Source organism: Saccostrea cucullata, unplaced genomic scaffold (assembly GCF_032062105.1).
Source record: "Saccostrea cucullata isolate Sc308-1 unplaced genomic scaffold, CSIRO_AGI_Scuc_v1 ctg297, whole genome shotgun sequence".
Lineage (NCBI taxonomy): Eukaryota > Metazoa > Mollusca > Bivalvia > Ostreida > Ostreidae > Saccostrea > Saccostrea cuccullata.
In genome coordinates this window covers 1-132,500 of record NW_026929962.1, presented here as the reverse complement: position 1 = coordinate 132,500, position 132,500 = coordinate 1, and the positions used below count along the sequence as shown (strand labels likewise).

The following is a 132,500-nucleotide window of genomic DNA, read 5'->3' as shown; positions in this document are numbered from 1 at the left end:
TTTTTGGGGGTCGGGATAGTGGTTTTCTACAAGGAGGTAGCCCGTCGGGCTAGTAAAAAATATTACTACACACGCAATACATGAAAAGCACAACCGGTATTTTAACTCGTTTTTGGCTATAAAATTCCCAACCAGTTTATATTTTCCAGACAACAATACTCCTACTATCAATAAATCTCCATAATCTTATCCGTTTTGCAGAACTACCTGACTTATTTACTTCCAAAAACGATCGTTTTTTCCTAATCCGAATTTCCTCTATTCCTCCATTTATGGTAAATACATGCAGCTATATCTCTAAATTATTTACGATCACTCAATCAACTGAAAGATAAGTGTTTTGTGACTCACATACAATACATTTCTTTTGTTTTGAATGATTTAAGATGAAAACAAAATGAATATAATTTCATTCTAAATGAGCTAGTGCAATGATCAGAGAAAGGGAAGATAATTTATTGAAGTTCATTTTAATTTTATTTCATAATATTTAAACATGACTGAATTTGATATTGAGAATTAAAACTTTGACTTTAAAAAGAATGACCTCAGGGCTCAGTACCCTGACTTTTATCAGCAATTAATTTCTTTTTCAACATTATTTTATAGTTCAATTATTTTAATTTTTGCCCCTGTATTTGGGCTAGTAACTTTGCATTTGCCACTAGCCTGTGGGCTAGTACTTGATATTTTTAATTGCACAACACTGTGTACTATAGTTAAAAACAATGGGTACAAAGTTGTTTCATACACAGCAATAGAAATGGAAGCAGAGGAGATGTTTGAAAACATTACATTTATGAAAGTAAAGTCTTTGAAATTTGACACATTTTTACTTATTAAAAAAATCCCCAAAAAGTTAAGAATGATAAGTTCATGTGGTATGCAAATAATATCTATCTTTATTTTTTAGGTTCACGCATTTTGAAATAACACTTTATTAAAAAATATATATATGTATAAATTATATTCGCTCGCCTCATAATTTTGAAACCCAAAATAAAAAATAATATTAATAAAAAAATTTCGCTCGCTCGCCTCACTTTTTATTTTTGAAAATCCGAAGAACTATTTTACAAATTGGTATGGCCTAAAACATGTAGAACAAAAGAAGTGTAGAATTCCAAGATCTTCCAAATGATATCTCGAAAAAAGGGCTGGCTCCTAAAATTAAGGGACTAGAGGGGCCGAAAGTTTTTTCTTTATGTCTCAAAAAGTATTGAGAATTTTTAAAACGTCCAAGAAGCAAAGTTGTTCAAAATGTTAAGCTTAATCTATTGAAGTCATCAAAATACGTCCGGCATCGTCACTTCCGGCCAAACCAGAAGTAGTCGGAAAACGCGTATTTTTGCCGTTCTTGACAAGTTTATTGGTAACATATGTCTCTGGGAGCATAAAAATTAATTTTCCGTCCGTCGTCTTCACTTCCGGTCAAACCGGAAGTAGCCAAAACTAGATTATTTTGCATTAATTAACATAGCTTTAGAGGAGTCGAGCCATTTTTAGGTACTTTTTTCTCATTTTTGTATAAAAAAGCTACTTCCGGTCAAACAGGACGGAAGACCTACTCGTTGCTTTGCAACGAGCTTTGCTCTAGTTATTATTATTGTTTTTTTTTCTTACCGATTTTGTACGCGCGATTTCTCGAGAACAGCTCGATCGATTTTCATGAAACTTTCAGGTCTGATAGAACATCAAAAAATCTAGATATATCTTTTTTATTTTGATGACGTCACTTCCAGTTAGGAGTTTTCTGCGATTTAGTGATTTTTAGAGGGTCACATTGTCCGGTAGTTTTCTCAAAAAGCACTCAACACAGAAGCTTGAAATTTGCAGTGTTGCTAGAGCAACTTTCGGAGAAGTGCACTAAGTATATCACTACTACCGGAAATACGAAGCGCCGACGCTCGCTATGGCCCGAAAATAGTCCTATCAAGAATTTCAAAATTTTAAGCACCTTTTCACCGATAACTTTTTAGCTAGAAATATTTTGTTAAAGCATGTAGAACAAAAAAGGTGTAGAATTTCAAGATCTTTCAAATGACATCTGAAAAAGGGCTGGCCCCTTAAATCAGGGGCCTGGAGGGGCCAAAAAGTTTTCCTATATATCTCAAAAAGTATTGAGAATTTGTGATACGTCAAAGAAGCAAAGTTGTTCAAAATGACAAGCTCAATCTATTGAAGTCGTCAAAATACGTCCGGCGTCGTCACTTCCAGTCAAACCGGAAGTAGTCGGAAAACGCTTATTTTTGCCGTTCTTGACAAGTTTTTTGGTAACATATGTCTCTGGAAGCATTAAAATTAATTTTCCGTCCGTCGTCGTCACTTCCGGTCAAACCGGAAGTAACAGAAAATGGCTTATTTTTGCAATAATTAACATGAATTTAGAGGAATCAAACCATTTTGGGGGGAGTTATTTCTCATTTTTGTTAAAAATGAAAGCCACTTCCGGTCAAACATGACAGAAGACCTACTCGTTGCTTTGCAACGAGATTTGCTCTACTTTTATTTTTATTGGCTTTCACAAGAATACAAAGCAAACAATATGATTATATATTAGCAAAATATATACATATACATGTACATGGTGAATTTCTTGATAATTTCATTCTTTTACAACAGTGCAAGGTTTACTTGTAACCGTGAAAGTTATTTTATATATAAAACATATCCAGTAATGGCGCTGGTTCTGATGTTTTCCTGGCACGTATAAAATATCAAAATCGTAAAAAAAAGCCTGGAAACCTTTAGAAATTTCGGACTTGAAGTGAGGGAGTAAGTGGACCTTGTTGTGCACCAAATTATAGCGGTATTAAATTATACACTTATTATAAAAACAAATTTATTTTACATGGTAGGTAATGAATAGGTGATACTGATATTGAAGGTAGTATTGGGGAAAAATGTTTATTATCATTGTCGTTATGGGTATTTCCTGTGTGAACAGAGTGGTGGATCTGTGTGGTTTTTATGTCACGTGACATGGTCATATAAATAGCAGGTGCGTGCTTTTAAAGTTATTCTACCGCTCGTACAGAACGTTGTAAGGAATGGAAACCAGTACAGCGAGTTCAGATGTGCACTATTCTGAAGAAGTTTTATTGGGCGAGTCTAGTGAACAATCGTCTAACGAGGATGCAGTATCTTTTTTTAATAGTTCATTGAGAAAAGCTTTGCAACAGCAGAATGAGGTCATTGTGAGTTCTATTGTAAAGCAAATTAACAGTAAACATAATAATCCCGCCACGAATACCGGGCACGAGGATAGCGCACGGGAGGATACTAAACATAACTCATTCGATTTTAAACACGAGGGACATCGCATTCAGCACACCTTTAATACAGAGAGAATAGAGAAGTTGATTGAAACAAAAAACTTTATAGAGAAGAAAGATTTGGAAAATGCGGCACTGACAATTGAGAAAAAAATCGGCGAGTTGCGACAACGAAACAAGATTCTTAAAATAGCAGACAGGCACGGGTGGGATACTGTCAACGAATATTTAGACGATCCATTAGCAGACAACAATGACGACGCTGTTAAGTTACGGGGCGCTGTTAGCCGTGCTGTTCGTAAGCGTAATTACAGAGGGAAGCCATATACATATCCCATGCAAAACCGTAGACAGAATGCATTTGCTGCCAACGACTTTTTTCGCACTTTCGGCCAAAAGTTTGCTACAGGGGGGGGTACAAGCAATTCGCCAAACCAATCGAATACGGCGCAGGTCAACAGAACTTTGAACGGAAGTGCTTTTTCTGCACACAGGTCGGACATTACGTCAGGGACTGCCCATTTGCCAGAGGACAACAAGTTCCAGTGTCAGCTTCCACGGTCGCATCGGCCTCTAGCAACAACGCCAACAAGCAGTAGTAGAGAACAAGTTGAGTATAGTGAAAATGAAGGCTGTATGAGTGATTCTTATGAATATGAGTACGTGTTCGAAGATTTCAGTAAAGTTTCGGCTAAAAAATTGTTTACAATTTTGGAAGGGTGAATTGTCTTCAAACATATTTGTTAAAAATACTATTCAGTTTGGTTATGTAATTCCATTTATTCAATCGCCGCCTAAGGTCGTTTTAAAAAATAATAAGTCGGCTCATATTCACAGTGATTTTGTTTGTACAGCAATCAATGATCTTTTAAATTCTGGTTGTATTCACGAAATATCTGAAGAAAAAATACATGTTGTTAATCCACTTACTGTTTCAGTGAACAGCACAGGTAAGAAAAGGTTGGTGTTAGATCTTCGACATGTAAATCAATTTGTAGAAAAACAAAAGGTGAAGTTTGAAGGGGTGAGTGAGGCTTTACAATATGCAAAACAGGGAATGCACATGATTAAGTTTGATTTAAAATCAGGTTATCACCATATTGATATACATCCAGATTTTCACAAATATTTAGGTTTTTCTTGGAAATATGGTGACAAATTCCGATTTTTCGAATTTAATGTGTTACCTTTTGGTTTATCTTCAGCAGGGCATGTTTTTACTAAAGTAGTGAGAGTTTTAGTGAAATATTGGAGATCATGCGGTATACCTGTGGTAGTATACTTGGACGATGGTTGGGTTTGTGATACGTACGAGAAGTGCAAGTCTGCATCAGACACAATACAAGATACGTTACAGAGATCAGGTTTTGTTTTAAATACTGAGAAGTCGGTACTTGAGCCTACTCAGAGTATGGTGTGGTTAGGGTTTTTGTGGAATTTGAAAAGCGGGACGCTAGAAGTTCCTTTGGAAAAAATTAGTAATATTAAATCTTTATTAAAAGAACTTTTAGAGAATAAAAACAATATTTCGGCGAGAAAATTATCTTCTATTGTGGGAAAAATTATCGCATTAAAACCATCTTTGGGAAATATATGTCAGTTAATGACTAGACGTCTCAGTATTACAATTTGCTCTAAAACTGGCTGGGATGAAATTTTGTATATAGACAATGGGAATATTCAAGAATTAGAGTTTTGGCATTACAATATCAGTAAGCTCCCTTGCAAATATTTTACATATATTGATAAGACACCAGAGAAAATTATTTTTTCAGATGCAAGTTCTCATGCAGGCGCAGGGTTTACATGTGAAAGAAATAAGAAAATAATTCATTACATGTGGGATCAGTGTGAAAAAAGTAAAAGTTCAACTTGGAGAGAATTAAAGTCAGTACAAATAATTTTATCAAGCCTGGCAGATGTGTTGAGTGGAAGGTTTGTGAAAATATTTATAGATAATCAAAATGTCGTGCGCATCGCATGTAAAGGTAGTATGGTTGACGAGCTGCATCAGCTGGCATTGAGTATATTTGGTGTCTGTGTGCAATACAGTATTTTACTTGAAGTATAGTGGATGCCAAGAGAATTCAACATGGATGCAGATAGTTACAGTCGCATATTTGACAGTGATGGTTGGAGTGTGTCTGAACACATTTTCCGATATTTTGATAGAATATGGGGTCCTTTTACAATTGATCTTTTTGCAAATTGTAAGAATAACAAAGTTGAAAGGTTTTATTCGAAATATTGGAATCCAGGCACTACAGGAGTTGACGCTTTCGCTTATGATTGGTCAGGTGAAAATTGTTGGATAATACCTCCTCCTTTCCTTATAGGCAAAGTGATAAAACATTTGCATTTGTGTAATGCATATGGAACTTAATCATTCCTAAATGGTTGTCTCCTTTATTTTGGCCAATGATATGGGATAAAAGTACAACATCTTACAAATCTTATATAAAAGAATATGTTGAATATAAGAACCCAAGAAAATTTTTTATGTCAGGATCAGACAAGTCGAGTATATTTGCTCAAGATATGTTTTTGAGCAACGTTTTGGTTGTTAGAATTGATTTCAGAAAAATATAATAATAACAGTTTAAATATGTAAGTGAGTGTGTTGTTATATATTTGCTGTTTATTCACAGATTTTTAATGATACTTGGGCGGAAATTAAAGACATGTCAACGAAAGAGCAGTTTAAATCGGCAGATTCCTCAATATTCCACATCATGAAAAGTGCAAAAAGTAAAAACACAGTCAAGCAGTATGAAACGTATTTCAAGAAATTTACGCAGTGGTGTATTTCCAAAGATGTCGAAAGTTTTCCCGCAAAATCTAGTGTGATTGCCATTTTCTTAAGTGGATTAATTCAACAAGGAGTTTCTGAAGCAGTTCTGTGTTCATTTTTCTATAGTATAAAGGGTATCATGATCTTCATTGTGCGTTTTCTAATCTCTGTGACGACAGTGTTATTCATAGTTTAATGGAGGGGGGAAAACGAATTTTATCAAAGCCCATAAAGAAGAAGGAGCCAATTTCGCCAGATGTGTTAGAGAAGATTATAAATGTATATGGGGAACGGGAGCAAAATTGTAATTTACGAAGTGTAAGAACAGTGGCTATGTTGTTGTTGAGTTTCGCAGGTTTTTTGCGATTTAGTGAATTATCTAATATTAAAGTGAAAAATATAATTTTCAAGAATTTATACATGAGTGTTTGCATCGAATCCAGCAAAACTGATGTATACAGACGTGGTAACGAAGTGACATTGGCAGAGGCAGGAGGGAAGCTGTGTTCTGTATCTTGGATTAAGCATTATTTAAATCTAGCCGAAAATCAGGATAAACCAGAGGAATATGTATTCAGAGCAATTAGATTTTACAAGTCATGTGGAAAATATATGTTGTGCGGTATTAACAAGCCGATTTCATATACAAGAACCCGAGAGTTATTGTTAGAAGCTTTGGAAAAAGTGGGAATAGATTCAAAAGGCTTTGGTTTGCACAGTCTGCGAAGTGGAGGGGCAACGACTGCAGCCGAGAAAAATGTGTCGGAGCGTCTGATCAAAATACATGGACGTTGGAAATCTGACTATTCCAGAGACAATTATATTAAGGATTGTATAGATAACAAATTGAAAGTGTCTAATAGTCTTTTCATGTAAATATAAATGAATATATATTAATAAATATATATGCATATAGTGTGTGTGTGTGTAGACAGGTATTATTAATTTTTTTTACAATTTTCTCTTTGATTGTTCTACGTTCTGACGAGCAGCATTCCATACATATGAGTTGATTATTCTTTCAATACAGAATAAAGAGTATAATTAATTTATATTCGGACGAACGAAGTGAGGGAGAATATAATTATTATTATTGTCGTTATGGGTATTTCCTGTGTGAACAGAGTGGTGGATCTGTGTGGTTTTTATGTCACGTGACATGGTCATATAAATAGCAGGTGCGTGCTTTTAAAGTTATTCTACCGCTCGTACAGAACGTTGTAAGGAATGGAAACCAGTAAATTAGGCACACACATACATATATGTATGTATATATAAATATTATTTAATGATTAAAAATAATGGGTGTTGAAATAAATACAAATGTGTTAAATTTGTAATAAACGTTCTGACGAGCAGCATTCCATACATATGAGTTGATTATTCTTTCAATACAGAATAAAGAGTATAATTAATTTATATTCGGACGAACGAAGTGAGGGAGAATATAATTTATAATACATTGCTTTCAACGCCGAACCTTATCATTCTTAGTGAAATATTTGTTAATACATCCAATTAAACTATATTTTAACAACTAGTAAGACTGATTATATCTGTTGATTAACTATGTTCAACGTTTCCAAACATTTTGAAATAACAGGGGTTATTTTGTCTGTATTATGTTTATTTACAAATGATGTAATTTTCTCAAACTCCAAACATTTGCATCACTGTCAAAAACTTGTAAATTTTAATTAGATCATAGACCCGTGAATTACAATCAATTAAGTCACAAAAAGAGACTATCAAAGATCATACAAAAAAGCAAGACTTTTATACAATTGCAATTTCTTTAACACCAGACTCCAAAATTTAACTCCAAACTCCATTCCATAACCCCTCTCCAAACCTCCAGTCAATGAACACGGTGCCGTACAAAATAGACAAGACATAATTTCTCACAACAAAGTCTCTGCAAGACATACCTTTAGAAAAAAAATTGAGGTGCTGAGGTACACACACAATTTTTTTTAAGCGATCCAAAGGCCTGTGGTCAAGACTGACACTCTACTGGTTTGTACTTAATGCAAAGGAAGAGAAAAGTAGCAGTTGCATGAGTTTGGAATTGAAACTTGACAACAGCAATAAATAAAATAATGATCCTTGATTAAGTCTCTTTATATTCTTAGTGTAGTCTACTTGTATTCCATATTATATTATAATCAGACTAAAACTATTTGGAGTAGCATTTTGAAAGTATTTCATAGAAATGTCTAATTTTAGTAACTATGGCAACACCATTCATTAAAATAAAAAAAACCCGATACACAGAATTGTGTATCTTAGTGTAGTCTGCTTGTGTGCCAAGTTATATTGAAATCCGACAGAAAATGTAGGAGTAGTATTTTGAATGAATTTCACAGAAATTTCTATTTTTAATACTTATGGCAACACCGTTCATCGAAATCAAAAACCGATACACAGAATTGTTTCGTAGTGTAGTCTACTTGTGTGCAAAGTTATATTGAAATCAGACCAAAACTGTATGAGGAGTAACATTTTGAGAAAATGTTTACAGACAGACAAACAGACGGACGGACGCCGGACGCATTACTATCGCATAAGTTGTTTTGAACATATTTTATTGACAAGCAAAAGGATAAGAAACAAGTTCTAACAACTTACTAGTTCTTCTCCTTAAAAAAACATAATAATTGTCATGCAAAATAAGTAAAAACGTCCTCTGCTAAATCTACAGTCTCTAACCAGCACAGCTAAAAACGAACAACTAAGAGATTACTTTCTCTTGAAGAAGCATAGCAACACTTAATTGATCAACATAACAGATATCGTATACCGGTATGCTTTGTTGCCATAAAAAAATCAATACTTGCAAAATGAACGATGAACTTTTGGATACCTATCTACCTCCTGGAATAGTTTAAGAAAATAACGCCCAAGGATTTTCATCTTGTCCTCCGATTTTTCATGTTTGTGTAATTAGGTTTCATGTTTTATTCACATGTATATATTAGAGTTATTCATAATAAGTAATAATATTCAAAAGCACTTATGTTTTTGATATATATGTCATGTTGTAAATTTTGAATTAACAACATAACAACACTGCCACCCGGCAAATTCAAAATTTACAACATGGCATACATCTCAAGATTTAACAAGGAACATATAGTAGCTTTAAATTATTAATCTTTAAAGAGCTCTCCTCCCTCAGATTTTTGCGGAATTTGCAAACGCACGAGGTTAAATCAGAAGAGTTGTAAACTTGAGGTATATTCCTATCTAATATCATAATTATGCATATCTAAGTTCTTTATCTTTTTTTATTTTACTTTTTTTAGATAGCTTTTAAACACTAATAAATTACCATTTCCTGAGATGTAGCTCAAAGTCGTCTTTGCATGTACAATGCCTACTCTGAAATCGTGAACGTAACCAATATTTTTTGGAGCGGTTGTTTTATAAAACGAATTCCATAATGTTTCTGCTTCTTCCCAACCAGTTTCCTTTGTCCAAATGATTTCGGTTGAATTGACGTCGTTCGGATCATCGGGATTGTTTAATACTTTAGAATTTCCGATTTTGAGAGAGCATATGCTGTCCGTAATTTGGGCGTATTCTTTCACTAAAAAAAAATATATTTTACATGATAAAATATTATTATGTACATGTCTTGATCAATTTAAAAAAATAATAGTGTCATCCCAAACACAATCGGAGAGACGAATTTTTAAGGCCCCGGTAAAACCATTGTTTTAATGGTTATACCTGTATATCAATCATAATTTATTATTTTAAAATTACTTTTTAATGTATATGTGATATAATATTATTTTAAAACACATCTTACTCCATCAATGACATAATAATATGTATCTTCACTCACTTATTTCACAATGATGTCCCGTAAACCCTTTGGAACAGCTGCATTTTGATGCCAACTCATCCAAACATTCCCCGGGATAACATCGTGTGCTGTCTGTTCTCCAGGAACAGGCCTCTATCAACAAATAAAGGAGAAACGTTAATTCTATGCTTAGTTTTAGGCAAGTTTTGGCATTTTTATGAATTAATTAAAAAAAGTGAATATGAAAAACAATAAAGGATCTCATTAGCCTTTTACAAGCTAAACGATTTACACTAGTCAGTAAAAGAGCCTTTAAAAAGCTTATGTTTTCAGTTATATGAATATAGTCCGAATACAAATCAAATTTACAACTACTATTACTATATTATTTCCTCACTGTTTAATATTTTTTTAACTTAATCTTTGTATTAAAATGATTAATAAATGCTTTAATTAAATGGACAGATGCAAAAATTTTTATACTGTAGCATTTATACGCTTTTTTTTCCTTAATTGGATTTCATGGATCACTGGCTTTATTAATGCAACGAAAACACTTAGATCGTCATCAAGAAGCTAATAGTGCAGCGACTAACGATTGTACTGTGAATAACGAATATTACTGATATGTAAAACCCAGTTAAAGTAATTCAAAAGTCATGATTAGAAGATATACCTGCTTGATCATCTAAAGATGTAACAAATTATAAATATTAAAGAATCTTACTTTGACAGAGTTTATCAGCACTTGGTTTTCTTGTGTACGCTGCCCAATATGGTTCGGGTTTAACCTCGCCTTCGCACCTTACACATCTATTGTTCCCTCGAGTCGAGCAATGGTTTTCGTGACAGTGGTCAATATTCGGACAAGCTGTGTAAAGGATATTAAAAAATAGTAAATATATACATTGAATAAAAATATACCTAAAGAAATAGGCCCTAAATGTAAAAATCTGGTTGCATTTAACAAATTGTAGACGTTTCAACAATTTAAAAAAAAAATGTTTATCAAAGATCGAGGCTCAGTTCTGGCCCTGTATTTTCATAAATATGGAAGTGCTATAAAAATAATAAAAATGCTTCCCGAATCATTGAAATTTCATGCAATTTGATCATAAAACAGTTAATTTTTAGCTACCTGAGCCGAAGCCTCAAGTGAGCTTTTCTGATCACATTTGTCTGTAGTCCGTCCGTCTGTAAACTTTTCACAATTTCAACTTCTTCTCAAGAATCACTGAGCCAATTTTAACCAAACTTAGTACAAAGCATTTTTGGGTGATGAGGAGTTTAAATTGTTAAAATAAAGGGCCGAGTCCCCTTCCAAGATGAGATAATCAAGAAAAGACAAAAATAGGTTGGGGTCATTAAAAAATCTTCTTCTCAAGAACCAGTGGGCCAGAAAAGAAAAACTTACGTGGAAGCATCCTGGAATAGTGTAGATTCTAAATTGTAAAATCATAAACCTGGGGTAAGGGCGGGGCCACAATAGGGAATCCAAGTTTACATAGAGATATATAGGAAATATCTTTTAAAATCTTCTCAAGAACCAATGGGTCAGAAAACTTGAAACTTATGTGGAAGCATCCTGGGGTAGTGTAGATTCTAAATTATTAAAATCATGACCCCCGGCGGTAGGGCGGGGCCACAGTAATGAATCCAAGTTTTACATATAAATATATAGGGAAAATCTTTAAAAATCTTCTTTTCAAGAACCAGTTGGCCAGAAAACTTGAAACTTATGTGGAAGCATCCAGGGGTAATGTAGATTCAAAATTGTTAAAATCATGAGCCGGGGGGGGGGGGGGGGGGGTAGAGCGGGGCCACAGTAGGGAGTCTAAGTTTTACATAGAATAATATAGGGACAATCTTTAAAAATCTTCTTTTCAAGAACCAGTTGGCCAGAAAACTTGAAACTTATGTGGAAGCATCCTGGGGTAGTGTAGATTCTAAATTGTTAAAATGAAGATCCCTTGGTGTAGGACGGGCCACAATAGGGAATTCAAGTTTTAAATTGAAATATATAGAAAAAAATTTTAGAATCCTCTTCTCGAGAACCACTGGTCCAGGAAAGCTGAAACTTATATGTACGCTTGCCGCGGAGGTGAAAATTCTAAATTTTTAAAAATCAAGATGGGAGGGGGGTAGGGGGCCACAATAGATATAAGAAGAGGGGGAATCTGGTAAAGAACTGCATCATCAAAGTCACTCAGGTGAGCGATGTGGCCATGGCCTCTGGTTTTCTTGACCCCTGAAATGCTAATTGTAACACCACTTAAATTTCGTCAAATAAAAACTATTACATCAAAATGCTTTTTGTCCCCCGCTTGAAAAGTGGGGGACATTAATTTGGGTTTGTCCGTCCGTCCGTCCGTCTGTCCGTCCGTCTTTCTGTCTGTCTGTAACGCTTTCGTTTCCACACGATATCTCGAGAACCCTTTGAGCTTTTGCAATGAAATTTAGCATAGCAACTCCCTGTGGACTAAAAAAGACCCCTATTGATTTTGAGGTAAAAAGGTCAAAGGTCAAGGTCATAAATAAGCAAATTCTGTCTGTTAAAACACTTTCGTTTCCACACGATATCTCTAAAACCATTTGAGCTATTGCAATGAAATTTTACATAACAACTCCCTGTGGCCTAATGAAGACCCCTATTGATTTTGAGGTAAAAAGGTCAAAGTTCAAGGTCGTAAATTTATACATTCTGTCTGTGTGTAATACTATTATTTCCGGGCGATATTTCAAGAAGATTTCGAGCTTATGCAATGTCGCTATTTTTAGCGCAGGGGCATGAAGGAGAGTTCTTGCGTATAAAACAGGTTCTCGGCGGACTTTATGTTCTTATTACATCTATTAGAACTGTTTAATAAAGGCTAAATAAATCAAACACCATGGATTGTGTAAAATTTTGAGAATACCGAACATGAAAACATGAATATATACATGTATGTGACTTCACCTCTGCATATACTTCACAGGATATATAGCGATTCCGTGCTCTGGTGGTTATGTCTATCGCCTAAAGTGTGAGAGGTCCCGGGATCGAATCTCGGTCGAACCTTTTTTTTTTTTTTTAAAAATACTTTTTTTTTTACTAAATGATAGTATTCAGCATGTGAAATGAAAAAATTATGAGGTTATAAAATCATCATAACAGTGTGATAAAAATTCCATATAAAAAAAGCTTCTATACACATAATGAAGAATAAGCAATCAAATCTTTATATGCATATTGACATACATGTATTTTATTTGCTTCAGTATACATGTATACATTTAATAATTCTACAAATTCAGTCAGGGGGAGCCGACTTTTTCCCTAAGCGGGGGACACGAATTCTCTGAATTAGCTTGTTTCTTGCACTTTTGTGCCGCAAACATTAGCTTTACGAGGGTTGTGCCAAAAAGTCATAGACGATGATCACTAGTATTACTTTGTTAAACATGCAATCAATACTAACCAAATTTTGCACAGACATTATATATTCAATGTTTTTTTTAAATACATACCTTTCATATTTATAATATTGGGAGGATTTTTATGAAGGCCGATATGGTCTGTCGGCGCACGAACAAAATTCGGATTTATTTACACATATCACTTTTACATTTTCTTTTATAACTTTGGTACCACGTAAAACATTGAACTCCAATTTATATTCGTGAGACCAGAATCACAATTTTAATTAACAAATTTTCATATAATTAGCATTAGAAACAGACGATTGGTGTCATGATTTTCAAAGTGTTGTTGGAATTGAGTTTGATTTAAATGACGTCTTCAAATGCGTTACCAGCGAATGGGGATGTAAAAGATTGTTTTAAATATTTATGGTTTAAATACATCGGATACTAAAAAAGGGGTACAGATGTGACATTACACACTAGATTCTAATAGAGAAATTGTTTTCAAATGGTACGAGATTCAATTAAGGAATGTTTTTCAGTTTTGTGTGAGTTATTGGCACGTGTGAATCACACAGACTTGTCACGTAGGCATATTTCATGAAGCGCGCTAGCGCTTCATGAAAAATATGCCTATGTGCAAGTCTGTGTGATTCACAGTTTTCACACACCAATAATTCACACTAAACTGAAAAACATTCCTTATATTTATATTTTACATGTTTGGAAGCAACTAAAATATGCTAAATATTTGAATTTCTCGCTGCCCTATATCGTTGCATTTTTACTAACGTCGCTGCAGACTCATTGTGACGTCACGTTAACGCACGTTTCTCCGTGTATATTTCTACGCGTGAGTATACACGAAAATGGTTTTCAAATCAATTTCACAGTAAGCTTACTAGAAAAACACAGCGAATGTAAATATTGTGTATTACCATTTTCCTCTATACTGTAAATATATAGTCACCGCATGTTAGCCCCTGTTCAAACGTATAACGCCGCTACTACGACCTAAGCGTGGACTAAATAGTGGCCGATCGTGACAAATACAATAAAGCGCATTAAAGTGGTAAAATTTTCCGTTTGGATGAAACGTTCTGAGTCATGTTTTGAACGTCAATTATATCATGATGACACGCCCATATTTTTAGAAACGAGAGAGAAATATTCGTCGTAATGTTTTAGGGCAATCACCCAATAGTCAAGAGTGATTTTTCACTTAAAAAAACATTGGATATTAACCGTCTCGCGTGATGCAGAAAAAGAATCTTATAAGAGAGAGACGTAAATTAAGCTTCCTTTTGTGTGCCAAATGTACACTTAGGCTACATGCTTTCTTTACTTTACATAATATTTTTTCTTATTTAAAGTGATATCATCATGAAACTTGAAATGCATGACCATAAAATGTTGTTTTTTGCTATGACAAGAAAAGAAATTTAATTTAGCAAAGAGAAACTAAACTGTTTTCCCTGTCTACGACTTTTACAACCCTCGTAATCCTTACAAACAAAGATACATTGCGGGTTCCAGTAAATGTTCAACCAAGCATCTTTCGTTACTCCTCACTAAGATATTGACAGTAAAGAAGGAAAAACTTCAAGAGTACTGTGCAACTGTATATTCAAGAAGTGGTGTGAATCAGGTGTGGATACTTAAAAATTTTAAAGAACTTTTGGACAATTTGAACTGACAAGATTTTACAAAAATCAACAGCTTAAAAACTTACAACTTTTCTACTTTATACACAACAAATACCCACGACAAATTAAAATCCAGGCTTTTTGACATCATTGATAGCTGCTTCTTCAATAAAAATGGAACTCGTAAATTTACTTACCTGGTCATTGGTCATTTGCAAAATTATTTTGTTAAAACAGATTCTGATTGCACAAGTACTCTGAAGTTGACATAAAGGAGATGCTTGAGTTTTTGATTGGCAATTTCTATGTGGTTTTTGGAGACCAGGTCTTCCAACAATCTATTGAAATTCCCGTGGGTACCAATTGCGCTCCGTTATTAGCAGACCTATTTTTGTATTCATATGAAGCAGAATTTATGCAAAATCTTATGCGTGAAAAGAAGAAAACACTTGCTGCGGCCTTCAACTCGACTTTCAGATATATCGATGACGTATTGTCAATTAACAATTGTAATTTACATTCCTACGTCGAAACGATATATCCAGGAGAGCTTGAGATTAAAGACACGACAGAGTCTGACACATCTGTTTCATACTTGGATATTTTACTTGAAAAAGACGTTAATGGTAACCTAACAACCAAGCTGTATGATGAATGTGACGACTTTAACTTTTCTATCGTCAACTTACCTTACTTAGGCAGCAATATTCCTTCTTCACCTGCATACGGAGTGTATATGTTACAGTAAATATGTGAAATCAGGAATTTCATGTATTTCCTAAAACATTCAGTAAATACATTTATTTACTGGCTGTTTTAGGAAATACACGTAATTACTGAATAGTTAGGAAATTCGTGTATTTACTGAAAATTTTAGCCAATTTTACACGTTTTTACTGAACAAAGCAGGATGAATAATATATGCATATCCTTTAAAACATTCAGTTAACATACAAATACCAAAATTCTTTTTTTTTAAAAGCAGCATTTGATAAGAATAGTTTCTACAAAGCTGACGTTATGCATTAAATTTGAATTCCTTTATTGTACTTCTTATGTAAAATGAAGTTTCTAATATTCACATTTCAAAAATATATCTAAAGAAGCTATGAATTTAGATCACTCAGCATCAGAATAATGAATTTAAAATAGTTTTAAAATAATTTTATTATAACATTTATAAAAATGTACGAATTGTAAATGGTGATATCAGAGGCACTTCTGTTTATTCGAGTCTCACATCTTTAAAATTATGGTAAAATAGATATGTTTTGCAATTTTCAGTTAATTCAACCTAATTTTTTTAAGTTTTTAACTATTAAAATTGTTAGGGTGGAAAATTCCTCAAAGTTAAATTTTAATTTTAATTCCTGACTTTAATTTTGTTACATTATGTGTATTTTACAAGGGGAGGGGGTGGGTGGTTTGTAGCATTTTTGAGGAGACAGCATAAACATTTTTTTAATTTGTAAATAAGATGCTTCAGGGTTTTAAATTTACTGTCAAAAACTCTAGCATTGTATGAATATCTAATAAAATAAGAAATACCAGTAAGCGATTTTAGTTTTTTTTAGATAAAAATATATAAAAATAATTGAAATAATTGTTAGTTAAAGTATGTTGTGATATAGAAAACACATTTTCAAAATTATTACATAAATAAAAAATTATTTCAAATATTATTTATACACATATGGTATGCTCACTGATATGAACATTGATTATATTGTGCATCTGTTCATATTTTATGATTCAAATTTTAAATTATACATGTACCACGAAAACGCAGTCAGTAAATATGTGTAAAAAGTATTAAAAAGTTCAGTAATTACGTGTATTTCCTAACTGAAATTAGTAAATACGTGTATTCCCTAAGCAGAATAGGAATTTCATGTATTTCCTAAAATTCAGGAAATACGTGAAATTCCTGGTTACACATATTTACTGTAACATATATATCTCAGTTAATTCGATACACAAGAGCATGCTCTACGTATGAACAATTTCTAAAACAAGGTAAATTATTGACAAACAAGTTGAAGAAACAAGAATATCAACAGTCTCGTTTAAAGTCATCATTTTTAAGTTCTATGGTCAATTCAATGACCTTGTCAGCAAAAACAATTTATCATTGAGTCAAATGCTGACTGACGTTTTTCATACCAATTGTTTGGCCATTATTTATACACTGAATTGACGACGGATTTTCCCGTTATTTCCTGATCATGACAAGGAGCACACGGCGGGTGTGACCGGTCGGCAGGGAATGCTCACTCCTCCATGGCACCTGATCCCACCTCTGATGTTTCGGAGGTCCGTGTTTGCTCTGCTCTTATTTTGTATTGTTTTATGGACTTCGAGGTTGAATACTGTTCGTTATCTCCATATCCTTCTTGATAGTTCTGCATTTTATTACAACATTGTATGCATACAAAAAAAGCTACAAAGAAGAGTGCGGTGTCTACTTATATTCATTGTTAGGTTCTGTATATGGATATGAAAACTTTAATGACTATTAATTCATATAAATTAAAGACGAAAAGAATCTAAAACTTACCTCTGCAGTGTGAACCATCAGCATAAAAATAGTTTGGTTCAGGAGATGGTCGTAAACATTTACATACTCCTGGACTAATACAGCTCCCATGACTTACAACTGTTTTTGGCTTAAGGTCTATATCAATGATGCTTCTTTCGGCATAACATGCGCCTTTTTTGGTTATCAATCTATTACACATGGCTGAAAAATGAACGTTTACTTTGAAAGTTGAGTAAAACAAGAAACTAAGAAATACCGCCCATTGACTGTTTGATGCATTAATTGAAACAAAAATAAAATTGAATGAAAGGTAATACCGTTGGAGCAGCTTTCTTGATCGTCATAGGACGAAGAATACCCACTTTGACACTTCAATTTATATTTCGTCACTTCTCTAAACGAAAAAAGGAAAGAAACTAGAGGTACTGTGAGCACTAGCTCACTTGAAGATACCCAATGCCTCTTCTATCATTATAATGGCAAAGTGCTGATAAAAACCGAAATACCGAAATAAATGTCAGATCAAAAAGTAAAATAGCAGGTGTACAATGAAGCAGCTGTTGCAGAAAAAATGCATAAACCGCGTAAGCGGGTAATGTAAATTTTTTTCTGCAATAGCTGCGACCGTTCATTCCAGTAATAACAAACAAAGAAAGACATTTTATTGTTTATATTTATATCTGTTTAAATTATCATTTTAAGTTGGACTAAAAAAATTAATTATTGTGTTAATGATGCGGACGTCTTTGTACGTTTCATTGATGGAACGGCCAAAGATCAAGAAATCTGTACAGGTGATATGCCTAATGTAGTTCATGCAGAGATGAACGCAATGGGTTTTCTTAAGAAATAAAGAAGAAAATATTAAGTGGATGTAAATATATTCTAATGAAAAAAAAGTAGATACAACATTATTGTTCATCAAACATGTTAAAAAAAACTGAGGAGGGAGGAGGGAGCGAGCGTAGGAATATTAATATTTTTTTGCATTTAGGGGGGAAAGTGATATTTGGAGGAAAAAATTACATTAATTTTGGTTTCTTGTACGTATGACATACACAGCATTATTCTTTTCATGAACAATAATGTTGTACCTACTTTTCAATGATGGAACTATTTTCGTCGGCACAATTTGTGTGAGTCGCTGCTGACTACAGTAATATATATTGAACTGATAGTAAGCACTGATCGAATATATTAAAAAGGTAACGCAAGATTGCAAGCACGAACATTCCATGTAGATACCCTTTACATTAAAGCAGTCAGGTGTAACGAATGTGTAACGTGCTGTCTAGCACACACTCGGATAGATGCACATCCCACTCCTTCTTTCCGAGAACAATACAGTACTAGATTGGAATCATCTACCATCTGAAGTTGCCTCAGCACCAACTTTAGAGGCCTTCAATTCACAACTGGACTCATACACGAGGTGCCAGCTGACTACAAGCACCACCTAGACATGTCAGATTTTTAACCTTTTTTATTGTATATATTACCCTGATTGGGTTTTTAACTTTGCCCGATGCGTGGAAGTACCCGAGTCTAACGCTCTTAAAAACTTGTTTCGAAGAGGAAGAATGAAGAGTATACCCTGGTGTTGATATATCGTAGATAATAAAATCGAAAATGGCATATATCTCTGGGTCGTTTTCAGCTTTAAGTCGATAAAAAAAATAGCATTTTTAGCCGGGCTTATTGCTCAAAGAGCAATTGCAGGCTTATGTCATCCTGTTCAAGGCAGGAAGTCAACCCCATATTCGTCATTTTAAAGTTACGTGCAAAAATATAGTTCTTACTCTCAACCGCTTTTGAGATGATACAAACGCTAAATAAAGCAACAAAAATAAAACGAAGTTTTATTTATATAAATAAACATTAGTAGTAATGACTTTGAAAACTTCAGTCCTAAGTCAAAGAACATAGTTCATTAGCTTAAGGATTTTTGATAATCAGTGTTATCGTAGTTCTCTACACATACTAGGTAAAGCAGGGAGGGAACCAGAATGGCCTGTTTGTTTACATTCAGCTGCGGTACCAGATTAATTTTGATTCTGACAACATCGGACCGTGGTATTAGGATTGAAAAACTCACTGTCAGTGTCTTATCATTTATATTGATAGTTTTTAAATAATTTTTTTCATCAGAATATAAACGTGATTCATGGAAGAAATTCATTTCACTCTGTAAAAGAGCCCGGCTCTCTGTACTTCTGAGTACTTTGATTTCCGTTACCGAGCGCTCAACACTTTAAAAGTATAGCGGGTCCATGGTCCATTATTTCTAGCACGTTTGTGTGTACATTATTTTATTCAAGTTCATGATTTGAAATAAAAGGAACAACTTCTTATATATTTGGAACGCAAACATATGATTTTTAATTGAAAAATTCTATTATATTATATGACGTGGGTTAGGTTAGCAAGAAATTACAATGTTATTAACTTATATTTTTTGGCATGTCTTCGATTTCGTATCTTGACCATGAAACTCTTATGTCAAAGAAAGAAACGTTGGGATACAAAACATACTTTAACCATAAAGGAACATACTATGATTACTTATCATGAGCATAATATTTTCATAAACATTTAGGCCGTAATTTCATCAGTTTAATTCAAAACCAATTATGATACCATAAATTTATATGCATAAAACAAAATGCAAACCTATATCTTTTACATCTTCCCCAAAAATTCCAAAAGCCACATCTTTCCTCGTAAGCTGTCTCCGTTCTGTAAGAATATCTCTGAACATGTGGACTGCAAAAGGACGACAGATTGATGTCAGTAATTCTATGATCATGGGTTTAAAAGTTTACAAATTTCTTAAACATTCATTTTTAATGAAACTTGAATCGTATACATTATGTTCTCGATTGAAGGAACGTTTTGACTTACCGACCTTCTCTAAGGCTACTCTCCGAATACCATGGAAGCCATAACTGTGTAAATGACGGCCGTATAAGACAGACGAACAGAAGAGCTAACACTATGTTGGACATACTCTCTCTCAACTGTCCAACAACAATAAAAATCATTTCAAAAAAATTTAGAAATGTCATGAATTAATTTATGTGTTTTCTATATAAGTTAAAAATCAGAATAGGAATAGGAATTTTTTGTAGGGTTACTTTGTTTTATAGTTGATGTCCCATAAGATATGACTTAAATACTTTTAAAACAAAAAAGGTGTCTTCCACTGTATACAATTTTCAATTGCCAATGAGTACATGACTAATTAATTATCGAGTTCTCATTATTTGATTTTCTAAACGTCAAAAGTATTGGCACATCTTTACATTTTATATATCTATATTATATTTAACTTTTAATATTTATGTGCAAAATGCTGTGTTTCTTACCTTGCCCCGGTGTCATATGCCCAAGTAAAGAGCCGAAGGAATACAGAGGGTGATAACGTCGTTATGAAAAATATAAAGGAACCTATCACGGTATTTAAACTCGAGAAGGCATTTAAAAAGACAGATACTGGGTGCAGTGAATTCCAAACCAAGAGCGAAATCAGAGCACTGCATATATGGTGCCCTAAAGATGGGTACCTCCAAAGCCTTGTATATGATTTGTTTTTTGGTTCTTATGATAGCTTGGGAAGTCCAGTCAAGATTCATCAATTTCAAACCTGGTTATGAATATGTTTACAGTTTTGAAGGTCATTCTACTATTAAAGATCTCGGCAAGTTCATCGTCAAAGCAAAGGTGAGTTAAATTGTTACTTTAGATGCCTTTTGAAATTCTAAAAAGTTAATTAAATAAAATGATTTCGTATTAGATGCTGGTATGTGTTTTTTGTTTTGGGCAGTAATCTTGCAAACATATTTGGCGTTACAACTTATGATGGGATAGTTTAAAATTTCTTTGACAGGTTAAATATAGAATATAGTCGGAAGGGGTTTGGGGTTATATGAATACAGATTTAAGTTTTATTAGATGCAAACGCTTTTGAAATACAGATATATATCCCTAATTCTCTGCCCAAACCTAGTCCGAAATATCTAACGTTTTCCTGGCTTTTTAACGATTTTGATATTTTACGTGCCAGGAAAACGTGTCGTCAGAACCGGCGAAATTACAAAAACTGGAAATTCACCGCCCCCAACCGGAGGCGGCATCCTCATGTTGATTTTCAATACTTGTTAACCGAATTAAAAGTCAAACACACAAGTTATCAATAGTACAATACCTTTAGTACTTAACTCCATCGTTGTTATGGTCCATTTATAAAATATACAGTCCAATGAAATCATTTCATCACACTTACGAGATTGGTCTTCATTTCGTGCATGTTAAAATCTTGTAAGTCCCTATCGTAAAATGAAGTCGTGTTTTCTTTTTGTAGATGTTGGTAAGTATTAGAAGCATGGTACTATTGATAAATTCCGATTTCGGCATTTAGTTCGGTTCACAATTATCGAAATTTATTTCCGTTTGGAGACGGCTAAATTTTCAGTTTTCGTAATTGCACCGGTTCTGACGTTTTCCTTGCGTAAAATAGCAAAAACGTAAAAAAAATTAAACAAAAAAAAAAAAAAAAAAAAAAAAAAAAAAAAAACAGGAAAACGTCAGAACAAGAATGGAGAAGTATTGATGATAGTTCATCCAAGTGCATTAATGTAGATTTTTAAAACAAACATTGGTTTAGTAAATTATCTGCTAAGCTTACCAAAAGATTTGACTTAAAACTATTGGTGATGAATTTCATTATTTTAAGGAATGCAAGTACTTTTCGAATGAAAGAAAAATATTTCTCCAAAAAAGATATTGTAAAAATCCTAACACTTTCAAATTTAATGAACTAATGAACAGTAATAATGTACAAATACAAAAATCATATTATCAAGAAAAAAATTTCAAAACTGTCGTCCTTCTTGAATCCTCCATGTATAATATATATATATATATATATATATATATATATATATATATATATATATATATATATATATATATATATATATATATATATATATATACATATATATATACATAAAACTATAAATGTATAACTGATAACATGTATATGTTTATGTCATTCTTTTCTTTTTTCTTTATATACTTGTCTTAATTTTTTTCACTCTTCACAGTAATTTTTGTTTTTATATGTAAATTTGTACGTCTTGTACGAGTGATCTTGTTTTGAGTGAATAAAGAATTGAATTGAAAGAAGATGGGTGTATTTGGCGTCTGATCTGCAAGATACATTGGTAGGCTGGAATACTTTACAAAATTTAGCTCATACAGTAAAGTTTCATTTAGTTTGTATCTTTAAATTGAAAAACACACAAATAAGGTTTTTAAATCACTGAGAGATTACCAAGAGATAGCTATTTTTTTTTAAATCTTTAAAAATGTGACATTGTGTACCTAAAGACTTATCTCGACGATGTTCTAGTTATGTTTTAGCAAATCAAAACACAAGATCAATAAAATATTTCCAATTCCTATTTCACAGGAACCCAATTAACAAAGATTGCTAAAATTTCATGTCACAGATCAATGAAATTTTCACTTTTCAAGTATGCCATGATTCCTGCGAAATCCTAATGAAAAGCGCCATCATTTTAGACCTATTCTTGGCACTTGTGTCCATCGAGCAGTGAGGGTTCTATATCGTGTCAACGCCCACCATGATACGGATCCTCTTTTTTTAAAGTCTCATCCGAAAGACACATGACTCATTTCTAGTGCCGGGAGCTTGATGATCCCGGGCCTCCCGATCGTTAAGAATACCGTTAGCCATAGTCTACGGTGACAAGTGTCATTGACAAAATAAGTGAAAAGATGATATAACAGTTTATTTGATAGTTCTTAGTGATTTTTTTCCATGTTCAACGCATGAGAGAAACGGGTAGGGTTGCCGACCGACCGCGACATAGGCGTTTGCGCTTTACAAAGCTACGTCAAGTCAGGACTATTCTAATCGCCACTACACTACCTCTGAAACCGCTAAGAAACAGCCTGCTATCATAATTGGGAACTTCACCAAAATACTAAAAGTAATCGATAGCACGCGTTTCGTCTACCAAACATTTTTTTAGTTCTCTTGTGCATACAATTTAGTATGGCTTTAGATTTTCCAGATCGATAAACCCAAAATCGTTTAGTATTAGGGTAATAAGTATGTCAAGGCCCTCTAACAAACGGGGGGACAATCATGTAGACAATTCTAAAAGTACATTAATGGACACTATGCATCTTTGTTATTTTTTTAAAATAATGCGGGATACCCCTCTTCATTTACACACTTCTGTATTCTGCATATCCATGATTTGAAAGCCCCGAATTGGATCCATCAAGTCGCGTCAGTGACTCGGGGTTCCCCTCTATAATCACATGCTTCCGTAATCTGCATATCCATGATCTGAAATCCCCGAATAAGATATATCATTGGATAGATCCGAAGTAGTCTTCAATAACCAGGGGTACCCCCTCAACATTCAAACCCTTCTTGTAATCTACATAAGCTTCGATTTATATCAATGATCTGAAAAGCCCCGAAGTAGCCTTAATGAAGTAGCCTTCATTTGGAATACTGTCCAATGACTGATAAACCACCTCGCGAAGCAATGCAGTCCAAAGATAACATTTCACACTTGAACACTTCTGTAGATGACCAATCCACTCAGACGGTAGAATTTTCACAAAATTATCTGATAAAAGTCACAAATACCTAATCCGTTCTATTAAAAATCTGCACGAACTTACTCCACCTCAGTGGACATCATCCGACACAGAAGCTGACAAACTCGATAACCAGTATTAAGGTCTTTACCTGTTATCAAAGCATGTCCAAAATAATTTAAATAATTCAATATAATTACAAACTCATTAAAAAATTCAATTAAAGATTATATTTAAAAAAGAAAACGTTATCTCTCCTTTCTTTATTAGATGATGACCGCTGTTTTTTTTTTCTGGAAAGTCATATATTATATAGTTTTCATGCTGTTTTATTCAACAATTATGCCCATATGCATCTTGCTTTGTTCAGTGACACACACATCTGTCGCTTGTTCTCTTTGTTTACTTTTTTTTTCATTTTCAACTTGTTTCCTTTATTTTGGTATATACACTTTTGTTTTTGTTTTATTATTATTTTTTCTTCTTTCATTTAGTGGCCACAGTTTATCCAACAAGCATTCAAAAGATTTTGGTATTTTTCATTATTTGCGGCTCTTGCATTCAAATTTCTTCATTTGTTAAAAATTTTTAGCCAATGGCAGGTCACACAGAGTCACAATATCGAGCTGTAATAGGAATTTATTATTAAAAAACTAGATGCTCCGTCAATTCAATGTTATTCTGTATCTTTCATTTTAGAAACGTCATTTCGTATCTATTACTTTCAAAGGTCCAAATGAATAGCAAAGCAGAGTTTGAAAAGCTCCTCCATTCATGATTTTTGTTGTTGTTGAAATTATTCATTTCAAAATTACTGTGCAACAATATATTCAAGAAGTGGTGTAAATCAGATGTGGATACTTAAATATTCCAAGGAACCTTCAGACAATTTGAAATCACAAAATTTTACCAAAATTAACAGCTTATTAACCAACGAACTTTTCAACCTTATACACAACCATTCCCCACGATAAATTAACGTGCAGGCTTTTTTTTTATATCATTGACAGTTGCTTTTTCAATAAAAATGGAACTCGTTAGTTGCCTTACTTTGTCATTGGTCATTTGCAAAATTACTTTGTTAAGAACATTCTGATTATACAAACAAGTACTCTGAAGAAGCAGAATTTGTTCAAAATTTTTTAAGTGAAAAGAAGAAAATATTTGCTGTGGCCATCAACTCGACATTTAGATAATCGACGACGTATTGTCAATTAACAATTATAGTTATTTCCATTCTTATGTCGACACAATATACCCTAGTGAGCTTGAAATGAAAGATACCACAGAGTCTGACACATCTGTTTCATATTTGAATCTTCCTAGAAAAAAACGTTAATGGTCATCTAACAACAAAGATTTATGATAAACGTGATGACTATAACTTTTCAATCGTCAACTTCCCTTACTTATGCAGCAAGATGTCCATACATGTACAGACGGGGTTTATATCTCTCAGTTGAGTCGATACGGAAGAACATGTTCTAAGTATGTACAATTTATAAAACGATGTAAATTATTGACAAAATGTTGATGAAACAAGAATATCAGCAGTCTCGTTTAAAGTCATCACTTCGTAAGTTCTCTGGTCGATATAATGACCTTTTCAGCGAATACAATTTATCATTGAGTCAAATGCTGACTAACTTTTTTCATACTGATTGTTGTGCCATTGTTTATCCTCTGAGTTGTCCATGGATTTTTCCGTTATTTCTCGATCATGACAAGGAGCACACGGCGGGTGTGACCGGTCGGCAGAGGATGCTCACTCGTCCATGGCACCTGATCCCACCTCTGATGTACACTTTGTACACGGTCGATATGCTTTTCTGTGAAGATGATGTATCTGTGGATCGACCCCATGAAAGTGCTTTATTTGTATAATATATATATAGTAATGCTAGGTGAGAAGTCCCGTAGGTTGAGAGTCCAACCCCGGTCTGGGGCGGAAGTGGGTATCCTTATAAAAGTGAATATCTGTGTGGCTTTATATATCAACATTTCTTCAATAAGGGCAGTTATGTTAGTTTGTGAGTTGTTGTAAATAGAGCTTTATAAATAAGATTTATTTCATTACAAAATGTATTGGGAACGATTTTCTGATAAAATTAATGTCCAAATAACTGTATCTCACTTCCATTCTCATTGACCGTGTAGTGTAGGGAAACGGCAATATAATTCCATCGCGGCATTGAAATCAAGGGTTTTTTTCTTACTTGCCTAGATAGCCGAGCTGTCTAGCGCCTTGTTCCTGTAATGCTAGGAGACAGATTGATGTTGATGTCCATGGCATATTATACTAACTAGACAGTGATTCCTTATATTTCCATTTCATTGTGAAATAAAATTGTAGATTCAGACTTTAAAAAGAAGACTAATCGATTTAAGTTACACGAGGACTCCTATCAAACACAAAGGCAGCCGCAAGAGTCAGACACAGAGATAGATGCGCACGAGATTTGCGTGCACATTAGGCCTCCTTAGCTCCTGATCTATCGACCTGCCCAATTTACATTCCGGCAGAATTATCATGAAATAAACTCCCTAAATTTCAAAGAGTTAAAACAGAGAAAAAAAATAGAAATGGAAATATTTACCTAACCTACTATATAATTTCTGATATGATAAAGACACGTCGACAAAAGTTTGCATTTATATTTCTTATGTTGTCATGCATGCCCTAAAAATGTTGATGTATACATGAAATGTTTGGTAAAAACAAATAGGATGACTTAAAGGTTTGAATGTAACACATAATTCAGTATTATATAGCTGAAAAGTATGGGAAATTAATTATGACGGCATAATGGATTAGTTCAGCCATGCAACAGTTCATTCTGTGACCGGGTTACAGTTTTGACTGTTGCATGGTATGCGAAAGACATTAAAATGAATCAGGAAACAGTTCAAAATGCCTAATAAAAGGAGAATATATGATAAGAGCCAACTTTGGCCCCCTAAAAATCAACATTTTAGAATGACATTCAGATATGTTTTATTTATATTTATTTTGTAGAAGAGATTATATTAGAAATATTTCCAATATATTTTTTACATTTTTATGCACTCACTAGCTGTAAATGGCATGAGAAATAATGCTATTTTTGCTATCTAACAAAAAAGCCAAAAATATCCCTTTTTCGTGATGTTTTTTTCTTATGGGAAACATAGAGCGCAGTATAGAACATCCATAATTTTTCTGTCACTAATTAGTATTGAATAGATACATCTTTGGTAAAAATATAAATCTTGTTCTAGGCTGCGCTCTATATTTTCTGAAAGAAAAACTGCTTGAAAATAAGCAGTTTTATACAAAATATGCTACAATGAAGCGCATTGAAGTGGTAAAATTTTCCATTTGGATGAAACGTTCTGAGTCATGCTTTGATCGTCAATTATAACATAACGACACGCCAATTTCTTTGGAAACGAGAAAGAAATATTCGTAATGTTTTAAGGCACCCCACTTTCCGCGACAAACAACATGAGTTACACTAAATTGAAGATTTTTAAATAATAAAAAAACTACATAGAGAGTCTCCGCTTTTGTAAAACACGCATTGCAACGAATTTGTACATAATTATGATTTTATCATGTTTATTGGAGTTAGCATAACACATGTATCGGTCGAACACGTGCTTACTTGGTGTTTATGCAGACCGTCAATTTGATTGGCTACTATATATATGGAATACCTGTTCTACAGGATTTGACCGGTTTTTCCTTTCTAAAGAAATGGGCGTGTCTTAAGATAGCTCAAAACGTTCCATCCAAACGGAAAATTTTACCACTTCAATGCGCTTCATTGTAAAATGGCGGAAAACGTGATTTTTATGATGTCATATTTTCTAAAATAACGGCATTTTGATCAAAATGAAAATGACCAATAAAGGTCGCATATATAGCTGTACAAATTAAAGCTATATATAAAGTAAAATTCAGATATCCATTTTAAGGGGCCAATTGAGACACTTACCATATATCGCTCAAATAAGGTTAGGTAATAATGTGCTCTATGTTAAAGAGTGGATTTATTCAACATCTATCATCGGTGTTTTGTTTGATCATATATCATTCTTTGAAGGAAAATAAATCATGTCTTATATGCACAGTAAACATTCAGATGTAAGGAAAGTAAACATAGATTTCCTGCTGGTGGTTTATTACATTTCTCTTGTCCAATAAATTGTACACGTTCTACTACTTCTTATCAAATCTACAAACTGGGCCTGTCACATTCTGTGAATTACGTCTCTGATATCTGTCAAGTACAAATGAATTGTTATCGTATATTAAGGTATTCCAAATCAATCAAAAAGATTTGATAGAGACCCTGGTGGTTACCCGGTGAAATTTAAGATTGAATGATCGATGTTAAACCTTTTCAAAATCTTGTTTACACCTGTTCAAAAATATTGCGTAGTATTGAAAAAAAAATTATACAATACAAGATGAATTATTAACTCACTTGTTTATTTTAACCAATTTATTGGTCGAATTCTAGCTTATTATACAAACTGATAAGCAGAAAGCATAATATGTCAAGTATACTTATGTGACAAATAATCTCATCACTTGAACTCTGATACCGTATGTACAAGGAAGTAAATTTGGTTGCTAGAAGCCTTAAAGTATTTGTAAAGAAAATACGTTCCATTTGATGAGTCCATAAACCAGGTTATTTTTTTTTTTAAGTTGGATAATGATTTGCATTTAAAAATTCATTTAAAAGGTCTTTGAACCGTTTTGAAAGTAAATTTTTAAAAAATGCGTTCAATCACACATAGTAAATGAAATTTTTGCTGTATTTTCTTTACTAAATCAACTTAAAAAATCGATTTGAATGCCATATTCGAATAGAGTGACGTGATGCAACAGAAATAAAATTAAATGCGATGGTTTTGTGCTGAAATTTTATGAATTTTTCTACTGGTCCAAGACTGCACCACACAATAAAATTTAATGGCCATTTGATTCAATGCAATAGTGTGAAATAAACAGATTTTTTTTGGTAATAATTATATTCTTTGATACTGCTAATTATAACGACGATTATTGCCGAGATCAAAGTAATCCCTCGAACATTCTCCAATAAATCACGAACTTCATAAAAAAAATTTAGATCAGAAACCCGTATCAAACCTTCACATTCTGAAATGAATACATGTTTCTGACTCTAGAATGAAATACTTTTTAGACTACATCGATCCGCGATGTGTTAAAAGAAAAATAAGTAACGTCAGGTGCATGTGTGCACATGCCCTAATTCGTTTCTTTTTAGAGGAAACTATCAGCCGTATTTTAGAGCTCTCAGAAGAATAGAAATAAAGTCCGCGTTTTCGTGAATGTTTCAGGATAACCTCTCTGGTCTCTATGTTGTTTGAAATGAAACGATGAAACAATGAAACAAACCGTTTGAAATATTCACGAAAACGCGGACTTTTTTTTCTTAAATAGACCTTGACCTCAAGACATTTGATGTTCCTGAATGAACATGTTAATTATTATTCAATATATAGTTATTAAAATTATACATTAAATTTTTTCAATTCAAATAATATAAAACTAACTACAACATATTGTTGTTATGTAGAAAACACCAACTTTTGGGCCGTTAATAAATTATTAAACGAAGTATCGACTTGTGTATTTCTACCGATTATATTTGGTGAAGAATCTCAAGGGTAGCTTACCCAGGGCTACTGCATATATTTGTATTAGTTAGGTAGCACCTCATACAGTCAAGCAAATTTGCTATCCTTCGTAATCGAATTTCCATCACCATGGACATTTTTTCATTTGTTCATGCGTGGATGCGAACAGCCCAACCGCGCTTCACCTTGCAACACAATGTGGACGCTTTGGATTAAGGCACGTAAAGACCGTATGCAACGCAAGGACAACAACATATTTCAAGTGTGGAGGAAGACACTATACGGATGTGTAGGACACGGAACCCCCAAACCATCTTCGCTGTCTCATCTATACCGACACGTACCATCGAAACACAGACTGACGAAACACGTACAGTGTAAAGGAAATCAAAGAGGAGGCAAACCAGAGACAGAGAAAAAAATAATAATAACATTTCGGACAACCCGCAAAGAAAAAAATGCCTTTCTCAACAATAAGTTGATATTCACTCTGAAAGTTTGGAATCTTCAGTTGAAAAATTCTGGGATCAGTAAGCATCCAACAAACCGTTCTATCGAAACAAATGGTTTCGTGAGCGGCGTCTCTAAAGCAGTTTCTAGAAAAAAGACAAGACTATCAAAGAGTTCAGAGAAAAACTTTCAGCTGTAGAAAAGGACCCCGAGGAATCGAAAAAGGCGATAAATGAATTTCAGAACGACACCAAAGAGAATCAGGAAGAGATTAATGCACTCCTGAAATACAAAGAGTTTCATTCCTCAAGGAAAGCAATACAATGGATCGCCCCCTGGAGCCAGGAAACAGTATCCAAAGAATTTCAATATTGTCAGAAGTATGCCTGACAACACTTAACCATCTTGGAAACATGAGGACGTGTTTCGGGGGGCAAAGGGGTACTGTGACCGTGTTTAATGAACAGATTTTTGAGTAACATATTCTTTGATACTGCTAATTACATGTTTAACATAATAAACTGCAAGACATTTGATGAACATGTTAATTATCATTTATCTATATTTACTATGCCAGTTATGTCCTTCTGCTTAGAGTTACTCATCATTTTAATTGTCTATTTCATTGTAATTACAATTAAATTGGTTGTTTTACACAAGATCTTCTGTTGGAAACTACCTTGCTGCACTGTCCACGCCGACAGAAAAACGCCAAGTTTTGGATCGTTATAATAAATTATTAAACGAAGTACCGACTTGTGTATTTTCTACCGGTAACAATCTCTATAGGTTATGTTGACCTTAAAGAGTATTTCACTTCGTGCTCAGTCGAAATAATTTTTCTGAGGTCAAGTGAATTTATCTCTTAGATGAAAAACAGCATTCAAAATAAAAGTTTTCCTGTCATTCTTGTCATTTGGAGACAAACAAATTAATTGAAGACTTTAAAATAATATTAAGTATACACAGCGGAAAACATACATCAAGACCCGTTTTAACTGCACGTTTTTCCAATGAGATGTTTTGCTCTAATATTTGAATAGACTAATGCAAAATAAAAATCTTCTTATATTTAAGTACATCTTTCGAAATAAAAGATTTAAATGGAACTGTTTGACTTTCTTTTTTTCTTTAAATATATATATAAACTCCCCTTGCCATTGCAGCGATGTTGATTGATTGGCCTGTTTATTACCAACTGTCACCGATACAAAATACGTTTTCACTTGTCGTTTTTTAATGAAATTGGACTGAAGTGTTTTCATTACCAAAACAATTGCATGGTAACCCTGAAAAAGATACCAATCTTTTCGAAGACAAAACATTCAGTAAGCAGGTGGAAACGTGAAGTCATTTAGTTGATTATTCGTTATAACATGTAAACAAGAGGCCCATGGGCCACATCGCTCACCTGAGAAGCTTTGACAATTCTGTCCTTTACTAGATTTACCCCTTGTAATACGTATTGTGACCCCTACCTACCCCACTGATCATAATTTAGACAATTTGAGATCTACACTACCCCAGGATGCTTCCATACAAGTTTCAGCTTTTCTGGCCCAGTTGCTATTAAGAAGAAGATTTTCAAAGATTTTTCCTATATATTTCTATGTAAAACTTTGATTCCCCATTGTGGCCCCGCCCAATCCCCGGGGGTCATGATTTGTATAATCTAAAATCTTCACTATCCCAGGGTGCTTCCACATAAGTTTCAGCTTTTCTGGCACAATGGTTCTTGAGAAGAAGATTTTCAAAGATGTTTCCTATATATTTCTATGTAAAACTTTGATTCCCCATTGTGGCCCCGCCCAACCCCCCGGGGTCATGATTTGTAAAATTTTAAATCTTCACTATCCCAGGATGCTTCCACATAAGTTTCAGCTTTTCTGGCACAGTGGTTCTTGAGAAGTAGATTTTTCAAAGATTTTTCCTATATATTTCTATGTAAAACTTTGATTCCCCATTGTGGCCCCGACCAATCCCCGTGGGTTATGATTTGAACATTTTAGAATCTACACTACCCCAGGATGCTTCCATATAAGTTTCAGCTTTTCTGGCACAGTGGTTCTTGAGAAGAAGATTTTCAAAGATTTTTCCTATATATTTCTATGTAAAACTTTGATTCCCCATTGTGGCCCCGCCCAATCCCCGGGGGTTATGATTTGAACAATTTAGAATCTACACTACCCTAGGATGTTTCCGAATAAGTTTCAGCTTTTCTGGCACAGTGGTTCTTGAGAAGAAGATTTTTAAAGATTTTTCCTATATATTTCTATGTAAAACTTTGATTCCCCATTGTGGCCCCGCCCAATCCCCGGGGGTCATGATTTGTATAATCTAAAATCTTCACTATCCCAGGGTACTTCCACATAAGTTTCAGCTTTTCTGGCACAATGGTTCTTGAGAAGAAGATTTTCAAAGATGTTTCCTATATATTTCTATGTAAAACTTTGATTCCCCATTGTGGCCCCGCCCAACCCCCCGGGTCATGATTTGTAAAATTTTAAATCTTCACTATCCCAGGATGCCTCCACATAAGTTTCAGCTTTTCTGGCACAGTGGTTCTTGAGAAGTAGATTTTTCAAAGATTTTTCCTATATATTTCTATGTAAAACTTTGATTCCCCATTGTGGCCCCGACCAATCCCCGTGGGTTATGATTTGAACATATTATAATCTACACTACCCCAGGATGCTTCCATATAAGTTTCAGCTTTTCTGGCACAGTGGTTCTTGAGAAGAAGATTTTCAAAGATTTTTCCTATATATTTCTATGTAAAACTTTGATTCCCCATTGTGGCCCCGCCCAATCCCCGGAGGTTATGATTTGAACAATTTAGAATCTACACTACCCTAGGATGTTTCCGAATAAGTTTCTGCTTTTCTGGCACAGTGGTTCTTGAGAAGAAGATTTTCAAAGATTTTTCCTATATATTTCTATGTAAAACTTTGATTCCCCATTGTGGCCCCGCCCAATCCCCGGGGGTCATGATTTGTATAATCTAAAATCTTCACTATCCCAGGGTACTTCCACATAAGTTTCAGCTTTTCTGGCACAATGGTTCTTGAGAAGAAGATTTTCAAAGATGTTTCCTATATATTTCTATGTAAAACTTTGATTCCCCATATGTGGCCCCGCCCAACCCCCCGGGGTCATGATTTGTAAAATTTTAAATCTTCACTATCCCAGGATGCTTCCACATAAGTTTCAGCTTTTCTGGCACAGTGGTTCTTGAGAAGTAGATTTTTCAAAGATTTTTCCTATATATTTCTATGTAAAACTTTGATTCCCCATTGTGGCCCCGACCAATCCCCGTGGGTTATGATTTGAACATTTTAGAATCTACACTACCCCAGGATGCTTCCATATAAGTTTCAGCTTTTCTGGCACAGTGGTTCTTGAGAAGAAGATTTTCAAAGATTTTTCCTATATATTTCTATGTAAAACTTTGATTCCCCATTGTGGCCCCGCCCAATCCCCGGGGGTTATGATTTGAACAATTTAGAATCTACACTACCCTAGGATGTTTCCGAATAAGTTTCAGCTTTTCTGGCTCAGTGGTTCTTGAGAAGAAGATTTTCAAAGATTTTTCCTATATATTTCTATGTAAAACTTTGATTCCCCATTGTGGCCCCGCCCAATCCCCGGGGGTTATGATTTGAACAATTTAGAATCTACATTACCCCAGGATGCTTCCACATAAGTTTCAGCTTTTCTGGCCCAGTGGTTCTTGGGAAGAAGATTTTTTAATGACCCCACCCTATTTTTGTCTTTTCTTGATTATCTCCCCTTGCGAGGGGATATGTCCCTTCATTTTAACAATTTAAATTCCCCTTTACCCAAGGATGCTTTGTACCAAGTTTGGTCAAAATTGGCCCAGTGGTTCTTGAGAAGAAGTCGAAAATGTGAAAAGTTTACGGACGGACAGACGGACAGACGGACGGACGGACGACGGACACAATGAGATCAGAAAAGCTCACTTGAGCCTTCGGCTCAGGTGAGCTAAAAAGGCGGAATGACTCCAGTCTATATATCTAGAACTTTGCATTCCTTCTCTAAGCCTCTGTTCAGTTTGGATTGTGGTGAATAACCATGCACTACTTCGTATTCTCCTACTTGTGCTCTTAAAAGTTCACACGGTCCTAAATGGCGCATTGACTTCCTTGGTCTTAAGGATGGTATTTGACTCTTCGAGATTTACCGTTTCCTCCAAGTACTGTTTTAACTATCTCTACGAGACATTTTCAATTGTCTTGATTCCCTTATATTCTGTACCTGCGATCTGTAGAGGGACTATAAACCGTTTGTACCAGCGATTTGCTCTCAGAAAAAACATCTTCTTTCAGTACAAGTTTAAAACCCTACTTTAGGTAATTGATTATCCAATATATAAATATTGCATGTAGATGAGTGTAACATTGAAAATTTTCACCCCAAGAAAACCATTGTCAACCGAGGCGCAGCCGAGGTTGACAATGGTTTTTGAGGGGTGAAAATTTTCAATGTTACACTCAACTACATGCAATATTTATTATATTATACTGAATGTTTTATACAAATACATATGACAGTGAACCGTGCGCGCATAAATTCCGCGCAGTCGCTATTTTTTGGAATACCACCCGTCGTCAAGCAATGTTGACTGTTGCTACGCAGGAGGGCGTGGCTTCATAAATCAGCGGGTAGTAGTGTTTTTTATCAAATGTTTCTCGACGAATCAGATTCAAGTAATTTATATGAAAGTATAATATTTTGTTTTACTACATTATCTATCAAATTCCTCGGGTTCATATAGCAGCCAAAGAGGTTTTTTTTTTTTGAAGACCTCTGTAATTATAGCCTTTGTTAGGAAAAAAATGGCAGGTCCTTTTGAAGAATGTCGTCGAAGTTTCTAAGGACGATGCAAAACAGATGATGAAGAAATGCAATGAATTCTGAAAACTAAACCATTAAGCACACCTTTGAATTTGTGTTTGTTTAAGTTTTTGATATTTCTACATTGAATTTTAATTGATTTGTGGAGGCAGTTAGCAAGCAAAATGAATACTTCGAGGTATCGCAGCACTCCTCTAAATTTCTATATCTTTAATGGAACACAATCAGCTATAGGGCTTAAGCGGTGCCTGGAATGACAAGTTGCGTTCAAATTTCTCCATGAAAATATTAGCATAAGATAGGGCTATTTATTGCCCATAGTTGAGTCATTGACTGAACTCCATCAAACCTAAATTACTTCACTTAAGGAGTTTGTCAAGGAACCCAGTATAAGAGCTTTGATCTAATGTCTCAGACTTCTCTACAGACCACAATGCCCTCTTTGTGTGGAATGTTGTCTACATTGATGATACGTACGTTCGAAGTCAAGGGGAAGGGCATTATTTGGAGCTCAGTTGGGGACTTTTGTAAATAGTAAATAAAACATGTTTGAAATTAGTTAGGATGTTGTTAGTGAGCGGCCACTAACTAGGGGCACTGACTTAATTCTTACGTGTTTCGATATAGTTTTTTATGATTTTGTAATAAATTTATTTTCCGACGTGGCGAACAAGAGGTGCAATCGAACAAGATAGAAGCTACGCGCAATTTCAGAAAGCAGGTGGGGATATTTTGTCTTTGAATTTATTATGATGACAACAATCATTATGCACATTGGAACTTACAAATAAGAATATTTTTGTCAGCAAAAGAAAAAAAAAACAGAGGGAGAGAGAGAGAGTTAAATCAGCTAACATTATGTTCAAGTTTACTAGAAGTCCGAGATAAAATTATTTCCGTTTAAATTCTAGCTAATGGGGCACAATGATTTATTGAGACCTTTAAAGTCTACTTACTTGACAAATAAACTTATCACTTAAATTGCAATATATATCAAGAAGGAAGTAAATTTGGTTGCCGGAAGCCTTAAAGCTATTGGACAAAAATTCATATAAACTTATAGATAAATCAAGATATTTTTTGTTGAAAGTGGGTTAGAGATTTGTTTTCAATCTATTAATTAACAAGTACTTGAAACTGAAACTAAAATAAACAAAAGTACAAAACGACATAGACATTTTGAATTCTACCAATGTTAATCAGCGAATGTCAATAGGCCAAGACGAGACGTTTTGTGATATACGAGGGGTGATCAAAAAGTTAGGAAATTCAAATTTCAAATTTTTGTATATATATGACATGTCCTTTATTAATCAATTTGATATGAAAGATCGCCCACTTACAATTAGAAGAATAGTTGAATATCTTAAGCTTTTCTGATAGTATTGTCTTATTCACGATCCATTTTTTTTTTTTGCTTTCAAAAACTTTTTGATCACATTTTAACAGTGAAAATACAAATCCACAATAATTACTGTATACAATTCACTTATAATGATTATAATGTTTCAAACTAAAATTCATATACCAGTATTAGAATAGATATATTCATTTTCTTTAAAACATGATGTTAACACCTCTACCAACCGCGTAAGTTTGGCTAAAATCGTCAAATCTAAGGAAGCTTCTAGTCCTGCATAAGTATGGTCTTAGAGACTTATAATTCGATATTCACAGATGTTATTGTGAATAAGATCGGGCAGCAGGCTCAGCCTATTTTAGCCCTCTCCCTACATTGCTATTTACTTGTGTGTAGACTATGTAGACTATGTACATTGTATATCACAGAGTGATCTAAAAATAATGTCATGTTGATGAATTTATAATGAGCTGAACAAATACACGTACAAGCTTTGAAAAAAAAAAATTATTGCCTCATTTGAAGCTGAAATTAAATTCCTTTGAAGCTCATTCCGTAGTCCTCAAGTCGACGGTTCCAGAGACATCAAATATTTAGTCTCCGTTTACTTGAAAAAAGGCCTAGATGACATAGGTCTCGGGCTGTTGTCGTTAAATGTTTCACAAAAGTCTTAAACAGAATTAAATTTGTTTAGGCCAGTCAGATGCGGTATAAAGTGAGGAGTCCTGTTTCCAAATTTATACCCGGTAATCATGGTTTTCAAAGAATAATTGACGATGGCAATATACACATGCACCCTTTGCAGAGTTGCTTTTTTACACAATTCGGAATGCAACTGCATATCAATATGCACGTGAAGATGAGTGTGAGGGAGGGTGTATGAGGGAGATGGTGTGTGTGTGAGGTGGGGATGGGGGTGTCCCCCTTTCCCCCAAAATGTAGTAAGAAACTATTCACTAAAAGGGTGGGTGTCCTCCCCCTTCTTGTCGGGAATAAAGGGTTGGTGCGGGTGGGTGCCCTCTCCCTTCTTGTCGGGAAAAATGGACCCCTTACGAAATAGGATTTTCGAGGTTGAATGATATATATATTCAGGTAATTTGCGATTTTTTCTGCTCTCCCCTTTAAAAAAAAGTGCTCCGAATCTGGTCTTATTTTCCTATAGCATCTGTGTGCGACCCTCGATCTTTCTTTTAACTCGACACTTTTTATTTTAATGCAAAATTGTGCACCCCAAAGATGGATATTCTGTTTTGCATACGATAGACGAAAAAAAGTACCTATATGTGTATATGACTGAGTGTCACAATGGCCTGTGTACTTAGTGAATTATAAAACATTGAGCATAAATATTCATAAAAAGAGTGAAAAAAAAATCAAACCCCATTCATTATGAAATGTACAATCACCAATTTTTAATTATGAACTTTTTTGTTTATGTTAAAGGTCAGTTATACAAACATCCAGACCTTCTATCGTGGACAGGAGCTGTTACTAAAAGTACATACATTTAACATTGCTCCAGAAAATGATCCAAGTGAGTACTGTTTATTTCCCCTCCCCGCCAAAAAAAATCAATAAATATTTTTAAAAAATAATAAAAATGCCGAGGTAAGGTATATATTTAGTAATTTGTTTAAGGTAAGTCACTCCTCAAATTTTTTATATCAAGGATTTTTTGAGAAGTATATTTTGGATAAGTACTCATAAAGTGTGACTCAAAATCGCAGAGAAAATAGGGGGTCAGTGTGCATCGTACTGATGTATGGTACATTTAAGTTGACCTTTTTGCACTTAAATTTTAACCCTTTAGTTTATTACTTTTATACAATTATCTCTTATTATATTTTATCAGCTGTAACCATGGCAATAAATTTATTCTTAATTTACATAAAATAGTTTTATCATTGATCAAATCTTGCAAATTAATGCGCGTAAATAATTATGTGACCTTTTTGCACTAAAATATAACATATTTTTTGGGTTAGAAGCAGGCTCAGCCTGTTTTAGCCCGTAGAATAAATAGGCAATATAATATTTTCATATATCAAGCTTTGTATGACTTAAGTGCTGATCAGTCATAAGTATCGAGTAGTTTAAAATAATGAAAGATAAAGTTGGGGTCAGTGATGTTAATTTTGAAATATTGGACAAAATATGTGATTTTGAGGCGAAAAATGGTGTAAATTTTATCTTGACTTCTTTGATATATCTCCAATTTTTGGCAAAGTTTGTTGAAGGAAGATGTAAAACTTGTTCTAAAAATATAGATTAAGACCTTATCAAGTATTCCTATCAATATCATAACGGAAAATATTCTCCGAGTAAAAGTATGTGAAGCTAAAGTTTCAATACATTAAATTTAATAAATGTGCAGATTTGCAGAAATTTCTGCTAAATATCCTTCCACCACGAAAAATAGTCCCTAATAAATCTTGCTTCTTTGAAGATTTTTGAGCAGTTTTTTCTTTGATTGTTGAAAAATATACATTGTTGAATATAATTATTTTACAAAAATTGAATTTTAATAAATATTTTTGAAGTTAGAGGTTCTGCGTGAACTTCTCTAAAAAGCTGATGAGTGACTTACCTTAATTGTGTATTAGCTGGAGTGAGCCGAAGGCAAAATGACTTTTTCTGATCGAAGTGTCCCCTGTTTGTCAATCTGTCCGTTCTTGTATCTTTAAACTGTCACACTTTTTACTTCTTCTCAAAAACCACTGAACCAATTTCAATAAAACTTGCTCAAAAGCATTTTATGTTAAAGAAAATTCTAGTTTCTCAAGAAATTGTTCATAATTAGGTAGGGATATATTTTTATTAAAAGAAAAATAAGTAACGTCAGGTGCCTGTGTAAATTTTGTATTTACTGCCACAATGTATATTCAAAATTTACAACATGACAGCAGTCAGTATAGTGTGGGCCCAAAACCTGAAAGAAGGGATAATGATCCCTTCTTTTCTCTAGCCAAAGTGTTCAGGTCACTGGTGAGCGACTGGCCAATGGGCCTCTTGTCATCGGCCGCTGAGCTGTGAGCTCTGCGGCCGATCTATTTGTGGTTTTGTTAGAAGGTGCATGCTCATGGGGAAATGAGATGTTATCTTTTATAAGTTCAGTAAAATTATTCTTAAATGATAGTGTGTAACATCATGAATTAAATATTTTAAGAACTTGCTTTAAAAAAGGTTGCAATATTGTTGTGTATTAATGGAAAATATTAAAACTAATTATCCAGAAAAATAATTATAATCAGATTAGAAATGTTAGTTCTTAAGCAAAACCCCTTCACAAGTATCGTCATTCCGCCCTATGTGTTGTGTACAGAGTTGAAATAGCAAATTGATCACACTCGTGAAACGTACACAGTTTTTGTAAACAGGGCACGAGCTCTGTTATTACTGATGTTTACGTTTCACCGGGTGCGTTCAATTGTTTAAGTCTGCTCACCACAACAGCACGGACTGACAATATACTGTGTGTATATTTTGCTTTTGAACAGTTTCTACTCTGAATTTTCTGGATTATAGCTTTAATATTTTTCATTTATACACAACAAGATTGCCACTTTTACCAAGCATTAAAAATAAAATAAAAATTTGTGATACTGCAAGGATGTGTAAACCAAACCCGTCTAAAAAATTGAAGATTTTAAATAACACAGTCTGAAAAACTATATACATGTAATGATAAATTGATCACTATTTCAGCTTTTAGTATCTTGTGCTTTCCTTTAATAGACACTTTTAAAATTGCATGTGAACATGGTGAAAGTACTTTTGGAAATGCTAAGTTTTGTTTGCGGCCGATTTGATGCTTTGCATTAATTTTACTTATTATATTTTGCAGACGTGAAAGGAGGAGATCTTGATTTCTCGAAATGGTAAGTTCGGGATCGATATACAATAAATGTATAAAACCTGTATCTGCTGCTGAAGAGGGAGGTTCAAAATAGAATCGTCGAAGTGTTTACCCTAGGAAAGTGAGAATATGTATACATTATTTTATGTAATCATTGAATTTATTTATTTGAAACATTGATTCAAAACTCAAATTGAAAATCCTTCTTTTCTGATATACAGATGATTTGTTGTCACTCAGATCTAGCGATACCTCTGCACTCAATCGCAGTGACATCTTATCTGTTCCGTTTTCAATAAACATATAAATGTGGCTTTTTTTTCAAAACAAAATTCTTTGAATCTTATGCATTGAACACTGTTGAACATTAATGTTTCCATATTTCTTATTTTTTCTGTAGTTTTTTTCTTTTATCTCAGGGGCTGACAAATCGATTTTTAGACACAGTGGCTGCCAGCCGCTTGTCCAAGGGCGAGTGCATAATCAAAATTCACTTGCCCTACCTAACTTTTTGCTTGTCCCACCATCTTGACTATAAAATAATACTGTATATATTTATTTATATTTCAAAGATTAGGAAGAAAAATACTGTGTAGATTATGCAAGCCCCTGCCCTGTGTCTAGCTTTTATCTCTATGACTTAGATATTTTAAAAGTCAATTGCCCAAGAGCAAGTGTTTGATAAAATTTCACATGCCCACCCTTTATAAATGACTAGCCCTGGGTGTTGGACAATGGGAAAATTTGTCATCCCCTTCTATCTATAACCATGCTCACAGGTCCAGTATGTCAGATCGGTACATTTGCCAGAGCACTAGACCAGGTTTGACGTTAACATTTATAAGTACTAGACCTAGAGCAGTCGGGCTACTTTCCATAATTTTTCCTAGCCCTAGTAATAAAATCACTAGTCCTGACCATGCTTGCAAATCTACACCTAGAGTATCGATATATGTACTGTTTATGCATATTTTACTAGTCTGTAAGAGCTTATAGGCCTACCTGTAAATATGATGGTAATCACTAATGTGTCATTAGTCTGTTTGAAAACAGTTTTTCAAAGTGTTTCTCCATCCTGAAATTAAGTGACTTTGGTCTTATGCCAGTAAAACTTGTTACACAATTAGACCATTTATAATTTACAGTATTCTATCTCTTTTTTTTATTTTGACAGAATGTTTTATATTTTCTAAAAATAGATCACATTCTGTGAAATTCTCTAGTCAATAAGTACAACCTAGAAGAGCTATTTTATCTGAGACTTGATTTTCTTATTTTCAAAATACAGGTTTTCTTTTGTGATATCACAACAAGGAGTAATAACTCATGTATACCACCCTTCGGGAGAAGACTCTGATGTCATTGCTTCAAAAAAGGGATTTGCTGCTTTGTTTGCATCACGCTTGCATGTGGAAGGAGATGTAAATATACCTTTTTCTAGTTTAGGCTATTTCATGCTCTTTTTCCCCTTATGTTTAGCTCCTGTGGGCAGACTGGGTTTTGGGGTAACCAAATGAAAATTTAAGAAATAACATAAAAGAGTTTCTGACTTAAAAAATCTACAATGTATTATGATTGACATATTCTTAATTTTTATGAAGCACTGTTGTCCCATATGATTGACAGTTCAAATTAAAGATCACTGTTAGAAAAATAGACCTTTCCAAGGCTCAAGTTCTCCCAAAATTTCCCTTAAAGTTAGATTGGTTGATTGACTTGTATTGTTTATTGCCCCTCTCAAGAATTTTTCACTTATATGGAGACTCCACCAATTGCTTGTGGAGAGCTACATACTTTGTTCTAAACTTGGCACTCGGTGCCACTGAGCAGTGAGGGATCTTTCTCGGAACTTGGTTTATATGGTCTCTTTCGAAGGACTGGTCTCCACATTCCATAGTGGGATTCAAACCTGTGACGTAAGGATCAACTCATTACTTTGCGACTCTAGAGCAGACGCTCTAACCACTGCACAACCTGGGTGACCCTTAATCAGTCATCAAGGCCTTGTCCTGTAATTCTTAAAAATTCATCCTATCTAAGGATTTAAAATAAAAAACGCCTTAATATAAGCCTTTTGACCTATATAAAGCATTAACCCTTTGTGTGCGGGAACCCAATATATTGGGTCTGACGTCACAAACGCTTGCGTGCGGGAACCCAATATGTTGGGTCTGAGTCTGAAATTAGCGCTTCGTCACATAAAACGTCGTATAAAACGTATAAATGAGCTGTAAATTATTCAGAATCTATCAGAGTGTATTATACAACTAAAACACATTGAAAAATAGGTAATTAAGATGTGAAAATATGCGAATTATTTGTGAAATTGTGATTTAAAGTGAAGGTGTTTGGCGTTTGTTACGATGAAAGTCAGTCCGCTATTTTTGGAAACAGGGGAAAAACGCGCATGTAATAAATATCTACTAACTTGCTCACATATAAAGGAAAATAAAGAAATAAATCCAAAAAATAGTTAAACATCAATAATTCTAATAAATTTGTGTTAGAAGACTTAAAATTACTTGGAAATTTTTGATATTTTAGCAGAAAAACTCTGGTTAACTTGACTTGACCTTAACCTTGCGAAGTTCTTCCTGTTAAAACGAAAGTAGGATGCACATGCTACTGAACTTCAGTCTGAAGCATATCGAGAGCTTATATGGTCGGCAAAGTTTTATATTTTGGACATACGGTGGTTATTATTTGTTTATTTGGTGTTTTGTAAGTAGACATACATTACATCGTCTAAATGAAAACAATAATGCGCGAGATTGAACCTGGCAAGTCACAGACGTTTTTCTTTTCCTCAGTGGCTGTGCACGTTGTTTACATACGTAAATCAAGCTTTGCTTTGAAATAAAAGTTTGCAAAAAATAATTTGAAGCATCTTGTTAAATAAAAGCATTTGTTTTTTTAACAATAAATAAACAACTTTTTTTTAAATCTAAAGACCCATTTCAAAAATGTTGAAAGACAAAAAAGGTAAAAGTAATAAATGTGGAGGACCTTGAACATTGTAGAAAATTTCCCAATGAGTTATTGCATTAATAAGTGAGTGCAAAAGAGATATATAGAGAATATATATCCATCAACATATTTTTGTGATCAAGCAAAATTAATTCCTGATACAGGTATTCGAAATATACACAATATGAATTTTATAATTGACAATCATTGAGTCAATTAAGTGGCCCTAATTACACCTAAAAATTCTGGTTTAAAGCTGCTTGATGTTCCATCTATTTGGAAAAACTTTCAAATATTTTTTATAACAGTATATGATAAATTGTAAAATTTTTAGCACAATTAAAAATTAAAAATAAACTTGATTTTTTTCTATATAGTGTCTTCAAATGTAAGCTAGTTATCAGAAAAGATGCATTGATGCATGCATTTGATCATGTGCATATACATGAAAATGGTAAAAAGTGATGAAAAAAATTTTGAATGCTGATTTTCCCTGAAATGACTGTCATTTGTGTAAACTGTGGTATTTGTTTTATTTCAGTAAGTAATAAAATACCATTTTTATTTCCTTGATGAGGATTATATAGACTCTCAATAATTTCAAAACCAAAATATGTTCCGGGATCTTTGGTATCTTAAAGTTAGATTTCTTCAAGGCATTTACATACTCTAGTTTGCATGGGACCTAATTAGTAAGTGAAAATAATTGGTACTACATGTATCAGAATTTTTTTTAAACCAAGTTTAAGAACATGTATCAGGGAGAAATTTTCTTTTTCTTTAAAATAGACTTTTGCCAGAATAAAGCATGTGGATTAAATTGCACATTTCCTCCACTTTTTATTTTTATTTTATTAAAAACCAAAAACAGTGAGACTGCCCCAACCTATACATGCACACACAAAATTATAAAATTCACTGGTTAAATAAATGGTATCTCTACAGTTTAAAACTAAGATGAATTTTCATTTTTGTAGGCATAAGAAGGAGATCAGAGTCTTTAGAATGAGTAATTTGTAAATCGTATGGACTTGCATGTACATCTGTTCAATAAATTACAATAAAGACTGGGTAATACATGTAGGAATTGTACTTCTCAAACTCAAAAGTACACACTGTACAAGTTTTTACCTATTGATATGTAATATGTCCTCTTAGTTTACAAATTTATAAGGCCCAAGAAGTTTCTACATTCCATATCTTCTAGATATGTAAGATAGGTACATTTGATGTAAGAGATAATCATATATGCCTGAATGAATACAGAAAAAAGGCTAAGACTTGCTGTGATAATTTTTTTTTAATGATGGTCAAAATTTTTTTTTCAAAAATGCAAATTCCTGTTCAATTACTTATCAACAAAGATTACATTTTGGTCTCCAAAGATATGTTTATTTTTAAATATGAAAATATGAATAGTTACTAAGAATACTAAGAAATCCCATAGTGGAAATAAAATATAAATTTCATTACTGTATACAGGGTTATTTTCGCCCCATGTTATTTTCGCCCTTTTGAACTTGTGAACAATTTTGCCCTGTTTTAAATTCACCCAGTCATAGTTCTGTTTAAGAAATTATGAGGTGTAATTTGAATTCGCCCAATCAAGGAGAGGGTGAAAGGGGCAAAAATAAAACAGGGACGAAAATTTCCCTGTAAACAGTATTAGGAATAATATTTTTTGTTGAAGTAAAAATTCAGGCACATTTAAAACTTGTATAATAGGAAAGGAGAAAATGTATGGTAACTATGGTTGGACCAGGAATTGAACTTAGGAACCCTGCTTCACTAGTCAGGTGCTCTACCATATGAGCTACCCAGGTTGATACCCATAGCACAACCATTACATATCCCTCCTTAAAGTTATCTTTATCCTTGCAGACACAACCCAAATTCTTATTAGCCCATGACAGGACTTTCACTTGCAAATCCAGAGGGGTCAATAGCATTGAATATGTAACAAGGAAGGAGAAAATGCACGGCTGGACTATGAATCTAAGAAGGGGCCCCTGCATCACCGGTCAGATGCTCTACTGACTGAGCTTACTTGGCCTATATCCATGACCCATACCATTAGACTTGCATAAACTTAAAAGCATTTCATAATATATTGATTGATATTATGGTACATATCTGTCAACCATCATTAACTAAAATCAATTGAAAAAAAACAAAACTGTTATTCACCAGTGACCACATTGAACGAAGTCATTTTTGAAAACATTATTATGACTGTTAAAGGTGCTTAAATTTCTAAAATTTAAAGTACTAGTTTTCCTGCTGGCAATTATTGTTGCCAGCCAGGAATAAAACTTCTAAAATAAATGCCACATTTCTTACAGAGTGAGAAGTAAGTACTGTGGGAGGAAAGTTGATGAATATGTAAACTTTACAAATAACATGGAGAAATGCATTTTCTTCAATAAAAGCAAAATAAAAAAAAAAAGATTTGAGAATTACTAGAGTATATTTAGGGCTGTTAGATACCAGTCATTAGAAAATAAGACCTCTATAACTTAGTGTAAATGTAATTTTATTTTTTTTTTTTAAATTATTTAACATATTGACTGCAGTCTGCTTTATTTTGAAAATGAATACTAGTAACAGCAATTAGTTCATTGTTGTGCCAATTTGCTCCAAGATTTTCCAACCTTGAAAACTGCATATTCTTTGAGGATCATACTTTCTTATATGATTGCCAAGTTTTCTTAAAATAATCACTGGTTTTATATTTACAGACTAATTGAATCTTCAATTTATTTTTTTTCTAGTTAAAATCTGAAAAAAAATCCATTAACTTGAATCAGAATTCACTTAAACCTACATGTATATATCCCTTACTCAGATAAGTATACAATGACTTTTCACAACATAACGGTATATATAACATTGACTTTATCATTGAGTTATTGTTTAAATTAATTTTTTTTATGCATAATATTAAACTAAAATTGAATTTTTAAAGCGATTGATTTATTTTTTTTCATCAAAGTGCAATATTTTCTCTGAAAAATATAGTTAAAATGCTAAAAAGTCATTTTAAAATAAATTTATTGAAAATTTGGTTTCCATGGCAACATAAACTATTAAATTTAAAAAAAAAATAGTATACATTAAAAAACACAACATTTGCTATATATTTGCCAAATTTCAAGCAAATTGGTTGTCAACAATTTTAGATATTTGCATTTTAGTACACCATTGTGATAATTTTGTTGATATTACAAAACAACTCAGTCCTGAGGTTACAGCGCACGTAAAACAAGTCAGCACACAAAGGGTTAACATATTGGCCATGATTTACTGTAATAAATAATATAATTTTTTTTTTACATGCTCTTTTGAAGGTTGAAGGGATTTCAAAGACCCATGGATTTATATACAACATTACAGAGAATGGAAGTGAAGGTTTGAAATATAATCAGTACATTTATATCACTTTTAGTCAAGCTGGAATGGTCAATCACCTGATGAAGTAGCTCATGAAGGGATTATATTCTCTACTTCAAAACACTCAGAGTTGCACTTTGTCATGAAACCCCTATTCATTGATTCAGTGTTTAGACCAAACACAGGTCTTCAACATTTTTCTTGAAATAAGTCATGATTACCATACCTATGTGTCTTCATCAGATTTCTAGAGGTGATGTTTATAGTTCAAGCATACTTTTTTCATCTATCTTTTATACCAGTACTTTCTTATCATCAGAACTTCTGTTTTGCAAGTATCCAAAAACTGTACGTTTTGCAAATGACTGGAAATGTGTATGATTGACACTTAGCTACAGTACCGACCAGACCCAACCTGACACTAAGCAGTCCCAGAGCAGTCCCGGGGACTGCTTTCTGGGACTGCTTTAGCAGTCCCACAACAGTCCCAGAGCAGTCCCACAGTGGTCCCATAGCAGTCCCAGAGCGGTCCCAGCAGTCCCAGCGGTCCCAGAGAGCAGTCCCAGCAGTCCCAGAGAGCAGTCCCAGCAGTCCCAGAAAGCAGTCCCAGTGGGCAGGGTTTTTTAATTTAATGGGCGGAGGTAACTCAGAAATGAGATTTGCAATAAACAATGGAACTATAAAAGGCAGTAGAAATTGATTCTGGGTAGTATTCCAGGACTCCTTACATGTACGCGGTCATTTATGAATAGTACGCGCATGGAAACAAATTGAAATAATATTTATTGAAGGAAGAAGGCTTTCACATGTGCATGTATGAATTAAAATGAACATGAATATTTAATTAATATTCAATTTCTTAATTTTCTGTGATTGATACTGTTTCCCATACCCGTATTTATTTTTTATACAGAAAATGAAGTTAATTATTTTCCACCAGTAAGAATTAGTTTTAAATAGATCTTATCGTTATATGGCCAATTTCCATACTATCAGGATATTCAAAAGGAATTTTCTTAAGTATAGGGGCTTTTAGAAAATTCTTTGTAAAATTTTGCCAAATATTATTTTTCAGTCATGATTATTTTTACTGACATGTCAATTTAATTATTGCTAATTTCTCTATCTTTAAAATACTCAATTTTAAGTATTTTATTTGTAAATGTTAGAATGTACTTCTGTAAATCACCAGAACGGATCCCTCAGATTATGTTCAAAATTATTAATCCTGAAAGAAATCATATTTCATTTATCAATTTTATTTGTGCATTACGTACCGGTAGATTGAAATTAGTGTCATTGTTGACCAGCATGTTCAATGATGTGAAACGCTGATACGTATATCCAAATAACATGCACTGATTTTCTGCCCTGAGGCGATTGAAACCGCGAGTGTTGATACCATTTTATAAACATTAATCGGCCAGGTAAACACAAGCAAAACAAAAAATAGATAAATCACAATTCCCGGTATTTTCAACTGTTTATTTATAAAATAAATGTACCCTTTTGATAATTTGTTTATAAATTAAAAACTACCGTTAATTCATTGATAAATTCCCCAATGATTATTCACATTGGTTCACATGTACATTGTTTGAGTTACGAAAGAATGGCAGCATAATTTTATTTCATGGTCATTTAATAAATTGTTAGACTTTATTTGGAGGTTGCATGGACGACTTTTTTTAGCGTGGTACTCATAAAACATGTAGCTTTTCAATTAAAAATCTTATATCTACCTGTCATGATTATTTTTAGAAAGTGCCAATAAATGCAAATTTTGAGTGCACATAATTTTACATTCAATTAAAAATAGGCCTACATGTAGATATTTTTTTTCATAAACCTGTAGTTTATCTCTAGGTATAAAAAATCTTCTCCTGACTTCCTTATTGAACAACTTTATTTAAAAAAAAAATATTCTAAACTATATTTGTGTAAATATAAAGTCTCTGAAAATATTAATTAACTTTAATAATCTCTTCTTATCAAAAGACTGTAAGAAATCCTTGCTTTATTAATAGTTTAAACTCCTCTCTGCTGCTAGTAAATGTCTGCAAATTCAGAAAACACAAGGGGGCGGAGCTATCGTGTCACTCAAAACCTCTTTCACACATGAGTGATCAAAGCAGTCCCAGAAAGCAGTTCCAGGGACAGCTGGGACTGCTAGGTCTGCTTTTTAGAGCAGTCCCAGAGCAGTCCCATAGCGGTCCCGGAGCAGTCCCGGAGCAGTCCCAGAGCAGTCCCAGAGCGGTCCCAAAGCAGTCCCGGGGACTGCTTGGATGGCAGGTTGGGTCTGGTCGGTACTGTACATGTATATATGAATGCTGGAGTAAATAAGAATGTGTAAAACTTAAACTTTTGATAAATCTGACACAGACCAACCTTAAACAGATATTGCATCTTGGGGACCATATCAGTAGTGAGAATTTGGGATCTGCATATGTAATTGTTGTTTTTGGTATGAGTGATCTACTTCTTAAAATGATGTGAAGTCTATCAATGACCTTTAATACTTGCACATTTGCTTTGGGTGTACATATAAGTTATAACTGTACATTTCAAATGACTGTAACACATGAAGGATCAGCTGGTTAAAGATTTTTAAGGAGTTTTGCTTTGTAAGTATTCATTATTGATGAAAATATGTTTTTCAACTTGAATATGTCTTACAAGACTAAGACTGTAGTTTAAATGATCTTTCCTAGAGGAGTGTAGATATAATAATCCTTGCTGACAGTAGGTTTTTTTGTTACCTTTTTTGTGGGCAATATAACTAACTAGTTCTTTTTAAGTTATATAGAATCTGATTAGTATCTCCATTGGGAACAAGTGAATTTAATGCAGGTTGTTTAAATTCAAGGTGAACACAATGCAACATACACAGTTTCCAATTCAAAAGATGGCTTGCAGTTTATCAAGGTTAGACATGGACATCCCGTTGAAAAATCTACTGGATCATATACCAAAGTAAGACCATATTTACACTGTTTCAACTCTGAAGAAAGTTATACATGTATGTGTCTTGCATATATATTGAAAATATTTTTTTGTACTGGATCATATACAAAAGTAAGACCATAATTACACTGTTTCAACTCTAAAGAAAGTTGTACTTGCATATACATTGAAAGTATGTATGTATTTTCATTTTAAAGTAAGTTATAGTATCATGTATATTGAAAGTACATATGTTTTTTTTGTTCTAAAATAAGCAATGATGATCTTGTATTCATTGCTGTTTGGGTTAACACCCTGAAAACAAAATGTGGAAAAATATTTTGTTGGTCATTCTAACAACCAATTAAATATTTTCCACTTTTAATTCTAGACTTGATCCAAATTTCAACTTTGTCTATGCTGTGGTTGGCAATTCAAATAACAATTGTCACAAAATTAACACTGATTTTATTTTACAGACTCTGCAATTCCATGACTATCTGGGGACAATACATAGTGTACTCATTGACGAGGACTTCACATCTCCAAAGATGCACCACAGGTCATTGCCTTGTCCCTTCATAATTTTTATTGTAAATAAAAACAACTTTATTATGAGAATATACATGACATATATTTTATTTACTGTTATTTTTTTTTCTTCAAACAGTTTTGACCCTCATGCAAACATGAGAAAAGTTAAAGCAGTGAATGAATTCAGCAACATGGGTAAGTTGAACATTATCAATATTGAAACATGACAACTGTAGTTGTACTTATTTGAAGCATGTTTTCAATGGTTAACAAAAATAACAAGTGCTTTATTTAAGGAAGCTCTAAACACTAACAGAAACTGTTTTTTTGGACTCAGAGAAAAATATATCATATATAGATATGCATATTGAGACTTTTTCCTTCATTTAGAACATAAAGCCTTATTTGCGCAGGAAAAATGTTCAAAGACAATAGAGATCACGGTTGTATACTTACACTGGGAAAATTAATGAAAATAGTTAATTGAATTTCTTACTCTTGGTCTTATATAATGCTAAAAATATATTAATCTATTATAACTTATGTAATTAACATTAAATAACAATTTCTTTAATCGAACATCTAAGGGCAGATCACTCTAACTGCATAAAACTACACAATAACTCTAACTGCATAAAACTACACAATAAATAGAGCACTTTATTGTGCAGTGTTTAGAGCATCCTTAAACTGGATAATTTCTCTTTGTCAATTATAGATAAATATAAAAAATATTCAATAACAATTTTATTTAGGAAAAAAGCTTTATTTGCCACAATAATTTGTGAAGAATGAAAAAAAAAAATATTTATGGAATGTTCCCAAGATTAATATAATTGTTCAATAGAATTCATTTTAACAAATGTGAAGGTATGCCAGTCCTCACTTCAATTTGTCCAACTAAACATGATTTATTATGTTTAGCTCCCCTGAAACAAAGGCTCAAGCATGTTTTACTGATAAAAATTTGTCTGTAATCTGTTGTTGTCATTGTCAATATCATTGTAAACATGCATTTTCCACCCACATTTTCATCTTTTGAAGAACCACTGGGCCAGTTTTAACCAAACTTGACACAGAGTATGCTTGGCTAAAAGGCTTTTAAATCATATTTAAAATACAAAAGCACCCTCAGCTGAGTAAATTTGAATTAGCTCATATGAGCTGAAGTGTGTCCAAAGGCTGACCAAATTTGTCTATTTTGTCTAATGTCCTTGTCACCAAAATAATTTTTTCACATTTTCATCTTTTCTGGAACACTCAACCAATTTCAATTTAACTTGGCCCAGAATATCCTTGGATAGAGGGGAATGAATTTTCAATTGAAGGGATATAGCCTCTTCCAAGATGAGCTAGTAACAATTGGGTGGGATCATCTAAAAATCTAAAGAACCACTGGGCCAGGAAAAAAAATGAAACTTCTGTGAAAGCTTCCTGTAATTGGATAGAAATAAAATTTTGTTCAAATCTTTAATCATGCTGATAAAGAACAGATTTTAATGCTTACTGACTCATGTGAATGGTGTAGTTATTGGGTTTCTTGTTTTTGTGTCTGTTAACCTCTATATTTAAGTTATTGGCTATCTAAAAAAAATTCTAGGTCATTTTAAGTATGAAATAATTAGGGTTGAGTGTATTGGTATAAAATTCTATTTTATCAACCAATGTTTCATCTCTTAATACTGTACTTCTAACCATTTTAACCTTTTTTTCTTAAATTAGCTATGCCAGAAATGTCCTATGTGAGTCAAGGAAAGTTACACTTTCTAACAAGACATGTTGATAAACGCAATTGGGAGAAACCTTTCCAATTCCTGCTGAATACAACAATTCAAGTTGGAAATGTAAAGATAATAATTTTTTAAAATTTTAGAATAATTGTTGTTTTTAAAGATTCGTTACTATGATAAGTATTTATACTAGTAGAATATGTTTGATGGAACAAAAGGTCAAGTGAATGACAAAACATACAGTATTTTTATTTATCAAAATACATACATGCATGTAATCCATGTGATTTTTAAAACTATGTAAAAATTGAATTATATATACCCCAAAACATGCTACGACACCACTTGCTTGGTGCATTTTGTTTCGCTTCTTGCACAGTTCATTTCATTTTGTAAATGATTCATTTTATTTGTGAATGGTAAGGTTCACCCTGTGAACTTTTTTTTGGTTTTGTGTATGTTTTAGATTTGTTTTTGAACATTGTAGTTCACTTCTTGCTTGAATTGATTTGTTTCTTTCTGAGGTGTAGTAGCATGTTTTAGGACTTGTCTATTGACTGATCCATAAATACCTAGTGCCGTACATGTACTGTAAATCACTTGTTATTAGCAAAAACTTTACTTTCATGTAATTATGCAGAAGACAGTGTGCTTACCAAAATGTCACTCTTATATATTAATTAGTATTTCTAAAGATTATATAGAGCAACATGTAACCCCAATTCGTGAAAAAATGTCCTAGTTGATAAATATAAATGACTCTCTCATGAAAGCAAGGTTTTAAGAATATTAAGTAATTTATTGTAACATTACACTGGAACTATAAGTGAAAAGTGTTTCCTTTATTAACATTTAAAAAGGGGGTTTCCAGGTAAGAAATTGTTTGTGCTCCCCAATATTTTTTTTCTATGACATAATAAATATTACATTTTTTCATTTAGCTGAAGAAAACAGAGAGAAATATCAATGTAACTTTGTCAAAAGAACAGATTCATGGAAATCTGACTTGTATGGAAAACCAACCCCCAGAAGGTAGTTACATGTATTTGCAATATTCATTTTTCTTTTAAAATTGTATGTTTGACTTGTAATCTTAAAAACAGCATATTATAACAGCCCCTCCACTTTTAGTATATTTCACAGATTAGCTTGCAGATATTTTTTGTTTTATTATTTTAAAAAGAAATTAATTCTGAATACTTTTCCACATATTTGGTACTTTGGATATTTCTTTCAAATTTAATTGACAACATTATTAATTTGGTATTGTAGGATCACATGCGCTGGCTATCTGCTTTCGAAACATTGTGGAAATTATGACAAAATTGCCAGAAGATGATGTTGAAAGAATTGCAGAGTTTTACTTTGAACAGCTTGACACAAAGTAAGTTTTAGCTATAAAACATGCATACAGTTTTGAAGAGTACATAATTTCTATATTTTAATATTAATCAATGTATTTTTAGCTTACCCCAGAACAGAAGAGCAAAGGAGAATATGGTTGATGTTTTGGGGGCCATGAATACAGAACTATCAGATAAGCTCCTGGCAGAAAAAATATTCTTAAACCCTAACCCAGATCCTGAGATGATTAAAAGAATTCTGACACATGTGGCAACAAAATTTAGGTCTCCTCACAGGGTAAAACTGTTTATTGACTAAATCGTAAAATGAATGATAAATATAGACTTGACTAATTTTAATTTGTTTAAGCCCCCCAGAATTATCCTATACCTTGTTTTATGACTATATTTATTTGTATGAATTTCTCCGACATTTATATGTTTCAAACAGGTCCTTCTGCAAGCTTTAGAAGATGCTGTCTTTCACAAAGAAAAGTTTCCTGAAGAATTTTATGCAAAGGACACCCATAGCCGATGTATGTTGGCTTTAGGTGCAGTGAGTCACAAATTGTCCAAAGAGGGAAATTCTAATCGAGCAAGAAGAACAGTAAATTGGGTGCATTCTGTACTGGGCATGCATGGTAATCATTATGATACATCTGCTACAAAGTTGTAGAAGGGATATATTGGAATCATCATAGATATGAACTGCCTAATCTCCCAGTTTACTCATTATTTACTTCTTAGACTTTTTACACCCTAAATAATTCTATATTATCTATGTGCTAAATCTCCTGATTTTTAACCATTTTCAATAAAATAAATTATTATTTGTAGCTAGAATGCTGGAAAAAAAACTGGTTCAGCTTGATAAATAACTAGTATCATGCAATTTTCAGGGCATTTTAAGAAAAATAACAATGCGCAAATGGTCACACATTAACTTTTAACAGTTGAGGTTAACTCTCAGGATGGTTATGGAAATATTTTTCACCATGCATGTACTTTTTGTGGGATTGTCCATATATATAGTGTCATAATAAGCTTTTGATGAGTATCATATCAAGGCATTACTTCCACAAGAATAGTGATAAATACTGTTGTTTGGTGTATTTGAATGCTATGAAATTTTCTGCATTTATCAAAAGAAGACAATATTAAGCACAAAGTTCAAATAATATGGAGAGATTGGTTGAAAACTATTGGTAACAATTATTTAGGGTATAGGCAGGTCTGATAGACTATCGAAACCAAACACCAATATTTGGTGCATAAGTAAATACATGAAGAACTTGAGTGTACATGTAGGTAAGAAGGGGGGGGGGGGGAGGGGCTTAGCTCATGAATACAACTTAAGTTTTTAGAAAATAATTAGAGATAGATAAACAAAATTGATTAATCAATCCATCAAGTTTGTATCAAGTATTTGAAATTGTTGTATCCATCAATAAAACAAACTTTGTTGACTTGTGTTCTGTAATAATTTGATTTTGACATATATAGATCCATATGAGTACAGAAAAAGGAGAGCAGTGATGACAGAGGAAGAAAAGGAATCTTATGACCATCACAAAGTGATTCTTCTGGAGACACTGGGAAATGCTAGAATGGATGAGTCCTATGATTACATTATCTCTCACATCAACAGTACAAACTCACAGTGGATCAAAAGGGCTGGATGTCATGCACTCAGGAAATATGAACATCAACATGTAATTCTCAATAGTCATAGTCTTCACTTGATCAGATTGAGCTTAAAGTTAATATTCTTTTATCAGTAAATACAGAATGATTACTTCCTAATTTGTATGCTAAGCCACAGATTATGTTTGTATGAAAAAGATGTATCTTATATTTTTAGGCAGCTGATACTCTTCTGTATTCTGCATTGTTTGATGAGGACCAGTCTGTACGCTATGAAGCTGCCCTTTTGTACATGGGGCATCCAAAAGGCAAAATGATTGCTCCAATGAATAGGTGAAGTTCTAATCTGTTAACAGTGTTTTTTTATTCTTAAACAGCACAGATTATTTATGTGCTTGATTAAGATGTGTGTAATGGGTCATTGTTTATATACAGTTGGCATCTACCTTTCTAATGTTGAGTAAAAAATAAATAAATTTTGATTTGAGGGTTCTAATCAATAGATTTATGTTCCAATATCTGTTTGAAAATAAAATAATCGTGGATAACTACAATTACTGATATTTTAAAATAATTGTTAAGAATTTCGTATATGCTTTTTTTTTTTGCTATAATGTCTTTTATTTTCAATCTAGTACTGATTCTTTACCATTCATTTATAATTTGTTGAAAAGAATACCACTAATTTTTAAGAAAATTGCCCTTGTTTTGAAATTTGGCAATTTTTGTTTTTGGCCATTTTTGATGACCATTATATAATTTTTTATCAGAAATCCATCTGCTCTTTTGTCTAAAAACAGGCATTGTGAAATGTCATATATTTCAGTGAATGTTTCTTTGGGATTTTTAACAAGTTGTTATAAATTCATTTAAAAGATTCAATAATGAAGAAAAGTGGTCACATAAACTGTTATAAATTCATAAAAGTCAATAATTCAAGTGTCATATGATATATATATAGATCAGGACATTATTTATTGAACAGCCCTCGTATATATTCCAAAGTCTTGCCTAATATGATCTAAACTTGTAGTCCCTTTCAGTAAATTTGATTGTTTTACTCTGGAATGTTGTCTTGTCAGGTCATTTTGTTGTTGTTGAAAATACTGGTTTTCAGATCTGAAAAGATTTACTGTATAATAATTTGACAATAACCATAATTAAAAATAATGTTTTCTAATATTGTTGCACATAGTGAACCGACAGGAAATAATGGTACGTCAATGATAGATCCATATGATGCAGGCATTGATGTGATGGACCTTGCACAAAACCATCATAGGTCTAGAAGGAGCATCTGGGATGGACTTAAATTTAGATTGGAAGCACCAAGTGTGGACTGGCAGAAGTTAATAGGATCTAAAAGCATTGGGGCATCATTTGGTGTGATCATGATAAATCTTCTTGACTTGGTTGTTGGTAAATGTTTCTATGATTTGATTTTTTTCAAAAATGATATCAAATTGAACATCTTGTAATAAAATGTATAACAAATTACAAAAATGTTGTACATTTTTGTCTTGCTTATGAATATCAAATAATCATCTTGCATAAATACCATTATAAAGCACCTTGATAACCCACCAATTATTTAAGGATTGATTGATTGACTGATTGTATGTTGTTGTTTGTCCCATTCAAGAATATTTCACTCATATAGAGATGTTAATGACCACATAGTGGTGAAGTGCTTAAAATGTTGACCTTTACTCGGCACTTATGGTCATTTAGTAGTGCGAGATCTTAATTATTTAAGGAATGGTTTTCAGTGTTGTGACTGTTATTGGTTTTTGAATCACAGACTTGTCACATAGGCATATTTTATGAGGCACAGTAGTCCTACGTGAAAAATATGATACAGGCATGTCCCTATAATTTAAACACCAAAAATAATCGTAAATTTGCACAAGTATCATTTGTGTCAGGTCTGCTAATAATGAATATAGATGTCAGACTGAATGTTATTCCATCAGTTGTAGTATAATTTTTCTGAAACATTTGAGTTTTTTTTTTAATTTTGATAGCACCAACACATGGCCATGTAAAAATTAAAGTTCACGATGAGGCTTACGCAAGAATTCATCTTGGCTTCATTGGAAAAAACTATGAGTTTTTCCAAGCTAGAGTTTGCTTTAAAGGAGGAGCTGAATACAGCATAAACATTCTTCAGGTATAAAGTAATTTAATTTCAGTAATTTAATTTCCCAAAATTGGACTCGTATGCCAGTAAATACAAAATACATAAAGGAAATCATTGTCTTTGACATAGATAAGATATATCAATAAAAAAATCATTTCATATTCAATCTTTAGGTCCAGGAGAATATTTTTTCTGATCAGGTGAACATTATAACCAGTGTTCCTTTTGTTTTATGGTTGATCTACACACTCAAATTTTCATTAAACAACATCATTTTTGTGTTTTTGTAGGGAAATGACATGAAGAAAATTATAAAGTTGGCAGCCAATTTTTCCAAGAAGTTGAAGGAGATTGTTGATGGAATCAAGGAGGGTGTTCAACTCTTCAAAGACATCATATCTGGAAGATTGAACATAAAGGATATTATTAATGAGCTGATTCAGGCCATCACTAGTTTACCTCAAAAGGTTATAATCTAAGTTAAATATCTGTGATTTTTTCTTTGCAGGCTTATATCTTGAATTAATACTTCATTCCTTTAAGATTTCTTTTTTTTTAATCTCATATTTGTTATAACCCCAGCTTGAAAAGTGGGATGGCATGTAGTGATGGGGATGTCTGTCTTTTGTCTGTTACACTTTGGGGTACCCAGCTACCCATCTCTTATCTGTAACTCCTCTTATACCACTGAATGAGATTTATTAATACTTTCACAGAATTTTTGTTAAATAGTGCAATTGTACATCTTCTTCTTCTTCTTTTTTTTTTTTTTTTTTACACATTTCATGGATGAAGAATTATTCAGAAGTAATATCTGTGAAAAATTACATTTCCTGGTGGACATAAATATGTGTGTCCCCTTGAAAATTAAGAATTTTTATATGTTCAGTAGACAGAAATATTCAAAATAATGTGCATGTGTGGAAGATTTAAGCTATAGTTCATTTGACATTTCATAGACAGAAATATTCAAAATAATGTGCATGTATGGTAGATTTAAGTTTGATAAAATGTATTCAGTTTAATTTAATCTTTAGTGTATATCTATATACATATACTTCTAGATTTTAAAACTGAGGGATATTGCATCTTCAGCCATGAGAAAGATAGGAAGTTTTGATCCGGCAGACTTACCTGTGGAGTTTCAACCAGCCATAAACTTTGTCCACAAAGTGACCAAGTTATTTAATGACATCAAGACAGATGTAATGGGGTTTGTGCATGTATGTATGATGGCGAGTTATGACCATTTTACATCTTTTTATGTTAGACTTGAATTTAGATTATAGATTTTTTGATAGAGGTTTCATATTTATTTTATGCTTTCATTTTATAGGAAATTGAACAAGCAATAAAAGTTGTTATTCCACTACAAGGAAAAGAAATTTTTGATGCAGTTAAAGATATAATTGATGCCTTTAAAAACATTCTTAAAAATCCCAAAGAGGCATTGATGAAAATAGGAGGGAGCATATTTAAGTGAGTTCTATCATTCATTCTCATTATTATAGTTCATTGTAGGTCAAAATAGGATTATCCTGATATATATACTGTAAAATTTTCAGCACTGAAAGGCCATATTTCCCTTAAATATCATTGAAATGAACAAAATCTAAACTTGATCTGTAACTCATCAACATTTATGCACAGAAAAAAAGCTCAATATTTGCAAGCATTTAGAAAAAAAAATGTGACAGACAGACAGATGGACAGACAGCTAAACAGATGGACAGACGGACACAAAATTTTTGGAGCAGGTCTCATTCCCAAGTACTGTAACTACGTATAAGCCCAATTTTGACCAATCTTGCATGGATGATCCATCTAAGGGTGCCCCACATTATTAGGCTTGCTATGGGTTTGGATTTGAGCTACATTTTTCGTATGAGTGACCAGGCTAAAGTTTTTGGTGCAGGTCCATTAACATGAAACTGTAAGGCTTATCTGAACAAAGCATGTATGGATGGTGCATCAAGGGATGAACACTCTCAAACTTGCTTCAGATGTTGGATTGAATTACTTTTTTTGGATGCGTGATTAGTTTGAATTTTTGGATGAGTCCATTCCCAAGTAACTGCAAAGCTGCAACTGATCAAAATTGTATGAATGCTGCATTTTTTACACTACTATATTATTAGTTTAATGTAGGACTTTGTCTTTCTTAAAGGAAACATTGGTTGGATTGAGCTCCTGATCTTTATAATCTCTGATTATCTATGTTCAAGAATTAAAAATATATTACACCACATTTATTTACAGTACTCGTTTTAAATGCATTTGATTAATATCATAATTTCGTTATTTTATAGGATTTTTCAAGCTGTAAAAACTGTTCTAGATCAGAAAGACAGGATTCAAGATGCTTGTTTCTTTCTGAGAGGTAAGTGGAAATGGTCCAAAGTCCTTGTTAGCTCACCAGGGCTAAAGCTCATATGACCTTTCCTTGTGACTATTTGTAAAGCATCTATCAATATCTACTTTAATTACCAAAAAAGTATCCTTAGATAAAGGGAATTCTGATTTATTCATATGAATGGCCCCATGTCTCTTAAGGGAAGATAACTAAGAAATGATTAAATTGGACAACATCATAGAAAAATCTATCCTCTTCACAATAGACAATGGTCATGAAGTTTTAGAGACAAAACTTCTGTGATTACTATTTATAAAAGTACTACTTTATTTGGTAATGACCAATACTTTCTCCCCAAATCAAACTTTGATGGAAAAATATTTAGGGCCCCGCTAGGATTTGCTGGTGCCCTATAGGAATCACTATGTCCAGCTGTCCATCCGTGGTCCGTCATTCTTCTGTCCACAAATTTTCTGTTTTCTCCTAATAACTTGTTTTTATGGTTGCCCAATTAAGTTCAAAATTGGTTTGGTAGTTCAGTAGGCAGAAATAGGTATATGTTTTGATGCTAAGTTTGTTTCTCTCTAACCTCTGGTTTGGAGCTGGGGTATATTCCTTTACTTTATATGAAAATGAATTGGCAGAGAGAGATAATTGCTGAAAATGTTCCCATTATAAACTGAATACTGCAATGAGTCTCTTGGGATTAATTAGCTTTCCTCTGAAGAAAATCCAAAGCATTATCTTTATCTGTCACATTGAGATGAATTACCTCTGTCTGCAAATGAAATTTGTTTTGAAGTTAAGGTAAGTCACTCCTCAAATTTCTTATATCAAGGATTTTTTGAGAAGTATATTTTGGATAAGTAATCATAAAGTGTGACTCAAAATCGCAGAGAAAATAGGGGGTCAGTGTGCATCGTACTGATGTATGGTACATTTAAGTTGACCTATTTGCACTTAAATTTTAACCCCTTAGTTTGTTACTTTTATACAATTATCTCTTATTATATTTTTTCAGCTGTAACCATGGCGACAAATTTATTCTTACTTTACATAAAATAGTTTGAATAATATTTATCATTGATCAAATCTTGCAAATTAATGCGCGTAAATAATTATGTGACCTTTTTGCACTAAAATATAACATTATAATTTGGGTCCCATGGCAGGGCCCTAAATGAGGCAATGTAATATTTGATTCTTATATCAGGCTTTGTATGGCTTAAGTTTTCTAGATAAATAAAACATAATATATGCTGAAGTTTAAAATAATGAAAGAAAAAGTTGGGGTCAATGACGTTAATTTTGAAATGAAGTCAGGAAATATGTCGAAATTTCAAAAAAATGGTGTTAATTTATCTTGACTTCTTTGATATATCTCTGTTTTTGGCAAAGGTTGTTGAATTTTATCGCCATTTTAAAGTTATTCTAAAATTTTAAATTAAGACCTATATCAAATAAACCTAAATATCATAACTAAAATATTTTTCTATATAAAATATGTGAGTAAAGACTTTCAAACGTTCAAATTTAATAAATGTGCAGATTAGCAGAAATTTTTGCTAAATATCCTTTCTCACCATAAAAAATAGTCCCTAATAAAGACTTGCTTCTTTGAACATTTTTTACAGGATATTCAGTTTTTTCTTTGATTGATAAAAAATATACATTGTTGAAAATAATTATTTTATTATTTAATTGAATTTTAATAAATTTTTTCATGAATTAAATGATTCTGCTGTTCCTTTTGTTTTAAGAACTTTACTCTGTAAAGCTGAGCCGAGTGACTTACCTTAAGTCAATTTGATTTCTATTTTAATGTGTGTAGAATTATAACATCAATGAAATATATAAATATTGTTCCTGAGCAGACCTGTGCTCTATAAATTATATAGCTGGAATTTTTAAAATTTTGTCCATTTTTTGTTATTTCTGAAAAATGATACAAAATCCGACTAGTTTGTGACTTCATAAAAACAATTGTCAATAAGTTACTTTGAAACTATGGTATGTTTTGATAATTTATTTTTCATATACAATATATGCAATTCAGCACATTTCAAGAAATTTTCAAAATTTGACTTGTGTGGGGAAAAGAGTTGTTTATACTTCATATATTTTTGAATCATTCTGTAAGTCAAATTTGTAATTCTATTCCATGTGAAGGTGGGCCACAACAGGTCAGTTTTCTAGTTTTAAAACAGAAGATATATGCTGTTAAAACACTTTTTTTTTCGAAGAATATTTTCATATAATGATGTGCAAAACAGTGTTTGAAAAATATTATCATGAAAATGTTTGCATATAAAATTTCCATGATTATATATTTCAATGTGTGTGAAAATTATGTTTTGCTAATAAAGAATTATTGATATTCTCATGAAAATAAGGTGTTGTGAAAAGACCTGTGCTCTATCAATTATATAGCTGAAATTGTTAAAATTTTGTCCATTTATTGTTATTTCTGAAAAATGATACAAAATCCAACTAGTTTGTGACTTCATAAAAACAAAAATTGTCATATAAAACTACTTTGAAATTTTGGTATGTTTTGTGAAAAATTTTTATGTCACCTGATGTAAGAGACTATATTACAAAACCACTAAAATTAATGCAATCTTTGCAAAAATTGAGTCGGGTACAAAGTCTGTCACATCAGATGTCACACTGTTTGATAACTTGTAATCTTACTGAGATTTGAATTCTATGTATTTCAAATTTGTAACAGTTGAATTATGGCCAAAGGTGTGATTTTTAGGGGTTCTAGTGCTAGGGCGGGGATATAGACCAATGCGACATGCTTAAGGGAATATTGAAATTTACTGGAAAATTTGTCTTATCCTTGGAAAAATTCCTAAAAAAGAATAATAAAAGAAATTGTCCATAGTGAAAATGCTTTATTTCTTTTGAAAATCTTCTTCTGCTTTGTGATAGGCGAATAACCAACTAAGTACATGCTATGATGAGCCGTGTGCCTCTACCATAATTGTGAATTTTATGCTTTGCTACCCACCACTCAATTTCTTGCAATGCTTGAATTGGTTATAAAGTGAAAATACAATATTCTCTTAAAATCTGCTATATTACGCGTATTCTGGGGATTTAAACTAACTAAGTACAAAAATTGTAATATAAGTTTTATATTACGAAAATTATGTAATATTACGCTTTCCCCAATCTTAGGTTTCTTAGTTTTAGGGTGAGGCCTATTTGATTATATAGTGAAATGCATCGTCCGTTCTTTGAACATCTGTATCCTTTGCTCCTGGTTAATATGCAATTTTTACATACTCCTCCTACAGTTTTGGATTTCTTAATATAACTTAGCACACAAGTAGACCACTAAGATACAAGGTTTTTTGATTTTCGATGAACGGTGTTGCCATGGTTACTAAAAATAGAAATTTCTGTGAAATTCTTTCAAAATGCTACTCCTCCTACAGTTTTGGTCAGATTTCAATATAACTTGGCACACAAGTAGACTACACTATGATACATAGAATAGTGCATCGGATTTTGATTTCGATGAACGGTGTTGCCATGGTTACTAAAAATAGAATTTTCTATAAAATTCCTTTAAAATGCTATCCTGCTACAAATTTGGTCTGATTTCAATATAACTTGGCACACAAGTAGACTACACTAAGACACATAGAATAGTGCATCGGATTTTGTTCGATGAACGGTGTTGCCATGGTTACTAAAAATTAATTTTCTATAAAATTCCTTTAAAATGCTACTCCTGCTACAAATTTGGTCTAATTTCAATATAACTTGGCACACAAGTAGACTACACTAAGATACATAGAATAGTGCATCGGATTTTGATTTCGATGAACGGTGTTGCCATGGTTACTAAAAATAGAATTTTCTATAAAATTCCTTTAAAATGCTACTCCTGCTACAAATTTGGTCTGATTTCAATATAACTTGGCACACAAGTAGACTACACTAAGATACATAGAATATATCGGATTTTGATTTCGATGAACGGTGTTGCCATGGTTACTAAAAATAGAATTTTCTATAAAATTCCTTTAAAATGCTACTCCTGCTACAAATTTGGTCTGATTTCAATATAACTTGGCACACAAGTAGACTACACTAAGATACATAGAATAGTGCATCAGATTATGATTTCGATGAACGGTGTTGCCATGGTTACTAAAAATAGAATTTTCTATAAAATTCCTTTAAAATGCTACTCCTGCTACAAATTTGGTCTAATTTCAATATAACTTGGCACACAAGTAGACTACACTAAGATACATAGAATAGTGCATCGGATTTTGATTTCGATGAACGGTGTTGCCATGGTTACTAAAAATAGAATTTTCTATAAAATTCCTTTAAAATGCTACTCCTGCTACAAATTTGGTCTGATTTCAATATAACTTGGCACACAAGTAGACTACACTAAGATACATAGAATAAGCATCGGATTTTGATTTCGATGAATGTTGCCATGGTTACTAAAAAAAGAATTTTCTATAAAATTCCTTTAAAATGCTACTCCTGCTACAAATTTGGTCTGATTTCAATATAACTTGGCACACAAGTAGACTACACTAAGAAATAAATAGTGCATCAGATTATGATTTCGATGAACGGTGTTGCCATGGTTACTAAAAATAGAATTTTCTATAAAATTCCTTTAAAATGCTACTCCTGCTACAAATTTGGTCTGATTTCAATATTACTTGGCACACAAGTAGACTACACTAAGATACATAAAAGAGTGCATCGGATTATGATTTCGATTTACGGTGTTGTCATGGTTATTTAAAATTTTTGAATTTTCATAAAATTCCTTTAAAATGCTACTCAAATCCCACAAATTTGGTCTGATTTCAAATTACTTGGCACACAAGTAGACTACACTAAGATACATAAAATAGTGCATCGGATTTTCATTTACAATGAATGGTGTTGCCATGGTTACTAAAAATAGAATTTTATGTGAAATTCCTTTAAAACGCTACTCCTCCTACAATTTTGGTCTGATTTCAATATACTTGGCACACAAGTTCTACACTAAGATACATAAAATAGTGCATCGGTTTTTGATTTTGATGAACAGTGTTGCCATGGTTACTAAAAATAGAATTTTTGTGAAATTCCTTTAATCACTTTTACAATTTTGGTCTGATTTCAAAATAACTTGGCACACAAGTAGACTACACTAAGATACATAAAATAGTGCATAGGTTTTTTATTTCGATGAACAATGTTGCCATGGTTACTAATGATTATATAGAATTTTCTGTGAAATTCCTTTAAAATGTTACTAAAACAGTTTTGGTCTGATGGCAATGGCTTCTTCTCTCATCCTTTGTTATAAGTACAAACCAGTAGAGCTACAGTCTCGACAGAGACTTCTGGTTTCGTAATATTACGAATTTTCGTATTGGACTGGACTGATGCATTAGCACTTAGATTTTGTTTAAAACAGCCCTGACCATCTAATATTGTGTTTTAGATGACAAGCCATACTGGTTTGATGTAGCAGCTTTAGTATCAGAGTACAGTGACATGGCAGCCAAGGCATTTAAAGCTTTAGAGTCGGCAGGTACAAAATGGGTCGCCGAGAAAGTTGACGAAGCAGAGGATGCAGTTATAAAGTTCTCTAAAGGAAAGTTCTCCATGGTAAAAATATTTGAACTTTCAGTTCTTGATTAATAAATGTGAAGCAATACTTAATTAAATATATCTGTCCATGATTTATCTTTCACTATGATGTCTGACTAATATTATAGAATATATCAGCAATGTGGAAGATGATTCATTCAGAGCATGGTTTTCTTTTGAATTATAAGCAGGACCTTTTTTCATTTCATCTTCTTCAAAATCTTTTGAAAGAAATACAGTCCCTCTTTCACTTTTGTGTATTGTAATTTTGTGTTGAAATTACTCTGCATCAGCATCAGCATGTTGTGTTAATATTCATATTTTCAGCAATCTATGAAACAAGAAGTAGTAAACTTATTGAAAACAATTAAGGAAGAATTGATGGACCCATTTAAAGGTTTAATTGGAATGGCTGATACATTTATTAACAAGTACGGAAAGGTGTTCAACATTATCAAGTCGGTAAAGGATGCATATGATATTCTGAAGGAAGGGTAAGTGTGTTATAATTGAGTTTGATCATGTACTTAGTTTTACAAAGGAAGCAATAGATTTATTTCTACTTAATACATGTACAAGTATAGCATTTATTGTATGTATTTAATCATTCATGTAGATGGAAAATCACTACTGTTTTTTACCTTGGTCTCAAACTTTTACTCAAGAATTGATATAACTTCCTTAAAAAAGCCTATAAAAATTTGTTATTGATTTATAAGCAATACCCAACTCATACGATTAGCAATTTTAACAGTAAATTTGACAAAACTCAGTTGAACTTAGTTATTCTGAAAATGGATATATGAAATACCATGGATATGTAGTTAATTCTCTTTATGAGTCTTAGAGTCTTTCTTTATGGATTTGAACTTCAATATCTGGAATCTTTTTATATATTTTTTTCTATGCTCCACCAAAATCAGTAACAAGGTTTGACTGTACCTGCTTATTGGAGATAAGAAAATATTAAACTTAATAATTTGGTTTTAAGAGTGTAATAATTATTGAAGTCTTGTCTCTAGATATGAAACAGCCAGAGGAATAATAGACTCCCTGTTTGGAACGAGAACTCATGGGAGTTTCCCCATAGTTCGCAGAGAAAAAGATGACCAGTGTAGTGGCAGTGGAGAATATCCTTCAAGTCTTGGAAGTGGCCATACGAATTACAAGCATGAAGGAGTGGACATTGTTATAGATAGTGGGAAAACAGTATGTCTGACTTGTTTCATTTTTTTTTTTTTTTGCTGCAATTTTTTTGCCAATCAAGAGCATTTCGTTTGATAGTTAAAAACTGTTTTAAGCTCACCTGAGCCCAACACTCAAGTGAGGAATTCATCATAAATGAGCTCTTTCTCAGATTGTCTGTTTAACTATATGTTTAAAGAAATATTCAGATGGCAATTTCTCTGCTCTCTTGGCAATAGTTTTACAATGAAGATTTGAAAAATGTATCAAAGAAAAGACTTTGGCCAGCTAAACTTGATGCTAAAACAGTAATCATTTAGTTACACCCTAACTTTATTTGACAACAGACAATGCCTTTTAATCATTTAGTAGCAGCGTAACTGTATTGGACAACAGGCAGTCTTTAAATTTCCTCTCCACAGTAAACAGAGAAAAGCAGATTTTATTAGGTCACCTGAGTAACTCAGGTGACCTATATCCCAACTCATACAATTAGCAATTTTAACATTTAAACATTTTCACAAAACTGAACAATTTCAACTTTGTATACTGAATGAAATGAGCATATATACCAAAATTGTGAAATTCATGGATAGGGGTTCCAGTGCTAGGGCGGGGCTATATAGATTTTATAGTGAAAATGCATTAATGCATTATTTCTTTGAAAATCTTCTTCTCTGGGGTATTTGAACTTAAGTACAATATGATAAGGAGTGCCTCTTCCATATATTTTGAATTTTATGGCCCCAGGGTCAGAGGTTCTAGTGTTACCATTGAATATTGTAAAATGCATTTATTCTTTGAAAGTCTGTTCTCTGCTTCTGAGATTAAAAAACTATTAAACATAGTTTGGTTTTAAGAGTGTCTTCCAAAATTAAATTTTAAGGGTCCTTGTTAGGGTGGGGCTTTATTGATTATATTGTGAAAATGCATTTATTCTTTGAAAATCTTCTTCTCTGCTTCTGAGTACTAAATAAACTAACTAAGCACATCGTTATGATGGACAAGAACTCAAAATTGTGAATTTTATGGCCCTGTAGGGGTTCTGGTGTTAGGGCAGAAATATAGAAAAATACATTAAGACCAGTCTACACTGGCAGTGGTATTTTTCTGAATATCTGCCCTTCAAGTTTAAGAAATAAAAATTTTCACAATATTACAATTTGTAATGAAGGAATGGAACATTTTTAAAGGCCAAGAAAACAACTATGTTTATGACTTGTATTTTCTTTTTATTAACAGCAATTTTTTTCCAGATCTACAGTGTTTCCTTTGATTTTTCAGTTAAATGAAAACCCTGAAAATTTTAAGCTCAATATTAACTCCATTATTAAATAATTTTATTTCAAAGTCCAAAAAAAATTTTGCACTTTTGTAGAGAGGGTCCTTAATTCTTTGAAAATATTTTCCTTTGCTTCTGGGTTTTATGCCGTGTATATATAGTTTTTTGAAATATTTCAGCATGTTTTTTTTTCTGGGCTCTCTTGAAAATAAATTTTAAAAAAATGCAAATATATTTTTGATAAAAACCATTTTATGTAAAATTTGCACAATTTTGAAAATGACTTTGGGTCAGTGGTTCCTTTGGGGTAAGGTGCACAATTGGGTATAAAGTGGAAGTGCATTTTTCTTTGCTACTCTGATCTACCTCTGGGTATTAAGTAAGTAGAATAAGCATGCTAAGTTAATAATTATGATAAGCAATGATGCCTCTTTCAAAATTGTGAATTGTGACTTTCATGGCTTCTGGTTTAAAACACGAACCAAATTTAATTGTTTAAAAGTTGATACACAATACTCAGGTGACCTATAAGGCCTGTGGGCCTTTTGTTATAATATATGTAGGTAATGCTTACACTTACCAATAACTCAGTTATGTTGCATGTGAAATGTACGTATGATAATATATAAGATGCATTTCAATTTGTTTTAATGATCTTTAAATGACCATATGATGAATTAAGTATGAAATATGTCACATCACAGATAGTTGCCCCTTTTGCTGGAGAGGTCACAAGAGAAGATGGAGACACAGTGAAGCTAGTGGTACAGGGAGGCTCACTGAAGGAGGCCATCATATATATCACCAATATTGAAGCCAAATCAAGTATAGAGGAAGACGAGCCTAGATCTGTAAGTATCACCAATAACAAAGCAAAATCAAAACTGTAATATTTTAGTTTTCATTTTAAATTTAATTATATCAGTAATATTACACTTCTGTAAAAAGACATGTGGACTCATAGAATTTTTTACCATGAAATTCATTCTATAATTTTATACCCCCCACTTGAAAAGTGGGAGGGTATATAAATTTGACATACTTTTAAACTTTTAGCTGTACAGCTGTCTGCTCTTCCATCTGTTACACTTTGGGGTACCCATCTCTTATCTGCAACTTAATCCTCTCTGCCACTGAATGAAATTGGATGAGACTTTCACAGAATCTTTGTTACATATTGCCATTGTGACCTCCTATTTTACTTTTTGATCTGAAACATATATTTTGGATTTCCCATAGCAAAACATGGACATTGCCAATATATTCATATGGGAGGTGGGGGTATCATTTAGTGAGCTCATTGCTCTTAGTACCTCTAGTTTAGTTGGTCTCCTGGGTCATTCAAGTGAATTATTACCAAAGGTTTTCTTATGTAGATACTTATAGTGGATTATAATAACCATTGAACAAAATGAGCTTCTATTAAGAATTTTAACCAGTTTTAAGCTCACCTGAGCTGAAAGCTCAAATGAACTTTTCTGTTCACCCATTGTCCAATGTCCGTCCATCTGTAAACTTTTCACATTTTCAACTTCTATGCAAGAATCATTGGGCCAATTTTAACCAAAGTTGGTACAAAGCATTCTTGGGTGAAGGGGAATTTAAATTGTTTAAAAAGGGCCAAGTTTCCTTCCAAGGGAAGATCATCAAGAAAATATAAAAGTAGGGTGGGGTCATTAAAAAATCTTCTTAAGAATCACTGGGCCAGAAAAGCCAAAACTTGTGTGAAAGCATCCTGGGATGGTGTAGATTCTAAATTCTTAAAATTATGACCCCTGGTTGTAAGGCGGGACCACAAAAGGGAATCCAATTTTACATAGAAATAAATAGAAAAAACTTTAAAAATCTTCTTCTCAGGAACCACTTGGCCAGAAAAGCTGTAACTTATGTGGAAGCATCCTTGGTTAGTGTAGATTCTAAATTGTTTAAATCATGACCACTGAAGGTAGGACGGGGCCACAATAGGGAATCCAAGTTTAAATTGAAGTATATAGGAAGAAAACTTTAAAAAAATCTTCTACCAAAATTATTTTTTCTTGTTTGTGCATTATGAATTGAAGCCTGGTGGGACTGGATTGGAGTACGTGTGAATATGCATTAAATCATACTGTTAACCACTGGACATTTAGCAGACAAATCTTGTACAGTAAAACTTGGTTATAACAAAGTTACTGGGCCCTATGAAATTACTTCACTATTTCCATAATTTGTTATATTCGTTTAAAGAATTTGTAAAAATTTGGGTAACTGGGGATCCAAAATAACTTTGCTATGACACAGAATGTGTCTTGGATAATAATTTTTGTCATGAAAGTGAGGGGACATTATAACACTTGTCTGTTCTTCTGCTAGTATATCACAAAAACTTGAACCTTGTTCTTAACTTTTGAATGAGAAGAGATAGGACTTTCATTTTTCACATGTGCATTACCTGTGACAAGACCTTTTCAAATATGCTATAATCTTTTACCAAGAGACCTAGACGTTTAAGTATGACATACTTTCAAAAATTTTAACATTAATTTGAATTGGCCATAACTTTGAAATTAAAAGTATATTACCGTTGACGAGATCTTTTTAAATACACTATAATTTTTTTGACACCTTGACCTTAAAATTTGGCCAACTTTTCAAAATCTTTAACCTTGGTCATAACTCCAACATAGAAACATTCTAATTGTAAAAGCACTTCTTAAACAGGTCAGTCGAATTTATTTGGACAATGACAAGAAAATGATTGATTTGTAAACTTAAATTACAGAGAGAGAGAGAATCATAATCAACTTGAGACTTAAAAATTGGTTCTTCATCCTCATCCTTTACACCATTTGGTTTATGAGAAGAGATAAGTTTTCATATTACACAAATGTATTCCCGTGACAAGGTCTTTTTATATACACTACGATTTTCAACCCCATGACCTTGACTTTGATACATGCATTTGGCTTACTTTTCACAAATGTTCTCTTTTCTTAAGTACTTTTGATAGAGAAAAAAGGGTTTCGTATTTGACATGTACATTGTTAGTACCAAAATGTTCTTGAACATGCTATAATATTTTACCCATTGACCTTGACCTTCATGTTTGACCCATGACCTTGACCTTGATACATGCATTTGGCTTACTTTTCACAAATGTTATCTTTTCTTATTACTTTTGATACAGAAAAAAGGGTTTCATATTTGACATGTACATTTTTAGTATAGTACCAAAATGTTCCTGAACATGCTATAATATTTTACCCATTGACCTCGACCTTCATGTTTGACCTAATTTTGTATTTCTTACATATTCTTTGCCTTGTCATATTTGAATTTTGTCAAAGATATGCATTATTGCTGCAGATATTTCTAAAAGTTTAACCAAAGGCCAGACCTGTAAAAATCAAGTCAAAATATTGCATCACCTAACTCAAAATTCTTATTTCAGGTAACACATTTTGGGGGAAACTTTGAAAATTTTGATAGCTTAAAAGAAGGGTTGACTATGGAGACAGATATATTGGATGTGGAGATTAAATAGTTTTATATAGTTTTGGCTAATAAGAACTGGGAACACTAGATGGAATTATGGCTCATGTACCTTATTTTTTTAAAATTTAGTTTGCAGCAGGTCAACCAATTGGAACAGCAAAGCAGTCAGTGTGCAAAAATCACATACATGTAGCTTTCTTCAAAGATGGTGATTATATAGACCCTACAAAATATTTGGAATTTAAACCTGTAACTATGCCGGAATGGAAACAGCAGTGCGATGATTATAGACTTGTGCTGAAGGTAGGTTGTTCTTATTATGGCCCCCTTCGAAGAAGGGAGGACAAATTGCTTTGCTGCTTTTCTCGGATTTTTTTTATAGTTTCCGTTCATTTTCTTCATAACCGTTGCACATACTGAAATGAAATTTGGTATACAGGTATATCAGATGAATATCTAGGTCAAGTTCTGTTTTCTTACCATAATTGACAGAGTTATGCCGCTTAGACTTAGAAAAATTTCAATTATTTGCAGTTTCCGTTCATTTTCTTTGCAACCTTTGCAATTACTGAAATGAAATTTAGTATACATATATATCAGATAAATATCTAGGTTAAGTTCTGTTTTGGGTACGATCACACTATTTCTGGCAGAGTTATGCCCCTTGGTATTAGAAAAATTCCAACTATTTACAGTTTCCGTTCATTTTCTTCACAACTGTTGCACATACTGAAATGAAATTTAGTGTACAGATTTATCAGATGAATATCTAGGTCAAGTTCTGTTTTGGGTACAATTGCACCATTTTTGACAGAGATATGCCCCTTAGACTTAGAAAAATTCCAATTATTTTCAGTTTCCGTTCATTTTCTTCGCAACTGTTGCACATATTGAAATGAAATTTAGTGTACATATTTATCAGATGAATGTCTAGGTCAAGTTTTGTTTTGGGGACAATTGTGCCATTTTTGCCCTTTTGGACTTGTGGTATTAATTTGGGGGGACTAGGTACGCATAAGTGTTTTACACATCTTTCTTATGTTTGTGATAGGATTGTTAATTCTTTCTGTCAGTACATATGATACTTCAAAATACCATGTGTTTCAAAACCATAAAATTTGGTATGCATTTGGGAGCAAATGCAAGATGAATAAATGCAAAGGTACAACTTAGGTTCTGCAAGTAGAGCAGACAGATTATATCTATGAAATTGTATGGAAATACTTTTGATACACAGGGGATTGTCATGGCCTACAGTCTTTTATAGAAAAGTACTCAGTCCAACAGCCAGAAAATAATGATTTTCAAACACAGAAGTTGCTGCAGAAATACCTGACCTACCCTCATCTTTTGATCCTGATTTCACCACAGATATTAAAGGTATATATATATGTATTAATATAGGTTGATATTTAAAATCCATAAGCATAATTTGTTTTAGATAATACAGAGCAGAAGATTGCTTATGTACCAAATTTATATATTTTGTGTATTAGTATTAAAGGTACATTTTATGTAAGAAAATCTCATAAAGGCAAGCTTGTGCTCCATGTTTTTAGAGATGAAATGCATCTCAGATTTGACAAAATTCTGTAAGAGTTGAGGAACTGTAGTAAAATGTTCCTCTTGTGGCCTCTGTATAAGCTTTGAATCAAAATCAATGCTTGTTATAAAACAAACATTTTTCAAGAAATTCGTTATATAATATCACATTTTAACTGTATATTAATTTTACATTAAATAAGTGGCCAAATTGAACCATTACTACTCTGTATACCTTGTAATTTTTTTTAAGGAGGCAACTACTCAATGTGAACACAGTAAAAAGCAAATGTTTTGAAGAATGGTGAAAAAGAGTTGATATCAATTAGGCTTACACAAGCCTCACAACTTTAAATCTAATTTAGATTTTTAATAAATAATCTAATTTTAGATTTAATTTTAAATTAATAGATGATCCAGACAGTGCTTATAATGCCATGCAAGACCAGTCAACGAATACTGATGTTATGGAGATTGATGATCAGGAAGATATGTGCCCAGCTTTGATGGGAACTAATTCTCCAGTTACCACTACCACCACAACAGTGGCTCCTACCAAGACCGGAAAAGGTGTCAAAATTAATTCAAAACAAAGCTGCAAATATTTCTGGAAAATTTAACTTATAGTTGTGAAGTGTTTTATTTTCTGTGATTTTTTTTATAGGATTCTTTTCCAAACTTCTGAAGGCTGCTGACAAATTCCTGCAGAAATTCAACATTCGCCGTCTTAAGTTTGGGACAATCATTGAGTTTCTAGACAAGCTTAAAATGGTCAAAAGTAAAGAAGCAATGGCTAAAGTGATGATAACCATCAAAGTATGTAAATATTTTCCCAAAGTTATGTAGATATTTTGTTTGTTTGCTTGTCCGAACAGTGTGGGTTAAATTTTGATATAATTTTACAATCTGGAGTACATACATGTATTAGAAATTAAATCCTCATAATTTATCTATAAAATATACGGTATTGTAAAACTTTAGAAATTAATGATACTGGAATTAAGACCTCAGGAAAAAAATCATTGATATACATGCATATACCTAAAGTTTTCATTAACTATTAATTTTATCAAGAAAAATATACATAAATTCTTATTTCACCTTTTCTTCAGGAACTCATAGAAAATAAGCCCTGTGTTAGCCCACATGAAATGACTGAGGATCAGCTGATGAATGAGTTGATGGAGAGAGGCAAAGACACGTCAGGCTCCAGGGAGGACATGGTGGCCAGACTTCTGGAGCTCGACCAAAGTAGGTAGCTGGAGTTTATACATTTATTATAGAGTTATATGTGAGACTTGCTTACAATTAGGAGTTATTGTTGTGTGTTCTGCACTGTAGGCTGTCCACTGATGTCCTTCACCATGCCAAAGGATGTCTACTGTACCTTTGACAGTCACTGCTTGGGAGTGGAATGTTGCATCAATGTCAAAATCGCCATGTTCCTGAAAGTCTTCAAGTTCTGGGCCAGATTTGATCCATGTTCAGAACCAATGCAGTTTGTGATGGCGTTCGACAAGTTCAATTACACAATCAAAATTAAAGGCAGTCTGAACTTTGATGGTAAGGACCTAATTTTACTTGTAGGAAAATAGTGCTTTTTATACTTTGAATGTGGATGTAAATATTAATTTTCTCTCCTTCAGGTTTTGAAAATGAATTGAGAACAGGAATCAAGATAAATCTTATGGGTGGCATTGAATTGGTTGTCAAGTAAGTTTCAGTTCACCATGTGAAATTTGAATGATAAACACAAAGGTATCATGCAACTATTTAAAACAAAGTCTTTTATATATAACTTTTCCATTATAGATAACTTTCCCATGTAAACTCAACTTGCATTCATAGTGAGTGAAGACTTATGATGTATATAATTTGGGTTTTACATATTTTGAGATTTTTTTCTTGCATCATTTGTACAGGTACAGTATTACTAAAGGAAAGGAAGCTGCACTGGCAACATTTGGTGTAGGATTCTGTAGTTTTGAAGACATAAATGACTGTGTTCTATTTGTGAATTTACTGGACAATGCAGTTCTGCCCATTCCTACATGTCAAGCAGATGGAACACTTATATGGCCAGAATGTAAGATCTTTATTTTTAGATTACTTTAAAATACTTTTATAAAGATAATTATGCAATTTTGATTTAAATATTACTTCACTGTAAAAGTGAATTCATTATAAACATGTTCACTATAACCATGTTTTACTGTATGGTACAACATCACTCAGGAATATAATTGATATATAGTCTTAATTTCATAGTCTTGTTGTTATTATCTATTGTTTATTTTTGAAATTTCAGTGAATTTTACAAAGCTTTTCGACAAAGAAGCACTGATCAAAAGAATCAAGGAGCAAGGGAAAGCCTTGACAAAATTGGTTGTCTCAGAACTTATGGATGAGTTTTTAAAATTACTTCATATTCCCAAGGTCAGAAACATTCAATAAAATAATACAAAAAAACATGTACAGTAGAACCTCATTATCTGGAACACCTACATTCTGAATACCATTGATATGGTATGTTATTTGGCGGTCTGAACCACTTTTTTATAACCCCGTAAACAAAGTTTCGGGGGTATATAGTTTTTTTCATGTCCATCCATCTGTCTGTCTAGCTGTCTGTCTGTCTCTCTGTCTCTTTTGATTCACTGGAGCTATGACTTTCATATTTCACATGTTTATTCCTTGTGACGAGACCTTTCTTTGGGTACCACCAAATTTGACCTTTTGACCTTGATCTTGGAGTTTGACCCACTTTTACACAAAAATTCCAAAATTTTACTGTGGTCATATCTTTTGAACAGTAGATACCAAGAATTTTTTACTTTATATATGTATTCTTTGTTGAAAGACCTTTCATTGAGTACAAACAACTGTGACCTTTTGACCTTGACCTTGGACATTTTTGTACTTATGAAAAAACTTTAACTTTGGCTATAACTTTTGAATGGTAAAGGTTAGGGCTTTAATACTTCACATATGTAATCCTTGTGAGAAAACGCTGTATTTGATACCAAGAACTTTGACCCTTTGACGTTGACCTCGGAATTTGACCTATTTTAAAAATACAACCTTAACCATAATTTTTAAAGGGTTAGGACTAAGGGCTTTCATACGTCACATATTTAATCCTTGTGCAACACCTTTCATTTGATATCAAGAATCTTGACCCTTTGACCTTGACCTTGGAGTTTAACCCATTTTAACACAAAAAATTCTACTTTTTCCTTTGGCCCTGATTTTTAAACGGTAGATACTAGGAATTTCAAATATCGATTTTGACTTTTATTTGAAACCAACAATTTTGACCTTTTGACCTTGATCTTGGAGATTTCCTTACTTACGAAAAAAACTTTAACCTTGGCCATAACTTTTGAATGGTAAAACCTAGGGTTTTCATACTTTACATATGCAATCTTTGTGAGGAGACCTTTCATTAGATATAAAAAAACTTTGACCCTTTGACCTTGACCTTGGAGATTGACCTACTTTTTACTAACTTTAACCTTGGCCAACAAGGGCTAGAGCTTTCATACTACACATTTGTAATCCTTGTGACAAGACCTTTCATTGGATATCAACAAATTTGACCTTGAAATTTGACCTACTTTTTACAAAATCTGTGGCCATAACTTTTGAATGGTAAGGGCCAGCACTTTTATTCTTCCCATATGTAATCTTTGAGACCCCATATGTAATCTTTGAGATAAGGCCTTTCTTCAATCATCAACAACCTTGACCCTTTGACCTTGACCCTGGAGTTTGTCCTTCATTTAAAAATGTTAACCTTGGTCATAACCTTTAAACAGGTGGTGCTAGGGTTTTATATTTCACATTTGTATTTCTTGTGAAAAGGCCTTACTTTAGGCACCAACATATTTGATCAGTATTTGAGAAAGCTTAACCTTAGCTATTTTGCCATACGGGGGCATCAGTGTTTCACAAACACTGTGTTCTTGTTCTTACTAGTTTTACCCTCCATATCTTCAACCGTTGAATTTCTCGAAGTTTTTTCCAGGGTTCCATTGAGTTTGAGATAACAATGTTTGACTGTACATTTAGTAAAGACTATAATTGGGTAGATTTTCTAAAACTATTTAAGTTTATGAACTTTTCATTTTGAATATTTTTATTTCATTTAAGGCAATGCTGCTAGACAGTGAACCTTCTCCAAGACCAGGAAAAATGACATTAGGGCAAATACAGGCAGCATTGATGTCAAGAAATTTATCCACAGATGGAAGCAGAGAAATTCTTAACCATAGATTATTGTTAGATGATTTATGTAAGTGTCTTTCATGATTGTCAATTTCAAAGAGCGATATATGGTAAGTGTCTCAATTGGCCCCTTAAAATGAATATCTTAATTGTACTTTATATATAGCTTAAATTTGTACAGCTATATATGCGACCTTTCTTGGTTATATTCATTTTGATAAAAATGTCGTTATTTTAGAAATATGACATCATAAAAATAACGTTTTCCCGCCATTTTAGCATATTTTGTATAAAAGTGCTTATTTTCAAGCAGTTTTTCTTTCAGAAAATATAGAGCGCAGCCTAGAACAAGATTTATATTTTTACCAAAGAATTGTATCTATCCAATGCTAATTAGTGACAGAAAAATTACGTATGTTCTACACTGCGCTCTATGTTTCCCATAAAAAAAAACATCAAGAAAAAGGCATATTTTTGGCTTTTTTGTTAGATAGCAAAAATAGCATTATTTCTCATGTCATTTACAGGTAGTGAGTGCATATAATTGTGAAAAATATATTGGAAATATTTCTAATATAATCTCCTCTACAAAATGAATATCAATTAAACATATTTGAATGTCATTCTAAAATGTTGATTTTTGGGGGGCCAAAATTGGCTCTTGTCATATATACTCCTTTGTTTGAGTTTTGGTTAAGTGAGACTGCAACTGGAGATCAAACCTTAACACAGGGATATATATGAAAATTCACTGTAAATCTTCTCAAGAACAGCAGAACCTCGGTATAGTATTAAATAAAAATGTATGCAGATATCTCCAGAGACTGTACCGATCTAATTTACAGCCATCCTTCAGTACTTGGTGGTGTCTCAATATGAGTAAAAAATTATCAAAAGGATACACATAAAAAGCAAACACAAACAAGTCATTGAGATACAGTAAGGATTCATACTTTTACAGTGTTACATGTAAACAAGAGTAAGAAATAAGAACCACAGAACATTTCTCAGTAATGTAATTGCTGTGAATTAACATATTTTTTTTTAATGAATTTCTTTAATTTGACAGCATGTAGCATTCTTAAAGTACCTGTCCATCTTCCTGAGATTACTGGAGATCTTGGAAAAGTTCTGTATTATGCAATACAGGATGATTGTATGAGGGTAGATGCCTGGGCAGATATCACAGTACCACTTCTTGGACAGACCTACACCAAGACTCTGAGAGCCTATGTAGATTTAGACCCTTGTAGCTTTGTCTTCCAGGTGGCATTTGAGGGATTTTCATACACAAAGGTTCTTCTGAGTTACAATTGGGGTATGTCTATCCTTTTTATCCGCCCGGATCGATAGATCCGGGGCGTATATTGTTTTTGTCCTGTCTGTTTGTCTGTTTGTCTGTCGTCAACTTTAACCTTCGCCAAAACTTTTGAACCATAGGAGATAGAGACTTCATATTTGGTATGCATACTCCACTAATAAAGTTCTTTCTTTCAAATAACATCAAGGTCAATGACCTTGTGACGTTGACTGTGACCTATATGCTAAAAATAGCATTTTCAACTGTTTGTCATAACTTTTGAACCATAAGAGATAGGGACTTCATATTTGGTATGCGTACTCCACTAATAAAGTTCTTTCAAATAACATCAAGGTCAATGACCTTATGACCTTGACTGTGACCTTTATGCTAAAAATAGCTTTTTCAACTGTTTGTCATAACTTTGGGACCATAAGAGATAGGGACGTCATATTTAGTATGCATACTCTACTAATAAAGTTCATTCAAATGACGTCAAGGTCAATGACCTTGTGACCTTGACTGTGACCTTTATGCTAAGTTCGTCTGAAATAGCTTTTTTAAATCCTTTTGCCATAACTTTGAACCATAGGAGATAGAGACTTCATATTTAGTATGCATACTCCACTAATTAAGTTCTTTCTAATGACACCAAGATCAGTGACCTTATGACCTTGACTGTGACCTATATGCTAAAAATATCTTTTTCCTCTTTTTGCCATAACTTTTGAACCATAGGAGATAGGGACTTCATATTTAGTATGCATACTCCACTAATAAAGTTCCTTCAAATGACATCAAGGTCAATGGCCTTGTGACCTTGACTATGACATATTAACTAAAAATAGCTTTTTTTTTCGAATTTTGTTGACGCCGGGCGCATAGTGTTTCACAAACACATCTTGTTTGAAATTGATGTTTACACAAGTTTTTCCTACCTTTGTAATTAAATATTAGGAGACATATAAATTTTTGTTTGTTTGTTGAACTTTCTAGCTGTCCATCTGTCTGTCTGTTTGTCCACAAAACTCTTAACCTTGGCCATTTCTTTTGCATTTTGTTGCAAGTTTTTCTTGTGACAAACTCTTTTGTTTGGGGGGGGGGGGGCGAGTTTTATTTTTGTATTAATTTATATAATCCTAGATGTATGGGAATGTTTATTTTTATCCCAACAAATTGAGAAATCAAGGTTTGTTTATACTGTTTATATATCAATATATTTTTTGTGTGTTACAGGGAAAGATGAAACTGCAGAAATTTCAAAGCATGTCATTGTCAAGTAAGTTAATTTTTATGACCATTAAGTAAGATTAGAGAGAAGCTGATGACTTTTTTAAGCTCACAGAGCCAAATGGGAAAAAATCTTCTGAAAGCATCTTCAAAAAATGTACTGTAGATCACTAAATTTTTGCGACACCTTATTTTTGCAAGATTGTCATTGACTCTTCGTAAGCGAGAAATAATTTTCACGAATTGTTGTTATTCCTCTATATAATCGTAAGGAATATTTTTATACGCGAGATTTTAATTTTCAAGAAACACACTGTCTCGCATAATTACACGAAAATAGAGTTCTCGCGTATAAAAAGTGATTTACAGTACTTGCTAGATTCAAGGTCATAACCCCTTTAGATGGGGGAGGGCATAGATTAGGATCACATTGATTTTTTTCTAACTTTTCAAGAAGTTGGTCTGATTTTCTCTTGTCAGAGTGCTCTGTTGATTTTCTTTAACCAAAGTGCTCTGTTGAGTGATGATTCCCATGGGCCCTTTTTTTAATTATTTTTTTTTGTTTTTTATTTGTTTATGTTACTTTACTTGTCATTTTATCCACAAATTTAATCTTTGCTGTAACTTCTTTTCCTCAGTGTTGAGAGCTTTTTGATATATTTGATAAATGAAATTAAACTGAAAACCATACATTCAAAGTAGTTTTTCTTTTTTGGAGGACATTTAAATTCTTGTAAATATATTTTACAACTTGAATATAAATGTTTGCTTGATTTTTTAGATATAAAATTGATAGAGATGTTGAAAATGGCATGTTTCTTGTGAGTTTTGGACTGAAAATATGTGCTGGAGATTGCTTTTTAGATGATTATTTTCTGAAGAACATTCAAATTCCTATTCCACTGTGTGGAGAATTTGTCCTCCCAGGTATTTAAAGAAAACATAAAAAAATGAATGTAGAGTGAGTTGTTGACAATGTAATGGTAGATATTGAATTAAACAAAGCAAATGTAATTTTGAAGGTGGAGGGTCATTCAGCGGCCTTTTACAGACAATTGGAGGGAAAATGACAGAAGAAGCATTTGAGCTGGTATTAAAAAAGTTTGATCTTGACGTAAGTATGATTTGTTTTCTATAGGAATTACTGTATATACTCGCCTATAAGTAAGATTTTTGGGAGTTAAACTTTGATCCAAAACTCTATGACCGACTTATAGGTGAGATATAAAGATATTGGTATTTTAGAAGGTCAATATTTCTAACATAAGCTTAAAAAATACAACCGACTTATAGGCGGGTATATAGGGTAATATAATGTTGATATAGCAATATAACTCAATTAACTTCATTTAGTGTCTGGCCAGTTAAATGTCAGTGGAAATAGCAATCTATTGAATCAAACAGTTCTATAACATTGGTTCATCACAAGAATATAAAGAGCTGTCACATATTTTGCATCACAAAAATTTGTATTGGGAATGCTGGACAAAAGAGGGGTGCAGCATTATAGTCCTGTTTAAGAAGAGGTTGGGGTTGATAGGGTTTATAAACATGTGTACAAAGTTATGTAAAATAATGTTTTATCCTTCAGATGGTATTTAAATCTGGACCAGTGCAGCTACCACCAGGACCAGATGGTAAGTTATGGTAGCCATAATCTGTGTAGCTTATATGTAGTATAACATTTCTTAAAGTGGCAAGGAAGATTATCATAACTCATACAAATCTTACATTCTTTGCATAAACTTGGGAAGGTTAGGATAAATTTTATATTTATTTCATAATGTCCAATATTTTTTATTGTAGATTGTCCTATTTCTTTTGACTTCCGAAAGTACCTACCCCCTGCAATAAGAAATATGGTGACTTGTGTGCAGCCTCCCAACTGCTGGGGGATAGACTGTAGCCTTGACCTGACATTTACCATTCCTTTAGGAAACATTAAAATCACAAAGAATATTCCTTTCTGGTTCAAATTGGACCCATGTGATTTTGGCATTGACATTGGGTTTGGAACACAAACTTTGTTAAAAACCCGCCTTCTGCAGTATGAGTTTGGTATGAACCCATTTCAAGTAGCCTGATATTTTTCAAAAATATTTTTGTCATGTATTAAGCATAAAATGGAAACTTTTATATAAATGCTGATATTTCCTGTGTAGGTGTATGTACATTTTTCCTTATGGGATAGAATTAACTTATGTACTTTTCACAAATTTTCTTTATCTATTCCTGTTTAGGAAAAGAAAAGTCTCTGACACTTGGATCAGGAAATCCTGCACCTGTTGAAATCATGTAAGGAAACCTTTTAAAAAAATGATAAAAGACATTCAGTCACCATTTAATGTTTGAACTTAGTATGCAACTTTGTGACCTCCAACATACTGTATTAAGCACTAAAAATTCGCCTTATTTAATTTACATATAGATATAAGATTGATAAAATGGAGGGAAATAAAGGCTTTATTGTGGATGTGAGGGTGATGATTTGCCTACCTATGGATGGAAAGAAGTACTGTATTCCAACTGAAGAAGGGTTACAGTTGCTTCAAAACCAGGAAATCCCAGTGTGCGACCAGCGGGCTCTCATTAACTTCAAAAGTTTGTATTTAATTGTAAAATATACATTTCATTCATAATTAAAAAAAAATCTTTAAATCAGAGCCTATTTATATGTGATTTTAATAGCTGAAAATGAAGATAGGAATTTGCGATACCTTATAAAAGAAGTTTTGTTATAAAAATGTTAATGTTTTTATTTTAGACTTTTCTATCTCGGACTGGTTTAGAGATAAGGCATTGGACATTGGAGAGCAGCTAGGAGAAGGAGCAAAGATGTTATTGTTGGAAGAACTGAACCTGACAAATTTCTTTCAGAAGACCAAGTGTGACAGAACAAGATCACCATACATTCCATCTGTAGAGGGGATGCACAACAGTAAGGCATCATTTGCTTTGAGGATATTTATTTTCGCATCTCTCACCCCTTTTTTCAGAAATCTGTCATTGAACAAATATTCCAATTCCTTACTTTGTATTCCTTCACCAGATCATTTTAATTTAAGCTAACTAAAACATGTGTGCAATTGCATACATTTTTAAACATGGAATAGAAAGTTGAGATTCATAATACAATTATTGTATTGTGAAATTATTGACAAACAATACTTGTTACTTTTAACAGAGCACTTTTGCCCTTATTGTGCAGTAGTTTTAATGGCATGAATTAACGAGGCCGAGTCTAATTCGAGTGCGCATCACTTTGCGCAGCTTTTTAATTTCATGCAGTCATTAATTATTTAAATTTTAATACAAAATTAACATTATTTGTAACTCCTACAACTCCTACTGATCTGAAAATGTGATTTTACGACAATTATTGGGAAAAGAACGTTGAAATGGCTCTAACAACGTCACCATAGATATGTATTTTTACCGTAATATGGCAATTTTAGAGGTATTTGGCTTCGACCTAGACCAATCGAGATGGTGAACTTTTTTGAAATTTCACAATTTGGTGACTTTTTACATTTACTTTCATTTACTTGAATGAAAAAGAAATCCCTCAGAAATACAAAAAATATGTGTGTAATTTGGCGATTTTCCATTTACAAATTCATAGGATTATAAAGTAAAGTTTGACAACATTTAAGATGGCCCACTATGAAAACGGGGTGGTAAACATTGATATTTTAATCCTAAAACAATAAATAAAACAGTAAAAATTAATTATCAAAAAATTATCAAAATCCCTAGGGCAGAAATAATTAGACTCGGCCTCGTTAAACCTTTGTTATATTTCTGCAAAAGTATAAAAAGTTTGATTATCCATACATGTAGATATTTTTTTAATCCAACTATGTTTTTTTTTTGCATCCCATTGCCTTTGGATAAGAGATAGAAAGCACAAATCTGGTTTGGTAAAAGGTCATGAACAGTTACCAAATAGGGGAAATCATAATATTTATTCCATATTTGTTTTGTCTTGATACGTTACTCATTAATCACTAAAAATGCTGGAAATTAGACAGACGGACATATTCTTATTTAGTAGATATCTAACTTGTCACAAAATATAATTTTCTTTTATATTTTCCTTTTGTAGCATGTCCCAAAACCATAGCATTTTTGCCTTCCAAGATTCCTGATCCAATGTCTTGCTACATCCCTGACTATTGCACAGGAATAGAATGCTGTGCAGAGATCCCAGGTCTGGGACTAGGATTACATCTGTTTTTGAATTTGGACCTGGACAAACTTGAACTGAGTTATGGATTTGAGAATTTAAAAACAAAAATTAAACTTATTGACTATGTTTGGGGAAATGAAATCAAAGTAGAAGTTGCTGGAGGACTAATTAAGTTTATGTAAGTCCTGTACATACTGTTATTGAAATGGCAGCTTATTTCTTTTTTTTTCAATTAGCTTTACAGTTAAATTGATGAAATAATAAATTTTGCTTTTATTTTTTGGCCATTTATGTCAAATTTAGGAAGCTGAATTTTGAAGAAATTTTTTTTTTAGATCCAAGACAAAAATATTTTTCATTCTGATTGAGCAATGTAAGCTTCATTATAAAAATGTTTCTCTTCATGAAATAAATTTTATTTTTAGTAAGAGAATTTAGAGGATGATATATTTTTTTTTCTAGATTCAGCATAAAATCAATATCAGATGAAAATGTTTATGTTTTCAATGCCCGGGCAGCTGTTTGCTTGGATGGAGGAAAATGTTCAATTGACATTCCAGTGTTTACCAACACAAAGCTACCGTCTATAAGAGCTCTTGTGACAGGAGAATTCAGTAAGTTTATTATTTTGGATTGGAATATATTGAATAAAAAATCTTTTTTAACAATATGAAAATTTATACACATACATGTGTAATTGTGTGAAATGCATTTATACACGTATAATTAAATTTGTGAAAAACTATACAGTTACTGTTTATTACAGAATAACGATATGTTTTCTATTTTGTAGATTTCTCCATGTCCAATTGGCTGGAAAATATGGGAATTCCTTCACTGGATGACTTAAAGGACAGTGCCAAAACAATGTTAATCCAACAGTTAGGTGTGGACAAGTTTTTACTGGACAAACCCTGTGATATAACTGGTGACTTGTATTCTCCGAGTTTCCATGGATGGAAAAATAGTAAGAACTGAATAATTTGATAATTTCTCATAAACTGCTACATGTTCTGTACAGATTAATTCCCAGCTCATATATTAAACTGATTTAAATTAAACCCTGCTCCTAAGGAGAGATGGTTATACTGTTTTACCCTTATGTATCTGTCTGTTTTTGTGTCTTTCCATAACAGATTTGTTGTCTGTCTGTGCCAAATTTCCATTGTATTTATACATTAAAGTGGGAATATTAGTAGTAAGCATTGACCCACAATAGACTTCTTGTTTCCACTGTTTTGTGCTTAGAAATAATATTCTTATTGGAGGAAAAAGTTATAAAATCATAACAAGTTTGATAATACTCCCTGTATTGCAGATTGTCCCTTGGATTGGGTAGTACCACCAGCGATTCCATTCCAAAATGTGAAGTGTGCTCTGACAGAGAACTGTACCAGGATTGACTGTTGTGTGGACTTCAGCCTTCTGAATCTAAAGCTTCACTTTTTCCTCCACTTTGACAGGTGTAATTATGTCATCTCTGGTGGAATAGAGAAGAAAACCTTCTCATATGGACTTCTGGATTTCAACAATTTTTGGGGTAAAATAGATTAATTATGAAATAGACATGTTTCAATTGCTTATTAAATACATGTATTTTGTTAAATTTACAAAATTGTAATGATTGATTGATGAAATGTTTTCATTCTTTTATCATATTTTTTTTGTAGGAAAAGAAATAAAGACTGACATTGCAAACATCATTTTTATTAAGTGAGTTCAAACATTCTCCCCTGTTTCTTAATGATTTTTGCAACATGGCTCAATATTTTCTTTTTTTCATTGGTGCTGAATATTAATATAGATTCAAGGCTAGTCAGTTAGAAGTGTCCAGGAAATATGTCCTTGACCTTGGAGTTTCTGTTTGTTTGGAGCCCAGGAAATGTGAACTAGATGTCCCAGTCTTCAATAAAGTCCTTATTCCTGTCCTTAACTGTGACCTTGCAATGGATTTCTCCTTAAAAGGTAAAATAAAGCAGTCACTACCATTAAAACTTCTTGAAAATTTGTCAAATTAGGGGGGGGACTAAACCAATTTAAAAAATGATAATCGGTTTGAAAAGGAATCAAATTCATTTTTGTTCACTTTAATCTAATATTGCAAATATAGTAACTGTTATTTGTGACTAGTGCTATATATTACTTTGGTTTAAAGGCTTTTCTCTGACACACTGGATGAATGAGCAAGGGTTGTCACTGGATGGAAGCCTGTCTACAGCTTTGTCCAACTCTCTGTTCAAGCTGTTGGGCATTGATTCATTCATGAAAGAGAAATCCTGTTCCCGCTCAGAGCCACCATACAGTATCAACAGGTTACAGGAAAATGGATGGTCATCAGGTCTGTATAGCTTCACCATCAAAGTCATTCTAACCCTCTCTGGGCCTAAGGATTGTAGCATGTCTTAATGCAATCTGGCATTATATGATTAGTTATTAATAATAATACATGTATGATATACAAGTTTTACAGAAAAAGACTTTATTTAGAAATTTGATCATTGAAATTAATTGCATTTCTTTTCATTAGAATGTCCAACAAAACTGCCACTTTTCAAAATTCGTGGAACAACATCTTGTAACATTAAGGAGTCTTGTACAGCTGTATCTTGCTGTATAGAGGTGGGCAAAATAGGAAGGACATTCGAAGTGGAACTGGACATTGACTTTTGTAACCAGAAAATTACATTTGGGATTGAGAAACTGACAGAAACTCTCTCTCTACAGCTGTTTGAATTTGGTAAATTAGTGTACATGTATCTATAGAAAACATAATCATGATGGATATTGTTCACCGCCAAGACAATTTTGCAGTATCAAATTTATAATGCAGTCTAATTTTTTATATCTCAATATTCCTGATTTTGCAATAGTAGGTATATAACATCAAAAAGCATGAATTCACGTTAAGTTTGCTGTAAGCCTTTTTTAATTCATAAATTGTTGATTTGTTTAGAAACCTTAAGGTAGCTTTACCTCAAAAAGTAAATATGAGTGTTCAAATTTTACATTTTTCAGTAAATTCAATACATACATGTTCCTGAATGGAATAATGTACAAGAACCTGTAGAAAACATTTGCAATGTCACTTTTATTTATTTTTTTTTTCATTTTAGGAGTGAGGAAAGAAATTGTTATCAAGGGAGTTGTAAAATTTGGGTAACAAGTTTTTCTTTTTAATTTGAGCTTATGAAATTACAATGTACTTTAATTTGATGGTTATATTATGACCTTGATTGTTGCAGTTACACCATCTGGGACCATGCTGGGGAAGGGGTGTATGTAGTGACTGTAGATTTGGCAATATGCCTGGAGGATGGAGGTGACTGCTTAATCAATGTCAACATTCTCGATCAAGCCAAGCTTTCCAAGCAGATCTGTCAGTGGGGCACTGGTTTCCTTAACCCTGGTAAGAAAACTTTTATGAAGTTGATCTTATTTTTGCCATTTGACATTGTTAAAGATATTTATGTGTGTATACGTGTGCATGGACTGGAATGTAATAAACTAGTGTTTTGTATGAAAGTCCCTGAACAAATTTATTTGAATATATTTCATTTTGTGTAAATTATTCTCTTTTTTATCTTATGAAGGTTTCACTTTGGATAGTTTTATGAAGGAAAATGCCTTGACAGCCTTTGATCAAATAAAAGGCTTGGTTCTTGATGAACTTAAGGAATCTTTAGGTCTACCTCAGTATCTGGATGACCCACCCTGTTCATTATCCAGCCAGACATACAATCCAAACAACAATGGACTCAAAAACTGTATGTATAATAGTAATAATTAGTAGGAATATTTTTAATGTGGATTTTTCAATTTTCCAGTTTTGTAATGAATTTCCTATTATGTTAATTGTCTCCTATATTTGTTATTGATTACTGTGTAAAAAGGTGTTGGAGTGTGTTATAATTGTCTAATACTGGTATATTAAGCCTTTGATAAATAATGTGCAATTGAACATTGAAGCTTGTTCCAAACCCATTGGATCGTTGCCCTCACTTCCCTCCAACATGAAGTGTGCCGTGTCGGAGTCCTGTACTGGGATTGACTGCTGTATAGGCGCTGCACCAATTCATCACAACTTCCATGTGTATCTAGATATTGATCCCTGCAGTCTGAAGATGGAGTTTGGGATTGATAAATTACAGTTCCAGCTCTATTTACAAGAATTTGAGTTTGGTGTGGTAAAAGATGTCAGACTGGTCAATGTTGTCAGAATGAAGTATGTTGATGACACTTAATTGTGTTAGATATATTTATTAATGTTATTTTATATATAGTAAAACTTGTTTAGTATGAACACGGATATTGCAAATTCTTGGATATAGCAAAGTTATCTTGGATCCCCGATTGTATTTTTTTAACGAATTCCTTTTACGGATATAATGAATTATGGATATAGTGAAGTAATTTCTTAGGTCCCCATGACTTCTTTATAACGAAGTTTTACTGTAAAATGAATTTAATATTTATGTGAAAATTCTGCAACTTCTTTATAGTTAAGCTGAAGAAATTCAAGAGCTTGCAAAATGATGTTAGGTCTTGTAAATTATTCTTACATCCCAAAAATGCATGCAACATATGATAACCACAAACGTTTATTTTTCTTGAAAATATGGATGTTACATGTTTTAAAGTGGAAACAATTTGACAATAGAAGTTGTAGACAAGTTTAATTTATTTTGTGTCATTTTAAAGGTAAAACTGCAGAAAATAAACCTTATGCTCTTTAAAAGACAGTATGTTGATTTGTTTCATCTGCATTTAAGCCATTACTGCTTGCTAATTGTTAGAGTACACTCCTTAAGAAAAAGTCATTTTATTTTGTAGATTTAAGATTTGGGACTTAGCAGCTGAGAATCAGTTCTTGGTAGATCTGAGATTTAGTGTATGCTTTGATTCAGCATCTCAGTGTATACTGGAAATTCCAATATTCCAACAACAACGCCTTCCAAAGAACATTTGTGATTTTGCTGCAAGCTTTTCAAGTAATTTTTGTTTGAAAGAGTTTTTGCTTTATGAATGTTTTTCCTCAGTAGAGATGCTATACTCGTATTTTCTCACAACTTTCACTGTTAACCATTATCTTCCTGATGATTTGTGCAGATTTTTCCTTGGATGGCTGGAAGTCCTCAATGGGTTTTAACATGGGTAAATTGACATCATTGGCAACTGACCAGCTGATGGAATATCTTGGTATTGCTGGTTACCTGAAGAAAAAGCAGTGCAGTGTACAGAGTGGGAATAGGACCATCCAGGGCTGGAATGATGGTAAGAAGTTTTTGTCACCACAGTTGGAATAACAAAAAAAATATTGAGAATTGTTAAAGATCAGTGGAAAACTTCACTTTGTACAATTATCACCAATTGAAAACAAACTGTGTGACTTTTCTCTATACATCAAAAGACAAAAAAATCATTTGTGCTTTGGAATAGAAATTAACATTGCAGATTGCCCGAAGTCCTCCTCATACCAGAAGCCTGATTTATCCTCATTGCCTGTGCTGTGCTCCATATCCTCTAAATGTACAGAGATCCACTGCTGCTTAGCCATGGAATCTATTGGGAGGAACTTTGAGACCTTCATTGACTTAGATTCATGCCTCAAAACACTTGAATTAGGAATAGAAGAATACAGAACTAAAATCAATTTGTTGACATATTCATTTGGTATTTAAAAGTTTTATAAGTTTTGTTTACTAGCATTTCATTTGTTGAAAATTTTAATTTTTCTTGTACAGTATCTTAACGGTAAGTGTGAATTTATTGATTCTCTAAAAATTTATTCTATGGGTTTTTAAGGATCAAAGAAAAGTTATTGGATGAAGGATGTGATCAGAATAGAGTAAGTTGTTATTTCATATCATACATTTATATTTTGTGTGAACTTTCAAAAAATACACTAATTCATATGATACCAGTCAAACAAATCCTTGCTCTTTGTTTAATAGGTACAGTATTGAAGATCTCGAAGCCAAATACCTTGTGAACATGAAAGTTGAGATTTGTCTTGAACATGGGCAGCCATGTATTATCTCTCATGATGTTGTAAAAGATGTGTACCTACCAAAACCTGGCTGTGACTGGTCATTTGACTTCTCTGGTGTGTCATTCTGCTTCATTGATATACCGTATAAGTGGAAATTTTAGCGAGACGCAAATTTAGCGATTTCTACCTAAAATTGGGTATTTTATTTTTAGCGAGAAGTAATTTTAGCGATTTTAAAATGCTTAGTTAAGAAGCTATTACAAAAAATACGCAATTAATTTTTAGCGATATTCAATTTTAGTGATGTCCGCACTCTCGCTAATAATGCCAAAATTAAATCCTCGCCAAAAATTCTACTTATACGGTATTTCACAATTCATAATTTTTTTTATTGTAACTCATTTTAAGTGTAATAAGACATTGATAACAAATATTAATCAAACAAGCATACCCTCCATTATTTTCCTGCCATTCATGATGACTTGTTAGCTCACCTGAGCCGAAGGCTCAAGTGAGCTTTTCTGATCAAAATTTGTCCGTCATCTGTCATTATCGTTGTCGTTGTTGTCGTCGTTGTCGTAAACTTTTCACATTTTCATCTTCTTCTCAAGAACCACTGGGCAAATTTCAACCAAACTTGGCACAAAGTATGGCCTAGCTGAAGGGGATTCAAGATTGTTCAAATGAAGGGCCACGCCCTCTTCCAAGGGGAGATAATTATGAATTAGTGAAAAATTACTAGCATTTTTAAAAAATCTTCTTCTCAAGAACCACTTGCCCAGGAAAGATGAAACTCATGTGGAATTATCCTCAGGTAGTCTAGATTCAAGTTTGTTCGAATCGTGACCCCCGGGGCTAGGATGGGGCCAAAATGGCCGACCAAAGTTTTACATAGGAATATATAGGAAAAATCTTTAAAAATCTTCTTCTTAAGAACCACTGGGCCAGGAAAGATGAAACTCATGTGAAATCATCCTTAGGTAGTGTAGATTCAAGTTTGTTCAAATCATGACCCCCTGGGCTAGGGTGGGGCCAAAATGGCCAACCAAAGTTTGACATAGGAATATATAGGAAAAATCTTTAAAAATCTTCTTCTTAAGAACCACTGGGCCAGGAAAGATGAAACTCATGTGGAATCATCCTCAGGTAGTGTAGATTCAAGTTTGTTCAAATCATGACCCCCGGGGCTAGGGTGGGGCCAAAATGGCCGTCCAAAGTTTTACATAGCAATATATAGGAAAAATCTTCTTCTATAGAACCACTGGGCCAGGAAAGATGAAACTCATGTGGAATCATCCTCAGGTAGTGTAGATTCAAGTTTGTTCAAATCATGACCCCCGGGGCTAGGGTGGGGCCAAAATGGCTGACCAAAGTTTTACATAGGTGTATATAGGAAAAATCTTTAAAAATCTTTTTCTCAAGAACCTTTGGGCCAAGAAAGACAAAACTTATGTGGAATCATCTTCAGTTAGTGAAGATTCAAGCTTGTTCAAATCATGACCTCTGGGGCTAGTTTTGGGCACAAAATAGCCGACCAAAGTTGTACATAAGGATATATAGGGAAACCTTTTAAAATCTTCTTTTCAAGTACTTCAAAGCCATGATTAGTGATATTTTTCTATTTATATGGAATCATCCTCAGGTGGTGTAGATTGTACATTGTTCAAATCATGACACCCAAGAGGGTTAAAATTCAAGCCCCCCCCCCCCCCCCCCAGTAAACTTTCAGTTTTGATCTGATATGTGATTTTTCCTAGTAGATGTGCTCAGGTGAGCGATGTGGCCCTTGGGCCTCTTGTATTTTGTAGGATTCTCCATCTCAGGGTGGTACAAGAACATGTCCTTGACCCCAGGCTCAGTGCTGTCAACTACTTATCTGTCCATGCTAAAGGAGAGTCTAGGGATCACCAATTTCCTACTGCCCAAGGTAAAACAATGTAACAGGAGGTCAGCTGCTTATCTTCCAGAGACTGAGGGTCAGACTGGATGGAAAATTGGTGAGTAGTTCATGGTTGATCTCATAAAATGCAGCGAGACAAGGGAGACAAATGTAGGTCATTATACTAATATTAACATAGTTTTAAGAAATGAATGAATCCTGTTGTTTTCAGACTGTCCCCTTGGTGTGGGTAACATGACCCAGTTAACTAGTTCCCTTCCCATCAGCTGTCACCTGATGAGCCACTGTACTGCTGTGGAATGTTGTCTGGATTTTCAGGATCCTCTACAACAGACAATACATTTCTTCCTCGATCTGGATCTCTGTCTCCAGACTCTCAAAGTGGGAATAGAGAAACTCTCCTATGAAAAGACATTGTTCTCTTACCAAAATGGTAATTTAATTTTGTTGTTAAAATGGTTCATTAATTGAAGATATCTGAAAAAAAATCACTTGTCGTGTGAATGCATGTTTGCATTTTCCCCTGATTTGTTGAAACTAAGCAACTATAGTTAATAAGATTTAAGTTTTGTATTACTTCCTTTCCATTTACTTGGTCATTTAAAAGTATCAATGTATGTACAGGTGTGGAGGACAGCTTCAGCTTGATGGATGTGGTCCAGTTGAGGTAAGTATAATATTAATATACTGCATTAGAAATATTTCCATGGATATTTTACATGTACAGTGGACCTTCAGATATCCGGACGCCAGATATCCGGATGCTTCAGTATCCGGACGATTTTTCATCGGAACAAAATTTTTAAATGTTATTCTGTCTTGTTTAACTGGTGATTCAGATATCCGGATGCTTCACATATCCGGACAAATTGACTGGGAACCAAAGCGTCCGGATAAATGAGGGTCCACTGTACATGCTTTTGTAACAGTGTTCTTTCATGTCCAGATATACATGTACATTTCACTGATGTAAAAGTAAGGTTTTGTTAAATTTACATAAAACAGGTACAAGATTGAAGATATTGACAGGAGTGACTTAGAGTTAACAGCAGAAATCAAGATGTGTCTGGAGGAGAAAACTTGTATCTACCAGTCTCTTTTGTTTGATAAACAGAGGATACCAAAACCTGGGTGTAACTGGAACCTTAACTTTACAGTACCAGGTTTGTCTTCTTTAGAAATCTCTGCTTTTATCTGACCTCAGCAAGGCTGAGATGAGTCTATGCTACACTTCTAGTGTCATATTCTCAAGACATTTTATATTTCCAGGGTTACTTCGTGCTATAAGCTGTACCTGAACTCTAAATTTGCAGCAGCTTAAACTTGATGCATTTATAATCTGTTTCTTTAGATAATGCTGCATCTGGTCTGTATTTGTCAGATAACAAGCAAGATTTTAAGTTTTTAATAATAATTAAGATCTTACTCCAAATAAGGACCAAAATTACAATGGTGATGTACTGGATACAGAATCATTTTACTTGTGTTATTTTAACGTGATAATTATCTGTAATAAATTTACCCAGTCACAGCTGACTTCTTCAGTGAATTTGCCTCAGTTAAGATTTGCACATTTGTCCATAGGGCAAACGAGGCAAAAATGAAACTGAATATCAAATTTCCTGGCAGTCTTGCTTAAGATGCTTTCTTCAAGTATCAAAATTTATAATTCAGTTGATCTATTTTCAGTATAACTTCTTGTATCTGCTTAGTCTTTTCTTCTTGTTTTTTTTTTTTTTTTTTTTTTACTGAATTCAATATGAATGTACGTGTAAATCACTGATTGGGCTTGCTAGCTGGCTAACTAACTTATACTGTCTCTTGTTTTTTGATAAAGATTTCTCCTTGACAAACTGGTTCAGTGGTATAGGTGCTGCTATTGGATCTCAGCTTTCCACCCTGAATGCTGCCAAACTTCTAGAAGAACTTGGAATTGCCAAATACATGAAGGAGGTTCCTTGTCAGAGATCTGGCCCAGTATACAGTCCTGCTGTCAATGGGTGGAAAAAAGGTCAACACTTTTACTTTATTATCAGTAATTAATACATGCAGGTATTTAGTATAAGGGATACATTTAGATATAAGGTACACATTCTCAACTGATATGTAATTGTTACATGTGTTCAATGTTCTGTAAGCAAATTCCAGTTCTACCATTGTAGACTGCCAGTTGGAAGTTGATATGATGCCAATCTCTGACTCAGTCACATGTCTGGTGAAGGACTCCTGTACCTCAGTCAGCTGTTGTATGGATGTAGGATTCATGAAGACATCATTTGAATCTTATCTTACATTGGATGCCTGTAATTATTGGATGGAAGTTGGTATTGAGAAGCTGTCATTTAATGTCAGTCTCAAGGATGTGACATTTGGTTGGTATCATGATACAACTTATTGGTAAATTGATGTTTTAAATGGAAAAGTTCATTTATTTGTCCTTGCTGGCAATGGATGTAAATTGGATCTTCTTGTATAATATTTTCAGGCATAAAGAATCAGTTCTACCTGAACAGTGTGATTCGTATTGAGTAAGATATGTCTTGTATATTCCTTTTTTTATTGATGTTTGCTTCTCAATATAATTATTAAGGGTATCTTGGCATTGACATTGTTTCACAATTTTTTCCAGTTACATGATTGAAGATTTGCCAGTGGAGAGACAATTTAGAGTATCCTTGACATTAAAAGCTTGTTTTGAGGCCTCTGATGATTCTAAATGTCTGATCAACATTGAAGTCTTCAAGAACACCCTGGTGCCCAAGTCAATCTGTGACTGGACTGCAAGTTTTTCTACTCCAAGTATGGCATTTCTTACTGACAAAATATGTTATGGGAACAAGCACTTTGAAAATGTGTACTCTTATTTATTACAATATTTTCCCATTACAGATTTCGACCTAGATGCCTGGTACAGTAATCTTGGTATCAGTCCAGGATCAGTTCTCTCCCTTGTCAATAAAGACAAGCTGTTGAGTGAGCTTGGAATTCGATCTTATTTAAGTACCAGTCCTTGTTCATTTACTTCTCAGACCTTTAGTCCAGCCAACAGTGATGGATGGAAAAACGGTAGACATTGTTCTTTCTAGTTTATAGCAACATTAAAGAGAAGAAATACCGTATAAGTGGAAATTCTAGCGAGACGCAAATTTAGAGATTTGTCTTTAAAAAGGGTATTTTATTTTTTAGTGATAAGCAATTTTAGCGATTTTTAAATGCTCACTTAAGAAGTTATTACAAATAATACGCAATTAATTTTTAGCGATATTCAATTTTAGCAATGTCAGCACCCTCGCTAATAATGCCAAAATTAAATCCTCGCTAAAAATTCTACTTATACGGTATTGGTTCTGATGATGACATTTTATTCCCTCTGTCTATCTTGTGGTCACATACTGGGCTTTAAGCTACAATTTCTTTGTGTTCCTTTGTAGATTGTAAGAAGGACTTAAGTAATGCTCTTCCTACCCTGCCATCCAATGTGAGATGTAACATACCATCCTTTTGCACTGGAGTAACTTGCTGTATTGAGGAAAGTAAAGTATTAAGGAGTCAACTCACAGTGGGAGTGGAACTAGATGACTGCAACCATGTCCTGACATTCCAAGTGGAACAACTCAAAATCAAAATACAGCTCCATGACTATTCATTCGGTAAAGTGTTTCTCTGCTTAACAACTAGATGTGTTTTACCTCATCATGTTGGACTAAATGAGTCCAAATTTGATTACTTAGTTTAATGAAAGTTTATAAGCCTAAAATACATGTAAGTAAGAACTCCAAAGCTGGTATTCAGTACTATTTACTACACATTTTCAATGGACTTTCATTAGAAAAAAAATGTCCTTTACTACAAATGCAGTCTAAATCAAATCAAGGTATATTTCTTGTTTTGAATTGTTTTATGCGTGTTTGAAACTATGTTGAATTACATACTTTATGAAGTATTTTTATAGAGATAGTTTCTTTAAATTTACAGGTGTAACTGAAAAAAGATACTTGATGAGTGTTATTCAGTTTGAGTAAGTCTTATTTTAAAGTACCTGACAGTGTATATATGCATGAACATATACATTTTGAATGTAGGATTCAAGAATTCAAACCCTATTGACTTGATATTCTCTCTCTAAATTGTTGTCAGAATTAAGTAAGGTCTCTTTAAAGGTAATAATAAGTAACTGATGCTTATTATAAGTGTTACTTATAATACATGAAATGACATTGATTACACATTGTACATGTATTCTTCAGTATTGCGATATCGTTTTGTAAAATTTCAGGTTTAGAATTGATGATGTTCCTGCAGAGAAAGCTTACAAAATATCAGCCTCTCTGAATGTTTGTTATGGAGTAGGACCCTGTGTCTTAGATTCCTTAGACTTACTGAAGGACTTCAAACTTCCCAAAACACTTTGTGAATGGGGCACTGGCTTTCAGATAGGTACAGATTTAAACTTACATATGTGTCTTTAAAAGGGAAATGGTTTAGCCATATAGGTGGACACTGATGAAAAGTGCTAAGTAATCAAGAGCCTTGTAGAATTCCCTGACATACATGTACTGTATTCACTTTGTCCTTCAGCTATCTAGACATGACACAATGTAATGTTATATTTCAGATTTTTCTGGGACCTCCTGGTTGTTGGACAGAGGTTTAAGTCTTGACTCAGTCCTGTCATCAGCTGATGCCACTGACCTGTTATCAACATTAGGAGTACAGGACTTCCTTAAAACAGCTGATCAGTGTGACCGCAGTAGTTCTCTATACAGCCCCAACATCAACGGATGGAAAAACGGTTGGTCTTATTGTTTTCACTAAATTATACAGTAAAATTTGCCTAATCCGCTAGCGCCACTTTTGTCCATTCCGTCATTTTCATCCCATGCACTTCAACAAATTCAATGTACTAAAATTCTGTTAGTAAATACTGACCTACTCTGTTTTCCGAACGGCCAATACTGGTCCCTTCATAATTAACGGTTTATTATTCCCTTCAATCCCACACCTGTTTTGGTCAGAGCAATTAACACCTTTCGTGGTGGATGTGATTTCCGTGTTTAATTAGCATGATTAGTGCCATGAGACGTACTCGTGTGAAATCGGCGGTGATCAAAAAATATATTAATTTTTGTGAATCTTTAAAAATTAACTTTGGAAAACTCCTTTTACCACATTAAAACATAAACACAAAAATATATGTATGCGATAACAAATCAATATATAAATCCTTGTTTCAAAATGGCACCATACATGTAACACTGTGGGGGAAGACATAGTTTTTTTTTTACATAAAACTTAAAAGTGTCTAATAATTAGCACATCGTAAATAATTGCGCATTGCTGTTAATCTTGAATGAGATCATTTGACACAATTTCCGCTTATATTTAGGCAGATTATTTCTGCGTGACTGTCCTGTATATTTTGATTGAGGTAACATTTCACCCGACTTTCATACTTCGTGATTGAACAAATAAGAAAATACATTTAAGTCATGTGAGACTATTCTATAATTTCAGACTCAAAATATTAATTTATTTCATCAACATTTTATTTATAATATGTATATGATGTATTTGTAAATAAACAACGAAATTTTCGTTGATATTTTCATGCATTTTTCAGCCCCAACATCCGGATGGAAAAACCGGCCAAATTTTATGGAACCGGCGGTAGCCGGTTTGGACAAATTATACTGTATTGATATTTTTTCATAATGGTTGCTTGCTGCATTTGATTAAAAATGTGAATACATTACATGAGATAAATGACCTAACTGTTGAATGAACTAAGAGCCTTATTACATAGAGTGTCCAAACACTGGGGTTCCTTCCCCCTTGCCAAGCTCAGTCTCCTGTCAGATCCCACAAGTCTGTACTGGGATTGACTGCTGTGCAGAGATTGGATTTCTGGGAGGTAGAACTATCAATGTACAGGTCCTAATGGACCCGTGTGAAGCCATCATGAGTCTTAACATAGAAAAGATGCAATACAACTTGACACTCTTTGACTATGACTTTGGAACAACAGATCATTTCACACTGCAGGGAGCTGTAAGAATTGAGTATGTACAATTTATATTTATCACATCCTAATGAGTAATGTTATAGTGGTAGTGTGCCCGACAAATTGGATATACACATTTCATGAAATTCAACCTTCTTGTAGACTGCATTTTGGTTTGGAAATTACACATTGGGGCAGTTAAAGTGTTAGGATACACACAAAAAAATTAGGGATGGTATGCTTAATGTGTATGTGTAGTAAGATTTAATAGTGCCACATTAAAGATCTTTTGTTTTTGTTTTACACAGTTTCAACATCCAGAATTTGGTCATACAAAGAAAGTATTTAGTCAATATGAATCTGAGTTTATGCTTAGAATCATCAAATCCCACAGCCTGTGTTTACTCAGCCACTATCTTCAGAAACACCCTGCTACCAAAGAAACCATGTAATATGAACCTCGACTTTATCAATCCAAGTAAGACTATTAAATCAGTTCACTGGTTAATAAATTGTGATTTCGTGTGTCTTATAAATATATATAAAAAAAAGGTTTGACTATTTCTAACCTTTGTTTAAAAAGTTTTTCCCACCATGTTAAAGGTTTTGACTTCACATCGTGGAAAACTCTGAATAACTTTGGCCCTACCCTGACTCCAGAGGAGACTAAGTTGCTGTGGAGGGAGATTGGTTTAGAGGAATATGTCGGGGTGGGGTGTTCTAAGTCATCCCCACCCTACAGTCCTCAGACTCATCCAGGCTGGAATGTTCCCACAAGTAAGATCCATGCTTATTAGGTTCAGAATATTTACAGTACTGCAAGAATGAATTTAATTTTTGACAAAATGCAATAAATTTCATATAAAATAAAAATAGAATACTTTCTTTAGTGCAAGAAATCTTTGCAAGGCTTGCCATTTGCTTAAACTGTCAAAATACAGTATTAAACCCATGTTTCATCTGCTAATGATATTTAGCACTCATACATGTAAAATCATATTTAGTATTACTTTTGACTCTTCTCTAGAGTGTGCTATGAGTCCCCTAAGACAAACCAGTAGCCACCTGAACTGTCACATCACCTCCAACTGTACAGGAGTCTCTTGTTGTCTGGATGATAGTGTTACTGGAATGACTTACCAGTTCTCTATTGATATCAATGCTTGTGATGAAAAACTGACCATCATGTTGGAGAAGATGACATTTACACTGTCTCTGTTTGATTATACCATGGGAACAAAAGAGATTGTGAGATTGTTTGGGGTCCTAGATCTAGAGTAAGTAGTAAACTGTTCTACATAAAAAAAATATTGAACTATTCAATACAATAACCTTTATCATGCTTTGTAACTTGTAACTGTAAATTGAGATCCTTTTAAACATGTCTTTCATTAATTCATTATAGATACATGATTGATGATCTGGCCCTGAGTGGTGAATTTGTGGTGGATCTAAGAATCAAGTTGTGTTACACTAAAGGTCAGAGTTGTGAACAAGACATAGCAGCAGTGACAGGACTAAGGCTGCCTAAAACACTGTGTCATTTACAAACAGGACAGTTCCCAATACCAGGTATCATCTAAAATATGTAGTGCATTTCATTTTATGCTTTTATATTCTGGTAGTAGAGACAAGTATCTGTCTTTAACTTGCCTCTTCAAAGGCTGGCATTTTGAAGATGATGATGCATCTCTCATGGATGACAGAGTGTCAGAGTTGATATTATTGATAGCAAGTCTTTAAATCAAGATATCTCAAATGATGATCTTTGGCTCATTGATTTCAGGTTTCTCACTCAGTAACTGGATAAAAGATAAGATTGATGGACCATTCCTACAGCAGTGGGCTGTGGATCTTCTTAAGTCAGAACTAAAGTTATCTTCTTATCTGAATGACCCAATGTGTAAAAGATCAGACCTTTCTCCAGGAACTGGCAACTGGAATGTGAAAGGTTAGAAACCATTTCAGAAATAGTAAAAAGTAAACAATAGTCTCATATCTCTGCTCTGATTTCATATAGTGGCATGAGAAAACAGGTAACAATGTAATCTCATTTCCAGATTGTACAGAAAGCATCCCAGTTCCCTCTCTGCCAGCCCACACTTCCTGTAGACTGTCTGACTCTTGTTCTGCTGTAAAGTGTTGTACAGACCTTGACTTACTGAAAACATCCATCCAGTCAGAAGTCAATGTAGACAGGTGTAGAGGGAAGGTGTTCATCAGAGTGGAGAAACTGGAGATGGTGATCCTACTTACGGAATTTGAATTTTCAAAATGGCACAGACAGTCAATACAAAATGTCTTCACAGTCCAGTAAGTAGTTTTACTCATCAATAGTGTTAGTAAAAGAAATAGATCAATTTCTAAATTCCAAATATTGAAGAAAATTTATTGTTAAGTTTTTTACAGTTCTATTGAGATTTTGCAGAGGTACTTACAGAATGTTTACAGTTTTGATCAAGGATTGCAGTGTTTCATTGTATACATGAATACTCATATCTTTCTTCAATTAACTCAGGTATAAAATAGACTATGTCTCAGCTGAGAAAGCATTCCTGTTCAGTGTAAACTTCAGTGCCTGTTTTGAGACTGGTGGTGATTGCATGCTAAACTTTCCTATTATGACTAATACCAAAATTCCCATGCTGGGATGCAACTTCAAAAACCTGTCATTTGCCATACCAGGTTGGTTTACATTTTATTAAATTTCAGAGTTGAATTTCAATGTCTTTGATCATATAAAATAAAAAGTAAAAATCTTGTCAGTTTGAAAAGCAAAAACATATATATATTTGATCACTCAATGTATGTACAAGATTTCTAGTGTGTTGGAGAAGCAGATAATAAAATTCACCAATATTTTCAGGGTTTGATTTCAATAGCTTCTTGACAAGCAAAGGTATATCTACATCCCTAACAACACTACCAGATCTGCTGTCAGAACAGTTACTGGAAACTCTTGGTGTAAAAGGATTCTTCAGCAGTAAACCCTGTAATAGATCTGACTTCACTGCAACATCATCAGGATTTGAAATTGGTTTGTTGAAGAATAAGTCCTGATCAATGTTCCCATATAAAAATCACTAAGTACGTCCCTATTATTAATACATCAGAATGTTTACTAACATTTTTCTGCCCTTTATTTTACAGCTTCCAGTTGTACAGAGAACATTTCTCCTTTCCTGTCCCCTCTGTCCAGTGACACAAACTGTCGAGTGTCTACTTCCTGTATGGACTTTCAGTGCTGTACAGACATGACTATCATTGGGAGAACCCTTAACTACAGAATCAGTGTGGATGCCTGTGCACTCTCTCTCCATATCCAGATAGAGAAATTCAAGTTTGAGCTGTCTCTGATAAATTTCCAGTTTGGAGTGCCTCAGAAATTCAGCATAGATCAAGTTTTCTCCCTGGAGTAAATGCTTTTACTTTTGAAATTAGAAAAAGTCTTTATTTTTGACATGTAACATTCAATAATTGTGCAGTACGTACTCGTTTATTTAACATTAGAATTATATCGCTGTTCTTTACAATATAGATACCTCATCAGAGATTTGAGTGGACAGAGACAGTACCTTATAGATGTTACATTGACAGTGTGCTTCAGTGATTCTCCATCATGTGTGATCAGAAACAACATATTACAGAATTACTTAGTTACCAAACCAGTGTGTGCATGGTACACAGGGTTCTCAAATCCAGGTAAATATTGCAAATACAGAGCTCCATAATTATGAATATCTTCAGATGTGGTGCCGGATGTTTAGTATGTAGATTTGTAAATATTCCTTTCTCCACAGTTTTATGATTAATAAATTTTATTTGAGATGTGAAAGAATTTAAGACAAGTCATTTGAACCATCTGAATAATTTAAATTTCTAATTCTCATTTTTCCCAAGGGTTTTCATATTCATCCTGGTTAACAACAAACAGTTTACCAACATCTGGGTTACTGGATAAGATACATACACCTAAATTATTGGAGGCACTTGGCATATCTAAGTACATGAAAACTCCATCCTGTGACAAAGACAAAGGAATTTATAGGAATTCATTTAATGGATGGAACTCAGGTAATAGATTTATCAAAATGGAATTATTATAATTTTATTCATGGATTATTGATTATGAATAATTAAAGGAATGATCATATTTTTAGAAAATTATTTTTTTAGTAGATCAGATAAATTGTTTGCAAGGCTGAATCAATTTAATTGCAGATTGCCATCTTGATGACAGCATTAGGAGACCCAGTATAGATAAGAATCTGGCCACCTGTTTCCTGGACAAGACTTGTACAGGAGTTCAGTGTTGTATGCAGATCCCCAGAGTTGGCCTGTCTGTAGAAGCCTTTGTGGAAGTCAGTGCTTGTGACCATCAGCTCAGAGTGGGCATCGAAAATCTCAAGTTTAACAAAAGTTTGCACAATTACAGATTTGGAGAATTGGAGAAATTTGATTTGTTTGGGTTCATTGAGATAGAGTAAGTTTCTACATTCTTTACCTTCGTATCAAATAACTTGGATTCTGAATTTGTATATAAATTTATCATTTTTTATAATATATAGGAATGAACTTGTGAAAAATCTTTAACATTGATGGATTAATCAATCTGCCATATTAACTCAAATTGTACTATGTCTAAGTTTTATGTTGTAGTTTTGTGATAACAGACCTTGCTTACAATGGTGAGGGAGGAGAATATCTTGTTAACTTGAACATGAGTGTCTGCCTGGAGTCAGGACAACCCTGTCATCCCGTCGTTCCAGTATTCAGTAATACAATTTTACCAAAGGGAGTGTGCAACAGAAAGCAAGACTTCAGAGACAAAGGTTAGATTGTATTACATCCCTTGATAATGATAATGAAGTACTCGTGAGAGATTCAGATTAAATGCTGCAAAACTTAACCATTCATGAATTACAATGATTTTGAACATATTCCAAATATTTTTTTTATGTAATGTACATCCTCAATATGGTATACATTTACATCTTGAAGATGTACATTACAGTAATTTGAATTTACAATACTGGACATGCTTGTTGTTAGCATTCTCACTGAAAACATGGAAAGCTGCACATGGGGTGGGATCATCTTTGGATATCCATCATGTAAAACAACTGTTTCAAGATCTTGGTGTGGGTCCCTACCTACTGAGTTCATTAGAGAAGTGTGACTGGAATGAATACCCGTATAAAGCAGCTAATTCTACTGGATGGGTCGATGGTATGACAATGAAATTCATACCCTATTAAAAATGAATTTTTGAAATACCAGAAATTATATCATTGAACATGTTGAAGCCTGTTTTTCTTTTGTAGGTTGTGAGACAGAAACCAAAGGCTTGAGTTCATTGGGGACACACACAAGATGTGTGATTTCCAGATCATGTGGTGAAGTTAAGTGCTGCCTGCACTCAGATGTCCTTCAGATGAACTTGAATACTTTCATTAACATAGATACATGTAATGGTAAAATATATGTAGGAATTGAGAAATACCAGTGGAGCCACAAACTTCTGGGATACAAATTTGGAGAGTTGAGACATATCTCCTTGTTTGGAATGATTAATATGGAGTAAGTAATGATCTATTTTGCTTATTGTTCAGCAAAAAATCAGTTTTGGAATGGAATTTGCCAAGGACATTGCTTACAATATAGTTTGACTTTCTGTTTCAGCTACATTATAACAGACTTAGTTACATCTTATGGAGTAAGCCTTAACTTGAGTGTATGCTTTGAGTCATCTGGAGCCTGTGAAATCAGCATTCCTGTTTTAAAGGAAAACAAACTCACAAAGGCTTCTTGTAACTGGACCAGGGACTTTGTTATTAATGGTTTGTATGAAAATAGTTTTAAATTGGAATTTACAGAGATTTACTTGCAAAGAATCCTTACAATGTAATAATAATATTTTTGATATGTTCTTTATTGTAGATTTCTCCTTGGAGAGTTGGTTGGACATGAAAGGTTATGGAGTTGATGCCAGGCTACCCTCCTATGCTGTGTCAGAACTGATGCATGACCTTGACATCATTCAGTATCTTGGAGACTCCAGCTGCAACAGGAAAACTATTCCTTTCCATCCCAGTAAAAATGGCTGGAACAATGGTCTGTAATAGTGTTGAATAATAAGAAATAATTTTGTTGCTGCTTTATCACTTCTTCCAAATCAGTCTCTTATTTCTAAATGATTGATTAGCTACTTTTTCCTTATATGAACATTCATCATATGCTAAAAATTGTTTTTAAGTTTGAAATTACAGAGATTTGTGAGCAGAATGATGTTAGATTTGATGCTTTTGCAGGCTGTGATCAGTATGTGTCACTGACGTCCATCAGCTCTAACACGACCTGTCACCTGTATGATTTCTGTACTGGAGTCAGGTGCTGCTCTGATCTCCCTGTACTGGGGAGGGCCATCAATGCCTGGTTGATACTGGACCACTGTAACTACAGACTCAGTGTGGGCTTTGAGAAGTTCTCTGTCAACATCAGTCTTTACACATACTCTTTTGGAACACAACAAACTATAAATGTTAATGGAGTCATGAGACTGAGGTATTAAAAAGAGTTTTTTTTGTTTTTTTGTAAAAGGCAAAGCAGATTTCAGTTTAGATATTAATGTCATGAGAGTAAATTTACATTAACTAATTACAGTATTGAATAATGAAAACATTGATTTTTATATCTCTTGTCAAAATATTTATTGTTCTACAATTAAATTATCATTTTGTAATACATGTTAGTGAATATAATGCTATTATGCATGCAGTTTTACTTTTTAAAAACAGATTTACTATTGATGATCTTTCAAGTGAGCGAAAATATCTTGTAAACCTAAACCTGCAGATTTGTTTTGAGTCATCCAAATCATGTACTGTTGATGTAGATGTATTCACAAACACAAAACTGCCAAAGAAACCTTGCGATTGGACAACAGATTTTCTTGATGATAGTAAGAAGTTTTACAGCATTATTTGAATCAATTACTGAGTGCAGTAAATAAACAAATAAAAAGGTTTTAAACATTAAATTATGTTTCATATGTGAATGTTTTAAACATTAAATTATTTTTCGTAGTTATTTTATAATTTAATGCTTGATGACACTGTAGGATTTTCATACAACATTTGGAGACTTGGGAAGAGAATCTCTACACCTGGCTTGTCTGAGAATAACCTGGCACAGCTCATGCAAAATCTCGGTCTGTCTCAGTTTGTGTACAAGGGCCATGAAAGATGTAGCCATGTAAAGTCACCATTCATTGGTGCAACAAACAACTGGATCAATGGTGAGTCTATTTCATGTGACAAATAAAAATAACCATGTCTCTCTTTCAACAATTTTGTGTTTCTATTACTTGAGTACCTCGAGAGAATTTTCATACCCTGTAAAATTGTATTCCTAAAAAATTCTTGAATACAAATTCTCCAACTCATAGTAATTCAATCCTAGACTCTGGAGCAGATATTGGACCACAAAGGGAGGCAAAAGCTTAAATTTTTTTGAAAAAAAAGGATTTTTTTTAAATCTAAAGAAGGACAAACTTTTAGATTCATATTGCAAGATTTTTATGCATACATTTCTATGTAGTGCTCATTCAAATTTGATTCATTTATGTACCTGTCAGTGATCTTGTAAATAAAATTAATATTTGGAGATGTAAATATATGCCCTACATTTCTGAAATCACAATTTTCAGAGTGTAACCAGACACTGGTCCATCCTCTCCCCTCCCTGTCTGGTAAACCAGCAGTGTGTCACATCTCCAGCTCCTGTGCTGACATCCAGTGTTGTGTGGACGTACCAGCCATCAGTTCCTCCTTCTTCACTAAGCTAGAAATTGATCCTTGTACATTCCAAATGGTTGTCAGCATTGACCAACTGAGTTTCTCCAAGAACCTGTTTGATTATGAATGGGGAAGAGAAGAAGAAATGTGGCTCTTTGGAGTAGTCAGAATGACGTTAGTTTAACTTTTATGTAAAATCACAATGCATTTTTTCATGCTCTGATTTTTAATTTATTTCAAATAAAATCTGATATATCTGGTTTTAAATTACTCAGGTTCCAGGCATTTGATATGTACACAGATGGGTACTTCATTATAAACTTGAGACTGGACGTGTGTTTAGAAGCCCTGAAGGTCCCAAATTGCAATGTCTCTGTTAATGTACTTAAAGATTACTATCTACCCAAGAAAGTTTGCAAATGGGATGCCCCCTTCATCATTCCAGGTAACCTTATTTTGTGCATTGGCTTCATAAATTCAAATTGAAAATAATTGATTATAGGTGTTTTACTTACAGACCTGTTTTATTTACAAAAGTATTCACTAATACATGCTTTTGGTTTGTTAGGATTTTCATTAGATGAATGGACAACAAGTGAAGGTGTGGCCAGCACAACACCTTTGGAGAGTGGATCAGTGGATAACCTTCTGTCGCATCTCAATGTGGCTGCCTTCATGTTGTACCCATCATGTTCATCAAGTGATTCAGTTTATGGTGATGCTGCAGATAAATGGAGAAAATGTAAGTACATATCATGACAGTTTTCAGTTTAGTTTAAATTTTTATATTCCATTTGTTGTATTTATGTACACTAAATGGGATCAAGCAGGGAGCTAAGCATACTGTAGAATTTTTATTATTTCGCTATGTACATGGTCACAAATTTTCTGCAGAAATTTGTCAAAGCATACTTAATATAAAATTATAATTGCAAGGCATATAGTGCTAATTTGAGAAATCCGCGTAATTTTCAACCCGCGGATTAAACGGAAATTAAGATTCCGCGGAATTATGACCCCGTGGAAAAAGTACGAATACAGTATTTTAAACCTTTTCCTTGATCATGTTGAAATTCACCCCACCCCCCAATAGGGTTACAAATATGTGAGCAGCGAGTATTTGTGTCATCAAAATGTAATTTATTTGGAGAAGATCCAGTGTTGCAATATATGCAGCAAATCTGGAAAAACTATAAATTTCAAGTTCAGGTATTTTCTTGTAGATTGTCCCCTGGATGTTCAGAGGTCCTTAGAAAGAGTGAGGGACAGAACACTGTGTACAGTATCAACAACATGCTCAGACATTAAATGCTGCATCAGTGTCCCCCTGTTGAACAGGACCTTTGAAGTAGGAATCAACGTTGACTATTCTTATCAGAAATTGGTGGTTCATGTTGAGAAGATGTATCGAAAACACTCCTATGTTGGATTTGAATTTGGCAAAGATTATTTGCTGAGCATAGCTGGAGTTTTGAAATTCAGGTAATTTTTAATACAATGTACAATAAAAAGAAAAGGTTATGATCAATCAACTTAAGTTTTATTAATTTGAAAACTCTTACTTGTCATGAGTGGGTCATACCTTTAACTACTTCTTTTTGGGACTGGATGCATTGAACAGAAATTCAAAAGAAATCATTGCCATACAGCTGAATTAATCAAAAGAAATCATTGCCATACAGCTGAATTAATCAAAAGAAATCATTGCCATACAGCTGAATTAATCAAAAGAGATCATTGCCATACAGCTGAATTAATCAAAACAAATCATTGTCACAGTTCCTTCCATTTTGTTTGTTTGTTTTTTTAATGTTTTTGACATGCAGTTTATTACTGCATCCTCAGAATTTGTGAACAGTTATTATAACTTTATTATCTTGATTTATTAGATACAAGTTAAATGATCTTTCTGATGGAGATGTCCTGGATATCACAATGTCAGCAGAAGCTTGCTTTGAGGATGGAGCTTGTGTATTGAATATTCCAATTCTCAAAAACTTGCTGATACCAAAGAACCAGAAAAAATGGGATTCACTCTTTTCAGTTAAAGGCAAGGATGCTAATATATAAACCAATTTTTTAAATAGTTTTTGTATTGCGAGTAAAAATGTGAAGTAAATACTTAGCCTTATGATACTATTTTTCAGATTTTTCAATAACTCAGTGGTTGAGTGAGATGTACATACCAGAAGGTGACATTTTACAGAAACACCAGTCAGATGAACTTTTTGAGAGCCTTTCTCTCAGACCCTATCTCAAACCAGACTCCATATGTAGTACAATCAAGTCCTCTGCAGGTGGAACAGGCTGGGTTAATGGTAACTTGTTTATGTGTTTTCCTATTTTTCATTTATGTTCGTGTTTCCAAAGACAAATTTTCAAAATAAAAAGGGTAAATGAATGCAATTTTGCAGGACTTTAGTGTACATTTAGTATGCAGTTTTAGGGCAAATAATGACTTGATTTACAATGAATATAATAAAACTTTTAAAATTCTTCACTTAAGACAATTGATGTTGTTTTTATATTATAAATATTTTATTTCATCTTCGTTAACCGAGTGTCCGATTCATGATGAGAGTAAACAAACTGGACACCTGGCTAAAGTGAAGAAGTCAAACTTGCCAAAAAGCATCTTTGTTAAGAGGAAATTGATTAAGGGATGATGATTAAGAAATACTGGTACATGTAGTAAAAATTGGGATGGATAATGTACTAAGTAAATTCTTTTGATCTGTTTTTGATTTTGATGAACTTTTTTTCTAACTGCAGCTAAACATGACTCAGAGAGAGACTCAATCAAGGATCTCAATTTTGTTTATTGCTGTTGCCAAATTTTCAAATCACAATGTTTTTTGTTTCTCTACCTTTGTTATGGAAAAAGCAGTTGAGCTATAGTCTCATCAGAGACTTCTGGTTTTATTTTTCAGACTGCACTGACTTCACAAGCGTGTCCTCTCTGACCTCTTACCCCTTGACCTGTGAACTTGAAAGATCCTGTAACAAAGTCACATGTTGTGTAGAAGCCACGCTCACAAATTCTTCATTTGAAGTCACCATGGACATTAATCCTTGCACCAGGACTCTCACTTTAGAAGTAGAAAAACTGAGAGCCACAATTCCATTCTCAGATATTGCATGGGGTATGAATTTTTAGAAGTTTTGAATGAATGTGTTTTTATCTCTACTGGTCAGAAGTGAGAGGACCTTATGCATAGGTATTAGTAAAGAGTTTTTTCTGTCCATCTGTCTGTTTATCTGTCAATCTGTAAACAATTTTTCATAATGGTACTCCTCCAACAGTTTTGGTCCAGTTTCAGTATTACGAAGTACACAATCATGTAAACTTTACTTAGGTACATAATTCCATATGTATTGGTGGCAAATTTTGACTAAAAAAGAAATTTTAAAGATCCTTTTTAAAAATTTCTCCTGCAGGTTTGGTCCAATTTCAATAAGACTTTGGACACAGAATAAACATTCTTAGTAGTCTTAAATACACAGTGCTTTATATCAATTTTTGATTCAGAAAAATGGTGTTTCCTTATTTACTAAAAGTAGAAATTTCTTTTAAAAGCTGGTACTACACCTACAGTTTTGGTCTTTCACTTTCACAGCAAAAGTCACGTAGACTAGTATACTAAGATAACATCTTTCTTTATTGTGATACACAGCTGTAGAGTTACAGTCTCATCAGAGACTTTTGTTTAAACAGTTAAATTCCAATGTTTATAAACTCAGAATATAATTCATTAATTAGGTTTGTTTTATGCAAAATTAAATAAGTAGACCAGAGGCTACTGAACATATTGAACTTCTGTTTGATTCTTTCAGGAGAGGAACAATCTTATTATCTATTTGGAGTTATTCGAATGGAGTGAGTTCCTTTACATATTACTTTTTCTTTGGTTGCCTTATTGTACATATTTATGGGTATGAAGAATGTAATAACACTACCAGTATTTTGGAATGCACTTTTTAACATTTCAGTTACAAAGTCTATGATCTTTCTGCTGAGAACATATTTCTGATGGACTTGAAAGTATCACTTTGTTGGGAGAGGTATAAACCATGCACCTTTATTGCAAATGTTTTCAAAAACTCCATGCTTCCAAAAAGAAATTGCGAAGGAAAGATGCATTATGAAAAACCAGGTATGTTTTTCTAGATGACAGCTGCATGGCACTATGTATCTGCATAACGGCACTATGTATCATATTCTATATCTATAAAGTTATTTATATAGCATACATAACTTCACTATACCAGTGAATTCGCTATATCCATGTTCGTACTAATGGAGTTTTGCTGTATAAGGTTATATACATACATATACAATCTTGTTTTGTTGTATACAGGTTTCTCCCTGTCAAACTACAGTACAGAAAATAGTCTTGATCTGAACAATATGACAGACAGGAACTTGGTCTATTTGTTTGACTACATAGGCGTTTCTAGCTACATCACTGGACCTTCCTGTAACAGATCTGAGAGTGGATTTCTACCCAATACAAATGGATGGAAAAATGGTAAATACTGAGCTTCATGCATATCGATATACCCGTAGTTTTGAAAAATAACCAAAAATCAAAGCTTTAGGATGCTACTTGACATGAACAAGTATATTTAAAATTTGAACATTTTAACATTCCTTTCTTAGAGTGTCCCACCACAATAACTCCTGGACTGTCCTCTTTGCCGGACTATGTAACCTGTCATATGATGTCCAGTTGTACCAGTGTTCGCTGTTGTATGGACTTAACCAGGCTAAAATCTCAGTCAGTCCAGTTCTACTTGATTATGGACTCGTGTGAATGGGTGGTTGAGTACGGAATTGATAAATTTGTGGTAAAACCGACTGCCATGTATGGATTGGAGTTCAACAAATGGCAGGACTATTGGATGAAGGGGATATACAGACTTAGGTAGGAATATATAGAAAATATTAGAGATTGAATGTTGTACAGAAAAATAATGGAATAAATTTTGTAAAATTTTCAAGATGCCTTTGTCATCAATAACATTTCACAAATTTTTATTGAAAGATTTTATTGTAAAAATAATTATGTTTGTTCGTATTCAGCAACATTGTGTAATGGTTTGGGCCGTGAATATTGGCCCGGATAACTCAGTCAGTAGAGCACCTGACTAGTGATGCAGGGGACCGGGGTTCGATTCCTGGTCCAGCTACATTTTCTCCCTTCCTGTTACAAATGAAAGACTTAGTACTTTTTAGCTCACCTGAGCTGAAAGCTCAAGTGAGCTTTTCTGATCACTCGGTGTCCGTCGTCCGTCCGTCCGTCCGTCCGTCTGTAAACTTTTAACATTTTCAACTTCTTCTCAAGAACCACTGGGCCAATTTTAACCAAACTTGGTACAAAGCATCCTTGGTTGAAGGGGAATTTAAATTGTTAAAATCAAGGGCCAAGACCCCTTCCAAGGGGAGATAATCAAGAAAATACGAAATTAGGGTGGGGTCATTAAAAAATCTTCTTCTCAAGAACCACTGGGCCAGAAAAGCTGACATTTATGTGGAAGCATCCTGGGGTAGTGTAGATATGAAATTGTTAAAATCATGACCCCCTTGTAGGGCGGGGCCACAGGGAATCCAAGTTTTACATTATATAGAACAACACACTTCTTCTAAGAACCACTGGGCCAGAAAAGCTGAAACTTATGTGAAAGCATCCTTGGGTAGTGTAGATATTAAATTGTAAAAATCATGACCCCCAGGGGTAGGTCCAAGTTAAAAACAAATGTTGAAGGCTAGTGTAATATAAATTGTTAAAATCATGAATAGATAAATTTTACATGGAAATATATAGAACAAAAAATTTTTTAATGAACCACTGGGCCAGAAAAGCTTTTCATTTGTTTTAAAATTGTTAAAATCATGACAGTTCATGGACAATGACAATCCAAGTTTTACATAGAAATATATAGAATAAATCTTTAAAAATCTTCTTCTCAAGAACCACTGGGCCAGGAAAGCTGAAACACAGCATTGCTAGTGTACTATTAAATTTTTTAAAATCATGACCCCCGGGGGTTGGGCGGGGCCACAATAGGGAATCCAAATTTTACATGGAAATATATAGAACAAATCTTTTAAAAATCTTCTTCTCAAGAACCACTGGGCCAGGAAAGCTGAAACTTAAGTGGAAGCATCCTTGGGTAGTGTAATATTAAATTGTTAAAATCATGACCCCTTGGGGTAGGGCGGGGCCACAATAGGGAATCCAAGTTTTACAAAGAAATATATAGAACAAATCTTTAAAAATCTTCTTCTAGTAGAACCACTGGGCCAGGAAAGCTGAAACTTATTAAGCATCAGTGAATATTAAATTGTTAAAATCATGCCTGGTTAGGGCGAATCAATTCCAAGTTTTACATAGAGATTTATTGAACAAATCTTTTAAAATCTTTTTGATTTAGGCCAGGAGTCACTTTGTGGAAGCATTTTTAATATTAAATTAATATATGACCCTAATCCAAGTTTTACATAGAAATATATATGGAACAAATCTTTTAAAAAGATCTGCATCACCCAAGTTACTCAGGTGAGCGATGTGGCCCATGGGCCTCTTGTTCTGCAAATATTATAGGATGTTATAGCAGAGTTGGATATTTTTATTTAATAAGGAAAATCTTTCTCTATAGTAGAGACATTTGATACAGAAATTGTTCAATTCCAGGTTTAAGATAACAGACCTGCATGGGGCAGAGTATTTCAGAGTCAGCCTAACATTCATGGTCTGTCTAGAAGATGGACTGCCTTGTGAGCAGGAAGTTTCATTATTAAATAACACACTTTTACATAAGCCCTCTTGTGATTGGAAGATAGGAACAGGGATCAAAGGTCAGTTAAAAACAAAAGTTGAAGGTTGGAATATAAATTTCTATGATTAGATAAATGAACTTAAATTATTTTAATGTTGGTCCATTTTTCATTTGTTTTAACAGATTTCACACTCAGTTCATGGAAGACACAGAATAAGTACACAGCAATGGAGGAACACAGCATTGCTAGACTGGAAGAGGTTCTAGGAATGCATGGGTACCTTTATAACTCCACCCAAGTCTGTGAAAGAACATCAGGAATATTTACCTCCCCTTCTGCTGGATGGACTAATGGTAGTTTTCAATGCATATAGAATTATGCATTGTTTATTATCAGTGAATATTATGTTAAAAGTGCCTGGTGAATCTAATTCTTTTCTTATAGCTTAACTAATGCAAACTCTTTTTGATTTGAAGTCACTTTGGAATTTTTGAATTTAATATATGAATTATTCTACAAAGATTGCCCGATTGCCCTTCCCAACAATGTACCTGTTGTAAGAGGAGCCATCACGTGTAACCTGGGAGCCTCCTGTTCTGATGTGGTGTGTTGTCTGTACGCTGAACCTCTGATGAAACATGTAACTATCAGCCTCAGTCTGGACTACTGTCAAGACAGAATCAGTGTCGGGATAGACAAGTTCACCAGGGAAATACAGCCTAGCTCTTACAACAACTGGGGTAATGGTCATTTAAAATTCGAAAATAATTTTTTTTAATCCTCTGAAAGAAACATTTTGATCATATTGGTTAATTTCTGAATTTTAGGCACAGAGGAAACACTAGGAATGAGTGAAATATATCAACTTAGGTAAGTTTTAGTATCAAATACAATGAACATAAGAATTGTTAACATTTACTTTCTTTCACTATAAATCTTTCCTACCAATCCTTGCATACTACAGTATGACCACAAACTTAGAGTTAAAGATGGATGGAGAAAATTTTACTTAACATACAAAATACTAATCCTTAGAGATAAGTTATAGTAATTTTTCCCCTTTCTTATAGATACACACTAGAGGATCTACCAAATGCCAACATGGACTTGGTCAGTTTTTCCATTCGTTCTTGCTGGGAAGGTCCCTCTAATTGTGAGGAATACATTGTTCTTTCCAACACCAGACTGCCAAAGTCTAAATCCCAGCCATACTGTAACTGGAAATCAGAGGAACCTATTCCAGGTAATGGATTCTGAACATTTGATAAATTGGACTTACATGTCTAAATAAGCAAATTGCTTGAATACATTTCAGAATACCGGTACAACTATTTAAAAGGGTTGACTCTCTGCTTACTGGTACATGTACATATTGATCATATACATACTGTTTTCTGATAAGTCAATTTTATGCAAATTTTCAAGCAATATTGGCAGTCAGAAATAAATAAATGTTTGGAAAAAAAAACTAAAAACGCTTTATCAAAGATTATTTGCCTTTTCTTATAAGGTCCATCCCTCTTTAATACTGTACATTATTTATATTAATGAAGGGGAGATAAAAACTATTTGTTGGTGGATGGGTGGGGGTGCTGGTTGGTAATCACTGGGTTGAATACTCTTTTAATGCATTAAATGAGCATCATATGCAGAACATACATATTGCTCAAATTCAGGTTAAAAAATCTGCTCAATTATTGTATTGTATGCTATTTTAAAGGTTTCTCTACCAAGGCTTGGCTGGCCACCAATGGATATCCAGATTCCACACCACTGAAAGGAAATGCATTACAGGATCTAATGGAAGTTCTACAACTGTCCAGGTTTAAGGAAGAAGACTGTGAAATAACTGCAGCTCCATTTGATCCTGTCAACATAAATGGCTGGAATAAAGGCAAGATCAATAAACACTTGCAAAGTCCTCAGGAATTCAAAATTTATATAATATAATATGTTCTACGGTGCAACCGTTGGGGCGATTATTTAACTATCAAAAACCTTTACACTTTTACTTGCACTGTGGCATCGGGAAGTTTCCGACAAAATCGGAAATACCCGAGCCGTTAAAGTGACGAAAGTATGATGTCAAATAAAAAGTCCAGTTGACTTAGAACACAAATGATAGTTTTGTGGCATGGAGATTGCATTTAATCGTTGTTTGTAATTTTTTTATATACCGCAAAGGATTATTGGGATTGTTTTAAAAATTTCTTGGATCAATGTGCAGATTTCAACCTGAATTTCCTCTGTTTGTACACGTTAGTCTATTGAGCTCGCTATGCGAGCGGCGCTTCGAGCCGCCTCGCTGCGCTCGCTATAAATTGTTTATTGGTGATCTTCATCAAGACATGGGTGCCATATTGTTAGCTCCATTTATATCTTTCTAACACTTTCCTCTGTCAAATTTTATGTAATGTCTTGCAAATTTTTAACACATTATCAAGAGAGAAATCAAGAGATTTGTATGCCCCATGTTCAAATTCAAGATTTTAAAGGTCAAAGTAGTAAGTCAAGACCAAGTCCTAATTAATCTTTCTATTTTCTTGTTGAAAATTAAAAATTATATGCAATGTAATAAATTCCTTTGTTTTATGTGCAATCAGAGTGTCCAGACAACCTCACACTTGCTAGCCTTCCAAATGCCTTTGCCTGCCATATTCCTGGTGACTGTACTGGAGTGGAGTGCTGTATACCCAGTTCTACTCTTGGGAGAACCTTCCATACATATCTGGACATAGATCCCTGTGCAGCAAAGATCACAGTCGGAATTGATAAATGGAAATTTACAGAGGTCTCCCTGGAAATTGACAAGCTCTTATCTACTAGTAAGTCTAGTAAAAATTGAAATCTTTAACAATTATACCTGAATTCCTTTTCTTTTCTCATTCAGGATTGCTTTCCAAAATCATATAATCTCTTATTAATTTTTCATGTTTAAAATGGTTTTTATTTTCATATAGATATGAAAAAAAGCGTATGGTTGCAAGGAGTTGTGCGTATGGAGTAAGTTTTTTTAGCTCTACTGGTCAGAGACCAGAAGAGCTTATGCGATAGTAATGCGTCCGTCATCCGTCCGTCTGTCTGTCTGTAAACAATTTTTCAAAATGCTACTCCTCCTACAGTTTTGGTCTGATTTCAATATAACTTGGCATACAAGTAGACTAAACTAAGATACATAATTCTGTATATCGGTTTTTGATTTCGATGAACGGTGTTGCCGTGGTTAATAAAAATAGAAATTTCTGTGAAATTCTTTCAAAATGCTACTCCTCCTACAGTTTTTGTCTGATTTCAATATACCTTGACACACAAGTAGACTACACTAAGATACATAATTCTGTTTATCGGTTTTTGATTTCGATGAGTGGTGTTGCCGTTGTTACTAAAAATAGAAATTTCTGTGAAATTCTTTCAAAATGCTATTCCTCCTACAGTTTTGGTCTGATTTCAATATAACTTGACACAAAAGTAGACTACACTAAGATACATGATTCTATTTATCGGTTTTTGATTTCGATGAGCGGTGTTGCCGATGTTACTAAAAAAAGAAATTTCTGTGAAATTCTTTCAAAATGCAACTCCTCCAACAGTTTTGGTCTGATTTCAATATAACTTGGCACACAAGTAGACTACACTAAGATACACAATTCTGTATATCAGTTTTTGACTTTGATGAACATTTTTGCTTTGGTTACTAAAAATAGAAATTTCTGTTAAATACTCTCAAAATGCTACTCCAAATACAGTTTAAGTCTGATTTTAATATAATGTGGCATGCAAGTAGACTACACTAAGAACATAAAGAGACTTAATCAAGGATGATTATTTTTTAGGTCACCTGAGTAACTCAGGTGACCTATTGCTATCCGTTTTCGTCCGTCGTCGTCCGTCGTGTGTCGTGTGTTAACATTTGAACATTTTCAGCTTCTTCTCTGAAACCACTGAACCAATTTCAACCAAATTTGGTATACAGCATCCATAGGTGAAGGGGAACAAAAATTGTGAATTTCATGGTCCCCACCCCCCTGGGGCCTGAGGGGTGGGGCCAAAACCACTAAAATTATTGCAATCTTTAAAAATCTTCTTCTTTACTCCTGGACATCAAGCAGGCAAACTGTTGACATGAATGTAATGAGCATTGAGTCCTCTACCAAAATTGTGAAATTCATGGCCCCAGGGTCAGGGGTTCTAGTGCTAGGGCGGGGCTATATAGATTATATAGTGAAAATGCATTATTTCTTTGAAAATCTTCTTCTCTGCTCCTGGGTATTAAATAAACTAACTAAGTACATAGTTATGATGAAAGAGTGCCTCTTCCAGATTTGTGAATTTTATGGCCCCAGGGTCAGGGGTTCTGGTGTTAGGGCGGGGCTCTATAAATTATATAGTGAAAATGCATTTATTCTTTGAAAATCTTCTTCTCTGCTTCTGGGTATTAAATAAACTAACTAAGTACATAGTTATGATGAGCAAGAGTGCCTCTACCAAAATTGTGAAATTCATGGCCCCAGGGTCAGGGGTTCTGGTGTTAGGGCGGGGCTATATAGATTATATAGTGAAAATGCATTATTTCTTTGAAAATCTTCTTCTCTGCTCCTGGGTATTAAATAAACTAACTAAGTACATAGTTATGATGAGCAAGAGTGCCTCTTCCAGATTTGTGAATTTTATGGCCCCAGGGTCAGGGGTTCTGGTGTTAGGGCGGGGCTCTATAAATTATATAGTGAAAATGCATTTATTCTTTGAAAATCTTCTTCTCTGCTTCTGGGTATTAAATAAACTAACTAAATACATAGTTATGATGAGCAAGAGTGCCTCTTCCAGATTTGTGAATTTTATGGCCCCAGGGTCAGGGGTTCTGGTGTTAGGGCGGGGCTATATAGATTATATAGTGAAAATGCATTATTTCTTTGAAAATCTTCTTCTCTGCTCCTGGGTATTAAATAAACTAACTAAGTACATAGTTATGATGAGCAAGAGTGCTTCTTCCAGATTTGTGAATTTTATGGCCCCAGGGTCAGGGGTTCTGGTGTTAGGGCGGGGCTCTATGAATTATATAGTGAAAATGCATTTATTCTTTGAAAATCTTCTTCTCTGCTTCTGGGTATTAAATAAACTAACTAAATACATAGTTATGATGAGCAAGAGTGCCTCTTCCAGATTTGTGAATTTTATGGCCCCAGGGTCAGGGGTTCTGGTGTTAGGGCGGGGCTCTATGAATTATATAGTGAAAATGCATTATTTCTTTGAAAATCTTCTTCTCTGCTCCTGGGTATTAAATAAACTAACTAAGTACATAGTTATAATGAGCAAGAGTGCCTTTTCCAAAATTGTGAATTTTATGGCCCCAGGGTCAGGGGTTCTGGTGTTAGGACAGGGCTCTATTGATTACAAAGTGAAAATGCAATTATTCTTTGAAAATCTTCTCCTCTGCTTCTGAGTATTAAATAAACTAACTAAGCACATAGTTATGATGAGCAAGATTGCCTTTTCCAGATTTGTGAATTTATGGCCCCAGGGTTAAGGGTTCTTGTGTTGGGGGGGGGGGGGACTCTATTGATCATATAGTGAAAATGCATTTATTCTTTGAAAATCTTCTTCTCTGCTTTTGGGTATTAAATAAACTAACTAAGCACATAGTTATGATGAGCAAGAGTTCCTCCTATAAAATTGTGAATTGTATGCCCCCTAGGTCAGAGGAGGGGGGGTACATAGTCTGAAAATAAATTAATGCTTTTAAATCTGCTCTTTGGTATTAATCAACCATTTTGTTTTAAAATTTGCAAAATTTTGAAATATGTGGCCCCTGGGTCAGTGGTTCCTTTAGGTTGAGGTGCACAACTGGGTATAAAGTGGAAGTGGATTTTCTCTTTGTTACTCTGATCTACCTCTGGGTATTAAGTAAATAGAGTAAGCATGTTAAGTTAATAATTATGATAAGCAATGGTGCCTCTTTCAAAATTGTGAATTGTGAATTTCATGGCCTCTGGTTTAATCCAAATTCAAGTGTTTGAAAGTTGTTACAAATACTCAGGTGACCTATAAGGCCTGTGGGCCTCTTGTTTATTGCTGTGGTAATGTTTCAATTCCCAACTGCTTAAGAACTTTTCTCTTCCTTTGCTATAAGTACAAACCAGTAGAGCTTCAGTCTCGACAGAGACTTCTGGTTTCCCTTCAAATTACAGAAAGAAATACAATGTACCCTTTACTGTGTGCATTTAAATTGTTCAATGTCAGACAAACATGATATTGAGTTAAATTTCTTTTGTTTTTCTAGCTTTGACATTAAGAATTTACAACACACAAATAAATATTTGATCAACATGAATATAAGTGTGTGTACAGAGAGTTCAGAAATTTGTGAAATTACCAACCAAACAATATTTAGCAGTACTCTGCTGTCCAAAGGAAACTGTCAGCATGATCGACAACTGCCACCAGGTACTGTATATGTACAGAAGCATTGTATAGAGGGAGGATGAAATCAAGGTTATAAAGAACATTTATTCAGTCTCTCTACTCATTTATCTCAGTTGAAAATGAAACATGCTGATTTTTTTTTACAAGTCATCTAGCTCTTTGAGAGAACTTGTTTATAATTTTTTTTTCTCAAGATATTTGATGTTTTATGTCTACACATTAGGGTTTTCACTGTTGTCCTGGAAGATAAACAATAGTTATGCCGCTAATGCCAGACTACCAGACTACCTCAAAGGAAAAGTAGATGACTCTCTGGGATTGCCTGGATATAGAAAGTCCTCCAAATGTAGCAGAAATGTGTCACCATATTGGCCAACTTATAATGGCTGGAATCATGACAGTGGTATCTTTTACTTTGCCTTAACAATACATTAACTTTGAGAATATAAAGACTTAAACTTGGTTCTTGGCTAACATTTAATAGAAAAATGCATGCAAATAGAAATTATGTATTATTTTGTTGAAAGCTTACGAATCACATTATATATTTTAGCCTGTCGAATCTCGGGACTTCCATACAACATGAAGAAGAAGACTTACTGTGTGGTGGGGCCTAGCTGTACATCTATGACATGCTGCACCGAGGATCCAGAGATGGATACCACCTTTACTTGGTTTATTGATGTTGACTCCTGTAATCTAAAATTCACTGTAGGCATAGAAAACAGGAAACAAGAGGAATTCCTTCTAGACTTTAACTTTGGTAAGCATCTACATTATATTTTATTTTTTTCAATAGATATTTCAACAAGACTTAGTTTGTTTAAAGAAAAATGAAGTTAATTTGCTTTGGTTAATAGGTTTGACTTGAGCAATAAAAATTTCTTCATTGATAAATAAGATGATGTTTTCTTCAAATTCTATATTCTTTGAATAGGTGAACAGAAACATTGCAGTCTTCAAGGAGTGTATAGAATAAGGTATGGAATTAAAATTTTTCATGTTAATTTTGGCATATTATCAAGGGTGCTGAGATTTTCTAAAATTGAATATCGCTAAAATTATTTAGTTTTAATTGGAAAAGCTTATTTAGTGAGCATTTTGAAATCACTTAAATTACATCTCGCTAAAAATAAGATACCAATTTTTAAGGTCAAATCGCTTAATTTCTCACTAAAATTTCCACTTATACGGTATGATATATTCATAAAACAGAAATTCCTGTCTATTTTTTGTTATTTTATAGCTTCATCATCTTTGACTTGGTCAGCGATTCGCACTACATGATGAGTGTAAATATCAGTGTGTGTTATGAACCAGATAACTGCACCTTGACAGAAAACATTGTAGAAAATATGATGTTCCCTAAGCCTGTCTGTGATTTTAAGAGCAAAGATTTTTTCCTCTCAAGTAAATATATTTATATATGAACTATTGGTATTCTTTAAATTGTGTAATCTACACAAAAGTAAATGAGAAGAATTATAGATATGGGTATCTATGCTTTGATAGCTATACAAGTTGTATTCTTTTCAGGTTTCTCAATGTCTAGTTGGTTGGCAGAACATGCTTTTATACCTCATTCCACATTACCATTGTATGGTCAGTTAGAACTTCTAGAGGATCTGGGTCTGGCTCAGTACATGAAAGACAAACAATGTAAAGAAACAGATGACATTTACAGAAGTCACACAGATGGATGGACTAAAGGTTAGTTTTACTGTAAAATTAAAATGCCTATTTCAGTGAAGTGTTTAGATGGCATACTTTGAGGGTCTATACTTTGAAGAGTGTTGATTAATGGTCTTTGAAGAGTGTTGATTAATGGTCATGTATTAATGCCTTGTTCCTAACTCTCTACAGATTGTCCACTCAGTGTGTTGATCAGCCCCCTACCAGCTGGACTCCTGTGTCACGTACCCTCTACATGTACAGCTGTCCACTGCTGTATAACCACAAACACACCACTACAGAGGTCCTTCAGCACTGTCTTAGATCTGGACCCCTGTAATCAAAGGATTTCACTGGGCATTGAAAACTTTGTTCATGAGATCTCACTGTATGACTTCCAGTTTGGTGAGAAAGAAACTTATGACATCTGGACTTTAAAAAAGGAAAGAAATTGTTTCAAGGATGTTTTCATTTCATAATTTTAGTCTAAAGAAAAAAATTCTTTTGTTGCAGGGAAAGAGCATTATTTTTTCTTGAACAATGTCATCCGAATGCAGTGAGTTGAAGATTTAATCTTACTCCTTTCATGACATTTTGTGAATGAATTACATGCACATGTACTTGTTATAACATATTACACATTATTATAAGACTCTTGAATATTTTTTTCAAATAAGGTACAAAGTATATGATTTGAAAGCTGACAGGAAATACCAAGTTAGCCTCAACATCAGCCTCTGTCTGGAGTCTTCTGGACCCTGTGTTCTGGATTCCATGCTGTTTGATAATGCTTTATTGCCAAAGAAACCCTGCAGCTTGTATACAGGATTTGTACAAAGGAGTATGTCAACCAATCAACAAATTTTTTCATAGCTCATCTTTTTAAAGCTAAAGAGAGGTTTATGTGTCCAAGATTTGATATTATTTTAAGCAGATATATTTGTCAATAAGATAACCATACCTGAACCAATCTTTAATGGATGATGCCTCCGATTATAAATAATAGGCATAATATGCATGCAGCATTTTGAGTAGCCAGTGTAATGTTTCAGGAATAGGTACCTTGGAGTTCCCAAGTAATGTTGAGCTACTTTTAACCCAAATTACACAGTGTTAAAAAAGTGAGCATTTACAGATTCCACCTTCTCCAGCTGCTGCACCTAACTATAGTTTCCAGATGAGTGCCAGGTGCAAACCTGAAGCCCTTCCTTTGCCAAACTTGCATCGATGATGGATCAAAGAATGCAGACTACCAGTCTTGCTTTGCATGTTGTAGTTGGCCTATATTTTTTTAAAGATGAGTGACCAAGTTTTAAGATTTTGGACCAGATCCATTTTTTAGTATACAGGCACTGCCTCTACCCAACTTGCATTGATGGTTGAAGTAGGGATGCAGTTGACCATTTATCAGATGGTTTTTTGCCAAATGATAATAATTATTTACTTTGTGTATCTTATTGAGTGTTTAAGTGGTTTATTTTAAGGTGTTGAGGTGAGCCATGTAATCTTTTCTTGTAAAATGATCACGTTGTCACAGGGTGTAATGAATTATTGTCTTATAAACACTCCTGCTATTTATAGATTTCTCACTGTCATCTTGGAAAGCTGAAAATCAAATAATGACAACAGATATGAAAGCCTCGGAGATTGCTTTGTTGCAAGAGTCACTTGGGATTGCTGAGTACCTGAAAGAGCCATGCTCCCGACAAGATGGCAACTACTTCCCACATAGAAATTATTGGAAGGATGGTATGCCTCACACAAATAAACTCTCCCTTGTGGTTTATTTCTGAACCATTTTGTGTTTCAAACAGACATTTCTTCCATTATCCATCCCCAGTTGTTTTAGATATTGTATTCTCTTTAGCTGCAGCAAAAGCATGCTATATTTTCAAATCTTCTTGAAATATGCAAAGGTTTCACATAGCATATTATGAAGAAAATCTAATTTGCTTCAATTTTGGAAAATAGTGCCTATGTATTGCTGTTAATTAATTAACAAGGGGATATATATGTACATATATGTTGTGTTGTGAATGGTGTTAAGAACACAAGTTAATTTCAGAATGTGGTAAAGTGACAGGAATGAGTTGGTTCACAGAATCTGACCACATCAACTGTTACCTGTCTGACACCTGTACTACTACATCATGCTGTGTGGAGGACTCTGTACTAAAGAGGAACATAGAGGTCAGGTTCAGCATCGACCCATGTAAATTCACCATGAAACTAGAGATAGAAAAACTGCAGTTCAACATCAGCCTGATGACCTTTACTTGGGGTATGTTTAGCTTTAAGGTTTTTTCAACTAATCTAATAGATATTCTTAATTGTGATTCCTTTAAAAGATATATCTTTTACTTTTGTGTTGCATTTATGCAGGTGAAACTGTCCAGATGGATTTTTATGGATTATATGTCCTAAGGTAAACATTTTTATTTTAACAAAAAGAGAGAACTGTGTCTAAGAAATTGACTTCAGGTATGTAAAATAATTAGGGTGGCTAAGATATGTCTGTTCTTTTGTACAGCTTCACTATGGAGAATTACTACATTGATCGGAAGTATCTGTTGAATATGAACATCAGCCAGTGCTATGAATCTAATGGAAGTTGTTCACTGCGCCTTGGTCTCTTTAAAGATTCCTTAATACCTAAAGGTGTATGTGACTGGTCCATGGATTACAACATCAAAGGTATATCTATAATGTAGACATGAATCTTATAATAATTATACTGGACAAAGAAGATTAAACTCTTAGGAATCTATTTAAAAACAAACTTAATGAATTTTCTTTCATTATTTCATCAGGGTTTTCCTTGTATTCATGGAGAGTGGATAGACGTCTTCCAACCTCAGCGGGAAGCATTCCAGATGAGTATCTCTTGCAACTTCTGGATGAAACAGGTTTAGCTGGTATTACCAAGCATCCTATGTGTGATAGATCAACTGGTATCTACAATGGTGCTGTCAATGGATGGACTAGTGGTAAAACTTTTTTTACGACAGAGTTTTGTGATTATAATTACCGGTACATGTAAGGTAGATATTTACATGTCAGATTATATTTTTTCTTGGACAGGCTGTGGAATGAACACTACATTACCCTTGTTGAATTCAGACCTTGGTTGTCACATGCTTCCTACATGTTCTGGGGTCCAGTGCTGTGTCAGTTCTCCAGAACTGAGGAGAGACTATGAAGTGTATTTCAGTATCGATCATTGTAGTCATAGCCTCAACATACAGATTGAAAAGGTCTTCCAGAACAAGACTCTAAATGACGTAGAATGGGGTATGTAGTCTAAATAAATAAAGCACCCACTCCTTACTATTTTACACAAAAATTGCTTATGGCAAGACTATACAAATTTGACTTTTGAACTGATGAAATAAATTGAGTTTCATTGACTTTGATTGCAGGAGTCTCTGAGGAATTTGGTGTGCTTGGAATATACAGAGTTCGGTAAGCTTATTCAACATGAAACAGCTAGTGCTATCCCTACCTATTTTATATGTTTGTAACACTATAAAGAGGTTAAGAAATTTGAAAGTTTTAAAATGCTCTTAAAAGCCAGTTTTAATAATTCTTGAATTGTTATTAGGTACACCATTGAAGACCTGCCTAAGGAGAGATCATACCTAGTGTCACTTGAGGCTATGGACTGCTATGAAACAAGACCCCCTCAGTGTGATTCTGGTACCAAATATAAAATCCTAGACAGGGTGATGTTCCCAAAAGGACTTTGCTCTTGGAATCAGGGCTTTGTGGACCCAGGTAATTGTCTTTCCTTTGAACAGTAAATGTTTAAAGAAAAAAAATACAGGACAATGAATAAAGAATGGGAGGGGGTGAAAATGGAGAATGAGTATACTTTTTGTAGATTCGTATACTTTTTTTCTGTACATTTACAGTTCATTATTTTCTGCTATTTTGTTGCCATTTGGTTTTGATTCTTTATAGACTTCTCTCTGAAGACCTGGCTGGCAGAGAACCATATTGTCAATGTGACAGGGTTAATGCAAACAGATTACAGAGTGTCCCAGCTGATGAATGAACTGGCCATCTCCCAGTATCTACACACCCAATCTTGTTCCCTGTCAAGCTATCACGTTGATGGTTGGACTTCCTGTAAGAAATCTGCAAAACATGAGAATTTGAAATATACTATCAGCTACATGTTTATGGCTTCTGACAAAGGCTAAATAAAATTGATTCTATAGTTCTTGGCTTTAGTGTGTCCCTTTTCAAGGAGTGCAATGCAACTTTTTGTTGTAAAAAAATCAAGTCGTGTCTTGTGTCTTCAGTTTATGTTACAAATTGTAGTAATGGAGTACTATAAGAATTCTTTTGCTTCATATTCTTAATTTCAGATTGTATAAATCATCTCCATACTGCTTGATAAAATCTTCTATTTCACATATAAAGAATGATCAAATTTCTTAACTTGAATTACAGCTTGTTCAAAGACAGTGATCAAACCCAACATCTCTGGGGCAGTATGCCACCTTAAGGAGGACTGTACATCAACAGAATGTTGTGTGGAGGTTGAGTACATGACTCGTAATATCAAGACCTACCTTAACATAGACCCATGTAGTTCAGAACTCAAAGTTGGCATAGAGAAATTCAGCAGGAACATTTCATTGACACAATACAAATGGGGTAAAACAGCATAATTTTCAAATATATATATCTACATGTACTAGTATATGAAATGAAGAACTAATTAATAGCTTGAATCTGGAAATCTGTGTAAATGGTTTTTTATGCTAAACAATTTCTTTTTTAGGTCAAACAGAAAGGCATTGGTTGGCTGGAGTTGTAAGACTAGAGTAAGTTTAAACTGGACACTAAGATTGCTTGTATCTTTAGAGTGTGTCCTGAACTTCATCTCTTTGTTATTTTTCCAAATTGAAGTAATTAAAGGAAGAAGTTCACTAGTTGATGTATCATGATGAGAGAAGTATTTTAAACATGAAAATACATTTTTTACAAGATATTATGTAGACTTAATTTGCATTCAGATAGATTTAAGCTCAAGTTGACATAAAGAATATCTCAGTGTTTCGGAAGGACTAAAGGTTGTGCATATTCACTAGTTAGTTACAACTTTGTACGAAAAAAGACTATGACATTATTAACCTTGAAAAAAAGGTTATACTGACCCAATTAATATCAATTAGAAATGGTCACAGTTACAGAAGAAATAGTTTGAACTTGTTGACACAATTTTGATTAAATTACACCTGGCACAAATTTTATGAAAGAAGTTCTGAATGTCCTTTAGCTTCACAATTGATGATTTCCAAGGAGAGAGGCTTTACCTTGTCAACATGAATCTAAGTCTCTGCTTCGAAGCTCATGGAGACTGTTTCAGAAGGATAGCCATATTTAGAGACACCATACTTCCAAAACGAAGATGTCCATGGGATATTAATACAGGTGAATTTATAATAATCATAATGAGATAGCATTTGCTATTTGTAAGCATGTTTGGCTTCATCAATTCATATCAATCTGTACTTTGTGATTTTTAAGGTTTCTCATTATCAAAATGGAAAAGTGATGAAAAGGTTCCAATGGGAATTCAGTTTCCAGACTGGGCAAAATACCTACTTCTTGAGCACTTAGACATAGCCCAGTATATGTATCCTCTTCCATGTAAGAGAGGGGTTGGCATGTTTTATGACTGGAATTCTTACCATAACTCTACCAATTCCACAGATGAAAGTATGAATGAAACACTGCATTCAATGTACACATCAAAAAGTAAGACAAACCTTTTGTTGCATGATTTCATATTTCTTACTGCAGTCTTGCATGATTAAAAATTTCGGTTGAGTTAAAATGATACTGTGTATTTCATAACAGGTCGATTTATATAAAACTATAAGACAAGGAATAAGTTTAAAATTTTTTATTTGGCTTTTTGGAACTACTCAGCATGAAAAAACATATATATACAGAACATGAACACAGAAAACATGTCTAAACTAGTAAAATGATATAAAAACAAAGGCGGATGGCTTTGAAGAAGAGGGTCGATGGCCCTTGTTGACCGATGGTCAGAGCGAGGCCGATGGCCTTAAAAACTGAAAACTAGGCCGATGGCCTGAGTTAATAGTGGCTGATGGCCAAGGTGACCGATGGTCAAAAGTACATCTTATTTTGGGGCCAATTAATACATGTCAAAGGGTCCATATAAGTCATTGCACTCAAACCAATTATAATACCCCAAAAGGAAGGGGTCCACAATTCTCTTTATTTGCTTGACTAGTATATATTTTGTTAATTCCCTAAATTAATTGTATATGTTGTTAGTGTGCCCGTTAGAGGTGAAGTTGGTGAATCGATCCTTGGATGCCAGATCAGCCACTCAGGTGTCCTGCTATCTCCCCTCACTGTGTACAGGGTTTCACTGCTGTGTAGATGTACCAGACCTCAACATGTCTTTCAATGCTTATCTCTCTGTGGACCCCTGTAATTACATCTTCACTGTTGGCATCGAGAAGTTCACCTTTAACAAGTCACTGGATTACTATACTTTTGGTGAGCAAGTTTAGAGTTTGAATAAATCTGTAAATTTGGATCTAATGATTTTTTGTAACATATTGAAATGTATTAAATATGTTCTTTACATTATATTTAAAGGTGAAGATGGATTATTTTCCTTGGCTGGGATTTTGAAGATCACGTATGAAATACCTTATATCTATATTTAACATGATTTGAAGAATGAATTTCAACTTGTTATCTAGAACAGAACAAATGCAATCTGGGTGTTTAATTGTATTTACTATTACAGATACAACCTACGTGACCTCCCTAATGAGAAAGTATACCTGGCAACAGTCAAGCTCAGTGTCTGTACAGAAAGCTCCTCATGTGAAGCCAACCATACCATATTTAACAATGTGCTGCTCCCAAAACAACCATGTGACTGGAATGAAGGATTTGTCAACTCAAGTATTTACTGTTTTGTAAATCTAAAAAAATTTAATTATAATATGTAACTATAGTAACAGATTGTTTTACAAGTTTATTGTATTAGACTCACTGCAATGTTCAGAGAAAACATGTTCATATGTCCTTAAAGTAACCATTTGAAAGTTTGTTCAACTCATTTCTTGAATGATTTAGATTTCTCTGGGTCAGCATGGATGATCAACAATGGATACACTCCTCCTCTAAATAAGCACCAATCATCTGAGCTGATGAGGGAAATGAAAGCCTCTCGCTACCTTATGGCCGAGTCTTGTTCACATACAGATGAAATCTATTCAAACCTGAAAGACGGGTGGAATAGTTGTAAGTAGAATAAAATTTTATTTTGAATTGGCCTTTGTTGGTACAGTATCTTGCAGGGTATAAATAAAATGTTCTCCTCTTTTAGTATGCCTAGGTGATACCAGTCTAAGCAATCTGACCTCTGACCCCGTTGTTTGTTACCTGGATTACTCCTGTAGTCTCCTGAATTGCTGTGTTAGTGTGGGGATGATTCGGAGGTCATTGAACGTCCAGATTAAACTCGATCCCTGCTCACAGAAAATGACTGTCAGTTTAGAGAGAATCAGCATAGAGGTGGACCTTCTGTCCTTTGACTTTGGTATGGGAATTTCTGGACACTTTATATAGTTGTATCTTGGGATATTGTAACCATTTATTTCCAATAAAAAATATCAAATGGTTGTTCATTTCAGGCAAAGTCCACACATTTAGTCTTGTTGGAATGCTGAGAGTGGAGTAAGTATATTCTTGAAAAAGTTATTATGTTTTGAAATTAAAAGAAAAATCAATATTAAACTGCCCTCAATTGCTTGTTTTGATATTTGACTTACATGTATGTTGAATTTAAGAACTTTCGGATGAATGATTTTGTAGATTGGAACTCCATGATCTTCCATATCAGAAGAAATACCTGATAGATCTGGCTGTGAGTGTGTGCTTTGAAAGTGATGGGAGCTGTGAAATTGTTGTCCCAGTGCTGAAACATGCAGCTCTCCATAAAGCAGACTGTGATTGGTCACAGGGGCTACTAGGTAACACATCACTGAATAAAATGTCTAAAATGCTGTTATTATAAATGTAACATTTCAGAAATTGAATTAAGTGGACTTTTCTCTTCAAAGGATTTTCACTCAAGAACTGGCTTGAAACTAAGGGAATAAATGCATCGTCTTCAAGTCCTTTGGAACCATATTTGGAACATCTTCTACTAGAGGATCGAGGAATAGCAAACATGTTATATGATGTACCTTGTAACAGATCTGATTCCTTTTATAATGAAACAACACCTATAAATGGATGGATAACAGGTGAGTTAACATAACCTATACTTTCTACAGAGAAAGCTTTTAATTGCTTCAAGTAAGCATGTAAATTTTATAAAGTCTGAGTCAAACCTTCTTGTTCAAGTGAAAGGAATAATCTTGGTACATGTATTTGGAATGCAAGTGTAACATATTTCTCCTCTCATAGTATTTGGAATGCAAGTGTAACATATTTCTCCTCTCATATTATAGCATGTACAGATAGTCTACACTTAACTCCCTTGCCTGATGGAATATCATGTCACAACCCTATATCATGCAGTGCTGTGTCTTGCTGTATGGAAATAACAAAACTGAACAACAGACCTGTGGAAGTAACAGTAGAATTTGATGAATGCTCCAATTTCCTGAAAATGACCATAGAAAGAATGCCAATGACCAGATATCTACATGACTTTATATATGGTGACTGCTTTAAATAACCCTTGAGTTTTAGATCCCTAAATACAAACAAACCACATCTAGCAAATCTTTGCTTGTATTCTCTGCCAAAAAGTGATCCTTATTTTAAGCAAAGGAATACTATTTCACTAAAGTTTATATTTTAATAATTATTAATAAATGAATATAACCATCATGGATTAGCAATTTTGATGGCAGGAATATTTGCAGTATAAGTTAATGTGCTAATGAAGTATTCTTTCATTCTTTAGATATTGAACAACGATTTTCTCTGAAGGGAGTTTTTGAAGTTGTGTAAGTATATATATACATAAAACAACAAAATTCCTAGGTTAGCAGTTAGTATTTTGCCTGCCAAAGAGTGTATGTACTCTTTTTTGGTCCTTTTTTCTTGTGTTTGTCTGAAAGAAGAAAACCTTCATCTTAGAGCTCAGAAGTTTCTTGCAACAAAACATCTCTTAAAATTCTTCAAAAATAATTGAGTTCAGTGTGTATTCTTTTGATTTCCTTGACAGTATAAGTCATTTTTAAGGAGGAAGGGGGAGGGGGTTGCATGCACTTATTAGAATATTTTAGTGTGAGAAATAATCCTGAAATTTTTTAGAAGTTTCACAGCCAGATGTATTACCTGTACCTAATACATGTATACTCAGAGATCTGAGCCATTATTTCACAGATCATGTATTGTCCCCAATTTTGAAATTTCAGAAAGTTCATGTATTTATAGGAAGATTATTATAGTGTTGCATGTATGTATTATCAAGTTCCTAGTCATAATATCATTTTAACAAAGATATTTTGCTACAATATGTTAGGTACACAATCACTCGTGATTCACAGAGGAGACAGTACATTTTTGACCTGAAAGTGTCAGCTTGTTATGAACCAGTTATGTGTGACCAAAGTTTCACAATTTTCAATCAAACAACATTTGGTATGAAGAACTGCAACTATGAGAAGGATTATTTGAATTCAAGCAAGTATTTTATGCAATAAATCTGTAGAAATATATTTTATATTTGCTTAGTTTTAAAGTGCTTACTATTTACTAATTTTTTTTCTCTGTAGATTTCTCTTTAACACAATGGATGGCATCCCATTCCATTGATCAAGTAGAAAACATCAAACCCTCACAAGCCAGTGAATTGTTGCTGGAACTTGGACTAGATCATTTCCTGTCAGCTCCAAAAAATGTTCCTTGTCAGATGGTATCTATGGATCAGCTGATATAAATGGATGGAACAATGGTAGATATATTATCTTTAACAGTAATACCGATTTAAACAGTATCTCAATTTGAATTCTGTTATTTCTTGCTTTCATCTACAATGATAGAATGGCCTTGATAATCATTATAATGTCTGGGGGTTTTTTTTCCTTTTATTTTGTAAATAAATTAAATTTTGACATAGGCATTTTGAAAATGAACATAACTTGCTTATGAGGAGGCACATAATTTACATTCAATGTGAGCTACCTTTGATTACAATTTCAGAGTGCCTGTTGTTTCCCAATGACACTTTAACCAACATCAGTGACACAGACACAGTCCGTTGTCATGTGCCATCCTCCTGTGATAGGGTTATGTGTTGTGTGTACATACAGCCCGTCCAGAGACATGCACAGATGGAGCTCATCATAGACATGTGTACCTATGACATGGAAGGCGTCATCGACAATCTTAAAGTACCATACAGCATTTTCAACCGTGACTGGGGTATGATACTCTTTCATTGTTTTCACTATATAAACTTAAGTTAGAATTTAGTCTGAAAAATAATTAATTGTTTCACTGTTAGAAAAGCATCATAATTTTCAATCCTGATTACAGGTAAAAAGGAAGAAATTGGCATTCATGGTATTGTAAGATGGGGGTAAGTTATAGGTTTAAAAAATATTACAAGCATACATTACAATTGCCTGTATACACTTATTAGACTTTAGGGCATTATGTAAATGACATTTATATCTGAACAATTACAGCTACCATGTGACTCCAGTTGGACCTATGAAGAAGTTTAAAGTGGATGGAGTAGTGAAACTTTGTTTTGAGAAGGGGCTATGTGAAACAAATTTGACTTTCACAGACCTACCCCTCCATTATAAAACTTGTAATGGCACTAATGGAGACATGCCTTTCCAAGGTATAAGTGTTTTTTTCCCTTATGAATCCTCTATTTAAATGTGTAGTATTTATTTTTAGGACCTTTTACCTTTATTTATCAATGATGTTTTTAGGTGTGAGTTATGATTTCTGGAGAGAAACACAATGTGCAGCCACAATTTTTAACCCAAGAGGTATGACAGAACTACAGGAACAAAATAATGAGATATGTACTAAATAAATTAGATTTGTGAATATCATGTTTGTATAATAAAACATGGTTACAGTTAACATGCTCTTAATGAACACCCCTTTACAGCAAAGTGATTTTCTATGGAACATACCCTGGTATTATGAACTTTACAAATCAGATATATTTATATAACAATTTACATTCTATAATGAAACAAAATTGATCATTACTGGCACTTTGTTGTATGCATATGGCATTAACACCAAATAAACATGATAAAGGGAAAGAATATTGAAAATGATGTTTAGTAATTTAATGTTGAAGACAGTTAATTCATCAACCTAAATGTGATTTTTTTTTAATTGTAAAGCATGTGGAGTAAACACAGTTGAAAATGTACCTCTTGATGGCCAAAGTCACTGTCAATATCTCCCAGAATGTAATGGCATAGAGTGCTGCTTTGACAATGCTTTTTACCTGGGAAATAGAAGTGTTTACTTCATGCTGAAAATGGATTGTACAAACCTAGAGGTCCAGATAGAATCAAAGAAGATGGTTAAATCCCTATCAGCACTGAGTGATGGTGAGAATAGAAATTCAAATAGCAACAAATTTTGTGATAAATCAAAACTGTTCTTATCCATTCAATACTATTGAATACTCAACAAATAAAATTTACTACTGTCAGAACTTTTTTCCCTTTCTTTCTGATGTCTCTCTCATTTTAGTTTATTTAAGAAATAAGGTTTCATTTTAAAACATCTATCGGGATATAAATACGTGTTGGTCACGAGACCATGATTTCGTACCAGCCTGTATTTATAGCTCGATAGAAGTTTTAAAATGATACCTTATTACTTATATTTTTATTTTACATTTGTGACTTATTCATATTTTATATTTGGCTTTTTATCACTTGAAACATGTGACATGTTTGATTTTTTAAAACTCAATGGCATGTATGTAATTAACTGATTGTGCGTTGACCCCCTTTGACGTCATTGAGAAATGACGTCAAACTTTGAACTTGTATCTATACAGTTATAGATTCGCATTGCATTCAATAGTATAATATTAAAGAAAACATTTGCAAATGTATATATATACTTGTCAAAATTTCTAAGTCCCCACTTTTATTATTTTAAGTATTTAAAAACCTTAACATTAATATACTAGTTGTTCACAATTTTGACTTAATTTTTCGATGATTGCCCGTTATGGCCAAAAAAATTGAAATCGAATGTGTAATTACTCATCCATGACCCTTTTCGTTAAAAGGCATGAAGTGCGAGTTTTATATTTTTTTGGGTGTATCTTCCATTTATTTAAATTGCAATGTGTTCTCCATCTTTAGTTGTTCAGGAAAAACAAAAAAAAGCTTGTTTAAAATGCCGTGTATGTAAGAACGACCATGTGCAAGTGAAGTTGCCATAGTCCAAGCTGGTAGTAGTGAAGAAAAGTTGTAATTCCTTCGTTTGTATTTGTTTATTTTATGTAAAACCGTTAA

At 33.5% G+C, this 132,500-nt stretch overlaps 3 protein-coding genes across 3 annotated transcripts in view; 2 read left to right on the top strand and 1 right to left on the bottom strand.

Annotated features, from left to right (window-relative positions):
* Positions 1 to 20,469, bottom strand: part of LOC134282549 (uncharacterized) — a 54,449-nt gene extending 33,980 nt beyond the window's left edge. The window contains exons 1-7 of the mRNA XM_062764951.1: positions 20,366 to 20,469; positions 20,135 to 20,227; positions 17,782 to 17,858; positions 17,483 to 17,665; positions 10,605 to 10,748; positions 9,917 to 10,030; positions 9,398 to 9,655 (exon numbers count right to left, since the gene is read on the bottom strand). Coding sequence (XP_062620935.1) covers positions 9,398 to 9,655; positions 9,917 to 10,030; positions 10,605 to 10,748; positions 17,483 to 17,665; positions 17,782 to 17,858; positions 20,135 to 20,227; positions 20,366 to 20,469 — 973 coding nt within the window. The remainder of the gene's footprint in view (positions 1 to 9,397; positions 9,656 to 9,916; positions 10,031 to 10,604; positions 10,749 to 17,482; positions 17,666 to 17,781; positions 17,859 to 20,134; positions 20,228 to 20,365) is intronic.
* Positions 20,470 to 21,019: 550 nt separating this feature from the next.
* Positions 21,020 to 40,328, top strand: LOC134282551 (uncharacterized). Its single transcript, XM_062764953.1, has 3 exons — positions 21,020 to 21,184; positions 37,890 to 37,980; positions 40,291 to 40,328. Exons 1-3 carry the CDS (start codon positions 21,020 to 21,022, stop codon positions 40,326 to 40,328), a joined length of 294 nt encoding a protein of 97 aa, XP_062620937.1.
* Positions 40,329 to 51,869: 11,541 nt separating this feature from the next.
* Positions 51,870 to 131,576, top strand: LOC134282530 (uncharacterized; the record flags this gene model as incomplete). Its single annotated transcript, XM_062764933.1, is given in 147 exon segments — positions 51,870 to 51,980; positions 52,808 to 52,898; positions 53,139 to 53,250; positions 53,333 to 53,507; positions 53,661 to 53,850; positions 54,713 to 54,921; positions 55,071 to 55,186; positions 56,049 to 56,272; positions 56,878 to 57,023; positions 57,284 to 57,460; positions 58,058 to 58,216; positions 58,330 to 58,472; positions 59,303 to 59,373; positions 64,829 to 64,995; positions 65,305 to 65,471; positions 66,000 to 66,186; positions 68,149 to 68,295; positions 71,048 to 71,225; positions 72,186 to 72,218; positions 72,221 to 72,298; positions 72,872 to 73,030; positions 73,125 to 73,276; positions 73,573 to 73,711; positions 73,802 to 74,023; positions 74,107 to 74,173; positions 74,383 to 74,546; positions 74,769 to 74,896; positions 76,613 to 76,754; positions 77,757 to 78,005; positions 79,224 to 79,266; positions 79,999 to 80,144; positions 80,240 to 80,331; positions 80,809 to 80,854; positions 81,024 to 81,275; positions 81,458 to 81,512; positions 81,646 to 81,818; positions 81,982 to 82,155; positions 83,323 to 83,584; positions 83,869 to 84,020; positions 84,200 to 84,373; positions 84,725 to 84,946; positions 85,077 to 85,119; positions 85,211 to 85,371; positions 85,562 to 85,744; positions 85,934 to 86,143; positions 86,520 to 86,562; positions 86,649 to 86,812; positions 86,997 to 87,170; positions 87,373 to 87,628; positions 88,237 to 88,394; positions 88,513 to 88,677; positions 88,858 to 89,076; positions 89,209 to 89,251; positions 89,358 to 89,509; positions 91,204 to 91,392; positions 91,507 to 91,728; positions 91,920 to 91,962; positions 92,301 to 92,458; positions 93,133 to 93,306; positions 93,458 to 93,667; positions 93,781 to 93,823; positions 93,925 to 94,094; positions 94,185 to 94,361; positions 94,727 to 94,945; positions 95,271 to 95,313; positions 95,572 to 95,732; positions 95,911 to 96,087; positions 97,099 to 97,354; positions 97,605 to 97,774; positions 97,900 to 98,073; positions 98,324 to 98,573; positions 98,702 to 98,868; positions 99,083 to 99,247; positions 99,357 to 99,609; positions 99,815 to 99,981; positions 100,163 to 100,333; positions 100,447 to 100,711; positions 100,835 to 100,998; positions 101,197 to 101,370; positions 101,518 to 101,779; positions 101,956 to 102,128; positions 102,349 to 102,525; positions 102,621 to 102,876; positions 102,979 to 103,136; positions 103,237 to 103,410; positions 103,608 to 103,860; positions 104,094 to 104,257; positions 104,417 to 104,593; positions 105,005 to 105,266; positions 105,368 to 105,537; positions 105,661 to 105,834; positions 106,316 to 106,574; positions 106,982 to 107,142; positions 107,240 to 107,410; positions 108,023 to 108,235; positions 108,927 to 108,969; positions 109,083 to 109,246; positions 109,451 to 109,621; positions 109,753 to 110,017; positions 111,788 to 111,951; positions 112,056 to 112,226; positions 112,395 to 112,613; positions 112,701 to 112,743; positions 112,944 to 113,116; positions 113,594 to 113,767; positions 114,477 to 114,698; positions 114,834 to 114,876; positions 118,151 to 118,314; positions 118,517 to 118,696; positions 118,847 to 119,056; positions 119,231 to 119,273; positions 119,540 to 119,703; positions 119,830 to 120,003; positions 120,157 to 120,369; positions 120,478 to 120,520; positions 120,642 to 120,805; positions 121,546 to 121,713; positions 122,030 to 122,245; positions 122,347 to 122,389; positions 122,495 to 122,658; positions 122,775 to 122,951; positions 123,046 to 123,255; positions 123,384 to 123,426; positions 123,566 to 123,738; positions 123,925 to 124,092; positions 124,420 to 124,626; positions 124,754 to 124,796; positions 125,252 to 125,406; positions 125,503 to 125,733; positions 126,286 to 126,513; positions 126,616 to 126,658; positions 126,770 to 126,930; positions 127,105 to 127,272; positions 127,358 to 127,570; positions 127,665 to 127,707; positions 127,846 to 128,003; positions 128,094 to 128,279; positions 128,487 to 128,699; positions 128,948 to 128,990; positions 129,512 to 129,672; positions 129,765 to 129,881; positions 129,884 to 129,943; positions 130,192 to 130,413; positions 130,528 to 130,570; positions 130,680 to 130,840; positions 130,935 to 130,994; positions 131,364 to 131,576. Coding segments are annotated over 147 exon segments (23,329 nt in total), but the record flags the coding sequence as incomplete, so codon positions are not given.
* Positions 131,577 to 132,500: the final 924 nt, after the last annotated feature.

What these genes read in the sequence shown, in the direction of transcription:
- LOC134282551 (XM_062764953.1), top strand. Translation starts at nt 21,020, where the DNA reads ATGGGTACCTCCAAAGCCTTGTATATGATTTGTTTTTTGGTTCTTATG. An exon ending in AGTTCATCGTCAAAGCAAAG is followed by an intron (nt 21,185 to 37,889) that starts GTGAGTTAAATT and finishes TTTATGTTAAAG; the next exon opens with GTCAGTTATACAAACATCCA. An exon ending in TGCTCCAGAAAATGATCCAA is followed by an intron (nt 37,981 to 40,290) that starts GTGAGTACTGTT and finishes TATATTTTGCAG; the next exon opens with ACGTGAAAGGAGGAGATCTT.